Source organism: Budorcas taxicolor, chromosome 11, assembly GCF_023091745.1.
Source record: "Budorcas taxicolor isolate Tak-1 chromosome 11, Takin1.1, whole genome shotgun sequence".
In the NCBI taxonomy this organism is placed as follows: domain Eukaryota; kingdom Metazoa; phylum Chordata; class Mammalia; order Artiodactyla; family Bovidae; genus Budorcas; species Budorcas taxicolor.
The window spans coordinates 97,896,950-98,041,128 of NC_068920.1; the positions used below are offsets into that span (position 1 = coordinate 97,896,950).

At 38.3% G+C, this 144,179-nt stretch overlaps 1 protein-coding gene across 2 annotated transcripts; it reads right to left on the reverse strand.

Annotated features, from left to right (window-relative positions):
• Positions 1 to 25,977: 25,977 nt before the first annotated feature.
• EFEMP1 (EGF containing fibulin extracellular matrix protein 1) lies at positions 25,978 to 96,222 on the reverse strand. Of its 2 annotated transcripts, none has more exons than XM_052648740.1 (11): positions 96,139 to 96,222; positions 94,811 to 94,898; positions 90,624 to 90,672; positions 90,059 to 90,460; positions 43,730 to 43,852; positions 39,660 to 39,779; positions 38,601 to 38,720; positions 37,253 to 37,372; positions 32,699 to 32,822; positions 32,424 to 32,619; positions 25,978 to 26,603 (listed from the first exon to the last, which is right to left on the reverse strand). In XM_052648740.1, the coding sequence occupies exons 2-11, from the start codon at positions 94,889 to 94,891 to the stop codon at positions 26,442 to 26,444; spliced, it is 1,497 nt and encodes a 498-aa protein (XP_052504700.1). In that variant the 5' UTR covers positions 94,892 to 94,898; positions 96,139 to 96,222; the 3' UTR covers positions 25,978 to 26,441. The 2 variants fall into 2 exon arrangements, with proteins under 2 accessions (XP_052504700.1, XP_052504701.1); XM_052648741.1 differs by having other exon boundaries at positions 96,075 to 96,200.
• Positions 96,223 to 144,179: the final 47,957 nt, after the last annotated feature.

Genomic DNA, 144,179 nt, shown 5'->3' on the forward strand with positions numbered 1-144,179 from the left:
AATGTCTGGAGTTTTCTGTATATGAGATCATGATATCTGAAAACAGGGATAATTTTAATTCTCCCTTTGCAATTTGCATATATTTTATTTTTTTCTTATCTAATTTCTCTGGAACTTCTGGTACCATGTTAAATAGAAGTAGTAAGAGTGAGCATCCTTGTCTTATTCTTGATTTTAGAGGAAGAATTTTCATTTCTTCACCATTGAGTATGATGTTAGCTATGGAGTTTTCATATGTAGTCTTTATTATGTAAAAGTATTTCCCTTTATTCCTAGTTTGTTGAGAGTTTTTATCATGTAAGAGTGTTGAATGTTGTCAAACACTTTTTTTCTGCATCTACTGAGACAATCATGCGACTTAAATTCTTTGTTCTGTTGATGTATGGTATCACATTCATTGATTTTCTTATACTGAACTCCAGGAGATAGTGGAGGACAGGGAAGCCTGTTGTGCTTTAGTCCATGGCGTTGCAAAGAGTAAGGCATGACTTAGCAACTGAACAACAACAAGAACATAACTGAACCATTCTTGCATCCCAGGGATAAATCCCACCTGGTCATATTGTATCAGTCTTTTAATGTGTTATTGGATTCTGTTTTGCTAGTATTTCACTGAGGATGTTTGCCTCTATATACATCAGGGAAGTGAGTTAACACACATATTGCAATTTTTAGGAACTGTGAGCAGTTGTTATAGCCAAAACCAAGTCACTAGGAGGTAGCGGTCTTTACTATGAATTACATAGTGTTGTATTTTATTTTTTACATAAATGAACTAAATATAGTCATTCCTAAGAAAGTAAAATGGTTGCTAAATTATGATAGAGAATGTAATAATGAAAGTTTCTTCTTTCTTTCAAAGAGAGTTAGGTACTAGGTATAAATAAAACAGGATATTTTGATCCCACATTTTGATTTTGCTGCTTTGATCTTACCATTTTGACTCCATTACATGGATATCAATAGCATTTTGACCCTTCTGCTTTTTACTTAACACTAATAACAAAAGTAAAAAGTATGATAGCTTTGATTTCTAGGTGCCAGACTCTGTTTTAGGTGGTTTGCATGTATTTTCTCATAGCAATTTATAAGGTATGCACTATTATAACTTTGATTTTATAAATTAGAAAACAGAAACAGCCAGGTCATCAGGTTAAACAACTTGATCAAGATAATTCAGTCAATGATATAGGATGTAGACAGTTAGCTCATGGAATACAGAGGTGATTAGAAGTATACAAACCATACAACTGGCTGACCATTAATAATTATGTTAATACTGGATTATCTGAGAGAAATTACTCATTATCATGAGCCAACAAAGCAGTTATTTTTTAATCAAGATCATAATGAATATTATATATGTAAAGAATCAATAATAAATAACAATGACAGTCATTAAAACTTCACATTATAAAATATGTTATTTACAAAATTTAACAGAAGAATAAAATACTGACAAAATTGAGATGGCAAAATGCTTACTTGGTATGAAAAAAATGATCATGAAAAGAAAATTTGGAATGACTGAAGGTATAATCAGTAACATTTGATGTATATAAAAATCTCATAAATGATAAAAGCTTCATTGCAAAACTTACTCCCAAAAGAAGTAATCACACTGGAAATAATATAGAAAGTGAAAATAAAATAGAAAAATTAGAAATACTACAAGTGTATGTAGAAACTTGGTCAAAGAATTTTAATGATCTAGTGAAATTTACTACACTGTGTCTTTCTCCATTAAAAATGTAGTTAAACTAGTGGTGCTAAACTATTTTAGACCTATTTAAAAAAATTTTAGGTATATCTCATGAGCATCTATTATGTAGTCCTGTTCATCATGTTTATTTTACTAAAACAAGATACCATGCTTGGTTTGCTTAGTTTATAATTTTTTTTTGAAATCAGATTTTTACTTTATCTTATTTGAAAAGTGAGAGAAAAAATGAACTGTTGAGACTCATGTGCTACTTAGAGAAGAAGAGCTAAAAAGAAGTTGATCTTCCACATTTAATCAATAATTAACCCTTTTATTTCTGCCTATAAATAACATGGATGCTTGTTTATTACTGGTACTGACTAGTTACATTATATTCAACAAATTCTATTGAATTGTAATTACTCAGATTATTTTGTAAATTGAAAATGAATTAATTTGTTGTTTTTCAACAGTGATTTATAATTTGACACTTTGGAGAATTCTGATCAGCTTAAATGTATGTGATAAGTATTTGACAGAGAAGCCATCTCCTATTTTGACCATTAAAAAAATTCAGGCTTTTTGTTTCAGAAAGTGAGCTCACTTGTAGTTACAGTTAATTTATCATTGATAAAATATGTAGTAACAATTGGCATCTTTTATTTACACTTAGTGAAAAGTAATCCCATTTACAATCTGCAATGGGTTATTCAAACCAAGCATAATTTCCACTAATAAATTATGAGGACTGGAACAACTTAGGAACGATGACCAAAAGATAGAGGTACTAAAACTCTAGTTTAAAAAAAGACAATATTTGGAGAAGTCTGCATTCTTGAGAAATGTTAAAATAAGTCCATACCTTTAGTTATTAAACTGAATGCAGTCATATTAATTAGTCATAAACATTAGCTAGTGCAATGAAATGCAACACATCAGTGAAGAGGACAGCTTGAAAACTGTGGGATATTGTATTATTCTACTGTCTTAGATCAACAGTTCCAAGATCTATATAAAAGTAGAAAAATTTTTAATTTTGTATATAGAATAAAACTTTAAAAAATTAAATCAATCTTATGCATATTGTTTATGGTTGTGTATATTAAGTCTGACTGATGGTGACTGCAGCCATGAAATTAAGAGATGCTTGCTTACTCCTTGGAAGAAAAGCTATATAGCATATTAAAAAGCAGAGAGATTACTTTGTTGACAAAGGTCTGTCTGAGCAACTGAACTGATTGATATTAAGGCTAGTCAGTACCAGCATAATGGTTAAGAGGATAATCTCTGAAGCTTGACAGCTTAGATCTAACTTTTTGATTTCTCATTGATTAGCTATAGAACCTGTAAATAATTGGGAAAATTACTTAACCTTTTTTGAGTCCTGGTTTCCTCACTTCTAAAATGGGGGTAATAATAATTCTGCTTCATAGGATTGTTGTCAGAATTAGGTGTGTTAATATACCTAAGAAATTCCACCTGTTTTTGTTGTTGTTATTATTTTACTAGCTACAGGTGAAAAATTTCTGGTCTATTACAAATAACCTTCTTTACAACTAAACATTTAGTTGGTGTTTGGAGAATATTCTCTTCTGCCTAAATTATTTTTAATCCCTCTATATGTGTTACTCCAGAAGGCCTGCTAGTCAACTGTTGGCTCTGTGTGGTTATTAAGATTATAAAGCATAGCTATGCATATTATTATGTGGTTGTTGTCTAGTTGCTAAGTCGTGACTAACTCTTTTGCGACCCCATGGACTATAGCCCACCAGACTCCTCTGCTCATGGGATTTCTCAGGCAAGAATACTGCAGTAGGTTGCCATTTTCTTCTCTAGGGGCTCTTCCTGTCCCTGGGATTGAACCCGTGTCTCCTGCATTGGCAGGCAGATTCTTTACCGCTGAGCCACCAGGGAAGCCATTATATTGTGATAGGAATCTAGTATTACAGGTATTAAAACAGTGGCGGCACAAGAGAATAACTAATTCTGAGAAGATACTTGTAACTATGTGAACTTGGTGAAATACTTTCTCTCATGTCTTGGCTTGTGTAAAAATGTTTCAAGTCATGTAAAATGCTGGCATTGGATTAAATCCCTAATTTCCTTCTTAAGCTTCAGATTCGTAGTAGTACTCTTTCTTCTGTCTGAAATTCTCTCCTTACATGGCTGGTCCCACATTAATGATGCCATGCCTCCTTGCCCACCTGTAGGCTGGGCTAGTGTAAGGTGGATCATCTATTTTTAAGCCACTCAGGGTTGTCAGTGGAAACCACAGTATAAGGGGTAAAGACATCCAGAGTGAAGTTTGCAATATTATATGCAATATTAATATAGAGGCAGTGCTGAATGACAAGATGACTTGATGAAAAGAAGGGACCACCCAAACTCCTGTGGTGCTGAATACTAATAGGCATTGACTAACATCTTACTGAACTGAACTTTCTTTAGGCAACATATTCCAGACAGAAACTGCTGGGAATTTTTATCTTTAACTTTCATCTTCACTACTCTTGTCTTCTCCATTTATAAAAAGGTACTGTGTAAATGGTTATTTGTTACCAGTGTAAAGTGTTACCACTATCAAGGACCCACCGTTTTTTAAAGTACTTTTCTGGGTATTGAATAAATATTTGCCAGTGTTCTAAATGCCAGGGCCTCTTGAGAACTTAAGAGGAATGTTGCGTAGGCAGGGATGGGGGAGGGCAACTTGCTGAGCCGCAAATTTTGGAGGTTTAGGCTGAATGTCTTCAAAACATGTACCATATCACTATTGCTTTAACTGTTACTGTGTTGGTGGCTGCATCTCCCTCAAGCTGCCTTGTTGACACTTGAAACGTGAGAATTCTTTTCTCCTTTGGGTTTTGCTCTGTGTTTGAAAAGGGAATCATTTAAATGTAGGTCTGCAAGAGCACGAGAAGGCAAGCAGTTGACCTCATAATGAGAGCTCAGCAAGTTGCTTCGTGTTTTCCATTCAGAGCTGTCTCCTCTCTGTCAGCTCTTTTGAAGCACCTATAAAACAAAATAGGCTCATTAACTATGAAGGGATAAGTGAAGCTGGCAGTTGCACCTATTCAAATAGGTTTTCCTTTTTAGATATTTGCCCTCCAGAAAAAAGAACAGTCAGAAGACAAATGCCTCCCTATCCTTGTCTACACATGGCCTCCCTTTTGGGGTGAGTGAGGTTAGTCAGGATCTGGGGGTTGTGGGTATTTTGCTCCAGATCTGTTACTAACCTGGAGGTTATTGTCATGGTGAAAAGTCAGGATGAGCTTGTCACCATCATTTCATTCAGTAAGTTTGCTTATAAGGATAATGACTGTATCTCTTTCTAAACAATCAAGGGCAATGCTTCATGGCTTGTCAGTGTGGACACAGACTTGTCTTAGCTGTGCCACGTTGCTGATAGGGACAAGCAATAGTTCTGGCCTGTGGACCAGCTCTTCCCATCCATAGCTTCTTCTCTTTTCATGGAGCTTTCACTGCAAATTTGATTCCTTTTCTGAACTTACTGCATTCATATTTTAATGAGCTTAGAGGGATGCCAAGATACATAAGAGGTGGTTTTAACCCTCGAAATCTTAGTCAATAAATGAGGTAACATGTGATGATGTTCAGTAAATCACCATGCAAATGTGAGGCAATTTGAGACTATCCTTGAAAGAAATATGGGAAATGTTTCTATGGTTTCTAGTTGTAGAATAGTTTGAGCAAAGGCACAGAGGTGTTTATAGTTAGGGCACAATCATTTTGGTCCTCACTTTATTTGGCCTATTTGATACTGTTGACCCTTGGCTTTATCCTGAAATATTCTCTTGGTTTCATGACACCACACTCCACTGCGTTTCTCTCTGCTTTTCTGACAGCTTTTTTCAGTCTCACCCCCAGGTTCTATGACCAAATGTAGGCTGATGATACCTCACCTGTGCCTCTAGCCAGACTGCTTTCTCAAAAGTCAGACCTATATAGCTAACTGTCTTTTGTACATACCCACATATCCAACTCTTATTTAAGTACCTTAAATCTATTATTTAAGTACCTTAAATCTAGCATGGTCAAAACTGAACTCCTTATTTTTCTCCCTAGTTATGTATCTTCCTTAGTGTTTTCTTTTTCAGTGAATAATATACATAGTTATTTAAGTCTGAAACATGATTTAGTCTTTGACTCCTCCTTCCCTAATACCCTCCATATGATAAATCATAACACCTTTTATATTAGTTTCTCAATATCTCCTGAATTTGTCTGGTCTCTTGGTCTCCACTGTTACCTCCTTGGGCCAGTTCTCCATTATCTTCTACTTGAATGACTACAGTAACCACCTGCCTTCAATATTTCCTCCAGCTAATTTTTCCTTTACATTATAGGCAGAGAAATCGTTCTAAAGCACAAATGTGGTCATTCTTTTCTTACTTTAAAGTGTCTAATAGCTCTCTTCTGCCCTAAGAATAGTGTCAAGATCCCCAAATAAGGCTACTGTTCTTTCTTGTTCTGGTCCTGCTGGCCTTTCTTGCCTCATGTCTTGCTACCACCACTTAAGCTCTCTGAGCTTCAGCCATTTTGAAGTGCTCTTGCAGTTTGTGGACTCCCCAGATGAGTTCTCCCATCTCCAGGTCTTTGTGCACACTTCCTGAGCTAGCACACTCTTCTCCCTTGCTCTTCCTCTGGTCTCAGCTGGAAAGTCAATGTTCATCCTGAATTCTCATGGCTTGTTCACTTGTTTATATCCATTTAGGTTTGTCAATACCTCTTCTAGAGTATGGAATATTTTAGATATTTAGTAGATACTTTGTGGATGAATTGGTTAGTGATAATGCATGGGATGTCTTTAAGGATGGCAGATGCCCTGGCTTGACTGAAATGTAGGCATTATATGAAGGACAGAAGTGAAAGATATGAAAGGTGTTTGGGTGTCTTAGCTTGGGTTCCTTGAACATAAATTCTGAGATAAAGATTTCAGTATAGAAAGTTTATTGGGGAATGCTCTTGGGGTCAACTCCTAAATTAAACTTTATTATGCCATGAGATGCCATTGAAGGTATTTAACAGAGAAGTGATGTGACTTGGAGCTGAAATTAGGAAGATTAATCTGGCTGAGGTATCTAGATTGGATTAAAGGTAGAGAAGTTGGAGACAGGGAGGACAATGGGAAAGTTTTTAAATGGCCCAGGTGAGAAAATAGGCCTGAACAAGGGTGTTGGCAGTGGAATTGAAAAAGGCAGGTGGTTATTTGCAAGAAATATAACAATGCTAGAATCTACAGGCTGTGGGACTCTTGGAAGAGTAAATATGGGATATATGGAATAAGAAGGAGATTCAAAAGTAAGTCCAAGATTTTGAGCCTCATTGAAATGTAAGAATGCTGGTACTGGTGATGGAAGTTCAATAAGAATACAGTCTTGATGGCAGACTAGATTTGTTGAATTTGCAGTATGGCAGCCACTCAAGTAGAAGTGACCTACTAGGCCGCTGGGCAAGGATGATGACGTTCTAAGTGGTGTTCAACGGTTCAGGATAGGGCAGCAAGGTAGCAGTGCACATCACATTTTCAGGGGACCAAGGGAAGACCACTTTGGCTAGAAGAGAGAATTGATTGATAGACATATTGGTAAAAAAGTTGGAATATTGACTGTGGAGGTACTTGAATGACAGGCCAAATAGCAGTGGGGTTTAGAGTAGTTCTGGAGATTTCTTATAAAAATTGCCTTCTTCTCTGAAGTTTGATCTTATCTACTGTCTGAATGTGGGTCTCCATAAACCCAAAGAACTAGAGCTCTTCACTTGAGAGACACTCTGTTTTTTACACTGAAGTGGTTCAGAAGATTATTGGTCATTGACATTCTTTTTCATGGAGATTATATGAAGACACATTAAAGGAAAGTCCAGTCTGCATGCGTTTCTGAGATTTTTTATATTCAGTCTTAGCTTTCATGAGGCACGAAGAATCTGTGGCCTAACTGGTCAGCTGATATAGTGGCTCACCCTGTAAAGTAAATACTGTATGTCTGCAAGTGGAAAGTCAGTATGTGTAATCTAACTGCCTAGTCACTCCTGCCCAAATGCTGTTGAAAACTTTGACCAAGGGCTGTAAAACTGTTAAGAGCCAGGGCCCAAGCTTGCTTCCACACCAAATAGCTCTTTATTGAAGCTATTGTGAAGATAATAGGGCATTTGACTTGCTGGGAACCTTTTTTGCTACAGAAGCATATGGCAGAGCTGAAAAACTTTGTGTTACATAATTTTGCATTTGTTGTTTTTTATTTACCCTCTAGTTCAGTTTATTTGACATCAAAACTTATCCCACCTTCCTTTAAGCACACTCATAGAATATAAAGTATATCTTGATATCAGTGCAGTGAATTAAAAATGAAATCTTCAGATTGGCACTCAAATCATTAAAAAAAAAAAAAAAATCCAAAATTTCTTTGCTGTTGTTGAGCAGATGTTTGATTTTTACCTTCCTCCAAGGTGATCATGGGCTTCCCTGGTGGCTCAGATGGTAAAGAGTCTGTCTGCAATGCAGGAGACCCAGGTTCGATCCTTGGGTTGGGAAGATCCCCTGGAGAAGAAAATGGCAAGCCACTCCAGTATTCTTGCCTGGAGAGTTCCATGGAGAGAATTCCATTCTTGCCTAGAGAATTCTCACCAGAGGAGCCTGGCAGGCTACAGTCCATGGGGTCGCAAAGAGTCAGACACTACTGAGTGACTTTCAATTCACTTCACTTCACTTTACTTGACTTCATTTTACTTCAGTTTCATCCCAGAGTATTTAAAGCATCTCTTGGGGAAAGGATGAGAATTACTGCTGAAGGGTTAACCTTTTTTGTTATTTTGAACAGGAGGAAGTAAATGATTCGTACTGGGGCCCCATGGTTACTTTTGGAATGGTCTGCTAGATTTGACCAGCATGTGGAGTGTATACACTCCGATGATTTGCAAACAATTACCTCTGTTAAGGTAAAGTGGCCTGACCATGTTTGTAGCTTTCTGCACAGCTAATTGCATGAGCTTTCACTCAACAGAAGAAAACATATCAAATCGACACATTAAAAAAAAACGACTAAGCATGTTATTAAGTTACAACTGATATTCAACAGCACTACATAAATCTCTGAGAAGCAAAGAAGGGAGTGTTTACTCTTTTATTCATTGTTCACCTTTGCCCAGTTGATTTTATGCTTCAGCCGACAGAAATGTTTGCTGTACTGTAAAAGCATTTTTATATTTATATTTTACTGTTCTTTGAATGTTTGGTCTAAAGAAGGTACAATTCAGTGATCCAAAGAAGAATTATGTAAGGACTGTACATTGTGTTTTCAAACAGAAATCTTAATTGCTTAATACCTTACTTATTCCATTTAGATCCTTCCTGAATCTGGGCTAATTTTCATGGTTTCTTAGCCATCTCTAGTATAAACTTTTCATTTCTTCCTTATTTACCTTGGCTAGAGATTAAGAAGAGTCAACTTCAGAGCTTATGGTGTAATGTTAGGAATGCTGAGGAGACTTCCTTATTTTCCAAATTAATGCTCATAAATAAATATACATATATATATATTTCTTTTTTTAAGTAGTAATATTCTTTTAACAGGCATCGAAGATTTTAATGTTCTTTACTCACCTGTGGTTTCTATTAGCCTCATCCCTGGTAGATAGGATTTTTGGTTTACTGACATGTTTAAGAAAAGAAGCACAGAAAATATCCATGGCCACAGGGAACTAACCACTGACCTGTAATGAATTGGTTAGGCCTATGAGCTTTGGTGTCAGACTAACTTGGGTTGCAGACCTGGTACCACCACTTTCTGCCTGTGTGACTTGGGCAGTGTCCCTGTCCAAGACTCAGTCTCTTCATCTTTCAAATGGGATAGAAATGCTCATGTCATAAAATGAGATAATATCTGCAAGCATATAAAGCATTTAGTGCAGTGTAAGGCCACAGTAAAAAGGTGCTCAGGAAATGTTATCATCATTACTATTGAAATATCAAGGCATTAAAAAGTACTTTTCTTGGAAAAAGGTAACACTGATTTGGTAACACTAAGCTAAAATGTTTGTTAAGATGTTTGCAGGCATGCCTTAGATTTTCACCTGAGGCACGAAATTCCATCCTAGGAGATTAATGTGAACTCCTTGCTCCTCGCCCTCACTTAACACTTTTGAGTCCAAACTGCTCCTGCAGCTTTGCCTTTTACATCAACTTGTTCAAAGCCTGGACTTCCTGCTTTGCTTTTGTGTAGCCAAAGTCCAGCCTTTCCCCTAGTTCTCTTTTACTAGGAAGTCTGGCTTTGTTATGCCAATCATCCACTGAGGTCCGACTTTCTGGCCTCAGTTCTGCTTTTTGGGTTTGCCTTATCTGCACTGATGGACCTGACACATCCACAGTGATGCTGAGTTGTGGATGTGTCTGGTGGTGAAAGTAATCTTTGAAGCATGTAGGTCACCAAGATGTTATCAGTTTAGTCAGTTCAGTCACTCAGTAGTGTCTGATTCTTTGCGACCCCCTAGACTGCAGCACGCCAGGCTTCCCTGTCCAGCACCAACTCCCAGAGCCTACACAAACTCATGTCCATTGCATTGGTGATGCCATCCAACCATCTCATCCTCTGTCATCCCCTTCTCCCGCCTTCAATTTTTCCAGCATCAGAGTCTTTTCTAATAAGTCAGTTCTTCACATCAGGTGGCCAAAGTATTGGAGTTTCAGTTTTAGCATCAGTCTTTCCAATGAATATTTAGGACTGATTTCCTTTAGGATTGACTGGTTGGATCTCCTTGCAGTCCAAGAGACTCTCAAGAGTCTTCTCCAACACCAGAAGCATCAATTTTTTGGTGCTTAGATTTCTTTACACTCCAACTCTCACATCCATACGTGACTACTGAAAAAAACCATAGCTTTGACTAGATGGACCTTTGTTGGTAATGTCTCTGCTTTTTAATTTTTTTTTATATTTTACTTTATTTTACAATACTGTATTGGTTTTGCCATACATCAACATGAATCCACCACGGGTGTACATGAGTTCCCAATCCTGAACCCCCCTCCCGCCTCCCTCCCCATACCATCTCTCTGGGTCATCCCAGTGCACCAGCCTCAAGCATCCTGTATCCTGCTTCGAACCTGGACTGGCGATTCGTTTCTTACATGATATTATACATGTTTCAATGCCATTCTCCCAAATCATCCCACCCTCTCCCTCTCCCTCAGAGTCCAAAAGTCTGTTCTATACATCTGTGTCTCTTTTGCTGTCTCACATACAGGGTTATCCTTATCATCTTTCTAAATTCCATATATATGTGTTAGTATACTGTATTGGTGTTCTTCTTTCTGGCTTACTTCACTCTCTATAGTCGGCTCCAGTTTCATCCACCTCATTAGAACTGATTCAAATGTATTCTTTTTAATGGCTGAGTAATACTCCATTGTGTATATGTACCACAGCTTTCTTATCCATTCATCTGCTAATGGACATCTAGGTTGTTTCCATGTCCTGGCTATTATAAACAGTGCTGCGATGAACATTGGGGGTACATGTGTCTCTTTCAATTCTGGTTTCCTTGGTGTGTATGCCCAGCCATGGGATTGCTGGGTCTTTTTAAGATGTTATAGTCCCCAATTAATGGGACTGGTAGGCTCTTACTACTATTGAACAGGAACTCATATGGAAGATTGTGGTAACCACCTCCAAAATTTTAGACTGAACCTTCAGCTTCACTGTCCATTTTTTGCTTCAGTTCAGTTCAGTTCAGTGGCTCAGTTGTATCCGACTTTGTGACCCCATGAATCGCAGCATGCCAGGCCTCCCTGTCCATCACCAACTCCCGGAGTTTACTCAAACTCATGTCCATTGAGTCAGTGATGCCATCCAGCCATCTCATCCTCTGTTGTACCCTTCTCCTCCTTCCCCCAATCCCTCCCAGCATGAAGGTCTTTTCCAATGAGTCAACTCTTCACATGAGGTGGCCAAAGTATTAGAGTTTCAGCTTCAGCATCAGTCTTTCCAATGAACACCCAGGACTGATCTCCTTTAGGATGGACTGGTTGGACCTCCTTGCAGTCCAAGGGACTCTCAAGAGTCTTCTCCAACACCACAGTTCTAAAGCATCAATTCTTCGGCACTCAGCTTTCTTCACAGTCCAACTCTCATATCCATATATGACCACTGGAAAAACCATAGCCTTGACCAGATGGACCTTTGTTGGCAAAGTAATGTTTCTGCTTTTGAATATGCTACCCAGGTTGGTCATAACTTTCCTTCCAAGGAGTAAGTGTCATAATTTCATGGCTGCATTCACCATCTGCAGTGATTTTGGAGCCCCCCAAAATAAAGTCTGATACTGTTTCCACTGTTTCCCCATCTATTTACCATGAAGTGATGGGATATTCTTTGTTTTCTGAATGTTGAGCTTTAAGCCAACTTTTCACTCTCCTCTTTCATTTTCATCAAGAGGCTTTTTAGCTCCTCTTCACTTTCTGCCATAAGGGTGGTGTCATCTGTATATCTGAGGTTATTGATATTTCTCCCAGCAATCTTGATTCCAGCTTGTGCTTCCTCCAGCCCAGCGTTTCTCAAGATGTACTCTGCATATAAGTTAAGTAAGCAGGGTGACAAGATACAGCCTTTGACGTACTCCTTTTCCTATTTGGAACCAGTCTGTTGTTCCATGTCCAGTTCTAACTGTTGCTCCCTGACCTGCATACAGGTTTCTCAAGAGGCACGTCAGGTGATCTGGTATTCCCATCTCTTTCAGAATTTTCCAGTTTATTGTGATCCACACAGTCAAAGGCTTTGGCATAGTCAATAAAGCAGAAATAGATGTTTTTCTGGAACTCTCTTGCTTTTTCAATGATCCAGCAGATGTTGGCAATTTGATCTCTGGTTCCTCTGCCTTTTCTAAAACCAGCTTGAACATCTGGAAGTTGACGGTTCATGTATTGCTGAAGCCTGGCTTAGAGAACTGTGAGCTTTACTTTATTACCATGTGAGATGAGTGTAATTGTGCAGTAATTTGAGCATTCTTTAGCACTGCCTTTCTTTGGGATTGGAATGAAAACTGACCTTTTCCAGTCCTGTGACCACTGCTGAGTTTTCCGTCTGTGATTACCTATCATATTTTCAAGATTTCTGTGGCTTCTTTGAATTTGCTTTAATTTTTAAAAAGAAAACTTTTAATTTGATATGAATATCATTGTAAAAAAACAATTACAGATAAAAGGAACTACAGAGAGGAGACTACAATGTTCTTTTGATCCTATCTCAGAAATAACTATAGTTAATATTTGGTGCACTTCTTCTCTCCATACATATATTTATGTAATTGAGATAGTCCTTTATGCATTGCCCACTTAACACTATGTCATAAATATTCTCCACTCCATAAAAATCTCTTTCTAAACATTTTAATCACTGCATAATATTCCATTTTATAGGTGTGCCATAATTTAAATGCCCCCATTTTTTGTACTGTTCAAACTGTTTTCATTTGTTTGGTTACTAGAAATAACATTAAAGTAATCATATGTGTGTTAGTCGCTCAGTCATGTCTGACTCTTTGTGACCTCATGGACTCAAGCCCATCAGATTACTCTATCTATGGAATTTTCCATGCAAGAATACTGGAGTGGATTGCCATTCCCTTCTCCAGGGAATCTTCCTGATCCAGGGATGGAACTCAGGTCTCCTGCATTGCAGGCAGATTCTTACTGTCTGAGCCATGAGGGAAGCCCAAAGTAACCATATTTGCACATAAACATTTTTTTTATAAATTTAAAGTATTGATAACCTTTTTTTTTTAACAGTAAAAGAATAGTTTTCTTTCTTTCTGCCTTCTCTGGATACGAAGGAAACAACTAGACTGAGACAACTGTAGACCCTTAAATATCCACTGAATGGATAGGTATTGAAAAGGTGATTTGCTCTCATTAAAAATGAATACATATGGACGTGGAATTAAGTAATGCTCCTACTTATTCTTGAACACAAACAGTATGGTAAAGAGAAAGGATATAGAGAAAAACAAATGAAACTGAAAAAATTCTAGGAGTTAGAAAACTGTTCTCTGCCCCAATGGAACACTTCCATTGCCTTACTAAAGAATATATACTTGACCTTTGAACAATAAGAGTTTTTATTTAATGGGTCCTTTTATATGCACATTTTTTTGTAGTAAATTAAACAGTACTACACAGTTCACAGTTGCTTGAACCCATGGATGTGGAACCTCAGATATAGAGTATAAGGAGAGTCAAATGGATTTTTGACTGGTCAAAGGGCTGTTACCCCAACCCATTTGTTCAATGGTCAACTGTACTCATTTTCTAGTTTCTCCACTGAGGCAGAGACTGCTATCTAGTGACAAAATCCCTTTGCTCTTCTTTCTGTATACACAACTAGAGAGACTCTGTTTCCCAACCTTCCTCAAAAGTGTGGCCAAAGGAATATAGCAGAGTGATGTAAGCCTCTTCCAGTCCTGCTCCATAAAAAGTTCTCATTTTCAATCTGCTATCGATCTAGCTCTTGATGTAGATGATCACAGGGACCTTGGAAGCCATCAGTTGCAGGCGGTAGAGCGCCCAAATGGAAGAAGCTTGATTCCTGAATCTCTGCTTAGAAACAATTATCTGCCTATTGGGCCACCAGACACCTAGGCTTATTTCCAACAAGTCCTTCTCCCTTGCTCTCCACTTCCAACCTATCATTAAGTCCTTTATTTTGTCTCCTATGTACAATCTGTTCATTTCTCTCCGTGCTCTCCACCAATTCTTTTGTCCAAATTAGCATATCATTTTTTCCTGGGTTGCTTGCATAGTCTTCTTCTTTTTCTGTATTTTTTTAGGTCTTTTTTTAAAAAATTGGAGTATAATTGCTTCATAATGTTGTTACTTTCTGCTGTACAATGAAGTGTATCATATATATGTGTATATATATACACATATGTATATGTATATATATTTACCCTCCCTTTTAGGCCTCCCTCTCATCTCCCACCCCTTCCCCCCCATCTAGATTGTCACAGAGCACCAAGCTGAGCTCCTTGTACCATACAGCAAGTTCCCACTAGCTATCTATTTTTCACATTGTTGTTGTTGTTCAGTCACTCAGTTGTGTCTGACTCTGCCACCCCATGCACTGCAGCACACTAGGCTTTGCTGTCCTTCACTGTCTCCTTGAGTTTGCTCAAACTCATGTCCATTGAATCAGTGATACCATCCAACCATCTCATCTTCTGTCGCCCCCTGCTCCTCATGCCCTCAATCTTTTCCAGCCTCTGGGTCTTTTCCAGTGAGTCAGCTCTTCCTATCAGGTGGCCTAAGTATTGGAGCTTCCACTTCAGCATCAGTCCTTCCAATGAATATTCAGGGTTGATTTCCTGTAGGATTGACTAGTTTGATCTCCTTGCAGTCCATGGGACTCTGAAGAGTCTTCTCCAGAACCACAGTTTAAAAGCATCAATTCTTTGGTGCTCAAACTTCTTTGTGGTCCAACTCTCACATGACTGCTAGAAAAACCATAGCTTTGACTATGCAGACCTGTGTTAGTAAAGTGATGTCTCTGCTTTTTAATATGCTGTCTCAGTTTGTCATAGCTTTACTTCCAAGGAGCAAGCACATGGTAGTGTGTAAAAAAAATTCATTCTGACTCCTTTCCAGTTTATCTGAAGATCAAAGGGAGTTTTCCCAAAGTGCAAATATGATGACATTACTTACCTGCTTAAAATATTTAAGTAGCTCTCCATTGCTCTAAGAATAAAGCCACAGATTCTTCAGTGGTACCCTGTCTAGCTTTATCTCCTATCCTCTTATGTTTTCAGCTTCACCTACACTGGTATTCCAGTCCCTTGGACTCTGTCCCACAAAATACTTCTTCCCTCCCAAGGGCCCTTGTGTATGTAGATCCTTTTCTGAACATCTTTCCCTCCCTTTTTATTTGGTTATCTCCTTCTCATTTCCAATAGCTCAGCTCTGGAAACATTTTTCAAGGGATGCCTGGGTGGGTCATTTGATTTCCCTCATTATAAACTCTTGGAGCACCACCTCCCTTTTTGGTAGAATCTGTCATAGCTGCAATTTTATATTTGTTTGTGGGATTATTTATTTGTTTCCCCCATTACTAAATTTACTAAAAAATAGAAAGAGTATTTTAAAAGCCACTGTATCCATGCTTGTGGGAAGATTAAAATAAGGAGAGACATAAAGAAAGGTTGGGGAAATGAAAAAACTGATGGATGGAGTGAGATTTGTCACCACATTATTCAGTATTAGGAGTCAGGATCTTGGTTAATTTAGGAGCTACAAGGTTTAAGAGGTTTCTTGACATGTCCCTTGTTGTGTTTTACTTCCTTGCCTTTGTGTGTAAATTCCCCTCTGCAGGAATAACCTTTCTTTGCTGGGACAAACTCATTCCACCTTTCAGACCAGCTCTGCTTTCTCTGATGTCCCCCAGTCAGGGTTAAATGCTCTCCATTGTGCTCCTGGTAGATCATATTAAGGCTCTAGAGAAAGATAGGTCTTGTTTCCAGTCTTGATCCTGTTCCTGCTTGACATCTGGCCCTAAACAAGTCATTAAATCTGCTTCTTCACCAGTGAAATGGAACTAAACTTCATTGTTTAAAATGGAACTCCTTCTTCATTGGATGAATATGAGGAATGAGGTAATGGACTGAAAGCTAAATAAATAGTGACTATTGAAAAAAAGTTGAACTGATATTATTGTGTTTAATTGTCTAATCATGTTGTAACTTCTTTGAGGCCAAGGACTATGTCATATTTACCTTTGCTCCCTTAGTACTTAGCACAGTGCCCTGTGTATAGTGGATGTCCAGTGAATGTTTATTGAAGTGAATTACACTGGAATTATTATATGACATGTCCCCAGGCCTGGAGCTGGGATGTAATCAGGGGTTTGGAAAGCTTATCTCTTTGAGGTCTTTGTGAAAGTTAAAGTGAAAGTCGCTCAGTCATGTCCCACTCTTTGCGGCCCCATGGACTATATAGTTCATGGAATTCTCTAGGCCTGAATACTGGATTGGGTAGCCTTTCTCTTCTCCAAGGGATCTTCCCAACCCAGGGATCGAACCCAGGTCTCCCGCATTGCAGGCGGATTCTTTACCAGCTGAGCCACAAGGAAAACTCTTATTAATGGCTAATCAACAGATCTTAGGAGGAAATAAAAGCAGATAATCACCGCTAAGAGACAAAGTGGAGGAACAGCTTACCTTTAATCACTGTAAGAACACACCTAATAGAGGCCAGAGGTTGAAAGAGACTTTTCAGCTTTTGAGCTTGAATCAGAAATTAGCAACTTTAAAATACACAATTGCTATTAACAAGATTAATTAATGCCTATGCATTGTGCTGCTAAATTTGAAATTAAGGGTTATCTCCTATACGTTTTTCCCCTGCCTATGCAAATATTCTAAGGTTCAGATTAAATATTCTTTTCTCTTTTCACAAAAGCCCCATAATTGCTAGATGCAGGACTACTTCATGTGATCAGGGATGCATCCAGGCTTTGAGCAAAGCCTATACATATTTAGAAGCTCACTTTATGGGAAAGAATACAAATTATAAATGCAAAATTAGACACGAAAGGGGATTATTATTTAAAATAACAAAACAGATCACAAATCACAAGATTTAAAAGCTGAGAGTAAACATCACAAAGTCTAGGAAAATAATATTTTTTATTAATTAGCTACCAGGAACTCCTTGGTAATACTTTTCCTTCTACATTTTGAATACATATCTTTTGATTGCCTATGGCCACAACTTTGTAACATCATTTATTTTTTTGAAATTTTTATTTTATATTGGAGTATTATTGATTAACAATGTTGTGTTAGTTTCAGGTATACAACAAAGTGACTCAGTTGTAAATATACATGTATTTATTCTTTTTAAAATTTCTTTCCAATTTAGGTTATTGCAGACTATTGAGTAGAATTCCCTGTGCTCTACAGTAGGTCCTTTCTTATAGAAAGAATAGAAAGATAACACAATCTTTCTTCTAGAATGGTTGAGAACAATTTTAAATGGACACATTTACAAAAAGATTTCTTTGGTTTCAAGAGCCATTTTGGCAATGTCATATGAAATTTTGAAATTGTTGTCAAATTTGGAAACCTCTAGCAAGCTTCAATCATATAAGATATACACAACTGTAAATCACTCCTAGTTTTCTTGTGCAAGAACTAATGTTAAATACCCTTTGAAATGGCCACATTCACTTACCAATGAGTTGTCAATGACCTTGTTGTGGTGGTAAAATTATCAGTTTTATGTTTTCTTTACTGATATTGGTGTTCCATATCAAAGTAGCAGGACTCTTAAATTCCATCCAAACATGTTCACATAACTCATTCCTTTTTATTAATTTGATCAATGTAAGCATCTATTCATTATTTCTACTTGAAATTTATTTCTTCATTTCAGTGAATTACAGTTTTGGGGGGAACTATAGATTTGGGGGGATTATAATTCAATTCTCATTGTCAGAATAATTTCTAGTGAGTTCTTATAGAAATACATGGAAAATATTTTCATGATATGGTGCATTTATAATTGCATATGCTACATGCACTGTTTATTGAAGAACAATGTATTCAAAACCCTAAAGGATGATGCCATCAAGGTGGATGGTGACTGCAGCCATGAAATCAGAGGACGTTTGTTTCTTGGCAGGAAAGCTATGGCAAACCTAGACAATGTATTGAAAAGCAGAGACATTACTCTAACAACAAAGGTCCGTATAGTCAAGGCTATGGCCTTCCCAGTGGTCATGTATGGTTGTGAGAGCTGGACAGTAAAGAAGGCGAAGCACTGAAGAATTGATTCCTTCAAACTGTGGTGCTGGAGAAGACTCCTGAAAGTCCCTTAGACAGCAAAAAGATCAAACCAGTCAATCTTAAGCGAAATCAACCCTGAATACTGGTTGGAAGGACCGATGCTGAAACTGAAACTCCAGCATTTTGGTCATCTGATATGAACAGCTGACTCACTGGGAAAGTCCCTGAGGCTGGGAAAGATTGAGGGCAGAGGAGAAGAGGATGTCAGAGGTTGAGATGGCTGGATGGCATCACCAATGCAATGGACATGAACTTGGGAAAACTTTGGGAGATGGTGAGGGACAGAGAGGCCTGGCATGTTGCAGTTCATGGGGTTGTGAAGAGTTGGACATGGGAAACTGAGCAATAACATGTTACATAATTAAATATATTCCTGAAAACGTATCGAATAAACACCAAATTTTTTGGTTTTCATTTTACACCTCTGATGATTGGGAGAATTTTTCATAGATTAGCTTCTGGCTCTTTCAAAACTTGTTTTTCTTCTACTACCTACTCTGGTGCTGGATACTGTGTGAAAGTGTTAGTTGCTCAGTCACGTTCAACTCTCGTAGGACACATTAAACTGTGATAAGACCCCTAGCCTTGAATCTCTGTGCATGCTGTTAGGTAAAATCAACAGAGAGGGTGGGTGGTAGGAATATTTTTAGGAGATATTCCTATACCAGACAGGAACTGGAATTAAACATACATAGACGTGTCGGAGAAGGCAATGGCACCCCACTCCAGTACTGTTGCCTGGAAAATCCCATGGATGGAGGAGCCTGGTAGGCTGCAGTCCATGGGGTCGCTAAGAGTCGGACACCTAAGAGGAATGATCAGTCCTAACCCATTTGGCTAAAATGTATTACTTTTTCAAATTTTACAAAAATAATATGATAACATGGACACATTGTAGCTTCAGAGCCTTGGAAAGGATGATGCAAGGGAAAGGCCTTGAAGCTTTAGCTTGACTAGCTTCCATGAAAATTCATCTTTGAATGACAACTAATTTTATATAAAACTCTATAATTGGACTTGTGCTCTGGAATCAGGCTCATGGTGTTAAGTGTACAATACCACTGTACATAATATCTTGTGTGTCTTTGCATCAAATGAACATGTTTGGGGCCTGATTTGCTAAATGAGTGATACACAGAGGAGAAGAAAACTTGAGTTTTTGCCAGAGAAAGGAAGAGGGCGGGGGGAAAGATGAAGAACCAACAGAAAAAGGTTCAGGAAAGGCTTATGTGGTGTGAAACCATCAGGCCATGTGCTTCGGTGGTCAGAATCCAAGCAATGTGGGTATTGCTGCCTGGCAGACAGTCCTTCAGCAGCAAGAGCTTACTGAGGTTTGCAGTAGAAGTTTCTAGCTCCCTGACAACATCCGGTATCAAGCCTTAGTCTCTCTTCTCCTCTGCCTGAGTGCTTTCTCCAGTGCCAGAAAGCTCACCCTGCCACAGGTAGTTGTAACTGGGTGTGTGTCGCATTAGTGCCCCAGGGGTAACCCTCCCACAGGGATGGGAGTCTGTCTAGGCAGCTTCTGGTGGGAGGCTTTTGAGGAGAGTTCCACACTGTATCTCAGAGGATCCCCAGAGAAACTAAGTACTAATCTGCTCACAGAAGAGACCCACTCATTTACTCACTCAGTTATTAGCATCTCTCCCTTCCCTGAATCACTTTCCCTAGTTTCTCACCTGTGCTTCCTAAGTTAACCTGTCAAACTTCCCACACTCAGTTCTGTGACAGGGTCTACTTCTGGGGCAACAGAAAGCAAGACACCTGGTTTAAGTCACTTTAAGAAACATAATATAAACATTAAAATAAAAAACATGGAATACAGTTTTTAAAGGAAATAGTTTGGTATTCAACAAAATTATTTATTTGTATTAAATGCGTCTGTTTAAAAAGAATGCTGAGATTCTGAAGAAATTAATTTAGTTTCTATGGGAAGATAAAAAAGAACCAAATTATTGCATTCAGGGCTTTAAAATTCTCTTGTGTTTATAATCCAACTCTGGTTTATTAAAGGAGTCTGTGCTCTGTTAACATACACATGCGCTTATAATATAAACAGCTTAAATAGACATCTGTGTTGACTACGTATAAATGGCAGTTAACTTTTTGCCTTGTTTCTGTTCAGCAATCCTGATATTTTAGTCTGCTGGCCAGATGAAACAAGATTGGTTTTTTGGTACCAGATGTGTCACAGTTTGCATTTGTATTTTGCAGGTGCTCCCCCCCAGCTGGGAAGATGGAAACTTGCCCTCTCTCTGAGATGATGAGTCAGGATAGAAATACAAACGTGTTAAAAATAATTCAACATATTAATGGAAGGCCTTGTCCCTTGTGGGCTTCTTATGTGTAACATATGAGTAGGCCAGCAGCTGTTCTATATTTTAAAAAGAAGAACTAGAAAGTTAGAAGCATACATGGCCATTCAAAACATAAGCAACTGCTTGCAATCATGGAAACAGGGTTCAACAATAAACTTGTATTTGTGAATCTTCTCCCCAAATAATAATCTCATTGGGTCGTGTTCAGATGGTCTTAGGGTATTGAACAATCTTTCTATTTCCCTCCTTTGCATTTACTAAAACAACTTCCTTGTAGAGGCAGAGTGGTAGAGATAACTATATTCTTTAGATAAAAATGGGGATTGATTTCTAGCTTATTTCCACCCTCTAATATTTATATATTTTAAATCACAGTAAAAAGTCCTAACTTTTTTGGGGGGTCATTTTTCAAATTGAGGATGAGGTGAACTAGGTAAGTAAACGATGTCATCATAGTATTTATTTTGGCTGCACTGGGTCCTCGATGCAGCATATGGGCTCTTTGTTGGCGCACTTGGGCTTTCTCTAGTTGCAGTGAGTGGAGCTTTATTCTCTAGTTGCAGAGGCTTCTCATAGTGATGGCTTCTCTTGTGGAGCACGGGCTCTAGGGTGCGTGGGCTTTAACAGTTGTGGTGCACAGGCTTAGTTGCCCCACAGCATGTGGGATCTTAGTTCTTGAATAAGGGATCAAATTCATGTCCCTTGCATTGGAAGGTGGATTCTTAACCACTGGACCACCAAGGAAGCCCCAGGGAGATCATTTTAACTTAAACATTGTGAAAGAATCAAAAGCCCCACAGTCGGCTGAGTTGTTAATAAAATATGGTATCTCTTGTGTTATTTCAAGCCTCTAAAGCAAGAATGCTTTAGGTGATGAGGTGATGATGTTTGTTGTTTGCTCCTTCAACACCTAATGAATGTTAACTGATACCAGGACTGGCAGTAATCTCTCATTAACCCCTTACCTTCCACTGATCTTATGGGAGGAAGGACTCATTGTCTTTTGGTCTAGTTTCTGAATGAGGAGAATGCTAACCCTTTTCCACCCTTACTGTTGCTCTCAAAGCTCCCCGTGCAGAGAGTTCTGTTTGTACCTTTAGGAATAGGCTTTCTTTTTTCCTTTTAGAAATGTCTAAGCTCTCAAGTATAGTAAGGTCTACATGATTGGTCCTTGAGTTTCAGTTTCTAGAGTTCAGAAGTATTTTGTGTAACAATTATTTTTGCCTCACTGGAGTTTTTTAGAGAACAAATGAGCAAAGTTTAACAGAGTAAATCAGAATCAGGTTAGTATCTGTGCTATTTCAATCTTTTTGCAGTTAACAGCAGTGGTGACAACTGCTCGTGGTAATCAGCAAAGCTGGTCCACAGTTTGGGGTGGATACTGCAGGAAGAAGCTTGGAAGGAAAGTGATTGCTTGTTGGTGTTGAAATTTGGAGTATAGCCAACAAAAAGAGCCCTAATCTAAGTCATAAGACATTCATTCAAGGCACAGTGCTCTTGCTCAATAAACTGTGACCTTGAAAGTCTTTTTAAAAAAGTTTTGTTTATTTGTTATTGGAGTATAGTTGCTTTACAATGTTGTATTAGTTTTTATTGTACAGCAAAGTGAATCACATTTAGGTCACCATAAAGCATTGAGTAGGTTGAGCAAGTGTTAATAACTTGTTTCACCAGGTGGCATCTAAGTTTAGAATCCTATTATTATTAAAAAGAAGTGTAGGTAATGGGAGATTTTACGTTTAGAAGAGATGAAGTCTGCATATTGTCAAAAAACCTATTAAAGAGGGAAATTTGGCAGCTGAAGGGAAGTTATTCCCCTTTTGAGAAGTGCTAGCAACCAAGAGGTCTTTTCTAACTGCTATCAGAAAATATCTCTGTCCAGTCAGAGAGCATGGAAGTTTCAGGACCCAGGTATGGGCATTGGACTGGTGATGGAAATTACTAGTTCAATCTTCATTATTGAGGCTTACTGAGTAAGAATATGTGGTTTTTCTGGAAGCATGCTCGGAAGTGTGGGAACCTATGACTTGAATTTTTTGTTGGCAAAACAAAGTAAAATCATTTTCAGTTTAACATGAGAAATAATATTTCAGTTAGAATCAGTAGAAAGGAGCAAAACATGCATAATTTAACAGTGAAAACTAAAAAAAGTTATTTTGAATTGTAATTTTAAAATTTATAGCTAAACTGGATTATTTCTCATGTCCTTGTCCCTAGCAATGAACTCTCATTTTGAAGACATGTTTTGGGGTAGGAGCTATTAGTTTTCTTTTTTACCAATGTGGACATTGTGCTTCCCAAGGGAGAAGGAAATGGCAACCCACTCCAGTGTTCTTGCCTGGAGAATCCCAGGGATGGGGGAGACTGGTGGGCTGCCGTCTATGGGGTCGCACAGAGTCGGACACGACTGAAGTGACTTAGCAGCAGCAGCAGCAGCAGCGCTTCCCAACAGCCACTGCATACAAAGAAGACTCAAATGTTGTAAAAAGTTTGGCAAATAGAGCCACCTTTTCTGTCAATGCAGCTCAGGTATAAGGAATAGTTATAGTTTTCAATGATGAATAAAACATCTTGTTTCAATATCCTATGTATAAAGAAACCAAGGTACCAAGAAGCTAAGTCTCATACCTCGTTAATGTTAGAATTGAGACTCAAACCCTGGTTCTTCTATGCTCCATCACACTGTTAGATGCTGGAAGAGACTACCATAGAAGCTGCTCAATTAATGTTTGCTGCTGAATAATAATGACTCTGATGATGAATTATTTTCATAATTTTTATTCATGGGAGCTGGTTTATTCATGGGGGAGGGAAGGTGGGAGTCACGTGTAGTTTGAAAACAAAACTTTGCTTTACTGCTTTGGTTTGTTTTCAGTGATGATATTTACTTTATTTTGAATTTCAAATTATGTTTGAAGACAGCACGAGATTTTTATGTTTACTGAGGACAACTGTACCTGTAAAGTGACTCATGTGTTAGCTTCTTTCAGGATTTTGCTTCTGTGAATAAAATTTATTTTCACTTGCTCTTCCTTTTAGTTAAAAATGAAACGAAAAATGGGTGATTTAGACGTTAATCAGTTTCCTTTTGGATACTCCAGATACAAAGAAATTGCAGGTGGAAGCAACCTATCAACTATAGTCTATCAATTGATGAATGGATAAACAAATGTGGTATATTTATACAATGGAATATCACTCAGTCATAAAAAGGAGTGAAACACTTACATATGTTACAACATGGCTGAACTTTGAAGACATTGTGCCAAGTGAAAGAAGCCAGACACAAAAGGACATGTGTTGTATGATTCTAGTTGGATGAAACATCTGCTGCTGCTGCTAAGTCGCTTCGGTCGTGTCCAACTCTGTGCGACCCCATAGACGGAAGCCCACCACTCCCCCGTCCCTGGGATTCTCCAGGCAAGAACACTGGAGTGGGTTGCCATTTCCTTCTCCAATGCATGAAAGTGAAAAGGGAAAGTGAAGTCGCTCAGTCGTGGCCGACTCTTCGCGACCCCATGGACTGCAGCCTACCAGGCTCCTCCATCCATGGGATTTTCCAGGCAAGAGTAATAGGCAAATTCAGAGAGATAGAAACTAGATAAGTGGGAATTCCCACCAAAGCTTGTGGGAAGGGGGAATGAGGATTGACTGCTAATGGGTATGGACTTAATTTCTGAGTGATGGGCATGTTACAAAACTAGGTAGTAGTGATATTTGCAAAATATTGTAATATACTAAACACCACTGAATTGTACACTGTAAAATGGTGAGTTTTATCCATATTTTACAATTAAAAAGAAGAACGAGGATTGCATCAGTGACACTTTATCAACCCTTTTCATGTGTTTATGGTTTGTGAATAGGACTAGGTGTTGGGATAAAAGGGAAACCATCTTGTTTGCAATTAATGGCTTCTGTAGGTCCCCAAAATATATACATAAAATATATTATTGTTTTATCATGATGCTGCTGCTGCTAAGTCGCTTCAGTCTTTTTTTTATCATAGATTATATTTAACTTGTACAAATATATAAATTATTTTATATAAATTATATAAATATATAAATAATATATTCTACACTGTGTGTGCTTAGTCACTCAGTTGTGTCTGACTCTTTGCAACTCTGGGCTGCAGCCTGCCAGGCTCCTCTATCCATAGGGATTATCCAGGCAAGAATACTAGAATGGGTTGCCATGCCCTCCTCCAGGGGGTCTTCCCAACCCAGGGATGGAACCCAGGCCTCCCACATTGCAGGCGGAGTCTTTAACTGACTGAGCCACCAGGGAATACTGGGGTGGGTAACCTATCCATTCTCCAGAGAATCTTCCTGACCCACAAATTGAATTGGGGTCTCCTGCCTTGCAGGTGGATTCTTTACCAGCTGAGCTACCAGGGAAGCCAGAAGTATATATAACCTATGCAGGGGCTGCCCAGGTGGAGCAATGCAAGAGGTTCAAGAGATGTGAGTTCAATCCTTGGGCTGGGAAGATCCCCTGGGGTAGGAAATGGCAACCCACTCCAGTATTCTTACCTGAAAAATTCCATGGACAGAAATGCCTGGTGGCCTACATTCCATGGGGTCACAAAGGGATAGATACAACTGAGCAACTGAGCACATAGACACATTTTAATACATGGATTATATGTACTTCTATAATTATATATATTTTAGAGGTTGGGGTAGAAGGTCAGGGCTTATGCATGTCATCAGAACCTGACCATGCTGGCACCCTGATCTTGGACTTCCAGCCTCCAGACTGTGAGAAATAAATGTATGTTGTTTATAAGCCACTCGGTTAGTTATAGTATTTTGTTATAGCAACTCAAACTGACTAATACACCAAGTTTGCTTCTGCTGGTCAACTCTAAAGTGGTTTAGAAATGAATTTGTTTTCTCATCTCCTCCCCATAGATTTCTCAATATAATAATTTTCTAGGGGATATCTTAATCATTTGGGGAATTTTGCTTACTGTTTTTGTTTACATTCATAACAAAAATTTCTGGAAAAATGTAAAATATAGAAACTACTATACTATGCGATAGTGATTTATTACTATGTAATAAACAACTACATTTAGACTGATCATAAAAGTAAAAACCAACACAAATACCCTCATTTTCTAAAGAAATATATCTTTATTGACTTTTTCCATTTTCTTACAAAGCAGTTAAAATCTCATTCTTGAACTTGCGTGCTGTTCAATGTAACGGTGGCTGTCTCCTTATAAGACTGTCAGTGGAGCTGTGGTAAGTTTCCTTAAGCACCACAGAAGACAATCATTGCGTGGTCCCACTTTTCCAGAAAAGAATCCAAGTTTCACCAGAAAGAGTATGCTTAGCTCTCTTGAAGAAGACCAGTTTAGTGGATTAATGTCTAATTTACATACAGTAAGAAAGACAACCTTTGAATCTTTACAGATTAAATGCCCACTTTATACCATGGTGTAATTGTTTGAATTATTTATGAGTGTACAGTATATAGATGTAGATGAACTAGATATGTCTATAAATAAAATAGTGCTTTAAGATAACAATATTCTTTGGCTGATTTAAATGCCTACAGTGGATTCTTTAAAAACACTAAAATGAAAATGGCCCCACTATTATTGTCAATCTTAACACTGAACTAGTGCGGAAGGTTCCTATACTGTTGACTGTCAGCATCTCCAGGTCCACTATATATTCTCTTGGTCCTGAGAGCGACTTCACCAGCACAAGCATTGCACTTACAGGACTTGTTTGCTAAAATGAAAGAAAAATAAGGGAGTGAGAGAATAATTTTTCCTCTATTGGAGTTTCTATTATTTGTGAATACACTTCCTTATAAGAATTAGGGGAAGAATTCTGAGGTAGGATTAAAGTCACTACTTAGTCCATTCTTGGTTATAATCCTTCTTGAATCTTATCTCTTGCCCACACAGTCATTAGTTTCAGATATAGGGACATGCTTTTTTCATAGTTCTTTGTTTTCTTTCATCTCTCTGTGTTAAATTTTCTCTTCATTTTTATTGAGTAGTTATATCAATAAGAGACTGCAGTTCAAGTAAGAATGACTCATTATAGAGACTGCAGTTTATGTGAGAATCTGATATTTTTTTGACTGATAAAAAAAGTTGTCACCTTTCACTTCTCACCATTGTGGATCTGTTTATATTCTAATAGGTAAAGAGATATGTAAATAGTTTTAATAGAATGTGGAAAATGCTAAGATATGTGGGGATATGCAGGGTTACATGAAGATACATAGAAGCATATGTATGTGTATGTGTTAGTTGCTCAGTCGTGTCTGACTCCTTGTGACCCCATGGGTTGCAGCCTGATAGGCTCCTCTGTCCATGGAATTTTTCAGGCAAGAATACTGGAGTGGGTTGCTGTTCCCTTCTCTAGGGGATCTTCCAGACCCAGGGATTAAACTCGGGTCTCCTGCATTGCAGGCAGATTCTTTACCATTTCAGCCACCAGGGAAGTCCATATAGAGGTGTATACACACAGGGAAAAAGAGAGGGACTCTGAAGCATGAAGGGAAGGTCTTTGATTGCCTGAGGACAGTCACCCAGAATAATTGGGAGTTTTGTAAAGAAGGATGTTCTGGAGAAGTGGATGCAGTTTCATTTTAATGGACAATATGATGGGCACTGGAGACTCCAGAGAGATCAGTTTGGACAGGCAGGCAGGTAGATGTGTGGATCTGGATGCCAAGAGGAGGGCAGGGATAGAAACAATGGATTAGGACTTTTGCTGTCACTTCAACTGTGTGTGTGCTAAGTTGCTTCAGTCATGTTCGACTCTTTGTGACCCTATGGACTGTAGCCTGCCAGACTCTTCTGTCCATGGGATTCTCCAGGCAAGAACACTGGCATGGGTTGCCATGCCCTCCTCCAGGGGGTCTTCCTGACCCAGGGATGGAACCTGAGTCTCTTATGTCTCTTGCACTGGCAGGCGGGTTCTTTAATACTAGCACCACCTGGGGAGCCCAGTCACTTCAACAGATGGACATTAAACCAAGGGAGAAAATGTATGATAATACATGATACATGATAATACTGGGTCTGGGAGAGGCCAACATTTAAGGATGGGCAGAAGAGAAGCCATTGAAAGAAGCTGAGAAGAAATAGATAATTAAGTAGAAAACAGATGAACAGCAAGAAGTGCCCAATAGAGCAGGGGAGGATGAGGGTGACTAGGACTAAAAATGCCTCTGGATATAGCAGTATGGATGCTGTTGGTGGCTTTTTTTACCAGAGCAATTTCAGTAAGGTAGTGGGAATAGCAGGCGGAAGAGTAGGAAGTGAGAAAGTAGAGATTGTGATTACAGACTATGCTTTAAGAACCTTGGCTAGGAAGGGAGAACAGAGAGAGGAGGCAACATCTAGAGGGAAAACAAGTTGGATATGTAGGAGGTATATTAGAATTTAATAGGGTAAGTTCCCAAAGGAAATGGAATGAAGAATACAGGAGTGAGTTGGCCTTGATGGATAGAAATGAAAAAAGTTTGTCTTTGGAAAATTCAAGCAAGAAGGATAGAAAGGAGACACATGGAGTTAAATTTGCAAGGGATAGGATGTTAAGTTCAAATAATTCATGACTGTTGGTTTCAGTGGTTTCAGAAGAGTAGGAGGTGAGTTCACCTACTGAAAATGAATGGTGACTACTCCATGGACATGAATTTGAGCAAGCTCCAGGAGTTGGTAATGGTCCAGGAAACCTGGTGTGCTGCAGTCCATGGTGTTGCAAAGAGTCAGACATGACTGAGCAACTGAACTAAAGTACTTAAAGAGTATGGGGACATTTGCGATCAGTGACTGAAAAGAAAGAACAAAAGAAAGTAATAGGATTGTTGAGCATATTGAGGACACATCTGAAGACTTAAAATATTACCAATCTGTGCTGACAAGGTGGGTATGAAAATAGATATGGATTATGCGATTGATCTAGGGTTGCTGGACAGGGAGTGGAAGTGCTGATCACAGTAGTTCAAGGGTCCATTAGGAAATTGATAGGCTATAAGAAAATGGGGGGTGAAGGGTCAGAGGACTAACAGCACTTTGAGGGTAAAGTGAGGGCATGAAAGACAAGGAGAATCAGTCCCTGAGGGGATCACTGGAGACTAAGATTCCAGTGTGGAACTGTTCTGCATGATAAAAGTGTCCATCACGTGGCTATGGGGTGGTGGCAGAGTGACATGAAGCTGAAGTTCATGGGGGATGACATGGCCAGAGATTTGTAGGCTAAGGTCCTGGATGACTATAATAGTGCCCAATTCTGAGTGATCTCACTTATTCCCTACACACTCTCCCCGAGTGAGCTCATCCATAGCCATGGCTTCAAGTATGACATATCTGCCAGTGACTTTAAAGTCTATACTATGAATTCCAAGCTCACATATCCAATACCCTACTCAGATTTACTTGGAAGTCTCAAGGCAACCAGCACTCCATATGTCCAAACTGAACTCCTTGGCTTCCTCTCCACACTAACTCCTTCTTCCTTATCTCAGTAAATGGCCCCATCATCTATTGTTGCTCAAGACAGAAACTTGGAGGTTATCCATGATGTTTCATTCTCCTTCACCTTCCCATAAAAAACAGCTTACAAAGTCATGTAGTTCTTCGTATATCATCATTAATCTGTCCACTTCTTTTGGACACACTGCTACTGCCCTAGTCCCCCATCTTTTGAATTAATGGTCTCTCCATTTCCATTTTTGCTCCACTTCAATCCAGGCTCTACAGTGTAGCCAGGGTTGTTTTTATTTTTATTTTTTTAATGATATGATAGCAACTCTTGAAACCCTTATTATGGTTTGTCATGCATTATGTGATATAGGCCCTGCTCATCTCTCCAGGCTTCTCTCAAATCACTCTGCCTATAGCACCTGGAGTTGTAGATCAACTTGTCTGCTTTTTATTGCTTCCATTTGCTAGTCTCTAACTGCTAGTCTTCAGTTTAAATCTACTTCCAGGAAGCTCCCAGACCACCACTACCTTGGTTAGGGTTGACATGTAGTGTACTCATGAGGAATTTGCCATGTTCAGTTGAAACATTCAGCACACCTGTGAACATTTGTTCAATGTCTTGACCATAAGACCCACTGGGGCCAAAACTGGTTTGGTTTTATTCACTGCTCTATCTCTAGAACCTAGCATGGTACTTGCCTCTTATAGGTAACAGTGATACCTTGAAGGTGTTGACTGAATTAGTTCATTCATTTAAAAATATTTTTGAGCACTTGCAAAATGCCAGGTACTATTCATTCTATGTGCTGTGCATGGAAAAGTGAACAGATAGACAATGTTTCTGCTCATTGCCCTCACATTATAGTAGGTGACATTGACAAATAAATATTATGGAAGGTGGTGCTAGGGGTTATGAAGAAAAATAAGTCTCAGTAAGGGAGGAAAGATATTGGTTGGTGTGGGTGAAGGATGGTATTCTACCTTCAATTTCATGTATTACTTCTTTTTAATGTGTTCACTTTTCTAAGGAAGAAGATTTTCTCAGTATTCTCCCAAAAGGAATATAAATAAAATCCTATATCCCTCAGATTCTTTCAAGGATAAGGTCCAGTCTTATGCTTCTCAAGAAATTATCTTTAACTCCTAATTTTTTGATGTCTTGGGCCATGGAATTAAACACTGTTAAACACTGCTGCTGTTTTCGTAGATGTTAACTATGCCACAAAGTAATATTTAAAGCTCTTTGATATAAGGAACTGTATATTACTTACACTTAGCATGGAACTGAGCATATAATAAGTGTTTAATTAATGCCTGCTGATTGTAAATGTCCTCTGCACAAGTGGAATTTCAATAAAGACATTTTGTAGGATTTTATACAACTACTTTTTGAATTATGTGATAAGAAGTAGTCTTGAAATATCTTTTTATTTTAAATGCTTCTTTTTGTTTTTCAAATAGTAGCATTTAACTCTGGGATTATAAAAATTGACAATGTTTTATATCATTCATTAAAAGGGCTTTTACTTGAGAAAAATACTGTATTTATGATAAGTGCACTGATATGAATCATAAAACTTTAATAATGCCATGTTTATTAAAAAATATGCAGGAACTTTGCATAACTATTTGTTGATACTCCTAGGAAATTTTTTTTCTTAAATTATACCTAAGAGTCCCAAGTGGAAAATTATTTTTAAATGAACCTATTTTGTTGCCATGAGTTATAAATAATGTGATTTCTTTGGGATAAAATTATTAAATTGATATTATCTGAACTGTGTGAAGTTTCTTTAAAGTAAACTTCTTATAAATATCTATTATATCTCAAATTTAAAGCATCAAATGTTAAAGAAGTTTATTTTTAGTTATTAGAAAAAAAGAATAGTAACAGATTGTATTTGGGTTGGGTTTTTCTCTTCAGAAGTTGGTCATGAGAAATTAATCATTTTTAATTTACTGGCAAAGAAACAGAATCACATAATTCTAGAGCTGGAAGGGAACTTAATATATCAAAGAACAGGATAAATGTGTAAACATTAAAAATCTGTAAACTTTACCACAAGGATGAATTTCCCAATTTACTTTTCATATTCTCAAAATGAAATATTGACCTTAAAATTTGATTAAAAATGAAGAGTGCCCAAAGGAGTTTTGAGAAAATTGTAACTGGATGAATAACATCCTTAACATGAAACAGTTACCGTAACTCTGCAAATTGGTTGGTGGGGTGCCATCATTTTCACATGAAGTGGTGAGCCATATTTAAAATGTCAGAATTTTAACCTAAAATGAACTTGCTAAGATTTTGCATGGGGACTAGAAGACTGAAACAATGGAGTCAGGAAGATCTGCTGGGAAACCTTTGGAGGGATTAGAGAGGTGCTAAGAGCCAGTTTAAAGAAAGAGAGTCAGGGACATGAGGAAGCAAAGATAACACAGGGGACATTGTGAAGAGAGAAATGGCAGAATTCAGAGAAAGATTTCGTATAGGCAATGAAAGAAAAGGAAAACATAAAGGTGACCTCACATTGTCTTCCTGGAAATTTGCAAGAATGGTACAACTTACTGGTTGTATACATGGTAAAAGGATGGGAGGTTGGGGTCACTTCTCAGATACTTCTGGGTCTTAGTTTTGGTGCAAATCTTGTGAATGTAGCAATAAGGAATTCAGGGTTTTTGAACAGTTCTGTAAGAATTAGTTTTTCTATGTACAATTAAATAGCTATCACTGATTTGTAGTATCTATTTAGTGTGTGTGTGTGTGTGTGTGTGTGTGTGTGTGTGTGTGTGTGTGTGTGCAGGCAGGCTTGTATTTTGGTGATCACATATAACTCTGTTAGAGTCTGTAATTTTTATCTGAGTGACTTTAGAGAAGCTATTTCATCTTCCTGGGTCTCACTTTTCTGTAAAATATGGAGATAAATATTAATCTTACTAAGTATCAATATTACTAAGAGGATTATGAGATAATGCATACAGGAAGGCCTTACACAATGCCTGCACATTAAAACTTTTTAAATGTTGGCTTTCTTTCCAAGTGAATTACTATCAAACAACAACAAACTTGAACCAAGTTTGCCAAGGTTGCCCTCAGGATACTTACTCTTAGGTAGAACTCTCCATTTTCATTTCCAGATTTAATCCGAAAAGTGTTGATAGTGTTGGCATAAATGGTTGTGGCCTGTATTTGGAAGATGTCTGATGGTACAGACCTATCAGATCGAATGCTCATGTATTTGTAGACGATGGATTGAGGAAGTTCTCGGCACATTGCATTTGAGACTGGGCAAACACATCGGCTGCAGAGACAAAAGTATTCACTGTTAGGCTTGGTAAAATCAGAAGATTCTCAGTTTCAAAAGTTCTGGTTTTTCTTACTTCTCTGATGTTAGAACATAGGGATCTTGACAAGGATTTCGTGGGTAACAACGGAAGCCGCCATGATAATTCCAACACATTTCATCTTCCCGACATTCATTTGTGGTCTCACACTCATTTATATCTGTAGAGATGCAGAGTCAAAGAGTTTACTGATATAAGTAAATTGCCTAAGTGGCAGATGCCCATTTGCCACCAGAAGGAAGTATATGAGAATCTGGACTGTTTAATTTGATTTTAGACCTAAAATTTGGTGGGACCTGAATTCACTGCATTTAATTCAGAACAGATGTAGTGAAACCATTCTCAACTGATTAATATGTGTCATTTCATTGTATTTTATCAAGCATCTATTATTCATCTGTTGAATTAAAAGCCAAATGCTAGGCCATTGACTTTGCTTAAATAAAAGTGAAAGACACCACTTCTTGGGGGATTAGAGAACGCTGAAGGAAGGAGGAGCCCTCTCAACTTGGCCTAGAAAAGGTGGTGGTTAGATAGGATTTTTATCATGGGGGTGGGGAGGGTCTTCCAGGGTGAGAAAGCAGCAAACAAAAACTCTGGAGATGGAAGTTTATCGTCAGGCTCAGGAGCTTGAAGAGAGGGAAAAGCTAGAATGTGGTTTCAATAAGTTGTAACATGCTGCTGGATAGTGGGTGCTCTGGGAGTGGGTTACACTGTCCTTAAGAAGCTGTTTACAGGAAAAGAAATGAAGCTATGAAGCATTCCAGCATGTGAAAGTGAAAGTCGCTTGGTCGTGCCTGACTCTTTGCAACCCCATGGACTATACAATCCATGGAATTCTCCAGGCCAGAATACTGGAGTGGGTAGCCATTCCCTTCTCCAGGGGATCTCCCCAACTCAGGGATTGAACCCAGGTCTCCCACATTGTGGGCAGATTCTTTACCAGCTGAGCCACCAGGGAAGCCCAAGAATACTGGAGTGGGTAGCCTATCCCTTCTCCAGCAGATCTTCTCGAATTGGAAATCTAACCGGGGTCTCCTGCATTGCAGGCAGCTGAGCTACCAGGGAAGCCCATAGAATGTGGCTATTTAAAGATCATGGGGAAGAAGAAGAATTAAGGAAAAGGCAGTCAGCAGTGAGAAGCAACCCAGGAAAATGCAGTTCAAGGAGGTCAGAAGAGAAGAGAGTCTCAGGAAGGAGGGTTGTGGAAAGGTCAGGCTGGACAAAGACTTAAGTTTAGACATGGGAATCAAGAGTTCCCAGGTAACATCTGAGAGAATTTTCTCCAGAGAACCATTACATTTACAACAATGACAAAAATTATATTACTATGCATAACCTTATGTGTGCCTCCCTTTACATTTGAATAGTGATAAGATTTTATCCGATATAAGTCTTTTCTGAATCATTCCTTCCACACAATCAGATATTTTCATTCATTAATATACTTATTCCATAAATAATTTTACTGAATTCTTGTTAACAAGGCAGTCATGGCCTAGTTGCTGGGATGTGATCTCTTTTTTCCCTCTGAATTCTTATATCTCATTTTTGCTCTTTTGGGGCCTTTATTGGTTTCTGCTTTGCATTATTGAAATCTGCATGTTTGTTTCAATCCTTCTATTAGCTTGTAAACTCCTGGAGGGTAAGCGCCATTGTGCACATCTTTTTATCCCTTTATCACATAGCATGAATGCACTGGAGGCACCTGGATTTTAGCAAATATTAAACTGAATGTGAGAGTTGGACTGAAAGCTGAGCACCAAAGAATTGATGCTTTTGAACTGTGGTGTTGGTGAAGACTCTTGAGAGTCCCTTGGACTGCAAGGAGATCCAACCAGTCCATCCTAAAGGAGATCAGTCCTGGGTATTCACTGGAAGGACTGATGTTGAAGCTGAAACTCCAATATTTTGGCCACCTGATGTGAAGAGCTGACTCATTTGAAAAGACCCTGATGCTGGGAAAGATTGAGGGCGGGAGGAGAAGGGGATGACAGAGGATGAGATGATTGGATGGCATCACTGACTCAATGGACATGAATTTGGGTAAACTCAGGAAGTTGGTGATGGACAGGGAGGCCTGGCATGCTGTGGCTCATGGGGTTGCCAAGAGTTGGACACGAATGAATGACTGAACTGACTGAAACTGAACTAAGTTGCACCGACTCAATGGACATGAATTTGGGTAAACTCAGGGAGTTGGTGATGGACAGGGAGGCCTGGCATGCTGCAGCTTATGGGGTTGCCAAGAGTTGGACATGACTGAATGACTGAACTGACTGAACTGAACTAAGTTGCTCTTCACACAACATGCGGAGATAGTGAGAAAGTTATCTCTATTTGGCATGAAGGAAAAACAAGTAAGGGTTAAGTGGCTGACTCAAGTGTATACAGATAGTGACAGGCATCTTTCCACCACAAGGTACTGCATCCTCTAAATGAGAATAATTCCATTCTTTGTCTTTGGAGAAAAAAATTTTTTTTTTAGTTTCCAAACTGGCAAGAGCTCTCTGGAACCCAAGAGGAGACTGGAAAAGCCATCCAGTTTCCAAGAGTCAGTTACAAAAAGTATCTCTTTGGGACTGGCTGTGGCTAAAGAAAGACCTTAGATTCCTCGGAAGAAATCACAGCTGACTTGTCCTTTCAATATTTTTTACTTTTTTGAAAAATAAAGATGCTGTTTAGCTACAGGACTGGTTTGTTATATGGAGTTCAAAAGTGGCAAAAGGAAACTTGATGTAATAATTTTATTTATTACTTCCAGTAATTTACAGCCTAGCCTAATCAGCTCCTTAATCATTTTGGAGGGTTTTTCAGAAATGATTAATAGTATTAAAATATTTCATGAGTGTGTCTGTGTATCTGAGTATTCTCTCTCTGTTTCTCTTCCTTACCACTGTCCCTTTCCCCTTCCCACACCAACCACCACATACAAAGAGAATTTTCATTTTTGCAAGACTGTGGAAATGAGAACAGTTATTTCATCCCCCAAATAAACTTTTTAGGGGAAGGTGAGAATCGAAACTCTTTTGGTATTAATTTAACCTGTGGACTGTTGGGAAGGGATGCTTTCAGTTGGGTAAACCAATTGTTTTATACCTTAAAAGAACGGTCTCTTTCACAAAAAATGTTTTAGTTTAACAAATATTCTTCAAGATATAACACTGATGAATCCCTTATTTGCATTTCACCTTTCATCCTAACAGATATAAATGTTTCCATAAAGTAGGCAGGTAACTGAATGTTAACTTGTCTTTTGCAGAGTATCAAGTCTATTTATGATTAGAAAAACACATAGATATTTGTCTGAAGGGCTCCAGAGAAATTGGTTAGGATAACCCTCTGGCTAACATTTTCCTGCATGTAATATTCATGTTAAAAGTCTCAATTAGAGTTCAGAAAATAAAACCTCTGGAATGCAACGTTTTTCCACAATTAACATTACAGAGTCTCCAGTAACCTTGAAAGGGGTAGAAAGATGTTACTTGTGTAATGAACTACATTCTGATTATGCTCATGTTTTGTGGTTAGATTCTAGTTGAATAATCACATGCATGCTATAAAGCATCAGGTAATAGATGTTCCTGTGAGTTAATATTTCCCTGCAAAATCATGATGCAGACTCAGAATCCTGTCTCCTTTCCGAGATATTTTCTTTTCTTAACAAAATTTTACTGTCCTTCTAGAAAAAAATTTGCTACTGGTAATTAATATTTCTAGGTAAATTTCATAAAAACACCTTGAATTTTCCAGGCTTTACAGTTCATAGTTTTTCTGTGTATTATTCCGTTTCATTCCCTCAACTCCCTTTTTCAAATGAGAAAGTTCAGGCTCAGAGAAGTCTGACAGTTTGTTAAAATTGTATAGATAGAATGTCATATAGCTGGGTCTTCAACAGATTTTGTGTCTTCAAATTCAGTCATTTTTTTCACTTATTTATATAAACATGTGTTTGTACCAATTTATCCAGGATTTTCAAATCTCTCAGAGAAATTCTGAAATCATCCTATGTAGGGAGCTGTATCTTTTCTACCTATATGTCACTATGAAGATCACCTGAATATTTATTTTAAAACTGGATTTAAAGACATTAGCTATTTTTGGATTAATAGGTTTTTTTTTTTAACTGAAGAATTCAGGCACATTTAATACACATGATGCTGACTTTGTCAACACTTATTACTATCCAGTTTATAATCCTAGTGTTTTAGAGTATTGAGATCTTTTTGAGGTCCACCTAGCCACACATTAAGCTTATGTTCTATACTCAAATTCATGGCAAAATATTTTAATAATTGAATAATTTTTGCTGGATGATTAGAAGATGTATATCATAGGAATTATGTAGGCTATTTAGAAGGCATATTAATATTTTATTAAAATTATTTCTATTTTAAGAAAAAATAATTACTTTAAATTTCAAAGAAAGATAACAGTGAATATCCTTTTTATGAGGTGTGCATGTCTCATGATCAACAGGGGAAAAAAGAGCTCAAATTGTAAAAAACGAGAGTCTGTGGTAGAGATTCCAATGCTTCCTCCCTGCTTTTCTTGGTTAAAACTTAACAGATCTGAAAACAATAAACTTACCCTGACATGTTCTACCTCTCACCACTTGGTATCCTTGGGGGCACATACATGAGAATTTCCCAGGTTCATTGACACACTGATATTGACACAAGTAGCTCGAGGTTCTGCATTCATCAATGTCTGTTGAACCAGACAAAAGCAACAACATAGAGTTGAATACTTACATGTCATTATTTTGGTATTTTTTTTAAAACATTGCAATCTCTGAAACAGAAATGTAATACTTTATAAGAGGCTCAAATGCAAGTTCTAACAATATCAGCTTATTTCTCATGGAACTTCACAGAGCAGAGAATTTTCTTACCATCAGTTTTATTCAATTACTGCTGACACTTTGGCAAATCCTGGAACTAACCATCCTAGCTGAGCAGACTGAAAGAAGTGGTTTGTGGTTGATGATCCTCGTGTTGTGCTTGGCAGACCCACCCTTGATGCAGATTCATATTTGCCTTCTCAGAAATTGGGTGGCTCTGCTTCCAAGTTCATCTGAGTTTTGAACTCCAAGTTCCATCCCTATGCTAGCTTCTAGAGGTTGATGCCCTGGCAGAAGGCTTTGCATTTCTCAATGGTGCTGTTCTTATAGTTTGCTCAGAAGGGCAGAGGCAGCCGTCCAGGGCCAGCCCCTTTTGGTTTTGAGCGCAGTGGCATGGTGGGAGGCCTCTCTGTGTAGGGTGTGATCTTTGTGGCCCCAAGTAAAGCTGGGACAGTTTGTGAGGAAGTCAAGAGCATGAAGTGTCAATGGCATCCCTCAGGATGTCTTAGGCCATTTGAAGTACACAATGGAGCGAGCATGTGCAGTGGACTCTGATTGTGATCCCTCTAGTTAAATGGCCCTCTTCTTGATCATGTGGAGAGTGAAACGAAAGCATCTTAAGAAATGTGCCCTGAGCACGCAGTGGCAGGGATGCCTAGAGGCCAGATCTTTTGGTTTCTATTCTAGTGTTCCTGACATGCAATCAGCTACTTTTGAACTTAAATATGCCACTAGTCCCCTGGAATTTTCATTAGACACAGAATTTGATTCAGTAGGTCCGGGCTGGGGTGTGAGAGTCTACAATTTCACAGGCCCCTAGGAGGTGCCAGTTCTGCTGGCCCGTAACACTTGAGAAGCAAGACACTAGAGTACCTTTGCTAACTATCAGATCCAGCCTACATCTAGTATTTCAATTATTTTTTCTTCTTTCTTTTGATAACATACTAAAAAGACAGTATTATAAGTGAACTAAGTTAACTGGATTTTAGAACATAATAAAAATTTGCTTTCTTAAACAGGTATATACTCGGATAAAGCAACAGCAAAGACAGGAACTGTACTATTACTACCAATTATTTGGTAATAATATTTTACCTTCACAGTTGAGTCTGTCACTGCTTAGCTCATATCCTTGATTGCACTGACAGATGAATGAACCAAGAATGTTGTAGCATTGCTGAGCACATTGATTGCTGGCATCACATTCATTTATATCTGAAAGGCAAGGTCATACACACTTATATATTTATGTCTTTAAACATAGTCTTGCTCTTTTGTACCTATGTCATCTGATGATAAGTGAGTAATTCCCTAACTGGATTCTTTGCCTTGCAGAAGCTCACTGGAGAACATCCATTCAGGTCTCATATTTATTGGAACAACTTCAAACATCTGTCATGTACCTTCAGAAATACCAGAATATTTTTTTTCCTGGGAATGACAGTTAGTTTGGTGTTTGATGAATCTTTCCAAAAGAATTTAATGATTCTAATAAATATACATTCCAATATCTATTTTCTTTTATTGTTAAAATGCAAAATGCCAAGTCTATAAATAATTGATATAAGACACATACTGATACGGTCTCTCAGCATGCTGTAGTGAAGATTTATCTGTGCTATTTATTACTTTTTAAATGGGTCCTGTTAAATTCCATTACAATTATAACATAAGCCTTTGAGACCCATACAGAGTTTTGCAATGCTCTAAGGCACTGAAAATATTGTGAAAAGGCATTTTTCCTGCACTAGATTTTTTCCATGTCATGCCAATCTTAAAATTGTGTGCCGTGACATTGCATTCTGAAAGGGTAGAAGAAGCATGTGAAAATCAGATGCACTCTCAGCAGAAAGTTTATGTATCTGAACTTGTAGTAACCCCTTTGGCACCTTCAGTGTTTGTATCACACACTGTTGACTAACTGGTGTGTGTATATCAATTGATCTACAGTTAAAACCTTTTTTTGATACTGTCACAGAGGAGAACTAAAACCAAAGTTAAAATTTTTTTCCATTTACATCTTGATGTGTTTTTAAAAACCAGATTGGTTACTGTCTTTTCAGCTATGGGGAAGTTGATGGAAACCATGAATATAGAAAACTGGAGATACTGCTGGGAAGACAGAAATTGGTTGGCTGTTTCCAGAAGACTTACCTACACAGGTATAGTTGTTTGCTGCCAACTGAAACCCAGGATTGCACTGGCAATAAAATGATCCTGGTGTGTTCACACATCTTTGGTGGCAATATGGAGGGATGGTGCATTCGTCTACATCTAGGTTATTAAGCACACACGCAAAGAGAACCAAATTACCGACTATCCAAATTACTATTATTGATCTGTTTAATCTCAAGTTCTCAGCAGAGCATTATCTAGAAAACCTGGAGACCTCATTTTAAAAATAATTATTTTTCTTTTTAAAAAACTGGGGTATCTGTGCTTTAAATATACTTTTGTATGCTCTCTGTAGCTAATGAAATGTTAAGAACAAAGACTTCATAAACCTGGCTGGATGGTTGAGATTTAAAGAGGGAAAAGTAATTAAGACTATTTCACATATAAGTGAGAATGTAAGGCTGGGAATATAAAAGCTTATTTATAATTAAAGAAGTAGAAAAGAACTACGGAGGAATTGAGGTATAGTATAAAACTAAGAAAGGAGGCTGTTGCTTAGCGGGTGACGTTGGTGAAGTCACTCAAATGTTCAGTAGTTCATTTTTTCTTCCATATAATGTAGACAGTAATGCTTGCTATGTGTTTCTTATGAAGTTTCTGTGAGAATCAAGTGAAAGAATGCTGTGGAAGGAATGGAATACTAAACAAGTTATTTTTTGAGAGTGCCCTTCTGACACACTGATCAAGTGTTCCAGCCTGTGTCCTTCTCATATAAATATTTCCAACTATAAAGTGCTCAATTGAGAACTTGCAGAATAGAATTAATATTTTAGAAGCATAATAAAATTTCATTAATTTACAACTGTATACTTTGTGACAACTCAAATATGGCATGTGTAATTTAAAATAATAATTATATACTTTCAATGCAATGATACTATCTTATGGGAAAAATGAAAACAAAACATAACTTTATGCTGAACTCTTCTGGTATTTTAATAACTACAAGTGTGGGAGGCAGTGTGCTTAAGTAGGTAGTGTACCACGAGGTAACCTGAGTTTAATTCTTTGTTCTGGCATTTACTAGCTTGGTCTTAACCTCTCAGAACTTCCACTTCCTCTTTTGTGAGTAATAATACAACAATGTGGTAGGGTTGTTGGGAGGATAACATGAGATGATACAGGCGAACTTCCTTGCACAAAATAGGTAAAAACAAATGGAAGCTACTATGAATAAGCTGCAAATATATGTGATTTAACTTGAATATTAAATAAACAATAACAATGTTCACATAGCTTCCCTCCTAATTTATGTAGCTGTCTGATCAGATGTCATGTCAGGGAGGCCATTTCTGTCCATCCATATAAAATAACTTCTGCTCCATTTACCCCTAGTCCTGCTTTTTTATTTCTTTGTAGCCAGTGACACTCCCTGCCATTGTGTTATGTGTTTATTTGCTTCTTGTCTGTCTTCTTCACTATAATGCATGGCAAATAATATCCATTTTCTCCCCTTGAGGTGGAGATAAAGTATTTTTTGTCTGTTGTGTGCTTAATACCTAGAATAGGGTCTGGCACGGTAGGTGCTCAATAAACATTAGTTGAATGAATGGAAAGTTCATACTAATTAACAGCTGTTGTGGCACAGTTTTTCCTAGTACCTAGTATCATAGCCAGGTGACAATATCAATAGCTATGTTATGTAATTGGTACTTTCTAATAGCTCCACGAGGGCTGTGCTTCTGTAAAATCTGTTTGTTTACCACAGTGGTCCAGCACCTGGCACACAGTAAGCCCTCAATAAATATTTGATGAATAAATGGTACATGTCTTTTTAACAAGTAAACATTCATTGAACCTTTGTTATTTGTTAGCATTGTGGTTGGCAATGTAGGTTTATACTGCTAAACATATGATGATGATCATATGTATATTCTACTCCATCTTGTATGGAAAACAGGCATGAAAACAAATTATTGTATGGAATTATAAGATTAAAAATAGAGAAGTGTACAAGAGATAGAGGGAGCACCATTCCACGTGACTTGCTGACAACTGCTGGTCTATTTGGACCAGTCCACAATGAATAAATATAGAAATTGGAAGCATGTGTTTAGGAAGAGCAATTTGGTGTTACTGCAACATTCCTATTGTACTCTGCAGAAGTACTGATCTATAACAGGCTAGAAATTTACAAAAAGAATCCATCAAAGTTTGAGAATTACTGGCATAGAGGAGGGAGTGACTATATTTGGGGAGATATGGAACACTTCCCAGAGGAAGTGACTTTGACCTGGAATTTAAGATTTGAATAGGAGTTTGTCAGAAGTGCATGTCTCTGGTACTGAAAGCTTATAAAGAGGTAGCAAAGTATGACACTGTGTGATGTACTGGGGAACTATAACTCGTGGGACAAAGCTAAAGTATAATTGTTTTGGCAGGAAAAGGGTGTTGTTACAACAGAGTTGGGCGAGGATAAGATGGGGAAGACCTTATATGCTGTTGAGGAATGCAATGCTGATTCTGGGGGTGAGGGGAACAGCAGGGAAGTCACATGATTAGATCTGAATTTAAGGACATCTCCTACCATCTTATAAAGAGCTCTAACCATATGGTCCATTTGCTTTGATTCTTCCCATAGTAGGCTGGGTTTGTTCTTTTTCTATACTTCTTATACCCTCAGTTGTTTATTTTCCTATTACAACGGGCAAAACTTTGGTGCCTATGACTTTTTCCAAACAATTTTCTCCTAAATCACAGCTTCAGTCACTGCAAATTCCTGGTCCTTCATCAGAGACTGGACTAACTAGCCCCAGCACCTAGCAGAGCCTAATGGCAGAGAGAGCAGGGCCAGGGCCTATGAGAGCTCAGAGTGGACACCCTGACACCAACAGCTTACATTCATCGGTGAAAACTGAATGTGGCGTTGCCTGTCCCCAGACATTTTTATCCTCTGTTCCTAAGAGAAAATAAGAACTCTTCATTGATTTAATGGTACAAGGAAGTATGTAAGTCAGTGGACGAAGGGAGTCAATTACAGAGTTTCATCCTAGTGCTGGGCCTCAACATTGCACCCAGAACACTTGAGTTGACTTCTTATTTGCCAGCCTCCCCATATTGTGTTCTTCCAGTCATTCAAAATGCTTGCACTGAGCATCTCCTTGGCTGGCAGACTTCAGGGACTGGGGAGACAACAATGACACAAACCAGACCTGGCCCCTGCCCTCAGAGAGCTCAACTAGAGCTCTCAAGGAGGGCTCGTGTGTTGCGGTTCTAGTACTGGAGCCACTTGTAACATAAAGAATGTTTAGTACAAGTCTGTTAACTCATTACATAATGATGGCACACAACTATTCAACCCAGGACCAGGCACCATTCTAAGCATTCCTGCACATGAGCTCTTGAGATAGGGGCTGGTTTTATTTCCACAGTGCAAAGGAAAGAAGTGAGACACAGAGGATTTAAGTAACTAAAAGTGAGTTAGGGATGGAGCTGGGATTTGAACCTTACTATTCGCTCTATAGAGCTTCCCAGGTGACTCAGTGGTAAAGAATCCACCTGCCAATAAAGGAGATGCAAGAGATTCAGGTTCCATCCCTGTGTTGGGAAGATCCCCTGGAGTAGGAAATGGCAACCAGCTCCAGTATTCCTGCTTGGAAAATTCCATGGACAGAGGAGCCTGGTGGGCTACAGTCTGTGGGGCCACAAAGAGTTGGACATAACTGAGTGACTGAGCATACACACAGCACACATTCGTAAGCTATGTTACACTAAAACCTAGTGAATGAAGCCCATAGCATCAGTGTTTTAGAGCTAGGACACCAAATAACTAATTTAAATGATTTTCCTCTTTGCTTTTGTGGTCTCACTCATACCCTAAATTTCTGTTTTTGCTTCGTCTAAGACATAACTGACACTCTGATATCCAGAATATGCTTAACCTATAAAGTTGTTTTTTTCTCATTAATATGGAAAATGGGTTGGTAGTCAACGAAAGAATAAGCATTATCATTCTGCAAATAAAGATGAGTGCTTTGATTTGAAGGCCTGAGTATTAAACAATTAAGATGCTCCAGACAGGATTTGGCTCACTGCACTGTTGTACTTACCTACACACTGCTCTCCTCGCTTCTGATACCCGGGAGGGCATTGACAGGCGAAGGAACCTCGTAAATTGATGCACACTTGATCGGCTCTACAGTTGTGTGTCCCTGCAGTGCATTCGTCTATGTCTGATAAAGACACGCAGCACAGAGAGAGTTTGAGTCGACTGTGGAGATGTTGGTATTTCTTCCATCTTTTTTGCCATACTTTTCTTAAAGAAACCAAGTTTTCACTCTATTCTTAAAACATTACTCTGTAATACTGTTTTATTGGAAATGCTTAAAATGATAAATTATTTCAAATGTTCAGAAAGTAATTTCATAGATGCCACTGTATATCACTTATTAATAGATTTAACAAATGCTAACATTCTGCCACGCATGCTGCAGTTCACTTTGTTTTGTTAAGAAATCAAACATTGGAGGTGTGACCAAAGCTTTACTTCTTCTCATCCCTTTATTCATCCATCTACTACCATCCTGGTAGGCGTGAATCCTTCCTTGAGATTTTTTTTATACTTTCATTGAACATATATGCACCCATTAGCATATATGGTATTGTTTTGTGTGTTTAAAAATGTTAAATTGTATGATACTTGCTTTTCCACTCAATGTATCACATTTGAAATAATTTCTAGTGACCAATCTCTAAAAATCTGCCTAATACCTAGGTAAAAATAAAGCTTTAATATTATGCATTGCTTGTTGCTGTTTTTTTTTTCATAAACTTTAGCATAACATGGATGAATAAACTTTTCATTGCAGATTTCAAAATAAAAGGGATTAAATTTAATCATATTTCTCTAGGAGAGATAGGCTGGTGTAGTTTAAAATACATATTTTACCAAAGCATTTCACATCTTGGAATAATTTACTAAATGTACCTTAAGGAGTAGATAGATTTAGTTCTAGAAAAGTAAAAAAAATGTTCAGTTTGAGATCAACATGTATATGCATGGCAGAGTCCCTTCACTGTTTACCTGAAACTACCACAACATTGTTAATCGGCCCTACCCCAATACAAAATAAAACCTTTAAAGTCTGGGGAAAAATATGATGTGGATTTGTGTGTGTGCACTCATATTGGAATAACTTCTAAGTGAAATTTAGTTCTGAACTTCTCCACATCACCTTTGCATTCATTTGAATCTCATATTTATGAGGTTAAATAGCACAGTGAAAAGATTATGAAATATTGGCATTCTTCAACAACTGAAGACTCTAAGCTTCTTTCAAAAATATCTAAAATTTGTATTCCTAGATGACAGATTTTACATAAAAACTGAGAGAGGTTTTGGGGTATCTGAATCATCACTGTCGTAGACCCATGGAAGTGCTTTGGAGGAAATAGTGGGCCAAAAATCAGTACTGAAAATGAACCATCAGTAATTAGAATTTATTCCTAAATCCTGCCTTCCCTTTAAGAGGCTCAGAGAGTAGCCCTGGGTGTGTTGCCTTTCATCTTCCTTTATTTTCAAGCATAATTGCTGCACTTACACTACCCAGCATATTAATGTAGGAAGCTCAGGTTATAAGAGAGTTGTCCTCAGATATCGGCTTTGGTTAGCTGGGTGTGGAAAAGACAAGAGGGATTCTTTCCAAGAGAAAGAGGGAGGGAAGATAAAGAATCCCCGAGGGGTGCCTGGCTATTTATTGGATAATAACCTATAAAAGCATCTACTTACATAATTCTTATTATACGGGTTTAAAGTTCTGGCAAAATTTTTGTTATTATTTTTGTCTGTTTTGAAAATTTTTATTGCTATTTTTAAATCAGTGATTACAACTCTGTCCTTTCTAGGTACTATGCAAAGGTACAGCAATCTTTCTTTGAGATTATCTGCTTTTTGTGTGTGTGTCTTTTATTATTTTCTCATATGCACTTGATGAAAACATGTCTACTGGGGTTTCTTCAGAGCTTTATGACTCGCTAATACAGAAATGACAGCAGAATTCCTATTGTTTTATGTCAAGAACATTTGCCAGCATTTGCAGTGATAACAGCCCTGAGAGATACAGCAATGTGAGATTCAGATGTGGCAAGTTTCCTCAGTACATGCTGGCGGAAGATCAAGGGCTTGGGTTGGCTGCTACATTTTCTAAAGGAGGCCTCACCAGTGACTGTGGCTTTTCTTTCTGAGACATCCCTTTGCAAACTGCCTCCACCCCATCGCATTCCTGATGTGATTTCCTTCCTATTCGGTTTTTTTTTGTTGTTGTTGTTGTCTTTCAGTTCTCTTTGATAAATAGGCTAACATTTCCAGTGGAATTAATATATCATTAAATAGGTTTCATACATAAAAGTCGTGCTCCCTGGACCAGTTCTTTTTTAAGAGCCAGGTTTGTTTACCTTCTAAGAAGGATAATTTAATAAAAGTATTAGGTGAATTAAAGTAATTTAATTTAAAAAAAACCCAAAAAGCAAATAAAATGCCACCATCTCTACTGCCACTATATTCCTTTCTCTGTCAATAACAAACAAAACTGAAACAGGGTTTACCTCACCTAGGATTGACTGGTGATATTTTTAATATACTTTCTATTTACCTGGATTCATTTTTAGTTTTAATTCTTTCAGATGGGAAAACTCCCTGAAATTCAATAAAACACAATTGCATGAAATCCCCTTTCAGAAATTATTCCAAAGGAGTTGAATGGATGCTTCATCTTATACCTTGAGCTGCCATCTGCTAGTAAATGAACAGACTACATTTTCATTTATGGCTTTTCTGACTCGAGTTTAGAATATTTATCTCCTTTGCTCTTTGCAAGTTATGTAATGCTGAAATTATGTGTAGATAGACTAGATTTCTCTGAACTATCTTCAATAAGACTGTAAATTTGTTGGTTTATTTAAATAACATGGTTTTATTAATTTGAAAGTTGTTCTTTGAGATCCTGTTATTGTTTATCTACACATCTATACAAAATCATGCAAAAATAATTTTAAATTGTTACACTCTTTTATGATTATCTTTTCTACTTGTATGCATCTAAAATATACTACTATGCTAGAAACTCAAAGCAGAATATCCATCTCTGTGCAGATGCACCAGCAGACCTAGCTTTCCCAGATATGTTTATAAAAGTCCTCTGTGGTGGGAATACCTTACTGGCAAAAGCAATTCTTTATTCATACGGGAAACTACTCAGGTAAGCCACAGTTTCCCTGATAATCTAGGAAACAGTACTCTGGGGAGAGGAGTTTTTGTGTTGTTTTTAAACTATTTGTAAGTTATCTTTGACAGTTCAGCTCACTAGGTTCTTTAGGTAGACAGTTATCATGGTTCTTGGGCCTTGAAACCAAGTTCTTTGAGGACAAGGTCTATGTATTACTTTTTTTTCTGTATTCCTAGAACCTTATAGAGTGCATGAAACATGATGGGTTTTCAAAACATAATAGTTCAATAATGGATGAATGAATCAAGGTTGTTTTCTAAGAATGAATGCCTATAGTTTAAAGAAAGTAGGGTCAGTGTTTTATCTCACTGAACTAAACATTTACAAGACAGAGTAACAGGTAAAATGTAAGAAACACACCAAAATGTCAGCAAATGGAAATGGCTATAAAGCAATGGAGTAGAGAAATACAGAAGCTAGGAAGAAAAAGGCAGCATCAGAGGTGGAAGGCTGGCCCAAGGAGGTGAAAGGTAAGGTATGTGGATTGGCAGAAATAGGAGGTTAGGGGCTTTTTTCATGGCTCAGTGGTAAAGAATCTGCCTGCCAATGCTGGAGACATGGTTTCAGTCCCTGGTCAGGGGAAGATCTCAGATGCCATGGAACAGCTAAGTCCATGTGCCACAACTACTGAGCCTGTGCTCTAAAGCCCAGAAGCTGCAAACTATTGAAGCCCACACACCCCGAAGCCTGTGTTCCACAACAAAAGAAGCCACTGCAATGAGAAGCCCACACACCCCAGCTAGAGAGAAGCCTATGCTGCAATGAAGACCCAGCACAGCCAAAAATAAATAAAACAACACATGTGAAAAAAATTTGAAAAGAAAAAGAAATAGGAGGCTATTTCTAGGCAGAAGGGAGATCACATTAGAAAATGCTGATAAGATAGAATTGGTTTGCATGAGAAGAATGGCAGACAGCTGGAGTCAGCATGGCTGGAGGTACTGTGTATGAGGAGTTTGGTGCAGTGCCTGGTTAAAGGCACTCATAAAATGGTAACTCAAGTCATGAGCAAAATTCAAGGCCTTAAAGGCGTGATTGGGCTTCCTAGGTGGTACAGTGGTAAAGAATCCACCTGCCAATGCAGGAGATGCAGGAGACGTGGATTCGATCCCTGGCTTGGGAAGATATCCTGGAGGAGGAAGTGGCAACCCACTGTAGTATTCTTGCCTGGAAAATCCCATGGACAGAGGAGCCTGGCGGCCTACACTCCATGGGGTTGCAAAGAGTTGGACACGACTGAGCACCGCACAGAGCACAGAGCAAAGGTGTGATTAGAGTTTAGATTGAACACCACAGGAAGTAGCTCTGAACTATGTAGACACAGCCTAATGTAAACATTACCAAAGTACAAAATAATAGAATGTGCTTCCTAAAATATCATGACACATAAATCAACTCACATTTCATCATTCTAATGTATTAAGAATAGCTAATGGCAATATTTGGTGATTCCTTCATTTTTCAAAAATGTACCCACACTCTCCCTTCTAGTGATTTATACTATTGTAGGTCCCTCTCTTGCTGACTTTGGCATCATCACTGCGTTAAATAATCCAGCTGATTTTCGCTCAGCTCTCACTCCTAGCCTTTTTATCACACTGATCTCCAGTCTATGGAACTGCATATTTGGTTTTCTCTCAGAGTTAGTAGAGGCAACTGTGTCCACATCTCTGTGGTGTCCATTAAGTCCCTGCTTAGGCCCTCATTCTCTATGTTTTTGGCTCCTGCCTTTCAGTATGACTCATATTTCCCAAACCCCTGACTCATGCTGCTTTCTCTCTCTTATGCAACATTTTAATCTTTGCAATGTTCTTTCCATAATTTGATAACTTACCACGACATGGAGTTACTTCAGTGTGTTTTCATGGGCAAAGATTTTGTGTACCTTAAATGCTCTATACTACCACTTATACTTTTCTTGTGCTGCTTTACATTATGGGAATAATTTAGAACTACTTTGGAATAAGCCACCATTCACTAGATGTTGTATTTTATGAGTATGCACTGAAATAGAAATAAGGGACTTAAATTATTTTTATTCTGTCAATGCCTCTGTGATCTAGGGCCATGACATCAATTCCTTTTCTGTTTCTCTGTCTGTAAAATGGACTATTTGTCCTTAATGATATGCACAGATTTTTAATTAGTTCAGAATTTTCAAAATACATCTTTTTAATTCCAGACCATAAATCCTTAGAGTAAAATAACCAGATCTTTACTAGTTCCGAGTGGGCCACTGTAAAATATTATTTGATAGCAAAGAAAAGGTAATGGTTAAATTCAAGTTGCTGCTATTTCTTGATCTTTGTGGCTCTAAAACCTTATTATGTCTTCACCAACAATACTAATTTAATCTCATAAATGAAAAGAAGTAGGAGAAAAAGGTCAAGATTCACATTTGCTGTAAGGAGAAGATTCTTTACTCCTAGCTGCTTTCTTCCCTCCCTCCCTCCCTCCTCCTTTCTTTCTTTTCTTTTTTCCTTCTTTTTTTTTCTATAGTGACAGGATAATAAATTAGTTCCTAGAAAAGTACACTTTCTACTTAATCTATGAAACTTTTTGAAGAAAAGAGATTCATTGGGTGAAGATCTTATAGTTATTTTGGATATTAATCTTATTTTTCAATACAATCCTGGAAGATAGCATCTATTTCAGCAAGTGCTGAGGCATTGCTATTTTATTGCTGTTTCATCCATTAATGGCTATTGATAGTGATAGCCTGAGTAATCAAGGCATTATATTATATTGACTGAAATCTATTAAGGATAAAATGTGTAATATTTTATATGACTTCATATACAAATTTGTTAAAATTCTAAAATTAACTGGTATAAAAATAGGTAAATATTTAATAGTATTTAAACATCTATTATTTGCTTAGGAAATAAGACCTACAAGTCTCTGATTTTATCCTAATAACAATCCTGTAGAATAATGGTCTCATTATCCACAATTATTGGATGAGGCAGGAGGATGCCACTGAAATGTAGGTTGGTAAGTGACCTGCTCAAGGTAACACAGAACAGAGAAATCTTGGAGTCAAGACACATTTCTCTTTTGCTTCTGTAATTTAGGTCTCCAGAAAGGCTTATTTCTTAAGAGTTCTGGATAGTAGAAGTTCTACTGTATACATATATATATATCTCTTATATATATATTATATAAATATATATAATTTTTCTTAGAATTAAAGAGAGGGTTGTTAATCATTAGGGTCTTGATTCTTCCTTTGCATCTTTCTGCTCCATCAGAGTAACACTCATAGCTCTCCAAGTCTTCCGTTTCCCTCCCCAGTCCTTAGCCAATTATCAACAATTTTTGTCAAAGGCTTTCTATTTCCCTTGCTGCTTCTTTAATAGTCCTGGAATTAGATTTATCTGGGACAGATGCCCAGTTCTAGTTAGCTTTTCACCCTTCTGAAATTATCAGCTAGAATTCACCCAAGCTAAGCAGTTCTAGTGGGGAAAATAAATACTGACATTGAGTAACAAAAGAGGACTGTCTTTGTTGATGGCCAGCAGTAGATTTATAGTTCTAGATTCTTATCTGTTTTGGCAAGACAGATTGTTAATAGTTTGGTTTGCTTTAAATGATAAACAAAAATATCACCAAAATCAAGAAATATCAGCTTCCCAGATAGTTCATTTGTTCCTTTTAGAAGAGTAGTCAATCAACTATACTGGAAGTCCTTGGTACTGCACCGCGTTCTAACAGACCCTTGAAATGTGCTATCACCATGTGGAAAAGTCATGGTACGTGTACTTGGGGTTGCCTTGTCAGCCCTGATAGTGGATTTGCACTACAAATGACCTTCTCTCACCTAGTTTCCTCTGTCTAGAGGTGTTCATTTGCAAGATGTTGGATGAGATTAGACATGAGGTTCAAGTCTAACCTCATGAAGTCATATCTAACATTCATGAATGTGGGGAAGAAAATCAACTGGTAAACATAAATAATCAACTTATGACTCATCTCTACTACAAACAAACCAAATGGACCCATCAGGCCAAAACAAGACAGCAAGCAAGGACTCAAAGACCTTAATCCTCATTCTTCAGCTCTTTTTGCACACTGTCAAAGTGAAGCTTATTACTTTCAGTCTTAAGGGAAATACATTTTCTACTGGTAAATGGTTGTTAATTGTCAGGAGTGTTCTCTGGAATCTCTGTGAATATGTCACATCCAGGTAAACTCTCTTTTTTCTTCTTAATCTTAATAATCCATTAAAAATATTTGAGAAAAGATGACCCTGGTATTTGAATGATATTACAATCAATCATTAATCTATAATCAATCATTAATACAATGGAGGTAAAACTGTATTTTGAAACAAGCAGTACCGTCAGTCTTTGTTCTAGGGTGGCTCAGTACCAGGAATAAAGGATTCTGTGTGAAAGTTCAAGCCCATCCCATACATGTCAAGGACCTACTTCACACTGAATGGCCTTCAGAGGAGTTGTGATCCCATTTTATTAGGGGATGCCTTTGCATTGACTGAGAAGGGAATGGAAACCCACTTGAGTATTCTTGTCTGGAGAATTCCATGGACAGAGGAGCTTGGTGGGCGACGTCCATGGGATCACAAAGAGTTGGACATGACAGAGATTTTCACCTCACTTGCACTTATATTTCAATTGTGTTTTCTGGTGCCCCACTACTTCATCTTGCCCCTCCCACCTCCCTCTTATTTCCAGCTCCAGATCACACCACTGGAGAGTGATGAACTGAATGGAGGCTGAGTACATTCGAAGGAGTCCACCATGCCTTCCCTGAACACTGTGATTCGACTCCTGGCCCCAATCCTTAAGGCTTTAACAGCCAGATTAGTCAGCCTTTCTAGCCCAAGGCACACACATTCCTGGCTTACTCCTTCAGCCCAGTCATCACTTGAGGTCACATAAACCGCTGGCTATGGCAATGCCAATTATAAGCATGGCTTGAGGACCTCCTAATTGTATGAGACCAATTACATTATACTTCTTGTTCATTTAACAATAAACAGCTTTTGTGCCCACTAAATTGAGGCATACTACTAAATTTGCTGAATGTAACTTGGCAATACTTCTCCAAATCATTAACTACCTAAGACTTTGAAAATAAAGTATATCTTTGTGCCTCTTGCCCTCAGAGCATGTTCCGTTCTTGTGTGTACTTTCCTACCCATTTCATTACACTGTACTTATGATGCTTCTGCATAATGTTTTCCCATATGCTGAATGCCCTTCCAGTTTTCTGAATTCCAAATGGATAGGTAGGATGAAGTGAGTGAGGTGTGTGACACCAAATTTGTGCTAAATTTCCTTTTCTTTTTCATTCAAAATTTCAGCACAATGAAAAGCAATGAAAGGATAAATATGTGTGTAAATCTTAATGAATACTGACTTTATAAAACAATAATAGTAAGGTCTTTCATAATTTATAAAAAATTAGAATTAAAATACATGGGAATAAAGTGCATATGCTGGCAGGAATATAAATGGATTTTAAGTATTTTAAAGTCCTGCTAGTCTGGGAAGAGGTAAAACCAATAAATAAAACCAGTTTATTCTGGACTTTGATAAGTCAAGGGTATATGTTAAAGTATCCCCTAGGGAAAGCACTAAAAGGAATAGTAGAAGAATATAAAACTCAAATATAATACAGGGGAGAATGGAATAATACAAAATAGTCCATCATTTTAGTTTGAAAGCAAAAAAGAAAGGAAAGAAAAACAAACTATAATATGCAGAATGAAAAGAAAAAGGCAAATAGAAAATGGTAGCTTAAACCTAAACTTATCAATAGTTACATTAAAGGTAAGTGAATTAAATGCTCTTATGAAAACCAAAAGTTCTCAGGTTGATTACAAAAACAAAACCCAAATATGCTGTTTCAATAGAAATGATTTAAGTATAAGGACACAGGTAGATTAAAGAAAAAAGATGGAAAATATACTATGTAAACACTAACCCAAAGAAAGTTGGCTTTGCAATATTAATATCAGACAAAGTTGACTTTAACGAAAAAAAGATTAGAAAGGATAAAAAATAATACTGTGTAATGATAAAAGTTTAGTTCACCAGAAAAATGTAGAAATTCTAAATTTAACTGCATTTAATCACACAGCTTCAATATAGATAAAGCAAACATGAGTTAAACTAAAGGGCAAATGGCTACATACAGTAAAAGATTTTAACAATCTCTCCCAGTAACTAAAAGAATAAACACACATTTGCAAAAATGAATAGAAAATATGAATAACATAGTTAAAATCTTTGAACTGACATATAGAACACTGTACAGAATATATAACCTTTTCAAATATTGAGAAAGCATTAATGGAAAATAACTATATGCTGCTTTTAAGTCTAAATAAACTTCAAAAATTGCAGTATACAGATTTTATTCTCTAACTGCAAGGCAAGTAAGATAGAAACAGCAACAATAATAATGACAAAACTAGAAAAATCACTCTCTTTTGGAAAAGAAGACATACACTTCAAAAGAGCTCATGATTTAAAGAAGATAACAAAATTGAAATTTAAGACTATTTCAAACTAAGTGAAAATGAAAATGTTACGTATCAAGGCCTGAGGGGGCGGGGAAAATGCCAGCCTTTAAGAAGGACTATAGCCCCTACTCTCCTTACATCATCCTTATCTTCCCCCCACACTGTACCCAGTTTACAAAATGAAATTTGTATCTGAGCTAGTCTGCTGTGAGAGTGACTTGAGGATTTTGAAGGTCTGCTTAAAGAAGAAGAAAAAGATCTTGACCATGTCTTTCCAAAGAGCAGAACTAGAATAAACAGAAATCCGAGGAAGGCAGATTTTAGTTCAGTGAAAGAAAAAAATGTTGTGGTCATTGAACATTTTAAGATATTAAGAGATAACGAGGTTCCTATCACTGGAAATATGCAACTGGTGTAACTTTAATCCCAGTAGCGTGTGTGTATATGTGTGGCAGGGGCAGAGGTGGGATTTGACCAGTTATCTGTGTTTAAAGATGGTGTTAAGGTACTGGATGCAAATATTAATAGTTTCTAAATCTGGATGGTGGGTGATCAATGTTCATTTATCACACACTCAACTTTAAGTTTGAAAATTTTGATAAAAACACTGAAAAATAAGTGCTGCATCTACCCCAGTGTAGAAAGTTGTGAGGATTCAATAAGATGAAATATCTATATTTTCTCTCTTTGACATATGGTGTACATACATATATCTTTGTGTATACACAATATATATTGTGATGTTTGCTTTTATACTTTTATAATTTTTCCTCTAACATCTGAAAAACTTACTCTATGACAAAGTATAACAAGGAAAGATTTCATCTTAAGTGTTTTATTTTTCATTCTCTCTTCCTTGAGCAAGGAAGTAGTTAAGAAATCCTAGACTTGTTATTATACTAATATATACTATATGTTATACTATACTATACTGTATAATATACTATATATTATTGGTATATATAGTTTACTAACAAATACTAACAAAATATATACAGTATACTAACAAATTCCTTGTTAGTTTAAAGAATTTTTCAGGAAGGAAGACTCTGCAGGCTTTACCATATTAAGGCAGAAGATTATTCAGTGTTCAAAATGTTAAATGCAAGCAACTATCAGCTTGTGCCCAAGTGTTTCATGTGCCATCATACCAAGTAAGATTTGACTTTTTGGTTTTGTTCCAAACTGATACTATAGTTACCATTTCCTCCAAGTTATTCATGAATTATCATGCATACTTGAATTTAATTTGCTGATAAATTGTGTTTGACCTAGATAAGCTATGGGATATCCCCTTACCCACTGTTAAAACACTTTTAGTGATGTGAAGCAATAGCATTCAAATAACTCCTGATTATTAGTTCAAAGAGTACCTAAAGGCAATAGGGGACAAAAGAAAATACTGTTCCCTAAAACTATGACCTGGTGAGTTTTGATGGTAAAGATTTCTCAAGCTAGCATATAAATAGTCTTTGGACTTTTTAAATGAGTTTGGGGCATTTTGCCCTCCATTTACATTAGAAGGAAAAATACTATATATTCTCTGAAATTTCTTTCAGTTTTAAAAATCTGAAATTAAAGCTCACTTTGCTGAATTCCTGAATGCTGTTGTAAAACGGATTCATTTTCCAATTCTTATCACTTCTACCCTTTCTAACACACAACATTGGATCCTGGAAAACCTGAAAAACATGCTCTTGCTTCTTGAGAGCCATGACTGTTTCTTCGTCCCTTGTTTTCCTTTTTCCCCTTCTAATCTGTAGAATCAAAGGAGGATTTAAAATGGACTCATCTTTCTGAACAGGATTAAATGGCTCTGTTAGCAGAGGGGGATGCACAGAAAGTTCTCTTCAATGTTTAGGCAGTACTGTGTACCTGTAAAGTTACATACTTGCCCAGAATTTAGAGAAGCTTAATGCTTGATTGCCAGCTTAAACTCTGAAAAAAAATCTTGTGGGGAAACATGCCCTATACATGGTTTCTGTCTGTAGACTACAAAGAGAGGTGGACCTGTGCCAGTTATGTGTTAAAGGTAGATGCCAAACTTAGTCTTTAAGAGAATTTCTTGGCATGAATAAACACAGATTGAAAAAAAGTCTATATTCTTAGATCTGTTATATACACTTAAAATGGTTACCACATGGGGCACATCCATAGAGTCTATCATATTCCAAGTTTTCATTTTAGAAGAAAAATGGAAAAATTGAGTAATTCATATTGTTAATTTTAAAATTAGCCTATAATTATTTCTCCCTAGAAATATAACAATTTGTTTATGGAAACCTTTAAATGAAAACCTTTGACTTCAGGCACATATATAATATGGTCAATGTGGATGACTGTGAAGCTGCAGGTCCCCTATCAGTGACCTTCAACTACAGATCTCTTTCCATGGCTTTTGGAATTTGAATAGCCATACTATTTTCTCTTCATTTTCTGCCATAAGGGTGGTGTCATCTGCATATCTGAGGTTATTGATATTTTTCCTGGCAATGTTGATTCCAGCTTGTGCTTCTTCCAAAGCCTCTTGAGGAAAGTGAAAAACTTGGCTTAAAGCTCAACATTCAGAAAATGAAGATCATGGCATCTGGTCCCATCACTTCATGGGAAATAGATGGGGAAACAGTGGAAACAGTGTCAGACTTGTTTTTTGGGGGCTCCAAAATCATGGTGATTTCAGCCATGAAATTAAAAGACTTGCTTGCTCCTTGGAAGGAAAGTTATGACCAACCTAGATTTCATATTAAAAAGCAGAGACATTACTTTGCCAACAAAGGTCCGTCTAGTCAAGGCTATGGTTTTTCCAGTTGTCATGTATGGATGTGAGAGTTGGATTGTGAAGAAGCTGAGCGCCAAAGAATTGATGCTTTTGAACTGTGGTGTTGGAGAAGACTCTTGAGAGCCCCTTGGACTGCAAGGAGATCCAACCAGTCCATGGTTGGATCAGCCCTGGGTGTTCATTGGAAGGACTGATGCTAAAGCTGAAACTCCAATACTTTGGCCACCTCATGCGAAGAGCTGACTCATTGGAAAAGACTCTGATGCTGGGAGGGATTGGGGGCAGGAGAAGGGGATGACAGAGGATGAGATGGCTGGATGGCATCACCAACTCAATGGACATGAGTTTGGGTGAACTCCGGGAGTTAGTGATGGACAGGGAGGCCTGGCGTGCTGCAATTCATGGGGCCGCAAAGAGTCGGACACAACTGAGACTGAACTGAACTATTTTCTCAGTACATAGTATTTTTAAGTTTTAAATTATATTACTTGAGATTGTTTCTTTCTTTAGTTGCTTCTGCTAGATTTTGTCCTAGCCTTATTATAACAAGAATTAAGAGTTTATGGGAGGACTCAATCTTTTTAGAATATTTGGGAACCACAGAATAAATTTTTTCCCTGTGCACCTCCCTGACAGAAAGATATGAAATATGATTGAGATACAAGAGTAGGTAAGATCATGGGATTTGAAGTCAAACAAGTCTCAATTCAAATCCAAGCAACACCAGTTTTTTGATATGTGTCAAGGGAGAGTCATTTAACTTTTCCAAGTCTCACTGCCATGTGAGGATGGACTGAAGTAATACACATCCCAAATGGCACCTCATTGACACTAAGGGCTCAATAAATTGTATTTAACACTGTGAGGTTTTTACATGTTGTTGTATATCAGGATGGTACTTCTGTTATAGACAGGTGGAAGGAAGCAAGAAAACTGCAGATGTCCTGGTATATAATTACATATCCTATCTTGGTTTCCTTGCTCAGTGTCATATTTTGAATGTGGTGGTCATGACTGAAATCCACTTAGGAGGAACAACCATAGCATCAAATGACTTCCCTTCCTTTGGCATATTCCAGATGCATGGATGAAAGAATAGGCAAAATCACCCCTTCTTTCTTAAAGTTATTTCTCATTAGGGAAATTGCAAACAGTTACACAAATGTGATCTGGCAAAACAGAAAGAGTCTACATCATTTGCATTTCATATTTTGAGATATGAAAGGACAGTTGGTGGCAATAGGACCCATCCACAGAAATGGAGTATTAATGTTTATGAAGTATTAATGTTTAGCAAACATAGCTTTAATTGGCACTCTGATTAGAACCTACATGTAATTCTGATAGATTTGAAAAAACTGTGAAAAATACAAATTTCAGAAGCAATTTTTATTATTATATTTGTGGGATACCTGGGTTTGATCCCTGGGTTAGGAAGATCCCCTGGAGGAGGGCATGGCAACCTACTCCAGTATCCTTGCCTGGAGAATCCCCATGGGTAGAGGAGCCTGGTGGGCTACAGTCCATAGGGTCGCAAAGAGTCAGGCATAACTGAATGACTAAGCACAGCACATGTCAAGGATATGGTCATCATTTCTCAAGGTGTCAATGAAATTATAAATCAAAACTTGAGAACAGATGGGGAATATTTTCAAACATGTGGGAAAAGCTACATGTAAAGTCATGGCAAATGTTTCTGGGTGTTTGTTCATTAGGGACAAGGCTCAGCATCACATTCTAAGATGAAAGCATCAGGTGCTTAACTTCTCAAATGAGGAGATCTGAGGAATCTCCACAAGACATAATGGTGATGTATATCATTTGTAGTTAATGAAACACCCATTCAATCATATCATACAGGAATGTTTGATCTGGAGCCAATTTTTGTTGGTTAAAAGTTATGCTATTAATAAAGCAAAAAAATAAGGCATATGAGAAAAATAAACTTGGGAAAATTAATTTTGGTTCCTTTGGATACCAAATGACCTCTAAATGCTTTCATTATATCATATATAGATTATATAGGTGTATATGATAAATTCTTGTTCTCATATTAAAAGTAAAACATAGAAAATTAATAGGAAAAATTAAAGAATTTAAAGCCTGAGGAAAAACACTATGCTTATGGTGACAGTGTGACAAATCAGCAAGTGATAAGGGTGACTTCCTTCTCTGTTGTCTTATTATCCCACCTTTTCCATCCTGCATTTCTGACTCTTTCTTCCTATTTCAGTGTTCGATCTTGCATTTCAGTTCAGTTCAGTTGATCAGTCATGTCCAACTCTTTGCAACCGCATGGGCTGCAGGACACCAGGCTGCCTGGTTCATCACCAACTCCCGGAGCCTGCTCAAACTCATGGCCATTGAGTCGGTGATGCCATACAACCTTCTCATCCTCTGTTGTCCCCTTCTCCTCCTGCCTTCAATCTTTCCCAGCATCAAGGTCTTTTCCAATGAGTCAGTTTTTCCCATCAGGTGGCCAAAGTATTGGAGCTTCAGCTTCAGCTTCAGCATCAGTCCTTACAATGAATATTCAAGACTGATTTCCTGTAGGACTGACTGGTTGGATCTCCTTGCAATCCAAGGGACGCTCAAGAGTCTTGTCCAATACCACAGTTCAAAAGCATCAATTTTTTGGCACTCATTTTTCTTTATGGTCCAACTCTCATATGGAGAAACCATAGCTTTGATTATATAGACCTTTGTCGGCTAAGTAATGTCTCTCCTTTTTAATATGCTGTTTAGGTTTGTCATAGCTTTTCTTCCAGGGAGCAAGCATCTTTTAATTTCATGACTGCAGTCACCATCTGCAGTTATTTTAGAGCCCAAAAAAGAAAGTCCCTAACTGTTTCTATTATTTCCTCATCTATTTTCTATGAAGTGATGGGACCAGATGCCATGATCTTCATTTTCTAATGTTTTTCACTCTCCTCTTTTACTTCCATCAAGAGGCTCTTTTCCTCTGCTTTCTGTCATAGGGTGGTATAATCTGCATATCTGAGGTTATTGATATTTTCCCTGGTGATCTTGATTCCAGTTTGCATTTGTAGTTGATCCTGTATTTGCCCTTTCTTAATTTCACTTCAGTCAGGCAGACCATTCTTTTACCTTGAGAATTCTGATTGATGCCACATCCAAGGGTAGTGTGCGGATCTCCTACTAGTGCAGGCCTTGGGCACTGTTGCTTTAGCAATGGTTTGTGAGTGCTGTTTCCCCGACCCAGGGCTGTGACTCTCCAGTGCACCCCTCAGGAGCTCAGCAGACTGTCCCTGCCATATCTATCTCTTCAGTGAGGTGATCTGCTGCTACCCAGGTCCCCAGAACCCCAACACCAGTGACTTAATCCTGTGACTAATGCAAATCCACATGGACGTCAATAAAATGCAAAAGGTCCGTATAACTGGATGAACCTCACTATACTATAACAGGTAATTTCATATAAAAACTAGTCTTTTCATCAATATCATCTTGTATGACCCTCAATATCAGCCAGGCTACATATTTCCATGGTGCAAACACATGTTGCCACTTGTCTGCCTTTGCCCACGAGCCTCTCCCCAACCCTTCTACCTTAACAGGATAGATTGTCCTTCTATCCAGTTCATATCCACCTTCCCGAAGCTTCTTTTCCCAGGTTCCTTTGCCCAGTGTAAGATGACTGCAGAAAGTAACCTGTCCATTTGAGCTCTGGGACTGCCATATCCACAAATCATCAACTATCTTGGAGAGATCTTGATGACAGCTGCTCCTATCCCCTCCTGCTTAACTAGACTCACCTTAAGGATGAAGGACTGCCTCTGGCACTTTGTCTGGCTTAGGGTCCTAAATAAGTTTTTCTCTGACTACTGAATTTTGGCACACTCCATTAGGAAAAACCGACAGCTGAATAAACCTAGGCACACATCAGTGGCCTATATAATTTTATAGCCTCAATTTGTTGAAGGTACCAATTGAGCTCTCCATTAGATCTGATGTGTAGTTTCTAGCACTATTATATTATAAAGTGGCAAAACACTTAAGATAAATAACACTCGATACTTCCATAGCATTTATACAATTATATTGTCACTATAAGGCTAGGGATGCTATGCCAAATAAGGTGAATGTGTGGAAACTCTTGTAGCTTCTGCAAAGTTACAGAGAGGTTGAGTTACAATTTTATTTTCAAACTAGTTTTCCAGTAAGTTTTAGTACAAATTTTAAGATGGAACAGATCTCAAGTAGTAAAAATCCTTTAAGAGTTTACAGTTATATTCTGTGTGGATAAAATCATAATGGCCTAGAACAATGACTAAATGCTGAGTGGAATTTTAAGGCTGGATTTGACTTTATAAGCTTTTCCTTGAGCTAAGATATTTTTCCCACTGTGTTATGTTTGCTAAAGATTGAAACTTATAAACAGGACTGTGCCATTTTTATAATGAAATTCATACTTAATTTGCCTTTGTAGCACTGGTATGAAATGAAGAATTAAACCAGTTCTAATTAGCTACAATAAAATTATCTCACCAGGTTAACCAATTTATAATTTAGAAAAAAGTTTTAAAAGCAAATGATGTGTGTTCCTCTTCTGTAAACAAAGCTGATTATGTCACCTCCCACCTATCTTCAGGATGAAATCCAAACTTTTTAACAGGATGTTCAGGCCCCTTCCTGATTTGACTTGCTTATCATTTTAAATGCTCACTGAACTATACAGAGCACTTATTTCTCCTGTATTTCACTTAATGACTAGCAAATGCTGTTCCCTCTGCATAGAACATTTTTTCTCTTTCCCTCTATCCCTTCCCCCAGTTCATTAAAGGCTAATCCCCACAACTTCCTAAGACTGAGGTCTGGTGGTACTTTCTCTGGGAAGTTTCTGAAATGGGACTTAAAATGTCACATTGGTATTATTGTCTTCTTACTCAGACTGTTAGCTCTTTGTGGGCAGGCACCATAAGCTTTCATCCGTGTATTCTCAACACCTACTATGCTTTGCACACAGTAGTTACTCAACTCAGGCTTGTTGAATAATCTCACACTTTGAAATTATGCTTAGGGATCCAGCTATAGGATGTCTCTGTAGTCTTGTGCCATCTCCCAAACTATAAGAAACAAAGCAAATGTTAAAATATTTCTACCTCCCATTTTATTATTCCAAAATCCAACATCATTAAAAAGCAAATTTAGACAACTAACATTTCATCTCCGGGAGACCCACTCTTGAAAAGCATAAGCATGACTGTTTATGAAGTATTCCAGAATGGATACTTAGATCAATACATAGACAAGTCAGGTGTTTTGTCTTTGCAAAATTCTAGCTATGAGTAGATCCTTAAAAAAACCAAAACCAAACCAAAACAACCAACCCCAACCAAATAGTATCAAGACTTAGTGATCTCTAAATCTAGTTAAAATTCCTCTGGATTACTCTATAGGCTAAACTATATATTCTTATGGTTTTAAGTTCTTTCTGTATTAGCTTAGCAATCTAGCCTCACTCCCACTCTAAAATTGCTGTTCCCCATTTTGTATTTTTAAACGAAGATCATTTTTAACTGGAAAATGCATTTTCCATGCATATTCTCATGACATATCATGAGAACTTGTTGCTCTCCTCTGTTTATAATCAGATTACTCCTTTAGTTTATGCTGATTTACAAAATGGATAGTAGGAGACTCACAGGGGAGTCTGGGCCTATGGATAATTGCCTCTTGCCATAATTTTCTGTAACTGCAAAACCCTTATTTAATTAGGGTATGACTCTACTTCAGTTGTATTCATTGCATATGCAGTGTCACAGACTTAAATATGTTAAAATAAGAGAAACTGTTGTTAACAGTCTATGTTTAGACAGTTTATGGTTAGAGACTTGCTCCATATTCCTTCAGTCATACAGTATAACTAATGAGCATTCTACAGTTTAATGGATGTGGGCACGAAGCACAAAGGCTGATTGTTCAGAAGATCATTTAAGGGCTTACTTAGCTCCTAATTGGCTATTTCATTGGGTACAGGAGCTGAATTACACCAGAATGTGATTAATTTCAAATTTGATGTTTACTTTGGTAAAACCTATGAATAAATGGATTGCTAAACAATATTATAAACAGTTTACCCTACTTGAAGTGGAACTTGTTTTGAATCATCATTTGACTCAGGAAAAGCACTTGCATGCAAAAATAATGAATGTGTTTATTGGAAATAGTTTCTAACAAAGTATTAAATTATTATTATGATTCTGAAAATAGTCCTTATGGAGCAAACTTTTTTATACCAATTATTAGCATCATTACTGTATGCATTAACTTGAAAGTTATGTACAATTCTTTCTTAAAAACTCAATTTTAAGCAAATCAGACTAACATATGCCCTCTGGTCTCAGTTCCCCACCCCAGTCCTATTGAGGTGATTTAACACATTTGACCATATGTGTATGCTTATTTCTCCCCCTCACCTTACAACTATCTGAAGGTAGCATTTTTATTAGATCACTCCTTGCTCAAACATTTTACTAATTTTGACAGTACTAAATCTAAATAGCTTAACAAGAATTCAAGGTTCTATATAAATTTTCTCCAATGACTTTCTTGTCATGTTTCTTGCTTCCCCTGTAGAAGACCCTCTTTCCATCACCCTGAACAGTAATACAGTACTGTTACCATTACTCAGGTCCATCTAGCAGAGCCTGCCCTTTTTCTTCTCAGATTTATTCACATCTGCCAAACATCTGCTCCCTACAAAAAACTCTTAACTGGCCCTTGGTTGCAGCAACCAATCCCTCCTTTGGACCCTTCCAGTTCTTTTTGTTAAATTAATCAATTAGTTAATTTTTAATTGGAGAATAATTGCTTTACAATGTGTTAGTTTCTGTTGTACAACATCATAAATCAGCTATATATAAATATATATATATATAGCCCTCCATCTTGACCCTTCCTTCCACTTTCCCCATCCCACCCCTATAGGTCATCACAGAGCATCAAGCTGAGCTCCCTGTGTTATATAGCAGCTTTCTATTAGCTATCTATTTTGCACATGGTAGTGTATCTATGTCAATGCTACTCTCTAAATTTGTCCCACTCTCTTTACCCTGCTGTGTCCATAAGTCCATTCTCTACATCTGTGTCTCTATTCTTGCCCTGCAGATAGGTTCATCAGTATCATTTTTTCTAGATTCCATATATATGCATTAATATACAATATTCGTTTTCCTTTTCCTGACTTACTTCAGTCTGTATGACAGACTCTAGGTTCATCCCCCTCCAGTGCTTCTTGGTAACCATCATTTACCATTTACTACATAGGGACTATGGCACTTAACTAGGGTTTTGTTGACTTGAATTGTTGAGCTGAATTATTTGGTTAATTTTCTTTTTTATTGATGTATAATTGACATACAACATTATATTAGTTTCAGGGATATAACAATTTAATATTTGTGTATATTGTGATCACCACAATAAATCTAGTTAACATCCTTTTTCTTGTGATGAGAACTTGTAGGATGTACTCTCTTAGCAACTTTCAAATATACAATACAGTGTCATTAACTACAGTTGCCATGCTGTATGTTATATCCCCATGACTTATTTATTTTATAACTGAAAGTTTGTACCTTTTGATTCCTTTCACTCATTTCACCCACCCTCTACCACCCACCTCTGGCGACCACCAATGTGTTCTATCTATCTTTCATTTCATTTTTTAAATCTGACACGTATGAACGTGAGAGCTGGACCATAAAGAAGGCTGAGTGCCAAAGAATTGATGCTTTTGAACTATGGTGCTGGAGAAGACTCGAGAGTCCCTTGGACAGCAAGGAGATCCAACCAGTCAGTCCTAAAGGAAATCAACCCTGAATATTCCTGGGAAGGACTGATGCTGAAACTCCAATACTTTGACCACCTGGTGAAAAGAGCTGACTCACTGGAAAAAACCCAGATGCTGGGAAAGATTGAGGGCAGGAGGAAAAGGGGAGACAGAGAATGAGATGGTTAGATGACATCACCTATTTCAATGGACATAGCGAAAGTATGAAAATTGTTCAGTCATATCCGACTCTTTGCGACCCCAAGGACTATACAGAGTTAGAACAAATTCCAGGAAATTGTGAAGGACAGGGAAGCCTGGCGTGTTGCATGCAGTTCATGGGGTCACAATGAGTCGGATACAACTGAGTTACTGAAGAACAACAACAAACCTCTTCAGATAGACTGAAAAGTCCTTGCAAGAAAGGTGGTGTGTCTAAATATCTAGTATAGTTTGAACACATATTAACTGAATGCATTGATGCAAAAATTGATGAATAAGTGACTAAAAATTGAACAAATGAATGTATGAATGGTATGAATTTCAGAGTACACATGGAAAAAATACATCCTAAATTTACACTAACAATTTGGAATCTACCGAGGAAAAGAAAGGGAGAGTTCTTAAAAGCCAAGACTCCTGATATTTAAATTATTCTTCGATGTCTGCAGGGCAAAAAAGTAGTGAGTCCAGAAAGAATAGCCAGAAATGGGCTCTTTTAGTTCCATAATCACTCTGTTGAGTCCTGTGTGTTTAGGAATTTAAGATCAGCGTGAAGTTATGGTGACTACCTGGCCACACAATGTCCCCTTTTCCTTCTCTCCATGGAGGGATCATGACCTTATCCTCTGGAAAGTGGACTCTCCTCCAAAAGCATTTGAGGACCGCTTCTCTCAAAGATTAAATGAAATGCAAAATGGGTCCAGGACAAAACCAATCTTATTAAGAGAGCATGCACAAGTTCTGGAGGGAAAAGTCATTGCTAAGTTATATATGTATTTTTTTCCTGAACATTTGAAAAGATCAACTCTGGTTTCAGTTTAATTTTTTTTATTTTTTTCAAAAGAAACCTACATGGCCACTTCTTCAAATTTGTTCCAGATGGATTTAGTCATAGAATGATTGATTATCCACTCAGTTGTGAGCTATGTGGTTAAGCTCAGAAGAGCCTGCAACAAACTGGTCTGGAGCTGTTTCACGGTTAAGTGGCAGAAAGGATAATCCTTACACTGTCATTTTAGAGTTAGTGATGAGGAAAGAGGAATTTAGTGAGGCTACTTATGTCAAGGGAATGTATTAGCAAATGGATGGCTGAATATGAAGAGATATTATGAGCATAATGCTCCCTCCACCACTCCACCTCCACCCTGTATTTCATGGTAAAGGGAACCAGATCTGACTGAGAGCCCCATGAGAGCTGCCCCAGCTCTCACTGCCTGCTTCTTGAACCAGTCCAGCCTCCTGGGAATGCTCCAGGCCCAAGGCCAGAGGCTGGCTGCTACCTGGCTGCTGAGGCACCTATTATCCTACTACCCACTCAACAGGTCCATAGCGCCTTTTATTATTGGCGTCAGAAACACCTGAGAAAACCTGGAAACTAATTCTGGGGAAGAGTGAACCAAGGAGAAAATGTACTGCTCTCCATACAGAGCTGTATTATGTACTTTAAAAAGCAATTTGAGAACATTTTGTTCATTTCCATTTTCTTTTAGGGGAAAAAAAAAAAAACCCCTTTCCTTTGGATTTTGGTTACTCCTTTTAATAGCTGCATTAGCCTTTTCTTGGTTCTTTCACTCTGGTTAAGTTACAATCTGGCTACCAGAATATTCTTTTAGGGAGATTGGATGTGGCCGATGGCCTTTCTTACATGTCACCATTTGATTTCATAAGTTGTTCAATTCTTAGTATCTGCCATCATGGTGATTTTCTATTTTTGCTCATGTACCCTTTCTCTTTTTTTTTTTTTTTTCCCCCTTAGAGTGCTATTCTACCTCATTATTGCCTTTTTGTTGAAAAACAAACCACTATTCTGTCTCCTATCAAGACACCAGCTCCTTAAATCCTAAGACAGTTCATGTTGGATTTTATTGCCGCTGAATTTTTAAGTCTTACAAAACTTATTTATTGTAACCTTAGGTTATATCCATCACAGGTCTCCTAGTAGAAATTTGAGGCAAAAGAAAAGATGTAAACATATTTAAACACAACAATGGCAACTCTAGGAGCAGGCTTTTGAATAGGTTGTAGGAAGAAAAATGTGACCGAAACATAACAGCGATTTCTATTAGAGAGATGGAGAACATTTTCCATGATCCTCTAACAAACACACAAATATCACAGATGTCTAGGACAAAAGTTCACGTGAAGTAAGAACTGTGTTTATTAAATTTCTTTTATATAACAAGCATGTGGATACATGCTGATCTGCAAAAATAAAGGGAGTTTTTGTGTTTGCTCATAAAGTTCTTGTTTCATGGATATTGTTTATTTGTAGAGTGGAGTAAAGCAGGATTTTAACTAAAACATTTGAAAGTCAGAGAATATATTCATAATTATTTAGGAGTGGTTTTGGAGAGAATTGATAGCATTCTAGAAGTTCCACGTCCATGAAGAAGAGAAGGGTACATTCATTCAAAAGGAGCTGTTAGAAGCTATGAGGCTCTTCTTTTGAATAGGACTTCGCCTGTTTGGACCGCACCCATCAGGATGCGTATCTGAATGAGTCATCCACTCTCTTGAACTGCTGGGGAGGTGGGTGCATTTTGCTTTTTGACCCATATTTTGCCTTTTGAAACCATTTAAAATTCTAGATTTAACTCTAAAGGTTTAGATGGAATCATTTCAGGGAAAATTTTAATTACAGATTATGTAGGCTTCTGACATGGCTCTCAATGATCCTAGATTCCTGGCATTCACACCCTTGACTGTGAGCTGATCTAGTGGCTTGTTTCTAATGAACAAAATGTGCTAAAAGTTCTGGACTGTCACTTCAGTGATTGCATTACAAAAGGCTGTGACTTTAGTCTTATTAGTGTTCTCTCTTTTGCTGACACCTCTTGCCTTTTCTCTTGCTTACTCTGATGAAGAAGGCTGCTGTGCTGTGAGATGCTCTGTGGAGAGGTATATGTGGCTAGGAGTTGATGGAGGAAGACCTCATGAGGAATGGAGGCAGGAAATGAATCCTACCACAAACTCTAGCTGAGTGAGCTGGGAAGGGGATTCTTCCCAGTCAGGCCTTGAGACAACTTCATGTTATAAAAGACTCAGAGCCTAAAGACCCAGCTAAGCCATACTTTGATTCCTGACCTAGAGAAACTGAGATAATGAATTTTTGTTGTTTCAAGCTGCTATGTTTAGGTCAATTTGTCACGTGGCAAGAGATGACTCATAGACTTCGTTATGGTTTCTGTGTAACAGACAATAATGCACAAAATCAGGAAAGACCTTTGGTCATAAGCCTAGTTTGAGTCTGAGGCTGAAAAAGTCTTGAAATGTGAAATGAACGAACCTGTAGACTTTTAACAGGTTGTTCTTTGCTGAAAGGTATTCATGCCCCACAGTGAAGACAGGAAATCTTAATTCAAAAGCAATAAAAAGAGAAAAAGAAAATAATAAAGAACCTGTAACATTCAATGTTGGCACATTTACATTTTAAATGAGTTTAAGGTAATAAATAAACTACTTAAATACATAAAATACATAAACATATTTTAATATATAAAATACATAAACATATATACTATACTATGTAGTATAATATAGTACACTGTATAGTACTAGTGTACTATATTATACGACATCAGTTCAATTCAGTTCAGTTCAGTCGCTCAGTCGTGTCCAGCTCTTTGCAATCCCATGAATTGCAGCAGGCCAGGCCTCCCTGTCCATCACCAACTCCTGGAGTTCACTCAGATTCACGTTCATCGAGTCAGTGATGCCATCCAGCCATCTCATCCTCTGTTGTACTAATATTACTATAGTAATATTGTAATACTGCCTCTTGAGATATCTCTGCAGGTCAAGAAGCAACAGAACCAGACATTGAACACTGACAGGTTTCAAATTAGGAAAGGAGTACATCAAGGCTGTATATTGTCACCTTGCTCATTTAACTTATACGCAGAATATATCATGTGAAATGCCAGACTGGATGAAGCACAAGCTGGAATCAAGACAGCCAGGAGAAACAGCAATAACCTCAGATATGCAGATGACACCACCCTTATGGCAGAAAGCAAAGAGGAACTAAAGAGCCTTTTGATGAAAGTGAAACAGAGGACAATGAAAAAGTTGAATTTAAAACTTAACATTCAAAAAACTAAGATCATGGCATCTGGTCCCATCACTTCATGGCAAATAGAAGGGGAAACAATGGAAACAGTGACAGACTTTATTCTCTTGGGCTCCAAACTCACTGCAGATGGTGACTACAGTCATGAAATTAAAGGATGCTTGCTCCTTGGAAGAAAATCTATGACCAACCTAGACAGCGTATTAAGAAGCAGAGACATTACTTTGCTGACAAAGGCCCGTCTAGACAAAGCTATGGTTTTTCCAGTAGTCATGTATTGATGTGAGAGTTGGACCATAAAGAAGGCTGAGAATTGAAGAATTGATGCTTTTGAACTGTGGTATTGGAGAAGACTCTTGAGAGACCCTTGGATTGCAAGGAGATCCAACCAGTCAATCCTAAAGGAAATTAGTCCTGAATATTCATTGGAAGGACTGATGCTAAAGCTGAAGCTCCAGTACTTTGGCTACCTGATGTGAAGAGCTGACTCCTTGGAAAAGACCCTGATGCTGGGAAAGATCGAAGATGAGAGGAGAAGGGGACAACAGAGGATGAGATGGCTGGATGGCATCACCGACTCAATGGACATGAGTTTGGGTAAATTCAGGGAGTTGGTGATGGACAGGGAGGCCTGGTGTGCTGCAGTCCATGGGGTTGCAAAGAGTTGGACACGACTGAGTGACTGAACTGAACTGAACTGAACTGATAGTAATACATGCAAAAAAGTATATTTACCCTGCACACACACACATACCAACCAACCCAACTCCTTTACAAGCTAGGACTGAAATGGAATCCTTAGCTGTGGCATGAACCACAATAATTACCTCTGTCAGTGCCTGGGGGGGAAGACTGCAGTGATCTAGCTTTTAAAGCTTCAGTGATTTGGTCCAGACTTTCAGCAGACAACTAGTACTAGGTGTGAACTGTTTTGTCAGTAAAGCTTTAAATCATTAGAAATGTCTGGTTTTTTGCTTCTGAGTCATTAATTTTATTATAATCACAGAATACACCTGCATTCTTCTCAGGGCAGATTTTAACTTGCTCTAGTATGCTTTTCCTTATAAAAAAAATGCCAACTGAAAGGCAGAGTTCCTATCAATAGAAATAGTTCAAGAACCATATAGTGACCACACTTCTAGGGCTTGTAGCTAGACAAAGTACACTTTCTCTACCTCTCTTTTTCTCTTTCTCATTCTTTTAAAATTATTTTGAATGAGAGCTGGAAGAGACAACTCTTAATTTTGACAGCTGAGAAAGCTGAGTCTCAGAGAGGTTAACTGGTTTAATACAGTCAGAGTCACTTGGGGAAGTTTCAGATGGGAACCTTTTTCTCTTACTAAGTTTTATGGAATTTCTGCCACTCTTTTCCTGTCAAACTACTTTCTGTATCCTCCTGAGCATTCAAGCACAAAAACATCCCACTACAGGAGAAAATTCTATTAATTAGTAAGCAAAGGAAATATCTATGTATTATAGCTGTAACTGTTACAGTGGGATTTATATTGGAGACATTGAGTATCTAATCAGGGAAGAAGAATATATTTTTGGGAAAAAAAAAAAAAGCCCTACCACATGCAGATCTAATTTTATCCAAAGTATACCCACTTTGATAACTGCAGAAAAAAGAGAATGAAGAATCGCTAGACATATCAGTTTCTTGGTGGGAAGTACAAATTGCCAGCTACTGGAAGGTAGGCTCTGTTTATATCAACAAAATCTGGGAGCTTGTTAGAAGTGTGAATCCTGGGTCTCATCCCACACATAGTAAATCAGAACCTTCATTTTAATAGGATCCCAGGGATTCATATGTACATTAAAATTTTAGGCCAGAATTGGTGGTCTATCACACATAGCATATAGAAGTTTCTCAGAAACATATTAGAAAATTGAATCTCAAATTTAAAGACTCCCTTAGCCAATTTCATAAAAACAGCAAAACTGATTTACTTAGCTGTCACCTTTTCTTTTTCACCTTCATCAGTCTTTTGAGGAAAATATACATTTATACCTACTATGCTGCTGCCAAGTCGTTTCAGTTGTGTCCAACTTTGTGCGACCCCATAGATGGCAACCCACCAGGCTCCCTCATCCCTGGGATTCTTTAGACAAGAATACTGGAGTGGGTTGCCATTTCCTTCTCCAGTGCACGAAGGTGAAAAGTCAAAGTGAAGTTGCTCAGTCGTGTCCGACTCTTAGCGACCCCATGGACTGCAGCCTACCAGGCTCCTCCATCCATGGGATTTTCCAGGCAAGAGTACTGGAGTGGGGTGCCATTGCCTTCTCCATGCCTACTATATACATAGGTAAAAAGTGGTCCTTGTTATACTATTTTACAAGAATCTTCAGTACGACCCATTTTTGATGAGAATAGTCTTACATTTGCTCATTGTCCTCTACTCTTCTACCTTGCTCTATTTTTCTCTCTCTCACAGATTCATTCAACATCTCCTTTTCTGACTCTCATTCCTCTTACAGCTGCTCATCTCCCAGGGAAACGGGAGGTTCCTGGAAGAGAAGGATATGGTTCAGCTGTTTATTTTGCTTTTTCCTCCACAAAAGTGTGAATATTGTACTGGCCTCTACCCTCACAGGTGTTCACTGCATTTTTGCTTTTTCCTTAGATAACTAATTTTCATACTGAGTGGTGTGTGGGGATGGTAGGTGGGTGTTGGGGGGAGAGTGTTACTGTTACCTTGAATCACTCAGCAGAGGAGCCAGGAAAATTTTCATAACTGGCATCACTGTTTCATCTTAATTTGTGGTTTATATAGTTGCCCCTCTTATCTCTGGTTTCAGTTTCTGGAAGTTTCAGTTACCCACATGGTCAACTATGGTCTAAAAATATTATATGAAAAATTCCATAAATAATTCATAAGTTTTAGACTGCCCACCATTCTAAATAGCATGATGAAATACCTTGCCATCCTATTCCATGCTATCCAGGACATGAATCATCCCTTCGTCTAGCATATCCTGCCCAGCAACCGATTAGTAACACCTAGCTTTCAAATCCACTCTTTTGGGTATTGCAGTGCTTGTGTTCAAGTTAATCATATTTCACATAACACTGGTCCCAAAGCTCAAGAATTGTGATCCCGGCAATTAGGGTATGCTGCAGAGAAACTATAAAGTGCTTCCTTTAAGTGAAAATGTGGAAGTTCTTGACTTAACAAGGAAAGAAAAAACAATTTGTCCCTGAGGCTGCTAAGATTTACATTAAGAAGGAATCTTCTAAATATGAAATTGTGAGGAAGGAAAAAAAAAATTTGTGCTAGTTTCACTATTAAAACTCAAACTGTAAAAGCCATGGTCAGTGTGCAATAAGTGCTAAGTTAAAATGAAAAAGGTATTACATTTATACAAAAAGATATTTTGAGAATGAGAGAGATCACACTCACATAACCTTTATTACAGTATATTGTTATAATTATTTTATACCATTATTAGTTATTGTTCCTTATCTCTCACTGTGCTTAATTTATAAATTAAATTTTATCATAGGTATGTATATATAAGAAAAAACAGTATATATAGAGTTTGGTACTCTCCATGGTTTTAGGCATCCACTGGAGGTCTTGAAATGTATTTGCACACGAGTGGGGGCTTTTGTATTTAAAATTGATCAATGCACAAGCAACACTTAAGTCATGAATTTTCAGCATCAGTAGTTACCCAATTATGATCTTTGTAGTTAAGAGATTCACCTAACAGCAACAGAGAAGAGAAAGTATCTCTTCTCCTTTAGGGGAAAGTGGTGTTTTCTTTTTCGCTGAGTAATAGAGTTGACATAACAGAGTGTGTCATCTATTAAACTGATTTTAAAATGTCTCCAAGTCAACTGCAAAGGCTGACTTGACTCTGCACTGATTTTTCTTTTCCTAATGTGAGATTTATACTGAGGAATAGGCAGTTGCTTACTAGTTGGTTTTACCCACTTCTCAGGACTTCTACTTGATGTTTTAAGTTCTTGAGAAAAGAAAAAACATCATTCATATTTAATCAAATAACTCATTCAATTTTCCTTACTGATGTCTTCTCTATTCTCTATCCCTATATATATTTCCTTTTAATATGAGACCAGAAACAGTGTATTTCACCAAGAAAAACAGTTATAACAATTTTGTTATGGATTAATAATGCTTTGGGAAATGTATAATTCTGCCTATTCCTTACTTTGACATTATAGTCAGCTTTTCCAATAATTCTTTTACAACCCTATTAGAATCCTAATACTGTTTGGGGCTGGGTTTTTCAATGACAACTAAATAACCCAAGCTCTTTTTCTAAGAGTGATTATTCTATTTGGGTATTAACCTTTGGTGATAGCTTGGTTTATTGGAAACTTGTTCTGGCATGCTTACACAATCTATTTTTCTGCTTAAATTGAAAATCAATGAGAATATTTTTTTAGTTTACTTAGAGTTGAACTCCAATTTACGATGGTTTTTCTAATTAACATTTTAAAAAAATGAACTAGCGTCTTCCCTGATAGCTCACTGGTAAAGAATCGGCCTGCAATGCAGGAGACCCTGGTTGGATTCCTGGGTTGGGAGGATCTGCTGGAGAAGGGATAGGCTACCTATCCCAGTATTCTTGTGCTTCCCTTTTGGCTCAACTGGTATAGAATCTGCCTGCAATATGGGAGACTTGGGTATGATCCCTGGGTTGGGAAGAAGAAAAAGGCTACCTCCTCCAGTGTTCTGGCCTACAGAATTCCATGGACTGTATAGTCCATGGGGTTGCCAAGAGTTGGACACAATGGAACGACTTTCACTTCACTTCAAAATGAACTAGTCACCAAATAATCTTTCCCAGCCTTTCAGAATTATCATTAGCTGTATAAATTCAGTTCAGTTCAGTCGCTCAGTCATGTCCGACTCTTTGCGACCCCATGAATCGCAGCACGCCAGGCCTCCCTGTCCATCACCAACTCCTGGAGTTTACTCAGACTCGGGTCCATCGAGTCAGTGATGCCATCCAGCCACCTCATCCTCTGTCATCCCCTTCTCCTCCTGCCCCCAATCCCTCCCAGCATGAGAGTCTTTTCTAATGAGTCAACTCTTTGCATGAGGTGGCCAAAGTACTGGAGTTTCAGCTTTAGCATCATTCCCTCCAAAGAAATCCCAAGGCTGATCTCCTTCAGAATGGACTGGTATAAATTGTACCACAATTAAATTTCCTTCTTTCATTAGGTTCTTTTTATCGTTAGCACCTCTATACCCTCATCACTAAAGAAGAGAGGTCTTGCAATCGAAGTTTAGAACAAAGCCCAGCATCTTTACCAGCTTGTGTGGGAAAACTTTTTTCTCTGGCTACCTTCCTGCTTGGATTAGGGTTCTTCTTATATGCCAGGTTATGAACAAAAAGGGTCCATAGCTTTTATTGGGAAGTTTAATTAATTGAGAATGACTGGAATTTTCTGGCTTGCCTGTTGAGTGAACTTTTATTCTGGGCTACATCCTGACTATAATTCACCAGAGTCTGTCTAGTCAAAGCTATGGTTTTTCCAGTAGTCATGTATGGATGTGAGAGCTGGACTATAATGAAAGCTGAGTGCCAAAGAATTGATACTTTTGAACTGTGGTATTGGAGAAGACTCTTGAGAGTCCCTTGGACAACAAGGAGATCCAACCAGTCCATCCTAAAGGAAATCAGTCCTAAATATTCATTGGAAGGACTGCTGCTGAAGCTGAAGCTCCAATACTTTGGCCACCTGATGCGAAGAACTAACTCGTTAGAAAAGACCCTGATGCTGGGGAAGATTGAAGGCAAAAGGAGAAGGGTAAGACAGAGGGTGAGATGGTTGGATGGCATCACCAACTCGATGGATGTGAGTTTGAGCAGGCTCCGGGAGTTGGTGATGGACAGGGAATCCTGGCGTGCTGTAGTCCATGGGGTTGCAAAGAGTTGGACATGACTGAGTGACTGAACTGAACTGAAGAATAAAAGAGTATGGCAATTCAATAATAGTCCCAGATACATTATTTTCTAATTCATTCTATGATGGTCTATCAAAAAAGTTTATTTTGTTAAAAATTCAGTTGTTTATTTCTTATTTTCTAACACAAAGATAGGTCAAGACAGAATCTTGGTAAATCTCTAAGAAAGATTAGTCAAGACATGGCCAGGATGCTGTAGAGTGTAAGAGAACACAATCTTAGAGGTTATGTCTTAACATTTTTATTTCTATTTTGTTGACTCTTTCTATATTCCATCCAACATGTTTTTTGTTGCTTGAATCTTGTAGTAGCTGTCCAAGGTGACCTGTTTTCTTGTGATAGGTAAAAATGGGAATTTATAAAGCAGTTCCTAGAGTTGATTTTACAAGAATAATGAGAGAATCCTTTTAGAAGCATTTTCAGCTTTGATCAGTTTAATTTTCATATATGTTACTTTCCTGTAAAAAAAAATGGTGTATTACATGTTTGTGCACATGAATCTGTGTGGGCTAAACTTGAGTAGGTATGTATATATATGTGCACATGTGTGAATGTAAATAGCTGGAACAAACTAAATCCAGGCAAGGAAGGGGGTGCATTTAGGCCGTGTAGGCAGGTCTCTAAGGTGTCTTTTAACGACTTCCTTTGGAATATCCTTTCCTTTTTTAAAAGAGGTACCTTCTGATCTCACAAATTTCTCAGGGCAGGACATGGATAAGCAGAGAAAACCATCTTACACAACATTATCTCTTTAGGCCTCAAATGATGAAAAACAGTGATTAGGAAAAAAGTTTACTGGTGGGTTTTGAATGATGCCAGATACATAAACTGCTCACATATTTTAGGAGAATGATTTATTTTGAACTAATTCTTTAAGAAGCTTCTTCAAATAAACAAATTCAAAGGACTGAATAACAGACTCTGGAAAGCAGACTTATACTGCTCTGCATTATTTTGGTATATTAAAAATATTGAGATACTTAAATTTTTTAGTGAACAGTAACAATTTAATGACAATTTAATGACATTGTGTGAATATGACAGCAACAGTTTAATGACATTTTGTGAATGTATGTATAAGAGGAGGGCCTTATGGCAAAATAGTGAGATCTAATTAATCACCACCAAACAAAAATTCTTCCCTGATCCACATAGTGACAGATCTGGTCTCCAGGTTGGACAATGAGTGGGAGCCCCGAGTTGTTTCCTATTTTAGATTGTGTTCCACTGTCCACTCAAGGGAGTAGGATTAGATTATCTGCAGCACACAGCTGTTTAGAGTACAAAACTTATTTCACTGCAGTCCCTAGAGCTTTTTGAGATTTTATATGCACAAAGGAAGTTGTGGTTTCCACCATGATTCTCACTTTAGCTGCTGCTAAGTCACTTCAGTCATGTCCGACTCTGTGTGACCCCATAGACGGCAGCCCACCAGGCTCCCCTGTCCCTGGGGTTCTCCAGGCAAAAACACTAGAGTGGGTTGCCATTTCCTTCTCCAATGCATGAAAGTGAAGTTGCTCAGTCATGTCCGACTCTTAGCGACCCCATGGACTGCAGCCTACCAGGCTCCTCCGTCCATGGGATTTTCCAGGCAAGAGCATTGGAGTGGGATGTCATCGCCTTCTCCACCACTTTAGCTGGGCACACATAAAGCAAAACACACAGCTTTCATGGTTGTCTCTAGTTCTGTTGTCTCCTTCACACTCCTAATTCATGTACAGTTAAGTACAAGCTAGCTATTAGCTCCCAGAGTCCCCTCAGTATTCTGCATTCTTTCTTCCTGGGACTCTCAGATCTATGGATTTCTTTCTCACTTCTCTAGAAATTCAGTTCTTCCTACCTTGGGACCAGATCATAAGTGTGCTTCTTTAAGTCACCTATAACCAACTAAGTAACTTTCCTGGATTCTACCCTTTAGCATTTTAACAGGATAGATTTTAAAAGAATGGTTTCATTCCTAGCCACAGCAATCAGACAAAAAAAATAAATAAAAGGTATCTAAATTGGAATACAAGAGGTAAAACTATTTGCAGGTAACTTGATACTCTATACAGAGAACCTTAAAGACTCCACCAAACACTTTTAGAACTAAATAAATGAATTCAGCAAGACAGGCAGGATAAAAGATTAATATACATAAATCTGCTGCATTTCTTTATACTAACAATGAAATACCAGAAAGAGAAAGTAAAAAAAAATAAAATCCCATTTAAAATCACATCAAAATACTTGCCAAAGCAATTCTGGGGAAAAATAACAAAGCTGGAGGCATAACCCTTCCACACTTCAGGTGAAACTGCAAAGTTATAGTAATCAAAATAGCATGGTATTGGTACAGAAACAGACACATGGATCAATGGAACAGAATAGAGAGCCCAGAAATAACCCACACACCTACAGTCAATTAATCTATGACAAAGGAGGCAAGAATATACAATGGAGAAAAAGACAGCCTCTTCAACAAGTAGTGTTGGGAAAGCTGTACAGCTACATGTAAATCAATGAAACTAGAACACTCTCTCACACTATATACAAAAATAAATTCAAAATGGTTTAAAGACCTAAACACAAGACATGACACCATAAAACTCTTAGAACATAGGCAAAAGATTCTCTGACATAAATTGCAGCAATATTTTCTTAGCTCATGCTCCCAAAGCAATAGAAATAAAATAAAAAATAAACAAACAGAGCCAAGCAAACTTAAAACCTTTTGCACAGCAAAGGAAACCATTATCAAATGAAAGGTAACCTACAGAATGGGAGAAAATTTTTGCAAATGATGCAAAAGGCAAGGGGTTAGTATCCAACATATGCAAACAGCTTATATAGCTCAATATTAAAAAAAAATTTAAAAATGGGCAGAAGACCTAAACAGACAGTTCTCCAAAGACATACAGATGGCCAACAAGCACATGAAAAAATGCTCAACATCACTAATTATTCAGTTCAGTTCAGTCACTGTCATGTCTGACTCTGCGACCCCATGAATTGCTGCAGCACACCAGGCCTCCCTGTCCATCACCAACTCCAAGAGTTCACACAAATTCATGTCCATCGAGTCGGTGATGCCATCCAGCCATCTCATCCTCTGTCATCCCCTTCTCCTCCTGCCCCCAACCCTCCCAGCATCAGAGTCTTTTCCAATGAGTCAACTCTTCACATGGGATGAAATTGGGGTGGCCAAAGTGTTGGAGTTTCAGCTTTAGCATCAGTCCTTCCAATGAACACCCAGGACTGATCTCCTTTAGGATGGACTGGTTGGACCTCCTTGCAGTCCAAGGGGCTCTCAAGAGTCTTCTCCAACACCACAGTTCAAAAGCATCAATTCTTCGGTGCTCAGCTTTCTTCACCGTCCGACTCTCACATCCATACCTGACCACTGGAAAAACCATAGCCTTGACTAGATGGACCTTTGTTGGCAAAGTAATGTCACTGCTTTTTAATATGAAATCTAGGTTGGTCATGGAGAAGGCAATGGCACCCCACTCCAGTACTTTTGCCTGGAAAATTCCATGGGCAGAGGAGCCTGGTAGGCTGCAGTCCATGGGGTCGCTAAGAGTCTGATACGACTGAGCGACTTCACTTTCCCTTTTCACTTTCATGCATTGGAGAAGGAAATGGCAACCCACTCCAGTGTTCTTGCCTGGAGAATCCCAGAGACGGCGGAGCCTGGTGGGCTGCCGTCTATGGGGTCGCACAGAGTTGGACTGAAGTGATTTAGCAGCTTAGCAGCAGCAGGTGGTCATAACTTTCCTTCCAAGGAGCAACCAAGTCTTTTAATTTCATGGCTGCAATCACCATCTGCAGTGATTTTGGAGCCCCCAAAAAACAAGTCTGACACTGTTTCTACTGTTTCCCCATCTATTTCCCATGAAGTGATTGGACCAGATGCGAGTGTAATGCAAATCAAAATCACAATGAGTTATTACCTTATATCAGTCAGAATGGCTATCATCAAAAAGTTTACAGATTGTAAAATGCTTGAGAGAGTGTTAAGAAAATTGAACTCTCTTACACTATTGGTGGGAATGTAAACTGGTACAATCACTATGGAAAACAACATGGAAGTTCCTTTAAAAAACTAAAAATAGAGCTACCATATGATCCAGCAATCCCACTCCTGGGCATATATCCAGAAAAGAAGAAAACTAATTTGAAAAGATATATGCACTCCAATGTTTATAGCAGCACAATTTATGATAACCAGTATATGGAAACAGCTGAAGTCACATCAACAGACAATTAGTTTAAGAAGATGTAGTATGCCAAAGAAAGTTCAAACTACCATACAGTTGTGCCCATTTCATGTGTTAGTAAGATTATGCTCAAAATTCTTCAAGCCAGGCTTTAGGAGTATGTGAACCAAGAACTTCCAGATGTACAAGTTGGGTTTAGAAAAGGCAGATCAAATTGCCAACATTCACTGGATCAGAGAGAAAGAAAGGGAATTCCAGAAGAACATCTACTTCTGCTTCATTGACTACACAATGGAAATCAGAACATACTTATGGAGTCACAATAAACTATGGAAAATTCTTAAAGAAATGAGAATATGAGACCATCATACATGCCTCCTGAGAAACCTGTATACAGGTCAAGAAGCAAAAGTTAGAATCAGACATGGAACAATGGACTGGTTCCAAATTGGGAAAGGAGTATGTCAAGGCTGTATATTGTCACCCTGCTTATTTAACTTCTATGCAGAGTACATCATGCAAAATGCCAGGCTGGATGAATCACAAGCTGGACTTCAGATTGCCAGAGGAAATATCAACAACCTCAGATATACAGATAATATCATTCTAATGGCAGAAAGTGAAGAGGAACTAAAGAGCCTCTTGATGAGGGTGAAAGAGAAGAGTGAAAAAAGCTGGCTTGAAAGTTGACATTCAAAAAACTAAGATCATGCCATCTGGTCCCATCACTTCATGGCAAATAGAAGAGGAAAAAGTGGAAGCAGTAACAGATTTTATTTTCTTGGGCTCCAAAATCATTGCAGACAGTGGCTGCAGCCATTAAATTAAAAGATGCTTGGTCCTTGGAAGAAAAGCTATGATGAACCTAGACAGCATATTAAAAAGCAGAGACAACACTTTGCTAACAAAGGTCTGTATAGTCAAAACTATGGTTTTTCCAGTAGTCAGGTACAGATGTGAGAGTTGGACCATAAAGAAGGCTGAGTGCCAAAGAATTGATGCTTTTGAACTGTGGTGCTGGAGAAGATTCTTGAGAGTCCCTTGGACAGCAAGGATATCAAATCAGTCAATCCTAAAGGACATCAGTCCTGAATATTCATTAGAAGGACTGCTGCTGAAGCTGAAGCTCCAATACTTTGGGTACCTGATACGAAGAGCTGACTCTTCGGGAAAAATCCCGATGCTGGGAAAGATTGAAGGCAACAGGAGAAGCGGGTGGCAGAGGATGAGATGGTTAGATAGCACCACCAACCCTATGGACATGAGTTTGAGCAAACTCCAGGTGATAGTGAAGAATAGAGGAGCCAGGTACACTGACATCCATGAGGTCACTAAGAGTTGGACACAACTTAGCAACTGAACAACAACAACAACCATACACACACACACAAACACACACACACACATATACATATATACATATGGAATATGTCATAAAAAAATAAAATATGTCATTTGCAGCAACAGATGGACCTAGAGATTATCATACTAAGTGAAGCAGTAAAAGACAAATGTTTTATGGTATCACTTACATGTGGAATCTAAAAAATAATACAAATGAATCTATATACAAAACAGAAAAAGATTCACAGACATAGAAAACAAACTTATGGTTACCTAAGGAGAAATGGAGGGGGAGAAGGGATAAATTAGAAGTATGGGATTAACATATACAAACTACTATACATAAAATAGATAAGCAACAAGGATTTACTGTATAGCACCGGGAACTATGTGCTTCCCAGGTGGCTCAGTGGTAAAGAATCTGACTGTCAATGCAGAAGACACAAGAGACTTGTGTCAGTTCTTGGGTCGGGAAGATCCCCTGGAGAAGGAAATGGCAAGCCACTCCAGTATTCTTGATTGGAAAAGTCCATAGGCAGAGGAGCCTGGCAGGCTATTCTTGGGGTCGCAAAGAGTTGGACATGACTGAAGGACTGGGCATACATGCACAGAGAACTATATTCAATATCTTATAATAACTGATAATGGAAATCTAAAAAATACAACTGAATCAGTTTGTTGTACTCTTAAAATTAACACAATATTGTAAGTCAATTATATTTCAATTTTTTAAAATTACATAACCAAAAAACAACAACAAAAAACCTACAGATGGTTTGTGGCTTGCAGTCAAGGGACAGGACCAAAAGAGATTGCTCTGATCCCTTCTTCCTTTTTTGCTCTTATTTTACAGAGTTTTATCCAGTGCCCTGATTTCCGCCACAATATTGGAGAGCTTACATAAACATTTTTCCAGCCTTGTGATTATTTCATTTCAAATACCATAAATATTAACATTTCCCTGAGCCAACTGTATTTTCATTATTCACCATTATATTTCTGATGAAGGGTATAGCTGATACAGAGATGCAATCACCGGTTAAATGGCTTGTCAGAAAGTTAAAAGAATTATAGTGTTTCTTATTATTACTTTTGCTTTAGGAATAACAGCAACTTATTTATTTGCCAATGTTTTTTAAAAACCTAACAATCCATAATATAAAGAATAAATTTCATAGTTTCTTCTTTCAAATGTCTTAAGCTTAAGACAGGTACTAGATATCTAAGACCTCCATTGTTAATAAAAAGTTTTATACATACAGAGTTGGGAAATATAATTTATACATGTATGGTATACATAATAGCTCATTTTCAAGGATGATTTTAGAACTCAAGTAAACTTAAAGCATGAATTCTCTAATGATTAAAATACATTCATTTATTCAAACAACACACACACACATACACAAACACAAAACATTTGCTTAGTGCCATTTTAATAATAAGTAAAATGGGACATAATTTAGGAAGATACTGAGACAGAGCTGGAGGACCACACTAGTATTTTGTTGGGGAGAGTTACTGAGGATGGAACCAGTCATAAATGTTTGCTCTGCAGTGCTTCAGCATCATGGGTACTGTCTAATTTTGTATTCCTCCACATACCATTACCCCTAACCTTGTTAGCATTCCTATCAGTAGCACCCTGCTTCTGGGGGAGTCTCCTGGGAAACCGCTCTTGAGTAGGAGGAACATGGACACAAAGCTGTTTTTCCCTTGTTCTGGCGTGTCTACATGATGCTTACTTCCCTCGCTGTTTGGATCTTAATTTCCTCTTCAGAACTCTCAACTTCCCCTCATTATTCTCTTCTAAATACCCCATTCCAGGAAGGAACCAGACGTTTGTTCTTCACCATACATCTGGGAACATGTTCTTTTTTTCTGTCCAAATGTGGATTTTAGTAAATTGTAAGGATACCTGTATCACATATTGATTTTGCTACTACTTCTGGCAATTCATTATGTACTTCTCGTGATGTCCCATGAGTTATTTTCCAGAGTTATATTTTGTTTCTTTTATTGTTATTTGATAATTCATGGGTTGATGATGGCAAATTCCCAAAGGATAATGTCCACTCCTACTTTGATTATACCAAAGTGCCTTAACAACAAAAAGTGATTTTTAAAATTTGATGGAATTACTGAACATTAACTGAATGATTTTGCATTCTGTTTGATCAGTTTTACTCGTGATATTGCTTGGTTACCCTTGATTAGTATAAACATACAATTATTTTAAAGGTAGTTCAAGTTTTAGAATTGAGTTAGCCAAATATCTTAAGTTTTTAAGTTTATTTAGTACACATTTATATAACATTAATTCACACTCTGTCCCTCGTTTTAATCTGTGGTTATGCAAAATTGATAGCAATAAGCTATCCATGCTGCTGCCAATATCCTGGCACTTAGCCTTCCTTTCATGTCATTCCTTAGCTTCATCTTTATTAAATGTTTACAGATCATTTAGGTTCAAGCTACAAGTCTGCAATTGTGGCTAAATGCTTACAATGAGAGCTGTTTTCTTCTGCCAATATTTGAATGCAGTTTTCTTGGTCAGTTTTATTTTTGAGTGTGCAATTTGCAGTTACCTCCTGGAAAAAGAAGCATGCTAATGAACTTCAGATGTGGCACAGATTACTTATTTGTACATTTGTGCAAAATCAAACACATTTGGGACAAATTTTGTTTACTCTTTGGTTTCAAAGAACAGAATTGTGCCAATAATTCAACAAGTGCACAGGCAATCTTTACCAATGGGGCTATTTGTTGATTTCAGAGACTCTAGTTTGACATTTTCTTCTGGAGAAAGAGATAATGAATATCCAGTGCATACTCCTGAAGTTACCCAGACTTGCAATTCTACTATAATCTGCTTCTTTTTGCTTCTATGGGGTGAGGAAAATTCATTCTGCAGATTAAGTGTTAACTAGTTTTAAGAATCTTGTCTTTGATTGGAAGTAACTCTTTGATAAAGTTTTAATTGAACAGAAGATACTCATATGAATAGTATTCTAATATTTGATGATATTCACAGAGTCTAAAGGGGATGTCAGCCATGTATCTGGTATTGAAAGGATCTCCTATCAGTTTGGTAAATAAAGCACACTTTTAAGGCCAAAATCAGAATCAACATCTTCCTCTACTGCAACTCAACATGAATTGAACCACCACACAACGTTTGTGCCTTGAGTGTAAGGGGGATGTCTTTAGAAGGTATGGGTATCACTTAGCACCAATCATTACCACAGGCAAAACATAACTGTGAGTTTCACCTACTGACAATTTAAGGGCATTTATAGTATTTCACAGGGCTTCCCAGATGCAGTGGTAAAGAATCCGCCTGCCAATGATGTGTATTTGACCCCAGGTTGGGAAGATCCCCTGGAGTAGGACATGGCAACCCACTCCAGTATTCTTGCCTGGAGAAGTCCATGGACAGAGGAGCCTGGTGGGCTACAGTTGTTGGGGTCCCAAAGAGTCGGACATGACTGAGTGACTGAGCACAGGACAGCAGTGTGGCATTGCACACTTGCAGAAGCCTTCACACTTGCAGGCTCCACAGACAGGCCAAACACCTCTGGTTTCTTGTGAAGATGTCCTCTTTCCTCTAGATTGCACATATATGCTCTTGGTTCAGGAATACAGTCCTAACCAGGACTCATGGTCAATCATGTTTGGGGATGAGGGCACTGGTGATGGCAATAAGAATGGTGAGAGAAGTAGACACATTATTCTGTCCCATAAGCAGAAAGCATTTTTGATGTTTTCTCTTCATTACTTCCCATATCCCACATAAAGTATTCTGACCCCACCCTTTGATTTTTACAACTGAATGCAACTTCCTGAAATTAAAATTATGTTAGACCATTGGTTCTCATACTTGAGTAGCGATCAAACTCATAGGATTGTTAAGACATAGATTGCTGAGCCCCATCCTTAGAGTTTCCAATTCAATAGTTCTGATGGGGTCCATGATTTTGCATTTCTAATAAGTTACTGGATGATGCTAATGTTTCTGGTCTGGAAACCACATTTAGAAAGTCATTGAGTTAAATAGTTATATAACTTATTCTTTTGTGACGGAGAAGGCAATGGCACCCCACTCCAGCACTCTTGCCTGGAAATTCCCATGGACGGAGGAGCCTGGTGGGCCACAGTCCATGGGGTCACTAAAAGTCGGACACAACTGAGCGACTTCACTTTCACTTTTCACTTTCATGCATTGGAGAAGGAAATGGCAAACCACTCCAGTGTCCTTGCCTGGAGAATCCCAGGGACGGGGGAGCCTCGTGGGCTGCCGTCTATGGGTTGCACAGAGTCGGACACGACTGAAGCAACTTAGCAGCAGCAGCAGTCTTTTGTGGCAGAAGTGTGATCATATCAATATCTTCCATCCTTCTACCTCAAGTAACTATCATTCAATTTTTATGAAGGAATTTTCTGACTATACATGAATCACAAAGATGTACATATTATTTACAAATGTGTATTAAAGTATGTCTTAAATTAACTGAAATTTGATGACTATAGTGTTTGGAGATATAAATCATGAAACAATGCTAGATTTTTCAGGAAGAAATCAATGCAATTATATGGCATCAGCTTATTTAAAAAGTAATTAAGTTTTCCCTATAAACTCAACTTCTATGCATTTACATGGCCTTAGAGAATTTTAAGATACTCAAAGATAATTAACACCTAAACACAATAAACTATTAGTAGGTGAAATACCCATTTTACATTCTGCTTGAAATATTTCTTTTCTGTTAATATAATAATTTACTCAATTATAGTCTTCTTTTTGCAAAATATCTATTTTCTGAGATCAAAGCTCTTTGCTGGGCTGTATAATTATATATAACAAAAATTAGGCACTTCTTCACAAAACTAAGCGGAGCAACCAGAGACCCTAATGACAGTAGTGAGGATGAACGAAAGGCTAGTACTTGAAAGTTGCTTGGTAATGACAATGCCTAGAATGCTAAGCTACTTGATTACACTGTAATTTATAAATCCTCCTTTGGATATGATATCATTTAAGTTTCAAATGAAAGAAGCCAACAAGAGATGTCCCTAACATCTGAGAATCTCTATGTGTTAGTTCAAATTTCTCTTTTTTAAAGTAGTTGTATAGATAATAACTTTTTTCCTTTTCAAAACAGTACTTTAGTTATGTTTATAAAGAAACGTGCAGAAGATAATATATGGTCTCCAAGAGTGTGGAGCTTTTTAACCCTAAGTATAATTTTTTAATTCCTTTAGCCTTTACAAAAGGCAGTATATTTCTCTTTTTAGCTTTTTAGTTGCTCCTGCATCATAGGTAATAATAACAGAAATCAAATAAAATCGTTGAAAATACAGCTAAAACTGAAAAAAGAAATTTGGCAAACAAAAGTTTGTAGTTGAAGTATGGTTTTTAATTTAGCTGAGTGAAAATTTTTCCCAGTGGAAATGAGGAAAGATGAACTAACTATGGTATGACATATATCCAAGTATGTAGGTGCTAATGTCTAGGTATCCTATACATGCAATCTAGAACAATGTGGAAATTGACAAATGGGCAGAATCCTGACAACTACAAAGAAAGGCTCTGTCCAGGTACATAAAGATCAATGAAATATTGTTTTTCAAAGTTTAAAACAAATTGAAAACACAGTCTTACTGGACAAACAATGCCTTAACCTGAAAAAGTGGCTTTAACACTGAAACTTTCCCACTGTTGGTTGTGGTGTGCAGAACATTTGTTTATTGGGGGTTTGCTGAGGTGCTCAACAATTCCATTTCTCCAGGACTGAGGCATTTCCAGGGAAGTGGGACATTTAGTTTTCAGATCAGGACAGTCTTGGGTAGACACAGATGGTTGGAAACCTTAGGATATGTTTTCACATCTTTCAGTTATACCTTATATAATACAAGCCAGGAACTGCACTCTGGATTTGACTCCACAATCAGCTTTATTAGACATTTTATCAAGTTCATTTTCTAATGGCATGGTTTCTTAAGCAAGTAAGTAATGATACTTGCAAACCCTGGCTGAGTTTAGTAATGATTTAATTACTAGCCATTCAAAATATTCTACATGTAATTTTTGAAAGTTCAATTAAGTGGACAAATTCCTTTCAATTGGGCAACTGATTCTTATTTCTCTTATTTTTTCCCCTACAAGAATGGGGCTCTTAGAACATTATATATGGTAAAAAAAAATCCTTTCTCAACTTGAACTAGTGTTTTCTAACTCCATATCCTTTGAAGATTACAATAGTGACTATGCACTGAAGATCCAACTTCCTTTAGGAACAGATGAATATCTGTTATCTTTGAAGTGGATGATATTTCATGGAAAAATAATTAATTTCTAAAGCTTAATTTTTACATGACTCCAGGCATGTGACACTGAAGTGATCTTCATGAAATTTGATAGCTGCCAACATTCAGAAAACTAAGATCATGGCATCTCGTCCCATCACTTCATGGTAAATAGATGGGGAAACAGTGGAAACAGTGTCAGACTTTATTTTTTGGGCTCCAAAATCACTGCAGATGGTGACTGCAGCTGTGAAATTAAAAGACGCTTCCTCCTTGGTAGAAAAGTTATGACCCACCTAGATAGCATATTCAAAAGCAGAGACATTACTTTGCCAACAAAGGTCCGTCTAGTCAAGGCTATGGTTTTCCCAGTGGTCATGTATGGATGTGAGAGTTGGATGGTGAAAGCTGAGCGCAGAAGAATTGATGTGTTTGAACTGTGGTGTTGGAGAAGACTCTTGAGAGCTCCTTGGATTGCAAGGATGTCCAACCAGTCCATCCTAAAGATCAGTCCTGGGTGTTCATTGGAAGGACTAATGCTAAAGTTGAAACTCCAATACTTTGGCCACCTCACGCGAAGAGCTGACTCATTGGAAAAGACCCTGATGTTGGGAGGGATTGGAGGCAGGAGGAAAAGGGGACAACAGAGGATGAGATGGCTGGATGGTATCACCGACTCGATGGACATGAGTTTGTGCGAACTCTTGGAGTTGGTGATGGACAGGGAGGCCTGGTGTGCTGCGATTCATGGGGCCACAAAGAGCTGGACACGACTGAGCGACTAAACTGAAAGATGCCACCTGTCATTTGAAATTCTCAGTGTGAATGACTTCCCCAGTATCATGCTCATTTGGTAAAAATTACCTGGAAAAAAATGCTTACTGTGAATTGATAATTGGATGTTATGTTTTAAACCCCTTGGTTTTGCATAAAATTGAAGAAAACCTGGACAAATAGATGAATAAAGTTTAAAGAATCATGTTTTGACTAAATGTTAAAACATGGAAAGCTGGTTAAAAATATATTTACAAAATAGAATTCATTTCTTTATTTACTTTTTTATTTTTGGCCACACTACCCATGGCATGAGGTATCTTAATTCCTTGACCAGGGATTGAACTCTTGTCCCTCTGCATTGGAAATGCAGAGTCTTAACTGGACCACCAGGGAAGTCCCTAATATAGAAATATTTTAAACTATCTAGTGGTATTTAAATTATTAAGTGCCAACAGTGCATGCAAAGGCACAATTAACTAACATTGAAATACAGTTCAGATTTCAGTCATTACATTAAAAATGTCCTCAGCTTTAAGGTATATAATGATAATGTACCTGTTGAAAAATATATATGGAAAAAAGAAATAATTTTATGACAAAAATATGACTCATCTTAGGCATTCATTTATTCTGATCCAGCAATCATGGTAAATGTGTTTGGATTACTAGTCATAAGTATGCAACATTTAAAAGGAGAATGGAGATCTTTATTAAAACAGAAAGTTCCTCAAACTCTACAATGATGTCAGTAATATAGGTCCTTGGAGCACATTATTGTTTTAAGCAGAAGTCCCTACACTTTCACATTGGTTATAAAACATTATTTTGTGCTGCTGGCCTGGAATGAGAATGTCATACATCTGTAGGCAATTAGAAGAAGCTGGACTGCATGTTTGATCAGCTCAATAATAAATGGGCACAAGTGTGACTTGACTTATGTTAGTCAGATTCCCTAGACAGATTATCCTGTTGTTATCATATTAAATAACCCCCTTTTATCAACAATTTAGTAAATCCACATTTATGGGCACTTTGCAAAAGTGTGTGATGGGAAGAAATCCAACTTAAGCCTTAAGTCATCCAAAAAAACTTTTAACCCTGCTTTTAATGATACAGACCCCCAATCTCAAATTGTAGAAATTGGTTGAATTATGCAAAACAGTTTGGGTTGGAAATGCCTCATGTGCACACAATCAATGAATATGTATTTAGCATCTATCATAAGCATTTAAGAGTTTTAGCTTATAACTGAAAAAGAAATTCCCAAAGAAGAAAAGACCTTACTTTGTAAGGTAGTCTAAATCTTTGTTTAAGAAAGATTAAATAGGATTTCATTTTTATTATTCACTTTTTATTATACAGTTTTTACTGTAACCAATGCATGTTGTAAATCCTGAATATGTTTTATTCTAGAACTTCATTCGATTCTAGGCATTCTTCTTGCTTTTAACCACAACTGTCAATGATGGATCATAAACTTTGTAGTTTCTGATAAATGAATTTACCTGCTTTTTTCCCCTCCTAAGTACCATCCAAACATATGTCCAAAGTATAAAAAAATAATTCAATATGTAAAAGCCAATACTTTTAAAACTTTCACCAAACCTTTTCAGTTTCTGGAAAAATACCACCAAACCTTCCAATATAATTATATATTTAAATAACACAATTAAAAGTTGCTATCTTAAATAAATTCAAGGTATTTTTAAACCAATATTCACTCAAATACACACACCATACAAATATAAATATATATTTATTTGTAAATATATATTTATTTATATATATATAAATAACCTCATGAGGTTATCTCTTTGACATAATCCTTAAATTAAATATCTGAATATCAAGCAGATGCTGAATTGGAATTCTGACTCATGACAGTAACACAAAACAGATGCTAATAAGATAGGCACTCTGAAAAGTGACACCATCACAGCATGGCTTAGCTCTTGATGTGGGATACTGAAAATTTGAACGCAAAATATAAAATAATAAAAGTCAGAGCCTGATAGGTTTCCTTACTTCATCTATAAACCATTTAAAATCTACTATATTTTTATACAGAAGATAAAACTCAACACTCGTGAATAAGGGGCAGCGTCCTAGAAGACCAAAAGATGCTTCTTTCACTTAATACAGCAGGTAGGTGACCCCAGTTGAACCCTTCTGTGTTGAGGGAGGAAGGTGCTCTCTTCTTCACTTATGTAAGTAGAAGGTAAGAACTCCTGGGCCCTTCCTATTGGCCAGTGTGTACCAGGCACTTATGGTGTATATGGGGTATACCCAGCCAGCACCTGGCAGTGAAAAAGTAGTCCGAAGCTTCTATGGCCACATCAGGCAGATCTAAAAGGGTTTGCTAAGTAGGCAAAGAGGAAGAAAATCCCTTAGCACAGTCCAGTTAGTTCATATGCTACACGTCTTCAAAGCCCAAGATTCTTATCAGTTTGCTAACATGAGTCTACCGGATGTGTATTCTTTGTGAGAATAAACAGAAAAACCCAGGCAGATGGTGCCATGGTGCAAGTGATATAAGCAAAATGTGCTCAAATGAGAGCTTAAGAATAGATATAAGTGTGAGTGGGGGAAGATTCCTTCAAAGGTAATGACAGGCAGAAGTCCCATTTCTTTATTCCTCAGTGAGGAAAACAAGACACTGGCAAGTTCAATTAAGAGACCTTAAAGGGGGGCATTTGTGGAGTAGCTTGACAGCACAATTTCAAATTCCAAATGAGTAATTTGACTGCTCCTTTTGACAGCTGTGACTCTAACCCCATCTGTCTGGGTTTGAAGGCTGGCTCTGCACTCACCACCTGTGTGACCCCTGGTTCTTAAACTTGGCTGCACACTGGAACCATTTGGGGAGCTTAAAAAAAATACTGATTCCTGGAACCCATCCCCAGAGAGTGTTATTTAATTGGGCTAGGGTGTGTGTGGTTTGGACATGCAGAAGTTTTAAAGGCTCCCAAGTGACTCTAAATATGTGCTGCTAAGGTTGAGAACCATTGGTGACCTCTCTGAGACACAGTTTCCTCATTTGTGAAATGATGATGACACAGGCAGCAACTACCTTTTATGATTTTTGTGATGATTGAATATGATAAAGCAGGCAAAGCACTTAGCACGAAGAACGGCGAGGGGGAATCTCTCAATAAATGAGAGCTGTTGTCTTTCTCACCACAAGGTGCATTTGGGCAAGAACTTTTTCATTAGCATAGAAAGTCATGCTTACCTTGGCACACGTTATGCTCACTCTGCTCATAGCCTGTTGCACACTGGATCCGGTGAGAAGGGTTGGCGGGAATGCGCTGAGGGTCAGCGGGGTTCCGCCGGGTGACAAAGTTATTTCGGCCAGTCTGCACTTCAACAGCAGCACTGGCAACAACACCACCCCCAGGCACCACTCCACTGGCAGCGATGCCAGTGGCTGCCACACCCCCAGTGCCTGTACTAGAGGTCGCAGCTGCATTTGCAGCTGCACCCACACCTTCGGCTGCTGGTGTTTCTTGCTGAGGTTGCTCATTGTTGACAATAATCTGGGCTGTTTTAGGAAGGCAGAGGTATCCTCCATAGTGGTTGACACATTTCATTCCACCTTTGCAAGCATCTTGGACAATGTCACATTCATCAATATCTGTGGTGAGTAATAAAATAAGTCAGGAATCTTCTTACAGGGGAAACCAAACATGTAAACACATGCTTACACCTTTTGGGTATAATACAGGTGGGGCATGAAGGACATACTAGATGGAGACAGAAAGCTATGATCAGATGGGACGTTTTTGAAGCTGGCTCACCTTTGCACTGCTGTCTTACAGGATCCCACTCATATCCATCTGTGCATTGCTGTGAAGAGGGGCCAGGAGACAGTTAATTGAGTATCCACTCTCTAAAAAGTCACTCTAAAAGCTTCATATTTATGGCAACAGTCTTGGCACTAGAGTCCCACATAGATGATGAGATAGTTTAACATTCTGTAGCTTTTCAAAAAAGACACATCTGTGCACTGGACTGCTTCAGGGATCCCTTCTCAATCACCACCTGTCTCAGCTCTTTTGTTGCATTTCCATTGGATCCAGTTGCCCATAACCATCTTGGAATTCCTTTCTGTCTTGATACTAATACTCTGTAATCTCTCTCTCTCTTTTTTTTTTTTTGCTTTACTTGACCCTTCTTCCACATTATAAATTTTACAAAAAAAAAAAAAAAAATCCAACTGAGTTCTTTTATTCAGCCCTTGACTATTCCCCCTCTCTCTAAATCCTCTTAGAACACTCCAGCACCTGACTTTCCTTATCATTCCTATGCAGTTAAGTCCTGATCCGTCTTCTCATACCATGGCCTGCCTCCCAGCTTCAGTTTCTAAAGGTCCTCTCTAGTTCACTCACTGACAGAACCATCTGTCAAGTACTCTTTCACACCAGGCACCATCCTAGTCTCTGGGAAAGCAAAGACGATTAAGATCTTGTTCCCATTCTTAGGCAGCTCACAGGCCTGAAGAGGAGACAGACAGGTAGATTAGCTGAAGCAAGATGTCAGGTGTCGTGAGACAAGTTCACCTGTGGAAGGAGTGATGGACTCTGCTCAGGACTGTGGATAGGCATGACAAGGTGGAAAGGAGGGCTTTGTGGGCGAAGCTACAAGTGAGTTGGATTTTTTTCCAGGGAGATGTGGTAAGTCTAGGATGAGGGACCACATAAGCAAAGGTGCAAAGCTGGAAGGAGCTACCAGTAGTCCTGGGTGGATGGAGTGAGGTAAGAGAGGTAGGCAGGGCCAAACCTGGGAAGCCTTTCTTTGGAAAGGCAAGCGGGAACTGAATTTGACCTTGAAGGTCAGTGAATCTCAAGCTTTATTATGCTTAAGAAAGTCTGGTGTTTGTTAAAATGAGATTCCTGGGACCAACCAAAGGCTCTGACTCTGTAGGTCAGGTAGGGGGCATGGAATCTGAATTCCTAACAAGCATCTCAGGTGATTCTGATACAAGTTATCTATGGGCTACTTCTTGAGACATGCTGCTCTAACTGATGAGGCCTCTGAGGAATTCTTAAGCTCAAGAAAACATCTGATCACATGCAGATTTGAGGAAGAGGTTTCAGGAAGGATTAAGCAGAAGTAGAGTAAACAAACAAATAAACTTAAATTCTTCCATAAGAGCCAAGAGTTGCTTGGCAAACAACAGAGGCTTGGCAAATAAATAGCTGAATGGAGACAGAGATGAGTTTACATATTTTACTGACTTCCGAGACTTAATAAGGTGAAAACTAAACTCATTTTATCTCCCAAACTAATGCTTCTACTTTTACCAACACTGTCCAAGGGACTATACCACATTTCTCAGGAACCAGGATAACAATTTTAACATCAACTTTTCCATTATTTTCCTTCAAGCTCTGCTGTTATTGCGTCCATTTTTATATCTCCCATGTTGGTGTAAGCCTTCCTGACCTCATGAGAAGGCAAATCTCCTTAGCTGGTCTCCATATCACTGCATTCAGCACACAAGCCTCTATGATAACCTTTCTTTGCTCTCTTGGTTACACTGCTCCTCCATCTAAGAGCTCACAGGGGCCTGTGGACCCCTCATCTTCCACTATTACCATCTTTAGGTTCTCCATACCACCCAGCTCCTTGTCACCTCTTGAACTTGACTTGGCTATGTTCCCTTCTAGTCTTTGATTATGCCACCTTTTCTGATTCAGGTGCCTCTTCAGCCTTTTTAGAATAATCCAAAGTCCTCACTTCCTTCAAGAAGTAGCAGCAAGTTCTAACTCCTTCAATAAGCCAGTCGCTTATTGAAGGCCGCATGCGCTAAGTCGCTTCAGTTGTATCCAAACCTTTGCAACCCTGTGGGTGGTAGCCCACCAGGCTTCTCTGTCCATGGGGTTCTCCAGGTAAGAATAATGGAGTGGGTTGCCAGTATGAACATTAATCACTTCTCTGCTTTTGTATTTCTTTAGCAACATGTATAAGCTGCATAATACTTAGTACTTTTCAACAGTACTTTTCTCAAAGTAAATTCCCCAAGGTTAAGGTCTGAAATTTTTTAGTAAACAAATAAGCTTGAATTGTTTTGATAGTGATGAGAACTGCTTATGCACAGGGCAGGTACATGACGAATACATAACTGAATGGATCCTATCTTTAATATGAAAGGAGAATATGAGGCTGTCTTGTGGATATGATCCCATCCTTCTGAAAAGTATCATTCAAGCCAGGTAGAATGGTAGTTCACTTGATAAATTTGTATGCTAAATAGAGGAGACTTGCAGTTTGTTTTAGGGTTTCAGTTCCAGGACATTCAATATGGATCATATTAAACAAGCCTAGACTGAATTTAGTTTCACCACTTCTTGGCTGTGTAGTCCTTAATTTAGATACCTCTCTAATCTTTAGTTCTACTGTTAGTAGAAGTAAGAGCATGCCACTTAGCTCATATTTTGCTATGAGGATGAAAAGAGATAGTGTCTCCATAGGGAGTTACTAACAAAATAGTTACATCTTGTCCTTTAACCATGAACTAATAGCCATATACAGTTTAAAAGAGAATAGATTTAATCTTGGCACAGAAAGGGTGCCATATCTGAGAAACCTGGTACACTACTGGTGAACCCTAGTTAGTGGTCTTAAAACTACAGTGTCTAAACCACAGGGAACTTTCTCTGCTGAAGATGAGTAAGGTTTAGGTGATTAGCAAAGGGAAGGGAGTACAAGATAAGCAACTGTAAAAAGCAATAAAATCTATTATTACATGAATATAAAAGGGGGTAGCTAATTTAATTTTAACTCCCTAAGAAGGTAGTAAGTTTAGCTCGAAGAACAAAACAATTTCATCTGAAGATAAACAACACATGTATTCATTTCTCTTGCTTTATTTATCTTCAGCAGAGGAAGCAACTACATTTACCATTAAGTTAACAAAATATTTATACTAAACCCCATTTGATTTATAGTTGATCTGGACAACAAGGAACATCTGCCAGATGAATACTATCATTCTAGGGATAATACTGTATCAAAAAAGTGAGATAATGTTTATTATCAGTAATTAACATTAGCTCACTTTTAAGAGTTTTATTTTCAAAAATTTTCAACATTCTTTTGAGTAAGATTACTTAATTTTAAGTTGGGAGCAAGTAGAAAAATATGTTTTTCATATTCTGATCCAGGACAAATGTCATTTGCCTCACAACACTGATTAAAGACTAGAAAACACAAAACAGAGGTGCAAACAAACTCAACAGAAGTGAGGCAAGCACTGCTCTCTGTTCTCACCATCCATTCTGGGCAGTGGTGGGGAGGGGTGGTTAGATGATGATATTTTCAATACTTTATTCAATGTTGATTGTACTCATACAATTAGCTAATTAATAAAAATTACTTGGAAATATCAGATATGCTAATCAGAAAATACAAAACCAAATTCCACACAATGCATTTTACCAAATACTGCATCCTGGTAACACATGTCTGAGCGGCATTTATATGAGCTATCAGTTAGATTGTAAGTGAATAATAGCCTTTATAAAGTCGAGAAAATCCACTTACATGAGAACATAAGTCTCATGCACAAATGAGGTGATGGGCTTTTATGATATTTAACATTCCTATTTGAGTCTTACTCCTTGAGTTCTGGTTTTATCTGCATATATATTGTAATTCATGTTTTCCAATTACTTATACTCATTAATATGCTGAATGTTTCATAAACATGTAGCTTACTTGGATTTTTGTTTTAAAGGAGTTTCCTTTTTGGACTTGCATAAATCCTTACATTTTGGTCCCTATCTCAAATGGCGATCTAAGTGAACTTTTGAAAGGACGGGCTATTTGCAACGTATCTTAAACGTGAACCTTGCTAACGCTGGTTTAATTTATTACCCTCCACAGAGAATAGCCCACATAGACTGGCAGGACTGGATAAAGTTTCCCTTGTGCCACAGAATCCCACTGAACCGCAGTTGTCTCAAATTCCATCACCCCTTACCGTGTATGTGATGGTTTCTTCAGTGTCCTGTGACTTGACCAACGCCAGAGTCAGCATAGTTAGGAAAAGGGCTTTCAACATCGTGAATCTCAAATAAAACACAGTACAAACCGATGCTTAGCAGCTGCAGCGGAGGAAAATAAAACTTCAGCTGTAAAGTAACCAGCAAGGTAGAGAAGGTGGAGAAGGCTGAGGCTCTGTCATACACAACTTCTAATCTACTTCTCATCTCCCCACCCCCTCCTCAACTTTCCCTTGGCCAAACCGGACACCAAAGGCTGAAGACGGCTGCAGAATTACATTTCGATTTACATTGTCCGGCTACGATGAACATACACAAAAGCTGTAAGATACGCAATTTACACTGCACCTACAATAGGCTCGAGAAAGGGGGTGAAAGAGAAAGAATACAGGGTAATTAATTTCAAAGGTGACGGTGCATTTTTTTTTTTTTCGAGGGTGGAAGTGGGGCAGCAAATCTCACATTCCTTTGAACGTTAAGGCTTTCCCTATAAGCTCACCTCTAGCTAGTTAAGTTCCTTGCAAAGTTCAGTAGAAAAACTTGTGAACCAATATCAATTATCTTGGCTTCAAACTTTTTTTTTTTTAAACAAAATACCACAGCGAAACTCCGGAGCAATCTACTCCCATAGTAAAATACCTGCCCTTCAGAACTCCTTCTCAACATTCCCCAGCGCAAACTCTCCAAGTGGCATTTCCACGCGTTCTCTGTGAGCAGCTTTGTTTAAAAGCCCCAGGTGGTGTAGAGGAACAGCCCAAGCGTCTAGTTCCCTCGCGCCTTACGGGTGTCTCGGTCCCCGAAATGCTACCTTCAGGATCCGGTCTGTCTAAGGCCAGAACTGGGGAACCACACCGTAGCCCGAAGTACCAGTTTCAGGGCGGCCGGCCAGGCGTCCTCAGGGAGGCGAGGTCCCCTTTCTTAACCATATTAACAGGCGGCTGTCTCTGGGGAGCTGCTCGGTGCTCCAGCTTCTAACCAGTTCCGGTGGAATCCAGGTGCGGCTTAAATCTCACACACTGGCCCCCTGAAACTTTTAAAACTTCGTTTTCGGGCAAAGCCTTGTCGGTTGATTGTCGGCACGCACACACATGCCCATCCAAACAGATGTCACCTAGTGCTCGCACATCCTGACAGATCGCATTCCGAGACCTCACACCTCCACCTCCCTCTCTGCCTGAGAGATCCTGCACTGTGTGGGGGCAGTTCTCAGGTCCACTGCACCCCTCAAGTCACCCCACTTACTCCTCGGCGCGCGGCCCCGCGGGCACTGGGTGCGCTGGTGTGACCCCTGCTCTGGGGCTCCTACCTGCGCGGCCGCGCGGCGCTCCGGGCCCGGGCAGCGAGGGGAGAGCGCAGGGGAGGGCAGCCCCGTGGGTCTGAACTGGCGAGGTCTGGCAGCGGCCGCGGCAGGAGGAGGAGGAGAAAAGGAGGAAAAAGGGAGGGCCAAGGGGGGCGGAGGAGAGAGCTGAGGGAGGCGCAAGGGCTGAGCTGAGCGCAGCAAACCCGGAGGGAGGGCGCGCTGCGCAGCTGGGTCTGCGCCCCTTCCTCCGAGGGCGCTTGCCCGCCCCTCCCAACCCCTCACCCTTAGTTCCCAGACGCGCCGGAACTCTAGGCAGAAGATGGCACGTTTGGCATGTGATGTTTGGGATTTGAATAGGCCTTGGTGATGCTCCAGCCTCCCAGGCAATTTCTCGTGCCCCGCGGAGTGGAAAACTGCTCTCCTAGAGAGCTTGCGAGCGTCCTGAGAAATTACTTAAAAAAAAAAAACCACACACACAATAAGTGAATCCTAGGAGAGTAAATTAACCCCATTTATAGGACTAGTTCTTTTGCCTTATCTTTAAGATATTTTGGGGGGGGGGTGAGAGGATAGGGGAGTGTCTGCTGCTGCTGCTGCTAAGTCGCTTCATTCGTGTCCGACTCTGTGCGACCCCACAGACGGCAGCCCACCAGGCTCTGCCGTCCCTGGGATTCTCCAGGCAAGAACACTGGAGTGGGTTGCCATTTCCTTCTCCAGGGGAGTGTCTGCTTCCTCAAATATAGAAAAAGAGCATTCTTAATGTTGTAGCCTTGCGTTCTGGGAAACAAACTCACTCAGAAGGACAATGCAGATAGTGGAGTGCAGTTTATTACACTGGGGGGCCCAAGGCAGAGTCTCCTCTTAGCCAAGGACCCTGACCAGTTTTTCTGAAAACCTTATATGCCCTAAGTGTTACTGCTACTGCTGCTAAGTCACTTCAGTCGTGTCCAACTCTGTGTGACCCCACAGATGGCAGCCCACCAGGCTCCCCCGTCCCTGGGATTCTCCAGGCAAGAACACTGGAGTGGGTTGCCATTTCCTTCTCCAATGCATGAAAGTGAAAATTGAAAGGGAAGTCGCTCAGTCCTATCCGACTCTTAGCCACCCCATGGACTTCAGCCTACTGGGCTCCTCTGTCCATGGGATTTTCCAGGCAAGAGTACTGCAGTGGGGTGCCCAACCCACCTCCCCAAGTTCCCTGAAACTAGTCTGAACAAAGGAAAAGAAAGATACAATCAAAGGTAACCCGTGATTCATATGCCTTAAGCCTAGGTAGTTAACAATGGACAATTATCAATAGGTCTGTGGTCATACCCCAATAAGCATAATAGAAGTTATGATTCTATTTGGTTACACAGATAATTAGGGTATTCTTTTAGGCAACAGAGAGTCTAGGTACGAGCCCTGGGGCTCCTCCATCCAGGGGCCCTGGTTTTCCAGTTGGTATATCGTTTCCATAGATACTGGGCATTTAGCTCAAAGTCCACAGTCTGGCCCAAGATGGAGTCCTGCTTTCAAGACGGAGCCTGTTCTGTATGTTTCCTTCTTCAATTCAACAAATATTTGTGACTTACTGTGTGCAAGGTGTTGGGAATAGGCCAAGTAGAATTCACACAAAATTGTGAGGTTGCATTGTTTTTTGTCTCTCAACCACACCCCTCACCCCTTTATCATCTACTGCTTTTCTTCTCTCCACTGGTTCATTTATGGGAGTCCCCAACATTGGTCATTCAAAGTTGGATATTTCACTCTCACCTTTCATACTAATGGTGGCATTTCAGGAATTTGGAGCGAAAAAAAAAGTTTTTTTTCTGGCTTTTTCAAGTCATACCACACAGATTGTGGTTATCTTTGAAAGCTCCGACTCTAAAGTCAGATTAATAGTTTGCCTCCAAGGCAGTTATGACTTCTGAAGAAAATAGTTTCATGAATAAGACAATATGCAAGCTGAAGTTGTTGACTCAGCACCCCCTCAGCAGGGACAGAGGCTCCGCCCAATAGCTCCTTCTCCTTCCCTGCAGACCAAAGGGCAGCTAATGATAGGGAATGCAAGAGAGAGAGAGAGGCTGCGGGGCGGGGGGAGGGGGAGCCTCTGTCCTTATCTCTGGGGTATGTAGTAGGTTGCCAACCTTGCTAGTTTGGTTGCAAGTCCCACAACAGTGGACAAGATCAGAGAAGCTTCACCACTCTGATGCTTCACCACAGTTATTTTAGTGTATGGGGTTTTGGTAATAGTATTGAAGATTTTGGTGCCAGAATTTCAATGTTTGTTTCCCCAGTCGTTCAGTTCAGTTCAGTTCAGTCGCTCAGTCATGTCCGACCCATTAGTGACCTCCAAACCTTAGTAAATTGTATCTTTGCTTTTGCACAGTAAGAATATCTGTCTAGGCATTTTCTTCTACTTTTTGAGTTCTTTTTATCTATCTTCAGCCCTTTCCCCAGGGAAAAAGGGGGTTAAAACTCCCAAATTTCTATCTCCAGCCAGGAATTTTTCCTGTACATCCAACTCCTGACCTGCTATCTTCATTTGTGCACCTAATGGACATTTCAAACTGAACAGTCTGCTGACTTTCACCCTTCTTCCCAACCTTCTCTGCCTACCTGCTTCACCATCTCAATGAACAGCAATTTCATCTTTCCATTTGCTTAGATCCAAGATCACAGAGTCATCCTTGGTTTCTTTTTTTTTCTTACACACCCTGCAGTCAGTCCTTCAGAAAACTCTATTGGCTCCATCTTTAAACTGTATCCAGAACTGAACAACTTCTCATAACTTCTTTCATGACCATGCCACCACCATCTTCCACACAAATTATTTTAGCCTCCTTATCTTTCTCCTTACTTATACCCTCACTTCTCTGCAGCCATTTCTCAGCAGAAGTTCATGTAAATGGAATTCTAGAACATGTACATTTTTGCATCTGGCTTCCTTCACTCACCATACTTTTGAGATGCATCCTTGCTGTTAGGTATATCAGAAGTTCACTCCTTTTTAATAAATGAGTATTGTTCCACTGTGTGGATATACCCTGGTTTGTTTATCTGTTCACCTGTTGATGGGTATTTGGATTGTTTGTGGATAAAGCCATCATGGACATTTAATGTAGAAACTTTTGTGTGGACATATGTTTTCCCTTCATTTAGATAAATACTTAGGAGTGGAATCTCTGGGTCATATGGTATAGGTATGTTTAACTTTATAAGACAGCGCCGAAGTATTTCCCAAAGTAGCCATACCACTTTGCATTCCTACCAGCAGTATGTGAAACTTTGTGATATTGTGAGCAACTTATAATGTTAGCCATTGTATGGCAGGTGTGTAAGTGGCAGCTCATTGTGGTTTTATATTATGTTTCTCTGATATCTAATGATACTGAACTTTTTTATATGCTCATTATCCATCATTATGTCTTCTTTTGTGAAGAGCCCATTCAAATCTTTAATTTATTTCTTTATTTTTGTTTTTTGTCTTATTAGTAAGAGCTTTTTTAAAAATACAAGTTCTCCCTGCAAGTTCTTTGTCTGATTTTTGAATGTTTTCTCCCAGTCTTTGTTTTGCCTTTTCATTCTCTTAATGCTGCTTTTTTGAGAGCAAACATTTTTAAATTTGATGAAGTCTAACATTAATTTTTTCTTTTATGTTTTGACCTCTTTATTTACTATTTATAAAATCTTACCTTTGGCAAATCTTGTAAGTGCTATAAGCCTCAGTTCCTGCTTCTATAAAATGGGAAGGATAACATACTTTCTTTCTTAAGGTTGTGGGGACTAGGTAAGAAACTCATGGTAAATATCAAATACATGTGAATGATTGTTCTGAGATATTAGAATATATAGTGTGATGGGCTATAGTAGACTGTTCCTCCATCTTAACTTAACCCAGGATTCTTCAGGTATTCCTTACAATAGGGCATCTCCTGACAGGTCTAAGGTAATGAAATCAGCAATGACATTTTCTGGCTGTTGTTTCAGGGTAGCCCATCGTCCCACCTCAACCAATCAGAACTGAGGGGAAGGATTTCTTTCCTAGGTGAAAGGTCTCCTAAGCCCACACTGGAGAACAGTGGAGCCCTTTGCCTCCATTGCCGTTGTGTTATGGCAGCCATAACACAGCCCAGAGGTAAGCCAGCCTGAGCATATAGAGGTGATACATGCTGTGTGTGGCCAACCACATGGAGAGAACCTGGATCTTGATGGATTGTTCAGAGAGCCAACTGACCCTAGAAATCATGATACTTTTAGGGGTCCTCTGCAGTGTTGTTTTAAGAATTAATTAATTAATATTTGGCTGTGGTGGGTCTTTGTTACTCTTTGAGGGCTGTCTCTAGTTGGTGAGCAAGGGGCTACTCTCTAGTTGTGGTGCGTGGGCTTCTCATTGTGGTGACCTCTCTTGTTGTGGAGCACAGGCTTTAGGTGAGCTTCAGTAGTTCTGGTGCCTGGGCTTAGTTGCCCAATGGCATGTGGAATCTTCCCAGAGAAGGGATTGAATTCATGTCTCCTGTATTGGCAGGTGAATTCTTAACCACTTAATCGCTAGGGAAGTCCTCTCCACAATATTTTAATTTTTAAAGTCAGAAGGAATAAATAAATATCCTCCAGTCTGGATTATATTTGTCCCTATACTATTGCAGTTGTAAAATATAATTTTTATGGAGAAAGGGGCCCAAGAACGTAAAACTACCCAGGGACCAGAAATTTATAATGTGGCCCTGATTGTTGAGCTTCCAAATTAGCCAGACTTGAACTCTGCGCTGACTCTGCACCCCTGTTTTGTGAAGTAATATATTTCCTTATGGCTCAAGCCAGTTTGAGTCAGGTGTTCAGTTACTTGAAACAGAAAACATCTTGCTGTTAACAGGGGAAGAATCCCACTCTGGGAGCTCTGGTTCCTGTGAAGTGTTGTACCTGTGTCCTGCACTCCAGAGTGCCAGGCCTTGGCTGTTTCTTAGGAGAGTCTATTGGGAGAGCTTCCCAGGCTTTCTGTCCTGGGACAAGTTGAGCATTTCAACCACTCTGCTTGGATCAGCTTCTGGATCCCCCTCCATCCTTTAACCTTTGTGTGTGTGTTTGTGATTTTCAAAGATTTAAGAATTGAGATCTTCCTTTAACAGTCACTGCCTCTGGAAGACTACTCTGGCAGACAACGCTGGCTTCTCTTCATAGGATTTGAAAAATAACCAGTGATAAGGGAGCCATCTCTTTTCCAGTTTGCCAAATATTATACTATATGTATCACAAAGAAAATTTTACTATTGCTCCCTTTTTAAATGGAGAAGGAAATGGCAACCCACTCCAGTACTCTTACCTGGAAAATCCCATGGACAGAGGAGCCTGGTAAGCTACAATCCATGGGGTCACAAAGAGTCAGACACGACTGAGTGACTTTACTTTTTATTTCCCTTTAAAAAAAATTCCTTGAAAATAATTAGAAGTCTCAAGGACCCACAGGCTTTGATTGAGTCATGGAGCCACAAATCTTGTGGTTAAAACCTGATTAATAATTTTCACTAGTATGTGGGTAACTGGAAAATGAAATCTGTGAAAAAATGTTAAGAAGGCAGTGAAGAAGGCAGTGAAGATGAAACAATTATGTAGGGATTAATGGCAGGGTGATTGACTCATTCCAGTTTTCCCAGGACTTTTCCAGTTTTTGCACTGAAAGTTCTATATCCTTGGAAAGCCCTCAATCCTAGGCAAACTTAAAGGTATAGAAAAGAGAACTCCTTGGCAGGCAAGTGGTTAGGACTCTGAACTTTTACTGCTGAGATCTGGGTTCCATCCCTGGTATGGGAACTAAGATCCTGAAAACTGTGTGGTGTGGCCAAAACAAACAAAAGTGAAGAGAAAAGGTGTGGTAGAAAGAAAATATGAAAGGACACAGGAGTTCTTGCCTGGATTTTTGCTGTGCTTTAGCTGGGTAATCATAGCAGTTGCTCAACTTCTTTGTGTCAGTTTTACACAAACACTGACCTGGGTAACAACATTTATTTGTAGTTATTATACTGAACCTACCTGTTGTCACATTCTACTTACCTGTATTTCTCACATTGCTTTTGCCTGTTCGTCATTTCTTTCCTTACAGTGGTAGGCCATCAGCAGTCTTGCACATAGAATGCCCCCTAAGTACAAAAAGGAAAAATTCCTAGGTCCAAAAAAATAAGGAGAAATGACTTAGTGCCAGTAAGAGAAGAATGTCAAAGTTTAAAACCTGGCTGTTAGGTCTAGTAAATTGTGGCAGAAGTATTGCCTTCTCTAGTGCCAGTAAAAGAAGAATGTCAAAGTCCAGAACCTGGCTGTTAGGTCTGGTGAGATGGTAGAAGGATTGTCTTCTCTAGTGGTTTAAGTTGTTTCTGTGCTGATGAGCCTGAGGACACAAAGAACACTGAGCCCATGACTCCAGGTTCCTCTGACTGGCAGACAACTCATTCTGCATGAGCTGTCAGGACTTCTGGATTTAGGTTTGCCTCTGCAAGCTACATTCAGTATCACGGTAATCCAAGTCTATGCCCAAGCAGTAATGCTGAAGAAGCTGAAGTTGAACGGTTCTATGAAGGCCTACAAGACCTTCTAGAACCAACACCAAAAAAGGATGTCTTTTCATTATAAGGGACTGGAATGCAAAAGTAGGAAGTCAAGAGATACTTCGAGTAACAGGCAATTTGGCCTTGGACTAAAAAATGGAGCAGGGCAAAGGCTGACAGAGTTTTGCCAAGAGAATGCACTAGGTCATAGCAAACACCCTCTTCCAACAACACAAGAGAAGACTCTACACATGGACATCACCAGATGGTCAATACTGAATACATATTGATTATATTCTTTGCAGTCGAAGATGGAGAAGCTCTATACAGTCAGCAAAAGCAAGACCGGGAGCTGACTGTGGCTCAGATAATGAACTCCTTATTAGCACAGACTTAAATTGAAGAAAGCAGGGAAAGCCACTAGCCCAATCAGGTATGATCTAAACAAAATACCTTATGATTATACAGTGGAAGTGACAAATAGATTCAAGGGATTAGATCTGATAGGCAGAGTACCTGAAGAACTATGGATGGAGGTTCATGACATTGTACAGGAGGCAGTGATCGAGATCATCCCCAAGATAAAGAAATGCAAAAAGGCAGAATGGTTATCTGAGGAGGCCTTACAAATAAGTGAGAAAAGAAGAGAAGCTAAAGGCAAAGGAGAAAAGAAAAGATATACCATTGACTGCAGAGTTCCAAAGAATAGCAAGGAGAGATAAGAAAGCCTTCCTCAGTGATCAATGCAAAGAAATAGAGGAAGACAATAGAAAGGGAAAGACTAGAGATCTCTTCAAGAAAGTTAGAGATACTAAGGGAACATTTCATGCAAAAATGGGCACAATAAAGGACAGAAATGGTATGGACCTAACAGAAGCAGAAGATATTAAGAAGAGGTGGCAAGAATACACGGAAGAACTGTACAAAAAAGATCTTCATGACCCAGATAACCATGATGGTGTGATCACTCACCTAGAGCCAGACATCCTGGAACATGAAGTCAAGTGGGCCTTAGAAAGCATCACTATGAACAAAGCTAGTAGAGGTGATGGAATTCCAGTTGAGCTATTTCAAATCCTGAAAGATGATGCTGAGAAAGTGCTACACTCAATATGCCAGCAAATCTGGAAAACTCAGCAGTGACCACAGGACTGGAAAAGGTCAGTTTTCATTCCAATCCCAAAGAAAAGTAATGCCAAAGAATGCTCAAACTACCACACAATTGCACTCATCTGACACGCTAGCAACATAATGTTAAAATTCTCCAAGCCAGGCTTCAGCAATATGTGAACCGTGAAATTCCAGATGTTCAAGCTGGATTTAGAAAAGGCAGAAGGACCAGAGATCAAATTGCCAACAGCACTGGATCATTGAAAAAGCAAAATAGTTCCAGAGAATATCTACTTCTGCTTTATTGACTATGACAAAGACTTTGCCTGTGTGGATCACAACAAACTGTGGAAAATTCTTCGAGAGATGGGAATAACAGGCCGCCTTACCTGCCTCCTGAGAAATCTGTATGAAGATCAGGAAGCAACAGTTAGAACTGGACATGGAAAAACAGACCAGTTCCAAATTGGGAAAGGAGTATATCAAGGCTGTATACTGTCACCCTGCTTAGAAATGCCAGGCTGGATGAAGCACAAGCTGGAATCAAGATTGCTGGAAGAAATATCAATAACCTCAGATATGCAGTTGGCACCACCCTTATAGCAGAAAGTGAAAAAGAACTAAAGAGCCTCTTGATGAAAGTGAAAGAGGAGAGTGAAAAAGTTGGCTTAAAGCTTAACATTCAGAAAACTAATATCATGGCATCTGGTCCCATTAGTTTATGGCAAATAGATGGGGAAACAATGGAAATGGTAAGAGACTATTTTTTGGGGCTCCAAAATCACCACAGTTGGTGACTGCAGCCATGAAATTAAAACACGCTTGCTCCTTGGAAGAAAAGCTATGACCAACCTAGACAACACGTTAAAAAGTGGAAACATCAGTTTTCCAACAAAGGTCATTTAGTCAAAGCTATGTTTTTTCCAGTGGTCATGTATGGATGTGAAAGTTGGACTATAAAGAAAGCTGAGCATCAAAGAATTGGTGCTTTTGAACTGTGGTGTTGGAAAAGACTCTCTAGAGTCCCTTGGACTACAAGGAGATCCAACCAGTCAATCCTAAAGGAAATCAGTCCTGAAAAATATTCATTGGAAGGACTGATACTTAATCTGAACCTGCAGTCCTTTGGCCACCTGATGTGAAGAGCTGACTCATTGGAAAAGACCCTGATGCTGAAAAAAATTTGAAGGTGGGAGGAGAAGGGGACGACAGACAATGAGATGGTTGGATGGCATCACTGACTTGATGGACTTGGGTTTGAGCAAGCTCTGGGAGTTGGTGATGGACAAGGAAGCCTGGTGTGCTGCAGTCCATGGGGTCGCAAAGAGTCAGACATGACTGAGTGACTGAACTGAACTGAACTCTGAGCTACAAGGTAGGCCAGGACCTGAGGCATCCACCTTGAACTTTTATTTTCATTTATACTGTCATCTCCTTCTATCCAGAGAGTGTACATTCCAAGGCCTCCAGTGGATGCTGAAACTATGGAAAGTACTGAAGTTTATATATACTATGTTTTTCTTAGGCATACATAATTATGATAAAGTTTAATTTATAAATTAAGCACAGTAAGAGATAACAACTCTTCCCTGGTGATTCAGTCAGTAGAGAGTCTGCCTGCAATGTGGGAGACCTGGGTTCAATCCCTGGGTTGGAAAGATCCCCTAGCAAAGGAAATGGCAACCCACTCCAGTATTCTTACTTGGAGAATTCCATGGACAGAGGAGTCTGGTAGGCTACAGTCCATGGAGTCGCCAAGAGTCGGACATGACTGAGTGACTAACACTTTCACTTTCACAAGAGATAATAACAATAACTAGTAACAAAATGGAATAATTATAATAATATACTGTGATAAAAGTTATGTAGTCTCTCAAATGTCTTATACTGTACTCACACTTCTTGTGATGATGTGGGGTGAGAATGAGGTGAATGACAACAGAAATTGTGACTTAACGTTAGGCTGCTATTGACATTCTGACAATAAGTCAGAAGTAGTATCTGCTTCTGGTGATCCTGGATCATTGGACCATGATGATGTCTTTGATTGGATGTAGGCAGATGATGTCAATGGTTAGGATCTCAGGTAGGATGGAGCAGGACAGCTCAAGATTTCATCATGACACTCAGAATGGTGCAATTTAAAACTTGAGTTGTTTATTTATGGAATTTTCCATATAATATTTTCAGACCATAGTTGACCTTGGGTGACTGAAACTGTGGGAAGCAAAACCATGGATAACTGGGAACTGCTGTATCCTTTGCTTGCTTACTCTTATGGTTCTTCAATCCAGACACCGCCATCTGGTCTTGAGAATTTCCACTTCAAGTAATTTGTAGGGAGCTTATTTTTCCTCTGACTTTTTGAGTGAGCATATGGTTCAGACTGTGCCAATAAATATCAAAGCTATAGATGCAGTAGTTGGTTCAGAAATAATGGACATACCCTAAGATAACCCCCAATGAGGAGTAAGTGTCGTGTAGGGCTTGGGTCCAGAGAGCTTGGGTTCAAGTCCTGCTGTGCCACTCACTCACTGTGTGAACTTGGGAAAGTTACTTAAGTCTTTTGGGACCTCGGTTTCCTCATATGTGAGATGGGAATAATTATAATTCCTAGTTCATAGAGTTTTATGAGTATTAAACAAGAAAATGGACATAAAGGCTTTAGTACAATTCTTTGCACATAGCTATTGCTGTAGTTGTTATTACTGATCATGGCGACTTAAGTCAGATAATTAGATTAACTGAATGAGAGAATGAAAGAGGTCATTAAGGTTAAAAAATTTCTTCATATTTTTGTGTGTAACTTTCTCTAATTTATGGGATATTTAGAAGAATCAGGGTCTAGACACTTAGTCTGCTGCAATTTGATGACTGGGTCATGGAAATCTGTGGCCCCACTCTGAACAATGTCCTCAGACAATAGTATTTTTTGAATACATGGATCTAAGTGGCTTATGAAATTATACTTCTTTACTGGTAGTAAATAGTAGTAGTTACCATTTTTATAGTCATTACACCATGTGTAACAGAACTATTATTGTGCCTGTTTTACTAGAAAAGAAATTGAGTCACTGAGCAGTTTAGTAACTTGCTCTGGTCATATAGTAGTGAGCAGCAAAGTGGGGATTCAAAAAGCAGGCTGTCTGGTGCCAGAACCCTTGTTCTGAATTCTCATCTCTGTTACTCCTTCCCCACCACCAATGGAATTTAGGATTTCAGGGACAGAACAGAAGCATTGTGTTGCCACTACAGAGATTCAAACTGATATGTAGATTGAGCAGACTGTAATTGGAAATTGCAATAAATTCACCTTGCTAAATTACCCTGAGCCCACAGGAGTCTGAAATTTTAAAGATTTGAAGATCTGTTTGGTTGGAGTGGGTGGGGGGCGGGGGGCATGGCAATCACAGTTTAGAAGGAATTCACAGATGTTGATGACTACACAGTGTGTTTTAAGTCTCCATTTACATCTAAAAGAAAGATGCCCTGTGAGTGTAGCTCAGTCCTGCTGCTGCTGCTGCTAAGTCGCTTCAGTCGCGTCCGACTCTGTGCAACCCCATAGACGGCAGCCTACCAGGTTCCGCCATCCCTGGGATTCTCCAGGCAAGAACACTGGAGTGGGTTGCCATTTCCTTCTGGAATGCATGAAAGTGAAAAGTGAAAGTGAAGTCGCTCAGTCGTGTCCGACCCTCAGCGACCCCATGGACTGCAGCCTACCATGCTCCTCCGTCCAGGAGTGGCTGATTAAGGTGCATGCTGTGTCCAGCTTTGGGTACCCCTGGTATTCTAGAAACCAACACATGAATAGCAGAAATGGCCTATAACTTTTGGCCATATAACCAAATCAGACAGTATTTGGGTCCAGTTGGTTTGTGAAAGTATATGCTGTTATGAATATGTTGAAAGAGAAGCCAATGTTGGGATCAGATTTGCCTGTACAAACCTTTGCCTTTCATAAAAACAGCTTTTTTTGTTAAACACTAGATTTCTTAGTATCATGATAAAATTTGATTACTGGCTACTGGTAGCCCCTGTAATGTCATTTTGCAAGAATAATGTTGATTAAATTATTTATTTTCTTGGGCTGCTTTCATATTGATGCTTAAAAATTCAGCATTTTTTAATAGCTAAGTTTATGATTATTATCCAAGAAAATTTTCTTGTGGTGAATACACATATGAGTTTCTGATATACTTGTCTTTATTAAATAAGTAGTCTTTAATAGTCTTTTCAGTGCTAAGTTTCTTTTATTTTAATATTATTTTTTGTCGCTGAATTGGAGTCAGCATCAGGCCAAGAGAAAATATGAATTTTAAGTGGGTTTTCAGCACACACCTGAGTCTTTTCAAATACACACACACACACACACACACACACACACACACTCCACAGAAGATAATGTGTGTTTATGAAATTGATTGCTGAAACAACACCAAACATTAACCTATGTGATCGGTGGCCTGTGCTTTAGAAGAAGACTTGTTGAAATACATGGAAGTTGGATTGCAGCTTTGGCCTCAAAGAATATTGGCAAATTTGCTTTTATGTGATATTAATTTGCCTCAATTATGTCATTGGTGAGTTCTTTGTTTTAGTGAATGCCAGATGTATTCTTCTTCAGAATATATTTGGTGAAACTCTTTTTCTAAATGCCAAACGGACATGAGAAAACTTTCAGTCATCTGGAGCTCGTAAATTGTTCTGAAATTTTTGGAATTTTATTGAAGGCTTGATTTCATCATAGAGCAGAGAATACCTTGGATGAATAAAAAGCAAATCAATCAGAAATGATTGGAACCAGTAATTAGAATTTCCTTGGAGAGAAAAAAATGTATGATGTAAATCCATGGCCTGGCAAAAAAAACCCTCGAAAAAAACAAAGTTGCTTTCTAACAAGTTATCAGATCTTACAGAGCAACTTCAGATGCGGACACAGATGTGAAGCTTTATTTTGTTTCCAGAAACAAGTTCCTCCCTCTCTTTTTTCAAAATTAGCTTTTCCGGAAACTTCATTTGACTAATCAAGGCTGATGGGATTTTGAAATGACTGCGGAGCATGAAGTTAGAAATAACGTCCTGTGAAAATCAGTAACTTTATTTCAATATGTAATTTAATGAAATGGGTCATCACTCTCCCACTTTTGTGAGTTTGGAATCTTTCCATAATATTCTGTTGACTTTAAGAATTTTCTGTGTTCTACTTTCCAATTTTGTTTACCTTATTTGAAGTATTTTTCCCTTTTGTTGTGAATTTTTATTTGCATAGAAAATCTCCCTTATCTGTCCTTTTGTGAATACTTAATCTTGTATCTTGATACTGATTAAAGATAACAAAGCAGGTTTCAAATCTCTTTGAAAATGTTTTTTAAAATGTGTAATAGAGTTACTAAAACTGATTTATGATTTTCCCCCTTTAGTATGTCTTATCTTATACCAATGGAACTACTGAGACCAAAGCCTAAAATGGAATGGACATTATTATTTTCTCTCTGCCCTTGGAGGAATTTTAAGGCATAAATTATTTTGACAAACTAGCATTAACTTCTTTCTCACTGTAGAATGTAGAAAGGGAAAAAAAAAATCCCTTTCTTCTTGGAATTTATAGTATGCTGCTAACGGAAAAAGTATAAGGAATGAAATATCTGACTTTTATCATTGATTAAATAAGGCAAATATGGAAACTCTATTCAAGGTAAGAGGCTAAAAGTTTATATATCTGCAAGGGAGATATCACAAAGATATTGCTTGGGTTTAAGTTGTTGTTGGTTTTTTTAAAAAATAACTCTGTTCATTCAGATGATTCGATTGCAGTTAATTTTTAAAAAGGCCAAGAGTTATAAAATACTTGAATTTATTCAGTACAGTTGGAAGAATGGCAGGATAAGAAAGGACTTTCCAATCTGATCTAAGAAAGATGAATTCCTTTTATGGAGAAAAGGAAAAAGAAGAAAAAGGGAATCTTAGCAGTCATCTTCTCCAATTCCCATGAGGGAATTAGAACTTAGATGGCTTGTCCAGCTTAACCCTTGTTAGTAGTAGAGCCAAGGACTAGAACTAGGTGTCTTCATACCTTGTCTTTGGAGCATTCCAGCTCCCTGTCCAATCTCTTTATCTACAGCCGCCTCGGTCTCTTTCACATAACCATCATTATTATCATCTATTCATGCAATACAAATTGAGCATTAGACTGAGGCACTGTTTCAAGGCTTAAGGAGCTGTTGGGTGGAGCTGACAAGTAAGTGTGCAGGATGACATGGATCTTATCTCTTTTGCTAGGCTCTGATTTTCTTGAAGTCAGGGACTGTGTTTATTTGCCTCCCTTCCAGTCCACATTGCAGAACATGCTGTATGAAGTTTTATGCAGAATGTCCTCTGCCTTAGGAAATTTCTCTACTGGTCCCTAGTCTATGAATCTTTCTATCTTGATTTCTACCTGTTGCCTCTTATTAGGAGTCCTGTATCCTCCTTTGGACTAACAATTTACTTGGTTAACCTGACTTTGATTTTGGTGTTTCTCCTGGAGATTACCTTTTGTATTAATATCATTTCTGCTTAGCACTATGCTCTGTAGTCTTTGGTCAAATGACCCTTGTATTTGCCCTTACTGCAAGCTCCCAAGATACTGCCCATAGCCTGTGCTAGAGCCCAGATCCCACCCACCTGGAGCTGAAAGTAGTTTTATCTTTGTATTGCTGAAGAAATGAGGATAACCTTACACTTGGTAGATACTCATCAGATGTTTGTGGAATGAGCAGTAAAGACACTACGTAGTGTGGTCTTTGTTGTCATCCTCATTTTTTATTGAATGTTTGCCTTGGAGGGAAGGTGCAATGCAAAATGTTTTATGGTTCAAATGATCACATTCAGATAGATACATAAAAATGAAACCTATTCTCATTCTTGAATTTCCAAATAGCTGGTTTAAACATCTGGCAAATTCTATGAATATCTGGTTATTATTTTCCTTCTCTGTGTATTGTGAAGACTTAGTTTGTATATAAGTTTTGCTATATTAAGGAGTTATTTTCTCTTCTCTCTGAGGAAATATCCAATCAGTAGAGGAAATGGGGTTCGGCTGTGTATACATGCTGAATTTCTATCACTTAGTCTTTCAAAAACTTTCAGAAATTCTTGGCTGGAGTTCACTAATAACTAGCAATTTAAAAATAATGCATGAATCAGCTTTACTTTAGACAAAATAGCACTTATTTTTTTTAAGAAGAAGTACATTATATTAAAGGAATATGGACAATAGATTTAAAAATTTTAATTGGTTAGAAGCTTATTTTTAGTAGTTTGCTAGCAGTTAAAAATGAATTTATTCTGTTTCTAAGCATTCTCTAGCTTCCTTCTTCCTAATGACTCTTTTGACAACAGTATTTGTCCTTTTTTTGATTTTTAAAAGTAATATTTGCTCAATGCAGAAGTTTATAAAAATTGTTGTTGTTCAGTGGCTCAGTTGTGTCTGACTCTTTGTGTCCCCATCGACTGTAGCACACCAGACTTCCCTGTCCTTCACTGTCTCCTGGAGTTTGCTCAAACTCATGTCCATTGAGTCAGTGATGCCATCCAACCATCTTATCCTCTGTCACCCTCTTCTCCTTAAAATCATCCATAATGAAAATGACTTAAACATTATCATTCTAAGAGACAACTGCTGTTAACATTTGGTTGTATTTCTTTCCAGACTTTTCCATATGCTCCCTTGCTCTCTATTTCTCTCTTTGCTGCACATTTATACTAAGCATGTATGTAAATGTAGACAGTATTAGACTTCCCAGGTGGTACTAGTGGTAAAGAGCCTACCTGTCAATACAGGAGACTTCAGAAACATGGGTTCCATCCCTGGGCTGGGAAGATCCCCTGAAGGAGGGTATAGCAACCCACTCCAATATTCTTGCCTGAGAATCCCATGGACAGAGGAGCCTGGTGGGCTACAGTTCATGGGGTTGCAAAGAGTCAGACGCAACTTAAGTGACTTAGTTGTGCATACACACATACATGCAGACAACATTGTTATTTTTGAGCATGTACATTATATTAATACATATACAAGATGTATATTGTTTTAGTCTTTCTTAGCACTTATATTTCAAACATTTCTTTGTATTTTATAATATTTTATAAAGCTTATCTTTGATTTTCTCTGTGGTAGGGGAGACAGGTAATGCTTAATCCTTTCTGGAGGAATCACAGGTATTTTTTTGAGACTCATTCTACATGGTTGTAAGATAGTTATCCACATCTGGGAAGTGGTTTATAATAACAGAGTAAAATTATAAAGGCATATTATCAAGATGAGAGTTAAGAGATTCTTATGTTTTCCCCTAGTTATAAGCTACTTTCAAATATTCATTATATCTAAGTCTAAGCTACACAAGGTAGGGGCTATCCACTTCTGTGTTAGCACGTGGCATGAAATTCTCGAGAAAAATGTGTGGATGGCTTATAGAATGATTAGTTTTTTTTCTTGGAAGCTCTGGTTTAGCTGAAGAATCTCATAGCACACCGACAAATATTATCAAGAATGTGTCTCTCTTCCTCTTTTCCTCTCACCCTCTGGTCAAGAGTGATTGGCTTCAATAAATGTTCATCATCTTCTCTTTGTGACTCTGTTTTGCTACCATTTTCTTTGGAGTATTGACAGACCTAAAGAGACTGCTTGCTTAATGGACCTTGGAAACACAGTAGAGTTAATTTGTGTATGTTTTAGTCTTTCCAACTAGATTTCCTATAGTGCAAATTTGTAAAAGTGAGGATTTGTGTCTTATTCTTTTGCTTCACTATTTCATTTGGACAACAGTGAGATTTTTAAACTCATACAATGTTTAAGATACAGCCAAACACAAAAGTCCTTTCCAAATAGAAGTGAACATGCATTTCTATTGTTTGTAAGTGCTAGTGCAAAGTCTAACTTCTAATTTGTAATGTTTATATGAGAAAGCTCTTAATCATTTATTTGAAACTGATTAATAGACTATTCCTAAATTATAAAATCACTGTGAAGTCAAAGACTATATGCTCTTCAAGTAGCCAGTTAAATCAGTACATTCTGTGAAATATAAACCTAATAGTCAAACTATTTATGGGCAGCAATGTACTAACTAATTTATTTTTATTTTTACTGTCATATAGAAATACCAGTATTTAATTTGGTATTTAGATTTAATGAGGTGATTATGTGCTGATTAACTGGTATTGCACTTTGAAATTTTTAAGTGTATTTGGTTGCTATGAATCCTGTGAACAAAAAGTAAAACTTAGTCAAATATCTATGTAATATCATCTGGATGGTTTTTGTGGCTGGATGTTTGTTATTTATTTTACAAATTGTTTTTAAAAATTTTTATTGGTCCCTTACTTTTCCTACAAATATCTGTAGAACACATACCATGTACTAAGCATTGGGTTTACCACCATGCCCCTAAAGATATTATAGTCTGGAGGGGTATCAAAAGTTTAAGCAGGCATTTAAAATGCAATGTGATGGGGTGGTACAGAGACCACAGGAAGAGGCAATTCACCTCACTTTGGGAGGCCAAGGAAGACTTGTTTCCCAAAAGGAGGGACATTTACGGCAATCTTGGAGGATAAGTCAAGCTAGTCACCAACAAGGGAGGAAATGACCCTTCACTAAGGCTTAGAGAGCCTCCAGAAAAGCTGTAAGCAATGCAATATAAATGGAGTTGAGAGATCAAGTAGTGGAGGAAAAGGAAGTTGAAGCTGGAGGGATAAGCTGGGGCTGGATTTTGAGGCCTTGTTTGCCACACTAGGCAACCTGGGCTGCATGGTGCTATGTAAGTGGATTTCAAGCATTGAAAAATGTCAACTGGATTTAGAAACAAAGTTGTATTTGACCTTGAAAAGAGAAGTTTAGTTGGAGCTGTGGGAGTGAAAACCAGATTGCAGCAGGTTGAAAAGTGAGTAAAAAATAATGAGAGTAAAAAATAAGTATAGACAGTGGCTGTTGTCAGGAAGTTATTTTGATTTATGAAACGTTTAAAATTTGTATGTCATTAAATGTATAGGATTAGTCTTGAATTATAGATTGGCTACAATAACAGATACTAGATTTACTATTAATATCACACACCTCTCTTGAGGTATGGTAATTTTATTTTCCAAGAGTTTTTGAAGAAAATAATGTTAGGTGATAAAACTGTTTCCTCTAAAAAGAAGAGTCTCTTTATGATCAAGACTAATGTCTTCTACTTAAGAATTATGGTTTTTTTTAGATCTGATAAGTTCTTACAAAGTTCTGTCTACACTTAAGTAGTTACTGCTATAAACAAAGCAAGCGACAAGAATTAATTTCTGAGAATAGTTTATTCATTTAAGAATTCTTGACATTATTAGAGACATTGGCTCTAGGATTTCTTTGGTATTTTATACATGTAAAATTATTTGAGTAAGAAGAATTCTGCCTTCATAGTATTACGCAGTACTATTGTTGCCTTCCTTTTAGTACAAATGATTGGTTTGGCCAAGAAGTTCATTTGGTTAGTGAATATGTTGTTCAATAAAGTTCTTGGTAAAAATAAAAAATGCATCTTTATATTTTTACTTAAAACCAAATGAACTTTTTGACCAATCCAATTTTTTCAGGCTGCAAGCATTAAAAATGAAACTAGTAGATGATGCTTTTAATGTTAAAACTGCTATCAGAGGTGGATTTACCTTGAAGTTTATGAAACTTCAGAGCCCCCTCACTTGTGCAGCCCTATATTCAATTTTCTATCTCAAATTTCTAACTTTATATTCATAATTATTCTTTTTCATAAACAGCATCCCCAAATTGTATACATTTCAAACCAAAAAAATCTGAGTCTGCCCTGATTTTTCTGTAATAGATTATTCCTAGATAAAGAACCTCAATGTATTTAAAGCTTCTACTTTGGACTTTATCAAGAAAACTGGAGAAGTAGGCTCCTGAAGGGAGAAACATACACACTTAAATTTTAAACAAATGATAATGAATCGAGAATATGCTTGAAAACCAACAAAGTGAAAAAGTTCCTACAACTAAGTAATTTTATTTTATCTTGTGTGGCTTTATGGTCTAGAAAGAGGACATGATTTTTGAGGCTTACTGTGTGTGAGTCCTCGATGGACATGAGTTTGAGTAAGCTTTGGGAGTTGGTGATGAACAGGGAAGCCTGGCATGCTGCAGTCCATGGGGTTAAAAAGAGTTGGACACAACTGAGTGACTGAACTGAACTGAACTGTGTGTGAGACCTGAATCGATCTCAGCAATGAAGACCTCCTACTGTCTATGGATGAGGAAGCTGAGTCCTCAAGACCTGAGACTAATCTGGGCCTGCTTATTAAGGATGTGCTTAGCTTTCTGTGCATTTTTCAAATGGTCCACACACACTGTTCAAGTGGTCAAGTTTATCTGTTTGATACCTGAACAAACTTAACTCTTCACAGGAAAATATATCTAAAGACAAATGCCCTTGAACATAAGGGGCCATGGCTGGCTCAGAAAATGGAACTCCAAGCACATGTCTCTCCAACAGTGAATCTTATCTGTGCTATTATTAGCATATACAGATAATGGATCATTACCTTGGTATATTTTAGATACCTTTTCTACCTAAGGTATTTTATTGCTTTTCTATTTCTGTGCTGTGCTATGCTAAGTTGATTCAATTGTGTTTGACTCTTTGTGACCCTGTGGATCATAGCCTGCCAGGCTCCTCTGTCCATGGGATTCTCCAGGGAAAAGTACTGGAGTGGGTTGCCATGCCCTCCACCAGGGGATCTTCCTGACCCAGGGATTGAACCTGTGTCTCTCATGTCTCCTGCATTGGCAGCTGGGTCCTTTGCCACCAGCACCACCTTGCTGTTCTACCTAAGGTATTTTATTGCTTTTCCATCTCAGAAGAGCATTAAACCACTAAAAAATCCACTGGTTGTCCATAATTTGGATCTTACTAGAACATTTGAACTGCTATCAGAAAATTGACTTTTTAAGAAAGGAAGGGTAAAGCTACAGTTTCACCACAAAATCAAATGAAAGACATGAGTCTAAATCAACTATGGACATGGGAAAAAAGAATTGTTCAATAAAAGCATTCAATAAAAATCCCCTTGAGTAGTTTCTTATATGACCCAGGTACCTGCTGTCATGCAAACAACTTAAAATTTATTTGTCACTAAAATACTCAGCATGCACAGGGTTTGTGGTTAGACACAATCAGAGTCAGGAATCTGATCTATTCTAAAGCCATCTATGAGTAGCTGAAGAATAGATCATCTTTTTTTTTTTTTTTAACCCAACTGTCAAAGCATTTATATTACCCAAATAGGGTCATGTAATTCCATAGAACCTAGAGTATGTTTAATTGAATCCTCCTGTGGTGATTCTGTTTTGAAGCTGGTTCCTGGTCTTCAGGATTTCTAGAAGTCTGGAAAGGGTTTAGTTGTTTATTACTGGCTTTTCCCAGACTATTAAGGCCTCCCTATTCCCTGACTCTCCAGCAATATTTTATGTTTAAAGAGCACCTGGTACTCTGAAAATAGTTGATTTTCATGTTTCTAATCTGAAATATGATTTTTAGAAAAAATAAAAAGCCAACTGCTGGAATCAGGAAGTGTCTATTTAGCTTCAGTAACATATTTTTTTAGGTAGCTCTATTTGATTTTGTCTTTTTTCCTATCCTTTGCTGATAGAAACATTTTCTACAGAAATTGAGGTTGGAAAGGAGGCTGAAACAAGTGAAATTTTTAGGGCTACTACTCTATAATATTACTGTAAAATTATTTTTAGCATCTATTTGGTAAGACTTACCAAAAAAAAAATCTCCTGTTAAAAATTTGCCAAATAATTTTATAGCTGAAAGAACTGCTTCTGAATGTTATATTTAACCTAAATAGCTGACAGATTTATCCTTCCAATAACCTCCCACCTCTGCTCCTCAAACCCCCTACCTACTAATTTTGTCTTCTTTAGTCATGAATAAATAACATTTATGGTTACAGTTTGCGGTGGCGCTTGGGAACTGTGAGATGCTCTCAACTGGAATTTAAATCTACAAGCAGTAATCCAATTTGTCAGATTTTGGGACTTTAGCCATGTATACTTAGCATTATTCAATCACCAGTCATATCTCTCAAAAGAACGGGTCTCGCCACATAAATTCAGTTTCTGAATGAAAGCCAGTGTGAGTCAAACAGACACAACTAATTGGGTCTTCACTGTAAGTAACATTTGTTAGCAAGTTGCAACGTAATTGTTCATTATCCGATAGAAAAAGCTCTATTGGGTAAATATTTTGCTATGAAAACATAAAATATATGATGAATTCAGGGTACTTACTGGGAGATGCTCATTGGGAGGTTTCCATGGTTTAAATGTAACTAAAATCTTGGACTTTTGATGCTAGAGCATCAAATTTGAAGTGAAATTTAAAATATTTTTGGACTGATCATGTTTGTCTTCTAATTACAGCATGGTTTAGTCTTAATGAGAACTTATCGACACTTTTGTGAAAGTTAGACTGGATGATTTCATTGGGAATTTAAGCTAGTTACATCCTAACTTTTTTTTTTTTTTACTTTCTCATGGCCTCTTTTGATACCTGTGTAATTATTTAGAGAATAAGTAGAAATCAGGACCAAGTTTTAATTTCTACAGTGTTTGCAAAATCCTAGTAGAAGTGCCATCTCCATGGGTTCCTCTTGAATACTTTCCTCCAGGCAAGAGGGACCTTGTAACCACTGGGAATGAAGCGTAGGTTATAATTCTTAGTCATTTGTTGTTGTAGGCTTAAGTCCAAACAATGAACTAGAGGTGAAAGTCCCTAGGTCCTATTACTAATCCCCATGGTCTCTTAGGTTCCTTTTGATTTTCTTCTCATTACATTATTAACTGTATAGTGTCAGGGGATACATCAAACTCCCATAATGGAAGTACAATGTATAAACAACTTATAACCTGGAAGATTTCTTGTTCTGTATGTAGGATTCTTATATTTAATGTATATCTCGTCAAACTTGGGATAACTATTTTAAAACTTTGTCAAATTTCTGCACCTTTCCTAATGTTTTCCCTGATATTTTATTTTAATTATTATGACTTCCTTACTTTGTTGTATTAAATTGTGGCCACATTACAATAGGGCACTTAAAAATCACTTCACTAGAGACTACTATTGTATTCTGTAGTTTGAACAGTCTTGGTTGGATTCCACAATATTTCTTCTTGAGTCTCAGCATCTTCTCTTTGAAAAGTTTCAGATTCACCACAAAACAAAAGGTGAAGTTTAAAAAAGTTGTATTATCTCTGTTATTATTTACACACAATACACTTTTTCTAATTAATACATTTGAATTTTTTTTAAAGTTCAAATGTATAATTCATTATATGTGCATATTGCAGAAATAATGACAAGCAAATAGATAAAAAATTACTTCACATCCTATCACTCAGAGGTGACAAATGTTAACATTTTCTTTCTGATGGATATTTTTTACTATCTCTATATTTATACATATATACTTATATATTGACCTCCCTGTGGCTCAGACAGTAAAGTGTCTGCCTGCAATGCAGGAAACCTGGGTTCGATCCCTGGGTCTTGAAGATCCTCTGGAGAAGGGAATGGCAACCTACTCCAGTATTCTTGCCTGGAAAATCCCATGGACAGAGGAAATTTTATTTATATATAGATAGAAATCTCTCTATATTTATACATAAATACATATATATTAATAAATATAATATGTGTATAAAATGGGATCATACTATGCCTACTTGTTTGGGCTTCCCAAGTAGCTCAGCTGGTAAAGAATCTGCCTGCAACGCAGGAGACTTCAGTTCAATTCCTGGGTTGGGAAAGTCCCCTAGAGAAGGGATAGGCCACCCACTCCAGTATTCTTGGGCTTCTCTGGTGGCTCAGGCAGTAAAGAATCTGCCTGCAATGCAGGAAACCTGGATTCGATCCCCTTGTTTTACCCCCATTCAGTATTATTAACAATAGATTTTCCTGTTTATAATTAGTTATCTATGGTATCATTTAATGGTTGCTTAAGGTGATGTTGTGTAGATTGCTATAATTTATTTAGCCAATCTCTAATTATTGGACATTTAAATTGTTGCCAAGTTTATATTATTATAAAGAGTTTGTGCTGCGCTATGTTACTTCAGTCGTGTTTGACTCTTTGCAACCCTAGGGACTGTTGCCTTCCAGGCTCCTCTGTCCATGGGATTTGCCAGACAAGAATACTGGAGTGGGTTGCCTTGCCCTCCTCCAGACGATCTTCCCAACCCAGGGATGGAAACTCTTATCGAATCTGCATTGTAGGTGGATTCTTTACCATTAGTGCCACGTGGGAAGCCTCTATAAAGAGTTTACTAATCATAAATTCTTATACATAAATCTTGTGCAACTAATTGTTTATTTTCTTAGGAAAAACTTCTAAAGGCATAATCCTGCTGCTGCTGCTGCTGCTAAGTTGCTTCAGTCGTGTCCGACTCTGTGCGACCCCATAGATGGCAGCCCACCAGGCTCCCCCATCCCTGGGATTCTCCAGGCAAGAACACTGGAGTGGGTTGCTATTTCCTTCAATGCATGAAAGTGAAAAGTGAAAGTGAAGTCGCTCAGTCGTGTCCAACTCTTAGCGACCCCATGGACTGCAGCCTAATCCTAGGTTAAAGGATATGCACACATTAAGGCTTTTGATATCTGTTGCCAAATTGTTTCCCCTAAATAATACATCAATACATAGTTCCTCCTTTGAATATGAATGATGTTTTATCCCTTACTATCCTTTTCTTTTTAATATTTGATGTTTTCACAGTTGGAATGGCATCACATGGTTGCTCTGATTTCTATTTCATTAATTAGTTGTGAGATTGAAACGCTTTTTTAATGTATTTGTGTGTTTGCTATAATTTTTTTAATGGATTGTTTCAGTGTTTAGCCTATTTTTGTATTAAATCTATTTGTAGGACTTAAAATGTAATAACTTTTGTCTATTAAATAGAAGATTTTTTGCTTTGTCATTTACCTTTTAATGTTTGTGGTATTTTTGATATACAGTTTAAATTGTTAACTTTAAAAAATTAAATATATCATTCATACAAATGAACATGTAAATACCGTACATATACTGTTTGAAGAACAATAAAAATAAAACGAGTAATCGTGCACTTACATCCCAGTTTAAGAATAATACATTTCCAAAATCTTTAAAGTTTGTATGAGCTCCTAGCATATCATATTTCCGTTTCTCTCTGGAGGCTACTGAGTTCCTTAATTTTGTTATTTTCTTTATATTTGTATCAAATACGGAGAATTTCTAAATAATATATTATTTAACTTTGCATATTTTTGAAATGATTTAGAACTAGAATCATATTTTGTGAATTCTTTTGTAAGCTTCCTTTAAAAATACTAAACGTTCATTTAGAATCATCAATGTTGTTGCTTCCTTTTTAGTGCATGTATGGTATTCTGTTGTAAGGCCATATCACAATTTATTTATTCCTCTGTTGTTTCCAGTTTTTGATATTACAAAAAATGCCTCTATAAACCTTGTACATATCTCCTGGTGCTTATGTGCAAGAAAAAAAAAAGTATTCTTAGTATTGGAATTGTAGGGTTATAGGTTAGTCATAGTTTCTGCTTACAAAAAGCCAGATGTTTTCCAAAGGATTTGGACCATTTTATCCTCCAATCAATAGTGTTTAAGAGTTTATGTTGTTCCAGATTATTATTAACATTTGATAGTATCAGTTTTTAAAACTAGTGGTGGCAGTAAAATGTTATCTCATTGAGGTTTTCATTTGCATTTCTCTGATTACTAATGAGGTGAGCATCTTTTCTGTAAGATTACTGGTCATTTGTTGATGTTCCTCTGAGGAATGCCGTGTCATGTCTTTTGACGATTCTTTTATTGGGTTCTCTATCTTTTCATTATTCCTTTACTTTCTTCTTTACTTTCCTCCCTTCTTTTCTTTCCTCGCCTACTTCTGCCTTCCCTCTTTCCTCCTTTTTCCCCCCTATGTTTTTTTATTCCAAGGTGGTTTTTATATATTCTGGATACTTAAGTTGATTTTATGTGTGAAAATGCCTTCTCTCCATCTGTGACTCCTCCCTGCATCCTTTTATGGTAACATCTAAAATTAATTTTTGTGAATGAGGGCTTTCCTTGTGGCTCAGCTGGTAAAGAATCCACCTGCAATGTGGGAGACCTGGTTTGATCTCTGGGTTGGGAAGATCCCCTGGGAAAGGGAACGGCTACCTATTCTGGCCTGGAGAATCCCATGGACTGTATAGTCCAGTTCAGTTCAGTTCAGTCACTCAGTCATGTCCGATTCTTTGCAACCCCATGGACTGCAGCATGACAGGTCTCCCTGTTCATCACCACCTCCTGGAGTTTACTCAAACTCATGTCCATTGAGTCGGTGATGTCATCCAACCATCTCATCCTCTGTTGTCCCCTTCTCCTCTTGCCTTTAATCTATCCCAGAATCAGGGTCTTTTCAAATGAGTCAGTTTTTCACATCAGGTGGCCAAAGTATTGGAGTTTGAGCTTCAAAATCAGTCCTTCCAATGAATATTCAAGACTGATTTCCTTTAGGATGGACTGGCTGGATCTCCTTGCAGTCCAAGAGACTCTCAAGAGTCTTCTCCAACACCACAGTTCAAAAGCATCAATTCTTCAGTGCTCAGCTTTCTTTATAGTCCAACTCTCACATCCATACATGACTACTGAAAAAACCATAGCCTTGACTAGATGGACCTTTGTTGGCAAAATAATATCTCTGATTTTTAATATGCTGTCTAGGTTGATCATACCTTTCCTTCCAAGGAGTAAGCATCTTTTAATTTCATGACTACAGACACCATTGGCAGTGATTTTGGAGCCCCTCAAAAATAGTCTCACACTGTTTCCCCATCTATTTGCTGTGAAGTGATGGGACCAGATGCCATATTCTTTGTTTTCTGAATGTTGAGCTTTAAGCCAACTTTTTCACTCTCTTCTTTCACTTTCATCAAGAGGCTCTTCAGATCTTCTTCACTTTCTGCCATAAGGGTGGTGTCATCTGCATATCTGAGGTGATTGATATTTCTCCCAGCAATCTTGATCCCAGCTTGTGCTTCATCCAGTCCAGCATGTCTCATGATGTACTCTGCATATAAGTTAAAGAAGCAGGGTGACAATATACAGCCTTGATGTACTCCTTTTCCTATTTGGAACCAGTCTGTTGTTCCATGTCCAGTTCTAATTGTTGCTTCCTGACCTTCATAAAGATTTCTCAAGAGGCAGGTCAGGTGGTCTGGTATTCCCATCTCTTTAAGAAATTTCCACAGTTTATTGTGATCCACACAGTCAAAGACTTTGGTGTAGTAAATAAAGCAGAAATAGATGTTTTTCTGGAACTCTCTTGCTGTATAGTCCATGGGGTCTCAAAGAATCAGACACGACTGAGTGACTTTCACTTTCACTTTTACATGTGGTAGGTTGCATTACTGGTCCCATTTCTTTCCTCCTCCCTGTACGCTCTTTGGTATGTGGCTTCAAGTTCCTTACACAAAATCAAATGGTATTTCCCCAGCTCTTTACTTGGAATCAGTCATGTTACTTGTTTTGGCCAACAGAATGTGCAGAAGACACATCAGTTCCAAGCCTAGGCCTTCAGAGGCTTTGTGTGTTTCTGCTTCTTCCACTTCTATGATAAGAACATGTCTGAACTAGTCTACTAATCCCAAGCAAAGGAGAGCTACTTCAGTCAAGCTTTATAAGTTGAGTCCAGTCAATTTCAGCTGAATCCCAGATGACTCATAGACCTACCAGTGATAGTAAACCATTGCTGTTTTAAGCCATTGAGTTTGAGGTAGTATGTTCTGTGACAAAGTTAACTGATACAAGTGCTGATTCAATCTCATATTTTTTTTCTATATGAAAACCAATCATCTCTCTTATCATTATATAGTAATCTCTCTGGTCTTTCGGTTTTCTTTGTATTAGCCATTTTTCATTGATAGTAACTATTATTGCTTTTGAATTTATCTCTGTCACCTTAATTTCATTTTCTCCTTCTCTAATTTTTGCTATGTTCCTTTTTCCTCTCTTTTTACTTTCTTTTGGTTTGGATTGTAATTAGCCTAATTTTTATTCTACTTTTTTTTTTTTTACTTTTTAAATTGTACTTATTAGTTCTATTAATTTTGTGGTAACCTTAAAATTTTTAACATACATATTTAACTTAATAGTCTTTAAAGGTAATTACCTTTTCATCCTCTGGAACAATAAAAGGACCTTACAACACTTTAACAACCATATTTTGTAGTATTATTTTTGTCTGCTCTACCTTTTTAAAATGCCACAAATTACACTTTGTTATTATGGCGCTTGGGCTCCCTCCTGCAATGCAGAAGAGGCTGGTTCAATTTCTGGGCAGCGAAGTTCCCCTGGAGAAGGGATAGACTACCCACTCCTGTATTCTTGGGCTTCCCTGGTGACTCAGATGGTAAAGAATCTGCCTGCAATGTGGAAGACCTGAGTCTGACCCCTGGGCTGGGAAGATCCCCTGGAAGAGGGCATGGCAACACACTGCAGTATTCTTGCCTAGAGAATCCCCATGGACTGAGAAACCTGGCAGGCTACACTCCATGGGGTTGCAAAGAGTTGCACACAACTCAGCCACAAATCACACACAACACAGCATCATGGCAGTCAGTGTTTATGGAATTTGCCAATATTTACTATATTTTCTCTTAGTATTTCCTCTTCCATTTCATATTTTTCTTTGGTGCCTTGTCCTAGAGTGCTACCTTTAGAAATTTATTTAGGAGGCATCTGTTGGTGGTAAGCTCCCTCCTTTTTTTGCTTTTCTGAAATAGCTTCATCATGCTTATCTTGAAAGGTATTTTTGCTGGTATACAATTCCAGACTGAGAGTTTTACTGTCATTTGGCAAAATGAAGGTATTGTTCCATAACCTTCTGGCTTCCATAGTTATTCTGAAGATGTCAGCAGTAATTTAAATTGTTCATTTGTCAATAATCTCACTTTTCTGTCTGGTGTCTTTGAAGATTTCTTTAATTCAGGCATGCTTCAATTTCTCATGATGTGTGTAGATAAGGGTTTGTTTTCATTAGTCCTTCTTGGCATCATTGTGATGCCTGAATCTGAGGGTTTATGCCTTTTCACAATTCTAGCAATTCTCTTGCATTTTCTCATACTCTTTTTATCTCTTTTGGCTGTCTTGTTAAACAGCTCTCTCTTCCTTCTGAGTATTTTGACTTCTCTTTTATATGTTAATTTTTGATTCTCTTTGCTGCACATTGATTCAGTTTTAGCTTCTGGCTCACAACTTCTCTCTTCACCTCTGTCTAATGATTAAGCTGACAACTGAGTTTCTAATCTTAATCTTTATAGTTTTCATTAGTAGAGGTAATATTTCATTTTTTAAAAGCCCTTCCCATTTTTATAATCTTCAGTTCAGTTCAGTCGCTCAGTCGTGTCCAGCTCTTTGTGACCCCATGAATTGCAGCACGCCAGGCCTCCCTGTCCATCACCAACTCCTGGAGTTCACTCAAACTCACATCCATTGAGTTGGTGATGCCATCCAGCCATCTCATCCTCTGTTGTCCCCTTCTCCTCCTGCCCCCAATCCCTCTCAGCATCAGAGTCTTTTCCAATGAGTCAATCTTCGCATGAAGTGGCCAAAGTACTGGAGTTTCAGCTTTAGCATCAGTCCTTCCAATGAACACCCAGGACTGATCTCCTTCAGAATGGACTGGTTGGACCTCCTTGCAATCCAAGAGACTCTCAAGAGTCTTCTCCAACACCACAGTTCAAAAGCATCAATTCTTCGGTGCTCAGCCTTCTTCACAGTCCAACTCTCACATCCATACATGACCACTGGAAACACTATAGCCTTAACTAGACGGACCTTCGTTGACAAAGTAATGTCTCTGCTTTTGAATATGCTATCTAGGTTGGTCATAACTTTCCTTCCAAGGAGTAAGCGTCTTTTAACTTCATGGCTGCAGTCACCATCTGGCAGTGATTTTGGAGCCCCCAAAAATAAAGTCTGACACTGTTTCCACTGTCTCCCCATCTATTTCCCATGAAGTGATCGGACCAGATGCCATGATCTTCGTTTTCTGAATGTTGAGCTTTAAGCCAACTTTTTCACTCTCCTCTTTCACTTTTATAATCTTACTTATTCATAATTTTGAATATGTTTTTTCTTTAAAATTCAAATATTCACATTCATTGTAATTTTATTAATTATGTTTCGAATATATACTTCATTTAGAATTTATCTTGATGCAACATGAGAATAGAAATTAATTTTATTTTTTTCTCAAATAGTTAACTTATCCCAATATCTAGGTAATTTGTCAAAAAATAGAAATTTGAAATAATAAAGACTGAAGTTGTATTACCAATAAATAGAAGTTGTGTTTGAATAGAAATTATAATCTACTATAATCAAATTATTAACTGCATAATATGGAAAACCAATAATGAAAATTAATGTTTTTTTAAAAAGTATCTTAATTTCCTTTGTATTCTTTGAAAGAGGAGGACTTTTAATTCTTTCATTTTATTTGCCAGTGTCTACTGTGGAAAATATCTCTTTTCCTGAAAAATTCCCAGGATACTCTAAAATAAGGCATTAAAACAGGAAGTCCTGGGGAGCTAAACATTTTTCTGTCTTCGTGTATATTCTTTCTGTTTTTCTAAAGTCAGAAACTTGCATATATTCAATTCCCCATTGTGACACAATTATTGGTGGCCTTGTAGAGAATTGGAAGGAGAGACACATTAATTTGGAAGGGAAAAATGGAATTCTCTTATTTTCCCAGGGATGTGGACTATGAAGGTAGAACAAGTGTTGCATGGATAACCTCTGTGGAAGAGTATTAGGCTCTTCTTCGTAGATTAGATCATGCTTTCTAGTCAAACTTCCTGTATCTGTAGAATCATTTCCATGCAAAATAGAGAAGTAAAATTAAACTTCTAATTGTACCTTTAGCTCACGTTTGTGCAGATGTATGTTATGGACACAGTCTCAATCATTCAGCAGTGGTTGGCTGACCTTTTGAAATCTCCTGCTGGGTCTTGCTTAGCATAAGAAGAGACGTCAATCTCCATTTATTTATAATGTGAGAGAATAGATTATTTTTATTAATAGAACATATGAATTACTAGTCACATTTTTAAATCAAATAATAAATATACATTTGAAACTAAAAGTATATGGAAAAGACTTGACTCTGGAGATTTCAGATTTCAGTGTTTTCCTCTTGCTGTCAGAACATGTACTATTATTGCCTGATGGTTATAGATGAATAAGGCAGTTACAGATGGAATCAGAACTACCTTTTTGATGTGTTGAAAGTTGCTTTATGAGCTACATTTATGAAAGCTTGTTTACTTGTTATTTTTCCTCATAAAAGAGAAGCTACACAATTCTAAGCAATATTTGTGACTCATTTCATATGCCCACAGCAAGCAAAACGGTGTTAGGAACATAGTAAGCATGCAACAAACACCTGTAAGTGAACAGAAACAGGAGCATAGGAAAACATTATTCAGTTTATTTTAACTTTCTGGTTCACTGCATTCTAAATAAATGACAGTTTATTGTAGCGAGGAAAACAGGACCTGATGGAATCTAGGAAAGATGTGGAAAGAGAAGGTTGTCCAGCAGGTCAGGGAAATTTGAACCCGTTGTCAAGAGTTCTGAATGTTTTTCTTGTTCAACATTATGAGGTGCTTACCCATCATTAATTTTAGTTTGTTTTTATATGAACTTAAACTTTGGGTAATTCTTGACTAGTGCTTTTTTATGTAACATCAGTTTTTAAAAAATGATTTGCATTTTGTTTCAAAACAGTTGCCCAAAATATCTTTGAAAAAAGAGGGCTGTGTTCACCTTTAATATTTAAAAATCACTTGGAGGCAGTTCAGTTGAGCCTGAGTGTGTGTTTGCAAAAAAGTAAAACATAACCAGAATGAGTAACCTCTGTTCTCTGAGGCTTATTGCATATCATTTATGCTTGAACAAACAGAATAAATTTATTTGCTTTAATGTAAAAAATCTTTGACCCAAGAGTTAAAAGGAGTTTGCTGACCAATCCAATAAAAATACCCACAAACTTACTTTTTAACTGAAATTATATTTAACCTACATCTCTTCATTACAGGAAAAGTTGAAAACAGTTTGAAATACTTTTCTAGTGTTAGCAGGCATGTTTAAAATGTCTACTCTGGTAATATGAAGTGTAAGTCAGCCAAATTATCTGAATATCCCAGGCCCCCAAACCAACCCTTGGAGATAGAGGTGAGTTATTATTATTATTCTTTTTAGTTTAAATTATCCAAATAGCTTATCTTTATAATCCCATGACATTTGGTAATTACTCAATCTTCATTGAGTCCCTGCTGCCTTGTGGACAGAGATCTATTAATAAAATGAAAGGACTTAGGAAAATGGTATGTCAGAAATCAGCAGCAAAAAGCTCATTTTACTTTAAAAATGTTTTTAAATTAAACATGATACATGATAATTTAGTTAAACTTGATGAAATCTTGATAATCTTTCTATATATCTATATTTTGCTGATTAATCCTAGGAGAATTTGCTTTGTTGTTTTCTGTTTTCTCTAAAGGAGTGGTTGGGTCTTAGCTTGATTTGATGTTCCCTCCCAGGCCACTAATAAAGGCAGGCCTCTTCCCAAAATGACTTTTTTATTATTGTTCTAGAAAAATGCTGATGACAATATTTTTCTTTATTACCCTTTATACCGGTCTTGCCAAGTCTTCTCAATTGAATATGTAACAGTCAAATAGTTTAATGTATAATTTGGGGGCAAACAAGGGCTTTTCTCCTCCTGGCAGTCGTTTTATAGCTGTCAGTGCAACCTAGAAAGCACAATAGTGTGAGTAGGAAATTCAACATTTAGTTGAGTTTCTCCTTTGAGACTCGGAGTTTGATTATAGAAAAAGTAACATTGATTAAATGGCTTTTAAATAATTAAGCACTTTGTTTCGTCCTCAATACTGTGCCACATGCATTGTGTGGTGTAAAAGCTTTAAGATGTGATTACTCTCACCAGCTTATTCACAGTCTAGATGAAGTGATCATATTTACACCTGAAGTCCGGCAGTTAAATGGTGGCATAAGATAGCATATGACTAAAAATCAAAATAAGCAGTGTAAACAGCAGGTACTACAAGAGCTCCTGATGGAGGTGAAGAATCAGTAGAGAACATTTGACTTTACCAGAGGAGTCACATCATACTTAGGAATTAGGTGCCAAAGTTAACACACAATGTAAAATGTATGTGAAGTCAATATCCAGCTCTCTTAAATCACCTGTAGATTTCAGTATACATAGTCACAAACACTTGCTACACTGAATACTGACACATCTCTCCTTAGAAAGTTATGAACATTTAGTGTTTCCTTTATTATACAAACAGATCACTGGAAAACTGCCTCAAGTTTAACTTCAAACCCAACAATCAGGGTCAGCATCATGAGCTGCTTATATGATGAGGGGACAATGGGAAGTGGGATCTGACTAACTTGGCAGTTTTTGCTCCTTTAATGAAGTAGTGGGCAGAAGTTTCCACACTTTGTAATTTTTTTTCTCTAATTCTCTCCTTTCTATTAAACCTGTAGAGGCAACTTGACTTAAGTTTAAAGTGTATATGATGTGTTCCACTGTATATAAGTCATTAAAATTCTTGCTGACTCTTGACTCTTAGATGGTGAATTCTGAATTGTTTTTATTTGGCTGAATTTTACATTTGTGTGCATACCTAGTTTAGTATATTATTGTTTCATGATTATTGAGGACGTTTCTAGTTCCTGTATCATTTTCCTATATTTTCTTTTTTATCTTTCTAGTTTCATGGGATTTCATATACTCTCTCTTTCTATAAGCGAAAATCGCCACCTGTCCTGGATTTTTATTCCTTCTCATTTTCTCTAAGATTAAATTTACTAAAAGAGTCACCAATCAGAAAATATTAAGGAACACCTACTATAAGGCAAACTATTGAGCTAAGCTTTGGGAAAGAAACTTTGAAGTGCATCAGAAAGGAAAACAGGGACATTTAATAGCTCAAAGCACCGTGTTGTAAATGCCAAACTGGTGATACAGAAGGTAAGTGGTGAGGCTATCCAGAGGAAGAAGACACTCCTGGCCTAGAGTGAGTGGCCTGAAAAAGTCTGGGCAAAGGGCTGGGATTCAGTCAAGCCCAGAAACTTAGGTACAGTTCAGATAAGAGGAGGGCAGTATGTGTTCATAATTACATTCATTCAGATGGAGATAAATGAGTAGTACCTGGTATTGGTTTTCTGTGAGCTTACAGTTTAGTGATGAAGACAGACAGGTAAACAGATAAATTTCAACACAGTGTGGTACATGTGTTCATGTAGGGATTGAAACAAAGTCCTATGCGGGCATAAAGACTGTTGGATTGTGATATAAGAAAGGAGATATCATTTGGACTACACTTTAATTGTAGGAGGGGCTCCTCTGATAGCTCAGTTGGTAGAGAATCTGCCTGCAATGCAGGAGACACTGGTTCGATTCCTGGGTCAGGAAGATCCTCTGGAGAAGGGATAGGCTACTCATTCCAGTATTCTGGCCTGGAAAATTCCCTGGACTGTCTATGTGGTCCCAAAGAGTTGGACACGACTGAACGACTTTCACTTTCACTTTTAATGGTAGGCAGCGGCTTGCAGGCACAGAAGGAAGAAAGGCATATTAGATCAGAGAAAGCACTTCTAGACACAGATCTGGAAAGAACAAGAGAGCACAATGTCAGTGACAAAGGGCTGGGGTTGAGGGCATGGTACATGGGGAAGCAGATTATAAAATGCCTTTTAAGACTTGGGAAGGACTTGCATTTCAACTTGAATGAAAAGAGGAGTGAAGAGAGAGTTGTAAGCCACAGCATGACATTATCAGATTTGGTTTCTTACAAGGAAATGCATTAAGCGTGATGGCAGAGAGACCAGCTGAGATTGAAAGCTACACAAGGGGAAGGTTATGTTTAATCTCTCTTGACATACTCAGCACTATCACATGGTGCATGCTAAGTCACTTTAGTCGTGTCCTACTCTTTGTGACCCTATAGACCGTAGCCCACCTGGCTCCTCTGTCCATAGGATTCTCCAGACAAGAATACCAGAATCGGTTGCCATGCCCTCCTCCAGGGGATCTTCCTGATCCAGGGATCGAACCCACATCTCTTGCGCCCCCTGCATTGGCAGGTATGTTCTTTACCACTAGCACCACCAAAGCCCTGTGCTCTATAATGTTTTACTGATTGGAGATTTTTTGTTACCTGAATAGTCCAAGGGAAGGTTGAGAGCCCAATCTAAGGCCTTAAGCAGACAAGGTAAAAAGAAGTCAAATATGAGTGACGGTTGTGAGATGGAATCCATAGGGTCTATTGTCTGATTAGGTGTAGTAGGAAGTGATTAGGAAGAAGAGAAAGTTGAGGAGAATTCTGTGCTTTTCAGCTGGGGAATCAGATGGATTTATTATGAATTAAAACAGAAACCACTGGGGGCACCATGGGTTCTCTTGGAAGTCAACACATTTTGTTTCAAGGGTCTGTGAATTCATGTTCAGCCACATCCGGTGAGCAATGGGGAATACCAGCCGGGAGAGTGAGGCTGAGACTGAGGTTGGGGATACAGATTTTAGAATTGGTGAGCAATGAGTGGATGGGTCGGAGGTAGAAGAGAACACACTGCTATGGCCACTCTCTGAGGAATGGATGAAGATTGTATAAGGTTGAATAGTATCCCACTTTAAATTCATGTCAGCCCAGAACTCCAGAATGTAACTTTATTTGGAAATAGGACCTTTGCAGATGTAATTAGTTAAGATGAGCCATAGTGGATTAGAATGGGCCCTAGTCCAGTGACTGGTGTCCCTCTGAGAAAACAGAAAAACAGATACAAAGTGGAGAAGGCCATGTGAGCACAGGTGCAGAGCAGCACAAGCATGGTTTGATTAGAAGAGATGATTTGTGTCAAGGGATGGTTTACAGGTTGGGTCCCAAAGTACTTAGAACCAGTTCGAGGTGCACTTCTGTGCCAGTGAGGGTGGACCAGGGACAGGGAGGGTCTGGGCTATTTCTGTGCTTTGAATCTTCTGTCTCTTATGGTCAACCTTTCCCCACCTCGCCTCCAAACTCAAACGGGTCTCCCCTATTGTGTGAAGGATGAAATGAATGGCCCTGGGTCTAATCCGCTGCCCCTTCTCATCTCCCTTTGCACCACTGCCTCCATTTCTTCACCACTCATCCTCTTGGACTTGATTTCCCTCCTCAGTTTCTCAATTAGTCTTTAACTTGTTAAATTTTCCAGAGCTTCCTCTTCCTACCCCTCATTTTTCTTGAACTCACTTGCATCTCTACATCATCAACATTTCTGATTTTCTCTGCCTTGTTGAAAGTTTCTCTTCCTATGAATTCTCTGCTGTTCTGTTATTCCAGTTCTTAAATTACATCTTGGTCTCCCCAGGGTTCATTCTTCCTGCTGCTGCACAGTGTGGATGAGATGATTCTTTTGGTTTAACTATAACTTCTATGATTTCTTCCTTCCTCTCACAGTCAATTTATATAATTAGTCACTGAATGAATTAATTATGAATTAATTCAAAGCATATTAGTGCTATCAAAATTCCTTCTTTACATTTGACCTTTCTCCAGTTGGGATTTTCTGATAGCTCAGTTGGTAAAGAACTCACCTGCAATGCAGGAGTACCTGGTTCGATTCCTGGGTGGAGATCTGCTGGAGAAGGGATAGGCTACCCACTCCAGTATTCTTGGGCTTTCCTGGTGGCTTAGCTGGTAAAGAATCCACCTGCAATACAGGAGACCTGGGTTTGATCCCTGGGTTGGGAAGATGCCCTGGAGAAGGGAAAGGCTTCTTCCCACTCCAGTATTCTGGCCTGGAGAATTCCGTGGACTGTATAGTCCATGGGGTAGCAAAGAGTCAGACAGGACTGAGTGAGTTTCACTTTCACCTTCCTCAGGTCAAACCTAATTTTGGTCAGGAATGTGAGTGTGGTTAGTCACTCAGTCGTGTCCAACTCTTTGTGACCCCATAGACTATAGCCTGAAAGGCTCCTTTTGTCCATGGGGATTCTCCAGGCAAGAATACTGGAATGGGTTGCCATTCCCTCCTCCAGGGAATCTTCCCAACCCTGGGATCGAACCCAGGTCTCTTGCATTGGAGGAGGGTTCTTTACTGCCTGAGCCCCCAGAGAAACCCGTGAATACTGGAGTAGTGAGCATCAGTTATAATCTGTGTCTGTTTAAATTTTCTCTTATTTTATTTGAAATGTTTTCTTAATGAGGTCATTGAAGAAAATTTGAAAAGTATATAAAAGGAGAAGAGAGATATAAATTTGCCCAGTGTTTCCTTTCACCTTTTGTTACCTGTAGGGATTTACTGTTTATTTTTACAAGCAGAGCTAAAAGCAAATGCTTAATATAGATACATACATACATACATACATACATACATACATATATATATGTGTGTGTGTGTGTGTATGTGTAATATATAATATTTGTCTTCTTTTTTTAAATTTAATATTATAAGCATTTTCATGTTACCCATCCTTATAAGTATTTATAGCTTGTATAGTATTCTGTTGAGAGGTTATATTAATTTTTCCTTAACCATTTTCCTATGTTTGACATACAACTTGTTTCTGTGTTTTTCTGTTATAAAATGATAGTAAATATCTTTAGCATGAAGCTTTAGTTTCAGTTTTTTAAAAAAATGATACTTTTCCAAAAATGGACTTTTTGGATCCAGGGTATAAACATTTAAAACTTTAATATATATTGTCAAGTTTCTTGTAACAGAGTTCTACCAACTTGTACACCAGCAATCTATAAAGGGTACTAATTTACCACAGCCTTGCTAAAATGTTTAACTAAATTTTCTGCTCTTTAAATACTTGACTTTTTTCATCTAAGAACACCAATGATGTATTTTAGTGAATAAACTTACAATTCAGATATTTTAGTCATACATGCACTTAGGGACTGATAGCAGAAATTAAATTGATGACAAGGGTTTGTCTTTCACTAACAAAAACATGTTTACTTGGCAAGGAGAATCTTAGAAAAAGGAAAGATCTGAAAAGAAAATTTGATATGGTTTTAGAAGCAGTCTCTTTGAAACTGTAGGACAGTATCTTGGCTTGAATTTCTCTGTAATTCCTCTACAGAAAAGGAAATATTCCTAATTTATTAATTTTAAGCAGAAAAAGAGTTCCAACAGAGAGGGAATAACTTTCTCTCTGCAGATATGAGATTCACTTACCCTTATAGAAAACATCTTCCCAGAGGCGTGTACAGATGATCATATTCTGATGTGTTTCTTATCTGCTTGCCAAATGAAGTGCTTGTTTAGCAAAGCTTCTATGAGAGAAGTGTGCATTATCCTAACGTAGGTATGTGTTGTTTGCGGTATGTGGGTTGGCTTAAAACATTAATTAGATTCTTCCTGCTAGTTTATACAAAACATACTGTCAGTTTATAGAAGAGATATTTATATGTTTGTAGAGTTCTTTCAAAGAGTCTGAGATCTGATATGTTTCAAAAAAACAATCCATGTCTTATACAGTCTGATTTCTGGAATAATTTTCTCATAACCCTCTGGGTTTCTGGTTAGTGACACTTGAATAAAATTCAGAGAAAATATAGGTGCTTGATAGCACCTAGTATTATGTTCTGTATTCCAAACTTTTGAAAAAATCAAACCACTATTAATATACTAAAAGCTAAATTTTGTAGAATGTTAAACATTCATGAAAGGAATGATGAAAGAAAGGATAGGTTTTCTGCCAGCATTGCGGTCAGCAGCAGTACTCTGGCCTGATTACTTAAGCCGATGTTTTTCCTAAATCAGTCATGAATCAGTAATTATCAAGTTTTGCAATACGAGGCAGTTCTCTTGAGAATAGCAAATGATTTGTAATGTTCAGTTGATAGCTTTTTGAAAAAAAGAAATGTTTTGGCTCCTCTTGGTGGGTTTCCCTGGGCACTGGGCAGAACCCCTATTGACTTAATGAAACTTGTCTGTGGAGGCTTTGTAGGTTCAGTTTTCCTACATGATCAAATAGCACATATTTGCTTTCTTTCCCCACAAAAATAAGAATGCTGCTGGTGTGTGGTATGTTGGTTCCACTTCCATTCATTTGGCTTAACTATTTAAACCACAATGTCGTCCAAAAAGGGGGAAAAAACAGAAATCACAGATAAAAAAAAAAAAAAGAATTCACAGATGAAAATTCAGGAATCAAGGTTTTTTTTCTTTTTGATTTAATTCTGTTTCTTCCAGCACATTTTGTGATAACCTGTTTCTTCTGTCATATTCTTCTGTCATAATACGTTCTTCTTTGTGCACTGGGATTCTAAATCTTAGAGTTGGAAGGGACCTCATGAAAAGTTTCTAATTCAGTCCCCTACTCCTCTGTCTCAGTTACAGAACCCAGAATTGGTTAAATAAGGATCCAAACATGGCTCTTTCTTTTACTTGATAGTACATTAGCCAACACGCCTGCATCGATGCAGTTGCCTTATTTTAGAAACAGGAAACCTGGAGCTCAGTGGATTGCACACTTTGCAGTTTGTCCCAATGTGCCATGTGACACTAGAATTTTAAACAGTTGTCATTTGGTGTCCAGGACCCTCATGCTGGTGCTTCTCTTTTATGGTCACCATCCTGCAACTACATGTTTACTCAGGAGCCTGTGTAACTTTGCCATGTCCACTCCCTACTTCCTTCACTGTGGAGATGCTCTTTTCTTGGATATATCTTTGATAACACCTTTGCTTGGAGGTTCCTTGTAATTTTAATGTCTTAACATTGCAGGAGGGCTCCTCAATGTGGGGACCTGTAGAGCCCTCATCACGTGAACCTTTCAAAATAGTCTAGAATCCTTCATAGCTCTTCTTCAAGGGCTTACATTTTTAGCTCTTTGGTCAGTCTTTGTCTTGAGGTGCTCCTTGTCTCATAGCCGTGATCCCCTTTGAGAACTAATGAATTTTGCCATTCTGAGACTATCCCAGACACTCTGACCCCAGGAGTTTGGTCAGGATTTTGGTATGTTATGTATTCTCTTTCTGTTTCCTCATCACATATCTGACAGTCTGGTACCTGAATGAGCCTAAGTCATGGCTAATCTGCAACATTGTGACAATTCTGCAATATGGGTTCCCAGATTCGTCTGTTGTGCTATCAAGTGGGAGCTGCAGAACCTCACACAATCAGAGGATTGGAAGGGAGCCTACTGGTCTTTGAATGCTTGAGTCACCCCTGCAAAGTCACTGCCAAGTAATTATCTAGCCTGACGGGAAACTTATTACCTCCCAAGGCAGTTCATTCTAATTCGAACAGTTCCCACTGGTGGGAAATTCTTTCTCATACCTATTCAGTGTTGATATGTTTCCCGTATTGAATAAAACAGAATTCCTATTAATTAGGCACCTCCCCACTGCCCACCAGAGTCTTTCAAGAGTTGACTTAATATCTTTGGGAGGAAAACTTATTTGCATTTATAGAACTTGGTGGATGCTGCCCTGTGAAATTCACAATGCAGCTTTACATAATCAACAGATCTGTAGTGGGCATTTAATGTAAAACACTTGTTGAACTAGACTGAATTATCCTCTGAATCAAGCAGCAATGGCTAGGAGTATAGTGCTTATAGCATGTGTGTTCTTTTGGCAGCTCTTGCCTTGGGCTCTTAGTTGCTTTATATGCAGGAGCCTTGCCTATACAGCTAGTTGTTAAGCTCGTCGGGGTGTGGACTTGTCAAGGATGTTCAGTCCCTAACGAGCTTACTTGTGATCTTGCATTCACAGGATCAGCTAATGTTTTGCAGGAAAGCGAAAGTGCAAGAATTGCTACTCCTGCCATTGAATTGCTTTTCTTCTTTGCCCCGGATGATGAGTGGTGGTAGTGGTAGAGGTGGTGGTGGTAGTCTGTGTGCGTGTGAGTATGCATGCACATGTGTGTGCATGTGCATGAGCTCAGGGCCAGTTCTGTCTTACTGAAGGTTTTAGAACCAATTTCCCAACAGAAGGTCAGCCTGCAAAAAATATTCCCTTTCTGCTCTGTCTGCCACAGGGGTTAAACTGACACCTGGGTGTTGGTCTGGCAGCCTGCCAATCACATTCCAGGAACACCCTTCTCCATCATCTGCCTGGTGCACACTTCCTCATTCCTCAGCAGGAATGTCTCTTTGTGGAACCTTCCTGATCCACCCAGGCAGAGAGATCACCTCTTCTTTCTTGTCCTTGCTGTACTATGGACAGTCTTATATTTTTACACATGCTGCTTTGTATACATATATTATTTGCTTCAGCCACTGTCTCTTTGTTATTCTGTGAACTCCTGGAGGAAAGAGTCTCATTCCTCTTTGTTTCCCCTATGTCAAGAACAGTGACTAGCTACACAGCAGGGAGATACTCAATGAATATTTTTGAAGGAAAGACAATTAAAATAGATGAGTTGTTTGTGATGGCTTGGGAAATATTCCCAAGTGCTAGAGAACCTATTTACAGACAAACTTTAGAAACATAACATTTTTTGAGGTTGGGGGTTTCTTGCACTGTGTTGTGTGCTTCAGAGCTTTGTTAAACAGTATTAGTTAACCACAGTAAAGGGAGTGCAGTTCGGTTAAGCCATGAGCTGGAAAAGGAACAAAAGTGGGGCACCCTCTGAAGATACAGACCTGCTGTAGATGTCTTGAGGAAAATGGAGAGGCAGGTAGGACATGATAACCACTGGGTAGGGCAACCAAAAAAAGATCAGGCAAGCAGCTGACTTTAGAGTCTAATGGAGTAAGTGAGAAGTCCCCAGAGTGGTTGAACACACAGTTGACCCTTGACAAATGTGGATCTGAACTGTTCAGGTCCATTTATTTGCAATTTTTTTTTTTTTTTTTTGATACCAAATAGTATTGTAGTACTATTTGTGATGGCTTGGGAAATATTCGAGGTTGCTTGAATATTTGAATTTGGAACTGGAGATACAGCAGATGGTTGGAGAAGGGTGACTATAAAGTTATAAGTGAATTTTGGATTGTGTGGAGGGTCAGTGCCCCTATCATTCCCATATTGTGCAAGGGTCAACTGTAGCAGTAGGAACTGAGGAAGAGGTGATCCTCAGCAGTATAGGCTGCTGACGCTGATTTGTCAGCCAGCATTAGGGAATCTGCCAGCAGGTAAGTGGTATGTATGTGAAGGACACAGTGGCAAGGGTCTAGCAAAGCTTCAAAACTGGCCTTTTGTCAGTTGTTCTGCAAATGTTTGTTGAATACAGTATGTCCCCTACATACAAACAAGTTCCATTCTGAGAGCAAGTTCCTATTAATAACGCCAATTTTTTCCTAAGTCCAACAACATTAGCCTAGGTACCCAACAAACTCAATTGGCTATGTAATGATGTACTAAAATAGGTTTATAATACTTTTCACACAACTAATACATAAAAAACAAACATAAAAAATAAACATTACAGTACAGTACCTTGAAAAGAACAGTAGTACAGTGCAACAGCTGGTATACGGGGCTGGCATTGAGTGAACAGGCAAGAAAAGTTACTGACTGGAGGAGGGAGAGGACTTAGAAATGGTAGAGTCAAAGGACTGTCAACAATAAAGATGGAGGGCAAGCTGCAGTTTCACTCATGCCTGACATTGATGGCACAGATTCTGGTTCCTTGCTGGATTCAATTTGTCTGCCCTCTTGAAAAAATGACCCAGTGACATCTGGGCAGTAGATCTTTTTTTCTTGTCTTAGATAATAATACAGTAGCACTGGGTTGAATTCTTTTCTTAATTTTTTTTTTTTAATCTATCTACGTATTTATTTATTTATTTTTGGCTGAACTAGGTCTTTGTTGTTGTGCCCAGGCTTTCGCAAGTTGCAGAGAGTGGGGGATGCCCTCTAGTTTCAATGCATGGGCTCCTCATTATGGTGGCTTCTCTTGTTGAGAAACACCAGCTTTAGGGCTTGGGCTTCAGTAGTTGTGGCACACGGATTTAGTTGCCCCATGTCATGTGGGATCTTCCCTGACCAAGGCTAATGCACGGGAAACACAAACCTGTGTCCCGTGCATTAGCCTGTGGACTGTTAACCAGGGAAATCCTGGATTGCATTTTGAATGGCTGCTGCAACCTTTGGTCTCTGTTCAGGTCTTGTGCCTCAAAAATGAACAATGACTCCTCAAATAAAATCCCCTGCCATTTCCTGTGTCGTGAATCTCTTCTTAGTAGCACCAGATGTATCACTGCTGCTTTTATGCTTGCTTTTAGATGTTCTGGGTGGGCTTGAAATAAAGATACTGTACTACTGTACTCTACTTCCCAGATGGCTCAGTGGTAAAGAATCAGCCTGCCAAACAGGAGACATGGGTTTGATCACTGGGGTGGGAAGATCCCCTGGAAATGTAAATGGCAATCCTCTTCAGTATTCTTGCCTGGGAAATCCCATGGACAGAGGAGCTTGGTGGGCTATAGTCCATGAGGTGGCAAAGAGTCGGACACAACTTAATTGACTAAAATAGCAACAGCAACTAGTGTGCTCTATACAGTGTGTTGAGCTATTTCAAATCCTGAAAGATGATGCTGTGAAAGTGCTGCACTCAATATGCCAGCATTTGGAAAACTCAGCAGTGGCCACAGGACTGGAAAAGGTCAGTTTTCATTCCAATCCCAAAGAAAGGCAATGCCAAAGAATGCTCAAACTACCACATAATTGCACTCATCTCACACGCTAGTAAAGTAATGCTCAAAATTCTCCAAGCCAGGCTTCAGCAATACGTGAACTGTGAACTTCCAGATGTTCAAGCTGGTTTTAGAAAAGGCAGAGGAACCAGAGATCAAATTGCCAACATCCACTGGATCATGAAAAAAGCAAGAAAGTTCCAGAAAAACATCTATTTCGCTTTATTGATTATGTCAAAGCCTTTGACTGTGTGGATCACAATAAACTGTGGAAAATTCTGAAAGAGATGGGAATACCAGACCACCTGACCTGCCTCTGGAGAAACTTATATGCAAGTCAGGAAGCAACAGTTAGAACTGGACATGGAACAACAGACTGGTTCCAAATAGAAAAAGGAGTACGTCAAGGCTGTATATTGTCACCCTGCTTATTTAACTTCTGTGCAGAGTGCATCATGAGAAACGCTGGACTGGAAGAAGCACAAGCTGGAATCAAGATTGCTGGGAGAACTATCAATAACCTCAGATATGCAGATGACACCACCCTTATGGCAGAAAGTGAAGAGGAACTCAAAAGCCTCTTGATGAAAGTGAAGGAAGAGAGTGAAAAAGTTGGCTTAAAGCTGAACATTCAGAAAACGAAGATCATGGCATCCAGTCCCATCACTTCATGGGAAATAGATGGGGAAACAGTGGAAACAGTGTCAGACTTTATTTTTTTGGGCTCCAAAATCACTGCAGGTGGTGACTGCAGCCATGGAATTAAAAGATGCTTACTCCTTGGAAGGAAAGTTATGACCAACCTAGACAGCATATTCAAAAGCAGAGACATTACTTTGCCAACAAAGATCCATCTAGTCAAGGTTATGGTTTTTCCAGTGGTCATGTATGGATGTGAGAGTTGGACTGTGAAGACAGCTGAGCGCCAAAGAATTGATGCTTTTGAACTGCGTTGGAGAAGACTCTTGAGAGTCCCTTGGACAGCAAGGAGATCCAACCAGTCCCTTCTAAAGGAGATCAGTCCTGGGTGTTCTTTGGAAGGAATGATGCTAAAGCTGAAACTCCAGTACTTTGGCCACCTCATGCAAAGAGTTGACTCATTGGAAAAGACTCTGATGCTGAGAGGGATTGGGGGCAGGAGGAGAAGGGGACGACAGAGGATGAGATGGCTGGATGGCATCACCAACTCGATAAACATGAGTTTGGGTAAACTCCAGGAGTTGGTGATGGACAGGGAGGCCTGGCGTGCTGCAATTCATGGAGTCACAAGGAGTCGGACACGACTGGGTGACTGACCTGAACTGATACAGTTTGTGTGTTTGTGTGTGTGTGTGTGTGTGCGCGTGCTTGCATGTGTGCGTGCTCAGTCGTCTCCTCTGTCCATGGGATTTCCCAGGCAAGAATACTGGAGTGGGTTGCCATTTCCTTCTCCATGGATCTTCCTGGCCCAGGGATTGAGCTCACGTCTCCTGCACTGCAAGCAGATTCTTTACTGTACAGTACCGTAAAGTACACAAAAGCACAACAAGTTGTAGAGGATGTATGCACAGGACAGTGTACACCAGACAGGTGAAGTAACTTGTTTGATTGGACATGCAAACACATGTTTGCATTTTTGAAAGTTTGAAACTTGAAGGTTTGTATTTAGGGGACTTACTGTATTGCTATAGATTGAATACTCGTGTACCCAAAATTAATACATTGAAACCTAATCCCCAATATGGCAGTATTTGCAGGTAGAAGATTTCAGAAATGCTTAAGTCATGAGTATAGAGACTTCATGAATGGGATTACTGTCCTTATAAAGGAAACCCCATCTGAGGACACAGTTAAAACACAGCCATCTATGAGCCAGGAAGTGGGTCCCCATCAAATACAGGTAGCACTTCGATGTTGCATTTCCCAGCCTCCAGAACTATAAGAAATGAATTTTTATTGTTTATGAGCCACCTAAAGTATTTTGTTATAGCACCCTGAGTGGGCTGAAATAAATACCTACGTGAAAATGCTCCCAAGAGAAGGTGAATTCTTTATTTGATTATCAGTAGGACAAGAAGAAAGAGACTAGTTACCAGTATTGGGGCACATGACCAGGACTGAACTAAATACTGGGACATGATGTGAATTCCTTGTTATGGGGCTACAGCACCCTTAAATGCCTTCTGTTTCTAATCAGGATTTATCCTAGAGATAGGATGGGGCAGTGTTTCCAGAGCCAAATATACTCAGCTGTGGTGAAAGGAAGATCTGGGATCTGGGTACCAAGGAGGGCCTGACAAACCTCCCTTAACTGACCAAACCACTTCTAGCCTACGACTGTCCATTAAGCCATTAAATATAGTTGATTGACTGCACCAAATGGCACTGCAGGGAACAAGAAACATTAATTTTAATAACACCCTGCACTTGAAAAATACTCCATGCTTACCAAAATATTTTCACATTTCACTATTTCGTAGGATCCCCGAAGTCTCCAATATAGGCCGGTGAAGTATACCCATATTTTGGATAAGCACATTAAGGCACTAAGAGTTTAAATGGATCATCTCACTTCTAGTTAGCTAGCAGCTGAGACAGAACTAAAACAATAAGCTCCTATCGCTAAGTCACCGCTTTTTACCTTATGCCACTGCTTTGCTCATGTAATGCTGTGACCAAACTCTTGGAGGACCATGTTCACTGAGAGTTCAGTCCAGATTTGACTGACTGCTGGAAAACAGGACCTCGCTGGTCTGAGTATTCAGGAGGGTACTCTCAACGATAATCATGAACACAAGTGTTGTTTAAGATACTTGCTTTAAGAAATATGCTTCAATTTGAATTAAGAGGGTTATTATCAGTCTTACCTGGAGAAGGAAATGGCAACCCACTCCAGTATTCTTGCCTGGAGAATCCCATAGACAGAAGAGCCTGAAGGGCTACAATCCTTAGGATCGCAGTCAGACACAATTGAAATGACTTAGCACATTATCTATTTTAAGGATATTTCCTTAAACTACTAACATAAATTAGCAATACCAGAGATGTCAAAAATATCAGTTTCTGTTAAAAATGCTCCAATTTTTGTGATTTCACCATGTTGCTTAATTGAATTCCTACAATGTGCTAATCATCATTCTAAGTTTTGAGAACATGGTGATAAACAGAACAGACGAAATTCCCTTTGTCATAGGGCTTTTGGTCTAGCTGAGGAGGGGTTGTTTGTTCAGGAGACTAACAGAAACCAAGTAAACTAGAAAGTATGTCAGATGTTGATAAATGCTATAAAGGAAAAATACAGAAGACAATGGAGACAGGAAATGCTGGAGTGGGGATGGGGCTGCAATTTAAAATAGGATGATCAAGGAAGGCTCCAAGAAAAGCTTGAAGGAAATACTATTTTTCAAAAACAACAAAATAAAAAAATCAATAAACATGCAAATCAGTTATCAATAATTATTAGTGACTACACACACACACACACACACAACCTAATATTTACTTTTCAAATTAACTCTCAACTCTATTCACTGAGAAAAGAAAATAAATTTGATTTTGTATTTTTGTAGAACTATAAAAATATGATATTTAGCTATCACTAACCCCTGCTTTTTTGTTTGGAGACCTCCCACTGTTTAGCTCAGTGATAAAATTCCACAATAAATTTTGACTTGAAAGATTTCAGGATATCACGAAAATGGGAATGACGAATGAAGGCTATGAGATGAGCAAATATTTGGCAAATCCTGTAAAGCACTTAGAACAAGCTTTATTAAGTGTGGTGGAATCAGATGATCATTACTGTTTTTATTTTTATCTGGGGTCAAACATAATTAAAACATTTTCTGCGGGTTTCCAAATTAGCCTAACGATTTATTGGTCTCCAAAGATCTTGGTAGATGGTAATCTTGGCATGGAGTTCTAAAAGAGGACTCTCTAGATCTGGAAAGAAGTTGGAAAATAATTGTTTAAAAACAAAAAAGGCCCAAGGAACACCCTGAGATAATTGTGACACGTTGGGAATTCAGTCAAAAGGTGCCATCAGTGATGGGGTGTAGTCCATGGGATTTTAAGAGTCTGTCGCGGCTAAACCACCACCACTGCATGGCTGCCAGAGCACTAAAATGCCCAGATTGTCAAGGTTTAGAACTGCAAAGATCAAGGAGGAAATGTTGTAGCTGCCCTCTTGTGGCTGAAATGGAGGGTTTTTTGCCTCTGCCTCTATACTTTCAGGAAGCAATGTTATTTCACCCCATGCTACTCCCACCCACTGAGTTATGCATGAAATAATGTAAGACCAGTAAAACATTTCAAGTTTTCAGATGGACTCAAAAGACTTCCCCCCCAACCCCTACCCAACCACAAACACAACTAAACCTTGCAAGTCAGTCAACACACACTTTTCAGTTGAACAAAGCTCCTGACTTTTGGTACCTTATATTAAAATTTTGTCCCCTTTCAACCACACCCCAAGGGAAGTCACATGAGATTTCTGGAAGAATTTTAAGATGGTATCCTCTAGTCTATAAGTACTTGGTGGCGGGGAGGGAGGATGGTGGGAATTAACAGCAGGGACTGATGTACGAAACAAGGGGAAGGAGTTTGATACCTCTCAGCCAGATAACCAAAGCTAAACCACTCAACAGCTTAAACTTCAGTTTCCTCCATTATAAAATCAGAGAGTTCAAAGCAACTTTCAATATCCCTTTTAGCTCTAAAACTCTATAAATAAGTGGGCTGATGGACAGGCCAATTACTTTTTTGTCTCTTGGTTTTCTTTCCTTTCTGGTTATGTGGCTTTATGATTAGCGAGCTAAAGAGCCATTAGAGGAATTGTGTGATTCATTTGAACCATTGAACATTGCAGGGCCATAGGGATATTTGTAGAACTGTCCCATTCATACAGGTACTGAATTTATTAACTATCTGCTATGTGCTGTTCATCATTCCAGTGCAAGTAGTGTAATATTAATAGAGAAAAGGGGGTGATCATAATTTGAACAAAATTAACTTCATTCATTTTTATGTGGCTTTACAGTTTGCTTTTATGTTCTTATGATTCTGAAAATAACAAGGGGAACTTACCTTAAATTTTGACTGTCTCCAAAGATCTTCTAGATGGTATAGGCTTGAAGCTGAGCAAAACTCCCAGTAAACTTGGGCTGGGCAAGAACTGGGTCTGGAATCAAAACTTCAAAGTCAAGGCAGTGTGCCTTCTGGTGAAGCTTGTAGTGGAAGACATGCCTGGCTATGTATGCTTCAGTCATTTTGAAAAATGTGCTTCCATAGGCCATTTTATTTTTTTTAAACATGAAAGGAAGTCTGAATAGGACCTATATGTTTTTGGAAACTGCCTTGTTTGTGCTCGGTTTCATATCATGCTTTGGAATGGTTAATTTAAAAAGAAAGACTATGTTTTAAGTAAGTTAGAATGTTTTTTTTTAATTTTTATTTTATCAGGCTAAGATTGTTTCGCTTGTTTTGTTTTTCCCTCAAATTCTTGTGCATGCTCTGACATTCAAAGACATAAACAATCATAAATTGGAAATATTAATTGTTTTGGATGTGAGAAATCTTAAGGTATACATTGTTAAAATGAAAGTTGACTTGTTATATGAAAATACACATGCATGTAATGATCAGGTTACAGGATCTTGATAAAAATGCTTATTCCAGATTAA

Excerpts from the sequence above, each read along its gene's own strand:
- EFEMP1 (XM_052648740.1), bottom strand. The coding sequence starts at position 94,891 with ATGTTGAAAGCCCTTTTCCTAACTATGCTGACTCTGGCGTTGGTCAAG. Across the intron at positions 90,461-90,623 it reads TGTAAGACAGCAGTGCAAAG|ATATTGATGAATGTGACATT; the intron begins GTGAGCCAGCTT and ends TACTCACCACAG. Across the intron at positions 32,823-37,252 it reads GAGAGGTAGAACATGTCAGG|ATATAAATGAGTGTGAGACC; the intron begins GTAAGTTTATTG and ends GCATCTCTACAG.